This window comes from Phaseolus vulgaris, chromosome 5 (genome assembly GCF_051622355.1).
Source record: "Phaseolus vulgaris cultivar YP4 chromosome 5, ASM5162235v1, whole genome shotgun sequence".
Classification (NCBI taxonomy): domain Eukaryota; kingdom Viridiplantae; phylum Streptophyta; class Magnoliopsida; order Fabales; family Fabaceae; genus Phaseolus; species Phaseolus vulgaris.
This window is the reverse complement of record NC_143502.1, coordinates 5,023,300-5,167,478: the sequence shown is the minus strand read 5'-3', so window position 1 is coordinate 5,167,478 and position 144,179 is coordinate 5,023,300. Positions and strand designations below refer to the sequence as shown.

Genomic DNA, 144,179 nt, shown 5'->3' with positions numbered 1-144,179 from the left:
CAAACTAAAATTTTTTCATCCTTTCACGCCCTAACACCTTCCTAACATGTGTCCACACAACCAACTTTTGAATAGACTCCACCACCATTACTCAATCTAGCGAAGTAGTGATGAAAAACTTACCTTCTACCTTTTGTTTTGACAAAGGGGGCGAAGTATACAGTGTTGTATAGAAATGTTTTGATACTAAAGTTTATTACATTGATATACTATTTTATACAATCTTGTATTCATAGATGCATGTTTTGCAACAAACTCATGGGGAGTCTACTTGTTTACATATATACATGCTCTAGTTATCATATATTTTTGTAAATTATAAAATATCTAGAATATAATATGTCGTTCATGCTTACTTTATTTATAAGTGTTGATTACTATGATGATATAATGATTTGATATTATTTTGTTATAATACTTTTGTGATCATATGCCTAGTGACGCATAAAATACTTGTAATTAGTTCATTGATTAGTCAAACAATTTGTCTTTAGCATTGGAGTACTATATATAGTTTAAGTCAGAAGTGAACCAATATAAAAAAAATGTTAGATGTTTCTCTCTAGTACACATCTTTTTGCACTCTTGGTCGTTTTTGCAAAACTTGTGAACTATTTTATAAAATCATTAGACAACTCTTTCTCATTGTCTAATAAGCATATTTGTAAAAAACTTTTAGCCCTTATTTGTTTTCAACGAAGGAACACAGGGAGCGCTAATTTATGAAGAAAGTGTGAATATCAAGACATAAAAGCATGAACAATGAGACAATTCTTTTAAACTTTTCCTACATATGTGTAAAGAAAGTATGATAAATCACTCATAATCGATTATATATTATAACATAAACGATTATATTTAAGACATAATTGATTATGTTTAATTTTTTATTAAAAATTATGTTTTATTTATTATAATAAAATAAATAATTAATATAACATTTACTACAAAAATAAAAAATATTTTTTTTCCAATCATATCAATCACATTTATTACAAACTTTACACTTAAATATACTCTTTCCTTTAGTTTAAACAACCACACTTTCAAACTCTTTTTTTCCTTCTTTTCTTTTCCTTTTCACCTTCACCACAATCCAAACAAAAATAGTTTAAAGATGTATTCAACTTTTTTTAAAGCTAATGTTTATTTCAATTGATACCATAATCAAAGTTATAATAAGTTTTGATTTTCAACAAGAAAATTGTTGAAAGGAGATGGTTACATACTGCATCATTTGTCCTATAATGATATCATGTCCGCTCACTATATAATGATGTTTAGGCTCCTAGATTTTTAAGTAGAAAAAGCTGTGTTGTAATTATTAGTTTTTATTTTTATTTTTCTAATAATAAGCACTTATCCAACATCTTTCATAATTTTTCTATTTCTTTTTTCATTAAATTACAACCTCTCTTCTTTTTTTCCTATTTTACATTTTTGATATTTAGTGTATTAAATAATTTATTCTGCCTATATATATACTTTATATAACATTATTATCATAATATCACAAAAATACAGACACACAAAACGGTACAGTGTTCCAATTTTTGACTAGTATACATAAAGGTCCAATATAATTATGTTAAAGAATGAAAGATGATTGGTGGACACAGCTTGGATATTTCTTCTGAGCAAGAATGATCATATATCGTGTTGCAATGGTGAATGTCAGAACCAATTCATTTTGTTTTGGATCTTGCATGTGCTTCAAGTCCAAGCATAAATCATGTACACACCCATTCCAGAACGACTCAATTTAGAATCACAACAAAGTTCCTTTGCTTCGTGGAAAGAAGAGCACAACTTGTTTTCTGCTATATTGTAGATAGTTATTAGAATTTTTTTCTCACACAAAGATGATTGCTTATTTAGTAATAATGATAAATATTAAATTATGATTCTAGGTTACTTTAATTACAATTTTCAAAATAGTATATTTTAAAATATATATATATAAGCTTAGAATTTTATTTCTGATAACTTTCATTCTTTATAATTATAATTAACTTCTAATAGAATATATTTTTTCCATTTTATTTCTAATAAGTGAATATAAGTTACTTTTGAAAATTAATTTTCAAACATTTTTCCTTGTAGTTTCACTAAATTCTAAATGATAATTTACACAAATAAATTATTTAAAACTACCAGACACACATCTTGTAACAAAAAATATATATATTTCACCTAATCTACTATTATAATAATAATAATAATATGAAATCTTTTTTTTAGAAAAAAAATTATGGAGATAATCTTGTTCTAAAGTAAGTTCATTACAGAGGACAAAACTATTATTTTCCAAATGATTAGCATAATCAGAATTTGAAATTTGAGATATTGTTGGTGGCAATTATTCCTGATCGAGAATAATGATTAACACTTTTGATAACCTTGAAGGTATATAAGTTAAATATTTTTTCTTATAACATTGTTTTTTTTTTTTATCTAAAGTGATATCATAAAATCAAACTCTAGATCATTTGGTTGAAAAAATAAGTTGCTACTATTTATACCAACCAATGATGGTGTAATGATCACATATATATTTGATGAAAAATATAAATAATTTATGATTAATTATTAAAACAATATAGATATTAGAATTAATTTAAACTTAAGTTAATGAAGTGATGTTTAAGTTAAAATTCAATTTGACATGGAAGAGATTGACCATAGAAGTGAAACCTAATTTAAAATGAATGATAAATTAAAAAAAAATTAAATATGTTTTTTTTTTTTTACTTTCAAGCAAAATTAGTTTTGGTACTTAGTTTAAACTTTACACTTTTTAGATACTTGTAGTAGTAGTAAGGAAATTATTGAAATTAGTCATTGTCAAATTTTTTACATGACAAGTGGATTTTCCGTGTGGATTAAAATATTAAAATATTTTATCTTGACTCATTGCTGACGTGAATACATTCCAATAATTGAGATTAAAAACATGTTTAAATTAGTTTCTATTATTAATAAATAACTTCTAAAGAATTGGTAGTTAAAATTATCGTAACTAATTGTAAAACCCCATAAAATAACATTTAACTATTACAATACAAGTTCTATTGGTTTCTATACAAACTTTGAGTATTTCAAAACTTTCATATAAGATTATGGCTTATAGAATACAAACATCTACAATATAAAGTTTAAAACATCTTAAAGCTTTCCAAGACCTCCTACACTTGTATGATCATCTCGTGTATATAGTACAATCATCGCAATTCAAAACACAACAAGAAAAGCAAGGGTAAGCTAGTGAAAATAAAAGTTTATAATATACACAATTAAATCAAAAGAGAAAACCAAATTACATGAACCAATTTCAGAATTTTCCAATCTTCTTCAAATCTCAACATAAAATAATCACATAGATCTCACAAGGATCTACACATTCAGGATATTCAACAAACATAATAACATCTGACGCCTTCCGGAAGACCCGTATTAAGTAAGTCCTACCAGAGACTAACACTTGATCCAAAAATTACCAGCAAATTCAATAGAAAGGATCAGGGTAAGTTCAATACAACCCAAGTCGTGCATCTCATATGTCTTGGTGTGCATGAACTCCCCCATCAGCTTCTCACCACCTGATATCTTAGTCTATGTGACTTAGATTATCAGTGAAATTCGGAGATCTCTGTTACCACATATGTATCAATGTTTAATACACATACAAACATCAATCCATACATTATCTCAAATGTATGAATTCAATTCCATTCTATTTTCATCATACAATGTCTTTCAAAACATTATCCACAATATTCAAAAGTCTATTTAACATAAAATAAAAAAAACAACACTTAAATACTAAACCATCAAAATCTAATATTTTTAAGTTTAAATAATATATAAACAAATAACACAATATATAAACACACAACATCCCTGCAAGAGAAATTGAATATTGGGATCACGTCCCTTCCACATTCAGATCTTCTATCCCAAGGTACTATTAAAAAATAAATTTAGTTTCCCTTACCTTAATTGTTTGTTTTCCAAACAACTTCTAGAATTTTATTCCCCACAATCTAGATAAACTTCAAGATTTACAGGTCTAATGCAAGTTATCCAAACCGAACAAAAATTTAGTATATAGTAGAATAAGTTGAGAGGATTAATCTCTCAACTGACCCCACCAAAATTGATGACTAAACCTAAGGAGAAACAGAGAAACAAAAGATCTTTAGAGCAAAAATGTACTTACATTGTTTGAAAATCTGATTGGGTAGAAATGTTCCTTAACCCGCCAGCTACAACATGGTCCGACCGGATTCTAAAATAGATGAAGATTGGGAGAGAAAATTAAGAGAGAAGAAAGAGATTTAGAGAGAAAAAGAGAGATTAGGAAGAAGGAAAAATAATGATACATGTAGGGGGTGTGTTTGTTTAAAAAAAGCGACTGACACTAATTATATACCAATAATTTAGAAACTTTATTAATAATATAAATTATTTATTAATAAATAAATAAAAAATAATTTAAAAATTAATATTTTTTATTTTTAAAATTAATTATTATTTATCTTTAAAATTGATTCTTATTTAATAATGTAATGTATAAAATTTGAACTAATAAGAAAAATAATTTCACTTATAAAACAAAGAATTTATTAAAAAAGAAATCTTAAAACCCAGTGGATTTATTCCGTTAATTAAAAATTGAAATACACGAGGTTTCTAGGTTACACCGTAGCTAGTTCCCAGAAGAAGCAAAGCAAAAACAAGGCAATAATGTGTGGAACAGCAACACATGTGGTTTTCCCCTGCAGAAGACACCAAAACAAACGTGTAAAACCAAAATTCGAAAAAGAAAAGAGAGAGAGAGATGGAAAATTTGAAATAATTAACTGTGCTCTCGTGCGTAGCTTGATAAAGAAAGGCATGGGGGGTTAGACAATCGTACGTACAAAGTCTAGGTACAAATAATGCAGCTACAGCAGGGGATTGTACTTTATCTATTATTTCCTCTCTTTTTTTTCTTAATTTTTTATTATTTTTCTTGGATCATGAACACCCCCTTATAAGAAAACAAAGTAACAACATCCTTTTTGTTTTGAGCAAGACAACTAAATATTCCCCACCACAACATAATCCACCTTTGTACATCCAACAATGCCAGCCCCTAATACCCTGCATTTCTTCACAACACCTTCATTCACTTGGAGGAAGAGGGAGGGACATCATCATCTACTTGTATCTCTATTATATATGCATCACCATATGGGTTTCTTTCTTCTATTCATCTTACCTTTTTTTCTTTGTTTCTTTCTTTAAATTGGGATAGGGGGTGGAATAAGAATAAAAGGAAAGGAAATATCATAGAAATTAAGGTTTTTTAAATCAAGAGAAACTAAATAAATTTGAATGAAAAGTTTTGATGTGACTCAAAAAATTGTTTTTATTTTTATTTTAATAATGTCATATTAAAAATATTAAATTTATTTATCTTCTTTTATTAATTATTTTAATTATTCATTTTATCCTAATATAATATATTATTAATTATTATTAAAATAATTATATAAATAAAAATATTAATTAAATAGAGGATAATCAATTATATTTCGTTATAAATATTTGCATATCTACGAAGAAAGTTCAACGGTATTTTTTTTTTTCGTTTTACGTGTTTTTACATGTTTTCAATGAATTGATTTTCTAACTTCTTATTACATTACATACGTTATAACAGTAATTCTATAAGTCGAAAAACACCGTAAAAATTAGTAAAGCATGAGAAGTTATGATATTTGATAGAATTAGAGTAATGGAAGATGAAAAGGAGATGGACTGTTTAATCTCCATTAATAAAAAAATAATACGTTAATTAATAACTAATACTAATATTTGTTAATAAAAATATTCTATCACTTATAATGAAATGCTTTGATATATTATTTATATATAACATAAAATTGTTGGGTATGAAGATATGATCAATTGGGTTGAACTGATATGTTTAATGAATGGACTTAATCATTGTATTTTCTATGTAATTTCTATTTAAAGAGATTATTGTATTTGTAATTTGTGTGCAATAGGACAGAAATAAAAACCTAATAGTTGTTCGTGTGGGTGTAGATTGCGGTTGACGACCGAACACGTTAAATTTTGTGTTATTTATTTTCTGTTATTTATTTGTGATTATATGTGTTGTTTCCGTGTGCGTTTTTTTTCTTCACAAATTTCATAAAAAAAGTCAAATAATTTTAAAACTACCTCAAAAGAAATGAAAGGTGCACAACTAAAACTAGCTAGTAATATATTCATATAGGTGTAATATATAGTTTTAAGAAAATATTTAGTCTGATAAATCACTTTCCAAATATTTTCTAGGGAGTAATTATTTCTCTGAAAAAGACAATCTAAACATGGAATTAAGCGTTTGCAGTGTGTTAGATTTGATAATGGGAAGCCACTGGGAAATTATGTTCAGACAATGAAGCAATAATTCTTACACGAGTTGATGGACTATGTAAGACTCGAATAAAAGTAAAATAAAAAAAAAAGTGTGTTGGTTTCAGTTCTGGATTACAATAATAATTCATGAGGAAGCCTGAAGGAAATGAGAATCATGTGCATTTTATCTCAAGAAAGAAAAACAAAATTAGTTGATTAATGAATTGCAGGGTGTCTTAGGAATTGGCATGGCATGCATATTGTAGCATTTTAGTTTTTGTCATATTTATCTTTGCTGTCATTATTAATTAATATAATTATTGAATTTAAGAAGACGCGTTTCTTAATCACATGGGATGTTTTATTCCTGGCGCAAAAGTATGAACATGATTTGAGGCATAATTTTGGAAACTAAAACTCATCAGCATATATAACAAAAGAATAATACGATTACGAAAAAATAATTAATTAGAATGTCCTTTCATAATGATTCACACGAAAGAAAGAGGAAAAACAGCATGCAGTACTCTGGAGATTATTATTAGGATTTATTAAACATCAAATTCGATTAATGATATTTGGTGCAATTTGAGTTGAAGTAGTGAGTGAAATCCGAAAGCATAAGAACATTGTAATCTTTAAAATAGGCGTTGCTGACGCGTTTGAAGTGTTTACAAGGGTTAAGTAAGGGTTTAGTCTTAGATTTCTTCAAAATCTCGTTTTGGTTTGTTTTTTTATTCTAGTTGGTGTTTGAATCATTGGCTTGTATGAGACTAGTTTCTTAATGCCTTGTTTAAGAATTTTTATTTTGTTTTGTTGTGTGACTTTGTTAGTATTGGTAGGCGTTTCTTGATAGAAGAAAGATAAAATGCAATTTGGATTATCTTTGAAGTAGTTCATATTTATTAACTTTTTATTATTAATAAAAAATAAAAATAAAATATAAGGAAGAATAAGATTGGTACTTACACAAAGTTATGCGATCGCTATTATGACTTTAAATAAAATTAGTAACTAGGTGTAGTTTGTAGCTTGCAATATAAGCTTTGCCAATCTCCAAAATAAAATTATTTAAGTCAAATTTTATATTTGATAAAAAAAATACAATATTTTGTAAATGCAGATTGGGAAAACTAACGAAATTGTTTCTCCGTGTATCTGAGAGATTTTCTTCTTCTTTATTTTTTTCTTCTTCTTCTTCTTTATTTTCTTCTTCTTTATATTAATTATTTTCTAAAAAAATAGGTTGTTCATGATATAAGTTGGAGTTTAAATTTAGCAAAATTATCTAGAGAAAAACAAACAATTTAAACGGCTGAAAATTTATATTTTATTATTTTTAACTACTCTTTTCTTTTTAATTCATGTATACCTTTTCTGTATAAAAAATGTTTTTATTTATTTATACATAATTAATTATGTTAAACTATTTTTCAGTGTTTTGTTTTTTCAAAACAAATTAGTTTTTATTGTAATGTATTATAGTATAATTAATTCCTAGAGTTAAAGAGAGTCTAATTTAGTTGTTTCATGAGGTATTGAATCCTCTTTCATACTGTTATATATAAATTTGTAATTAAATAATAATAATAATATATGTGTAACGTCAGATCTACTAATTATATTTTATTTTCCGAAAGATCTATATCATTTAATATAAAAAGTTCACGTTAGATTATGCATGTTAATGTATATAGTTTATTAAATTGAGTTTTGAATATGGTTCTCATCAAAGTTATACTAGTTTTCTCATATATTAGTTTATGAGTTTAGTTTATGAGTTTGATGTAAATGAAATATATATTGAGTTTGAATAATTAAGATTAAATTGAAATAAGTGAATGGGCAAATTGTGAATGTGTTTGAAAATTGTATTTATTAAATTGATTTTGGCTAAAATTTTGAAAATATATTTGATTTTGCTATATGAAGTTGATTTTTCATTCTAAGTGAAAGATTTTTGCTCAAGCTAATTTTTTTATTTTCTTTTCTTCTTGTCTCTTTAATGGATTGTAAGTGAATGTTAATTATAAATAAAAAAAAGTAATATTAATTTGTATATTATATTTATGATTGTATGTTGCATGAAAATGATTGTTGAGAATGATAAAAATTATATGAATTTGTAGTCATAAATATAGAATAATACGTGAACTACTATTTAATGTGTATTAAATAATAACACATTGTTATTATAGAATTTTTCTTAATTTATTGATAATCTAAGTCAAATAGATTAATATATGAGTTAGAAATTAAGGGAAAAATTCTTATGTACCGTGACATGTACATAGGTAAGGTTGAGTTGTAATAAATTGATCATTACTCTTGACTTATTGTATTAAATATTTTAATGTATAGATTGATATGTTGTTTATATGATGATTATTGTATGTTGATAATGAAAAGAAATAATATTTGATCTTTTATCTCAATTCTGAAGTTGGGTAACACTTTGATGGTATAAAGAAACAAGATATAAGTCTTAGGTTTTCACAAGAATGGATAATTGAGCAGATACACATTATTTCAGAAATTGTAAGCAGAAAAGTAACAGCATTTGTCAGCGAATAATCAGTGGCGCACTGTGAAAAAGAAAAGAAAAAGGAATATAAGTTGCAGGCAGAGAATTTTATAAAGGCAGATACCTTTCCTCGTTTCCTGGTTATATTATTAGGTAAGGTTGAAATTCGTGTGCTTTTGTCTTACTCTATTTCTTAACTAAATTAATTAAGTTAAATTTGTTTTTTAGTTACCAATCTAATCTAAAAGTTGAGTTAAATCATCAAACTAAATCCTTTTAAAATATTTATTAATCATATCACTCTAATTATCAAATAAAAATTAATTTTTAGATAAAAATAATTAGTTATAAAAGTAATTAAATTAAAAACCATTTTAAAAATTAAAAAAAAAATTAAATTAGTTTATATTATTGTTAAATGACTTTTAAATTGGTATCTAATTAGCTAAAAAAAAATTTACTAAAAAATTTAGAATCTAAATAATTATTAATTAAAACATTAATAGTTAATTAGATACCAATTTAAAAAATCTTTAATTTTTTTTAACTTTTGAGTTTAATATTTTTTTTCTAGATTCGACTTTATAGTAATCAGAGTTATTAAGATTATATGAAGAATTAAATTTTATCTACCAATTTTAGAATCTAATTAGTTAGTAGTTAAAACTCTAGTAGTTAATTAAATATTAATTTAAAAATTATTTATTAATAATAAAAATTATTTTAAATACCAATAATATTTTTAGTCTCTAAATAATATCTAATTTAGTTAATATAATATGAATTATTTTTATCTATTCTTACTATGTTAATTAACGAACATTTTTTAAAGCCTTTTACATTGTGGTCTTATCTAGAATAGGAATGCTAACCTTCATTTCTCTCAAGCAAATATATCAAAGAGCCTCTACACAATGCCAATATATATGGAGTATGCCAATATATATGGAGTATGCCAATATATATGGAGTGAAGTCACAACCTACTCTTATGATAACATTATTGAGTCTCTCACTCAAGATGGTTAAAATTTGTTTGTTAAGTAAAACAAAACACTAATAAAACCTTATTTCAATAGTTTTATTACTTTAAATACTTAAAAAAGTTTAAAATTTGAACTATAGATAAAAATTAATTTCACATTATAATAAAGAAACGAAAAATATATATGTAATCCAATTAATAATTATATAAAGACATTCTAATTACAAATTGTTTCACCATGAGTATGGCTTTCATGATCCTAATCAAAAGATAGATGATGTGTATCCCAGGTTTCTGAAATCTCAGACACGATTCATTAATTTTGAATTGAACACAGTTGTTTCCTAGAAACATTTTGTAAAGTCTAGAACTCTTTCAAGCCCTCAAGGACCTATCAGTGGTTATGATTTGTATATTTCATATTTTTACCTCACACCCATAAAAATTACTCTGATGTGAATTATGAGAACAAGAAAACAAGGAACTGTTGCTTCTTCAACTAAAGTGGCTTTCTAGTTTTCAAATGTTCAGAATGATTCTACTCAAGAGTGGATACTGAAAGTTTAAAATTGTGCGTGGAGTTCAAAACTTAACTGTTGGCTACTTACAAATGATTAAAGGTGTTTTTGTTTTAGATTTCAGTAGGATTGATGAATGAGTTTAATTTTCATGGCATGTGAGGAGTGGAATATGTTTTACATTCATAATTAATTAAAAATTATATTATATAATTTTCAAGGTGTTTATTTAATATATATATATATATATAATAGTATACTCAACACCAATACTTTTCAATATATAAATTAAGTAGCTAAGAGACAAGAGGGCACAAACCAATAATCTGACTTTTTTTTCTTAAAAGTTTCTTTTTAAGTTTTTTTAAAGAAAAAGTTATTTTAGAATTAAGAAATAAATTAAAAATATTATAAATAAAACCAAAAGCTATTTAATAATGGTTTTTTTTAGTTTTAAATTTCCTTTAGAATTAAAAGTTGTTTGGTAAAAAAGATTAAACCAAATAAATAGGCAATAAGAAAGAAACAAACACATAAGACACACCTAATGAGTTACTATCATCCTACTATTCTACACATGTTACTCATACATAGGTGATAGTAGAAGAGTACACACTATTGTAAAATAACAAATTGACAATCCTAAATGGTGATGATTTCCCTACAATCATCACTGATGCATGAGTAATAGTATTAGTGAAATTTTTTTCAACTATATGACGATGGTTACTTTTAAATCGTCTATCCACTCTACAACGATGGTTGTTATATCCCCTTTTATATGATAGTTTTTGAATGTTTTTTATCTTTCATTGTTACTTCTTCTTTTCCCTTATTCTTTTTCTCCTTCTCCACATGTTCGTTTGCCTTCATCCCCACCACTTGTTCTCAATGTTATTTGAGCTTGTTATCAATCACGGGTCATTCGTGTTTAACATCGTCACTGTCACTACTATTGCATCTAGTTTGAAAGTTTAGTCATTGGTTCTTGTGCTATCCCCACTAATGTGATGCTTCTCTATCACCTCTATTGTGCACTACTTCTTACTCCACTCTGACATTGTTGTTGTTATTGTCACCACCACCTCTACTTCAAAATCCAAGTAGATTCACTTCTAACTCAATTTTTAATTTTTAATTATACTTCATTTTATTATATTGTTTTTTTTTGTTGAATTATGTATGTTGATTTATGTTTTTATGTGATATGATTATGGTTGGTTGTGCAACCAATGCCATGGTTGCTTTACTGTGGCAAACATAAGGTAAAAAAAAAGAGGATAAAACGATAATTGTTAATAAGAACTATTGTCGAGTATACAACTATGACTACAATTTTAATGTGAATCATCGTTGTAGGTGTATATACAACAACTGTTTTGCACACAAACTATTGTTATAGGTGATTCATATGACAACGATTTTAATCATCATTGAAAATCTTTATTTTCAACAATGCCCATCAATGATGGTTCTAAAACCATTGTTCAAATGCATTGAGAAATGTTGTTAAATACATCTATTATAGTAGTGACAAAGTTTGTTAGAAATGAAAACAAAAAACTTAACTAACTAATAAAATAGAAACAAATTACTATTTACCATTAGACCGCCTACCAACTAGACAATCTACACCTTTGTATGGTTTACTAGATCAAGATAAAGTTCAGGGCATCATCTAATAAACTCAACCTTGTCTTGTAACTATATCATTAGTATCATTCCCATTAATCAAATTTCCACAAGTTCAATTTGTACATGAACATGTTCCTAGGAATTGGTTTCGTAAACATATTATAGTGTTCTCCTTTGTGACAAACTTTTTTCACTTTGATTCTTTTCTTAATGTAAATGAAGTGATGTGTTTGGTCCATTCATGCTTAACATGATCTTTTTCAAAAAAATCACACTTAAACAATTATAAAAGATTACAACTTTTTACTATAAAAACTTGAGGTCATTCATCAAACTCTTCAACCAAATATCCTCCTTATTTTCTTCCACTAACACTAAATGCTCTGCTTCATTGGTTGATAGGGCTACTATAGGTTGTATAGAGTGGCTTTCAAACAAATCATAGACCCGCAAATCATGAAAGGGTAACTAGTAACAGACTATCTAGTGTTCAAATCTATAAGATAACCCAACAAGATCACATTGTAAATCACTCATGAACATGAGACAAATGTGTTTTATTTTCTTAAGGTATTTGAAGACAAGTTTCATGACTTGCCAATATTCCTTCTAGGATTAATTACATATGTACTCATTAAATTGATTATTTGTCCTAAGTCAAGTCTTATGTGTACCAATTCATGCATCAAGCTGCCTACTACACTCAACATAAGGAAAATGAGTTGTGTACTCCTTTTTTAGTATAATTGAACTCAAAAAGACATATGGACATTATCAAAAGTATTCACACAACCTTAGCATCTTCCACCCTGAATCCTTTAATAACCTTCTAGATGTACTTCCTTTGACACAAGTAGTTTCTTCTAGGTGTCATCTTTTATGATCTTCATCCCCAAATCTTCTCAACTGCACCTATATCTTTCATATTAGAGTAATAACTTTAACTTTTTTTTATTTCAACTATATCTCAAGATGTTATCAGTATGCCATCTACATATAGTAACATATGGACAAATGAGCCATCCTCCACTTTTCTATGATAGACACTTTGATCATAAAGACTATGTAGTATCCTTGAAAGATGATAAACTAATTGAGTCTCCTATGCCACTATGTAGTAGATTATTTCAACTTATACATGAACTTTTTTAGCATGCATGAATGGTTTTTCTTTCCTTTCACCTCAAAACCTTATATTTTTATCATCAGAATGTCATTCTCCAACTAGATATAGAGAAAGGTCATCTTCACATTTCATTGCTCTAATTTCATGTCTTGTATTGTTATTAAAGAAACTAAGACTCTAATGAATGCATGCTTAATTAAGAGAGAGAAGATCTCATTGTAGTCCATTATTTGCTTCTAACTGTATCAATTGAGTTTTAAGTATGATAGACTTAGATGTACACAGTTCACCAAATGGTCTACCATTAGTTGTGCTTGTGATGATCTTCTTCTTGAAGATCCACTGGAACCCAACAATGTTCTAGCTTTAGGTGGTTTCACCAACTTTCACGTCTTATGCATAAAAACTACCTACTTTTCAATTTTAGTGCAAGAAATTGCATCATGGAACGTAGCTAGTCTAAATGACTCCATATCTTTCACTTCCATCAATGCATAAACTAGGCTATAATCAAAGAAATATCACTTTGGCTATTGTCATTGCCTTTGAGACCTTTTAATAGAAGTTTGAGCATTAGGTGATGGTTATTGCTTCAAACAATCTGGTCCACTACTTCAAGTCTACTAGATAGTCAAACAATGTAAAACTCCTACTTCTTGTGAGTCTTTCCACTACCATCAACTTCTTCTTGACTCTTCCCACATAACATAAATACTTCATAAAAAACATTGTCTCTACCTAGGATCACCTATTCTCAAACGATGACGTAACTTTTAACCTCTTCACTTTGCCTCCATAACCCCCACATACTCCCTTATTGTCTTGGGGTTCAAGTTCACCTTTCCCAACATGATAGTAAATTGAACACCCAAAAACCTTTAACAATGAGTAATCAATAGGTTTCCTAGATGATACAAACCAAGCCAACAAGGAGATAACCAATGATGCAAATTATCATTCACACTATGAGAAGTCATCTCCATTTTCAAGTGAAGACCTCACCAGAGGGAGAAATGGACAAAGATCAGAGCATCTAATGTTCTTTCTGCTTGTCTTATTAAGAATAAAACAAGTTGTAAATAAATTAGGCTCACTTTAGGGTCCAAATAGCAAGATAGGCTAGAATAAGGCGCCTTTAGCATAATAGGGAGTGTAGTTATCATTTTAGCCTGTTTCTAGCCCTTTAAGAAGGAAAGTTGACCTAGTTTCTAGAACACTAAACCTAGGGTGCGTTTTTGACTTAGTCAAAACCTACAGGCAGCCCCTCACACATTTACCATCCTATCCTTGCTCATCTTGTTTTCCAAGGCACCCATTCTTATAAATAGGGTATCTTACTCCGTGTATTTACATCTTGAATTTGATTAGAAAAGTTACTTTGCACAAATTGTGTGAGGTGTTTGTGAGACTTGTTTCCTCTTAGCATTAGGTCTCTTCTTGAGTGATTGGAGAGCTCTCAAGTGGCGGTCATCTCAATTATCTTGGAGGAAGACCACACTCCAAGTGGCGTGACCAACTCTCTTCCATCTCATAAGCTTTTCCTTCCTTCATCTCTTCCATTTTTCCATTACTCCATGTATCTTTGTGTTCTTATGTTCTTGTTTTTCCTCCATTGTCAATTCGGTTTCTATCATGCTTTTATGTTTCCTTCTATGTTCATTTAAATTTCGTCCATCATCATCAATCACCATATACTTGTATTTTTCCTTTGCCCTCTAGAAATGAATCTTCACACTTACTTAACCACTTGGTTAAGTTCGTGTCCAATGGGGATCTTCTTTGGGTTCTCACCATATAATTGATAAAATCTCAATCCTAAGTAAAGTGTCACATCTAAAATGGATAAATCTAAAATCAACTCACATCACTAGACCACACCTTAACAAGTGTCTTAAAACCAATTGTTATGGACGAAGAACGTTTCACTAAGAAGAATGCAGTGCTAACCACTTCATCTAGTAACGTCTATCTAGCACAAACTATGACAACATATATCTTACTCCATTCGATAAGGTTTTGTTCATCCTTTCTACAACCCCATTTTATTACGAAGTGTGACACTCTTATTTGTTTTGTGTTGCCCTCCATTTTACAAAATTTGTCAATTTCTTTACAACAAAACTCCATAATGTTGTCTATCCTTAGACGCTTCACCTTCTTACTAGCCTAATTTAGTATTAGGATTTACTTCAATATTAGGATCATCTAGTGCTTAAATTTATTGAAGGCATCTGGTTTCTATTCTATTATGAACACCCATGTAATCCTAGAGTAATCATCAATGCTAGAAAGAAAAATACCTAGTGCCTCCCAACAATGGAACGCTCGACAATCCATAAAAGTATAAAAGTATACATGAACATATGGTGTTCATTGTGATAATTCCCTTTTAAAAACTATGTCTATGTTTCTTTTTATATCATAAAATGAGAGAGCTTGCTTTCGAAGAACATAATGCTCACAAAAAGTGAGAGCTTTCATATTTTGGTTCCCAAGTAACCCTGTTTAGACAATATATCCAAACTACATCCACTCATGTGGTTAAGATGCATACGCCATGTTGAACTATTAGAAGTATCAATTTGGATGCTAGTAATGGACCCTTATATACTATCCCGAAAAGATATACAAGTTTTCTTCCTTGGTTCTTTGCACCATCACAAAATCGCTCATACCTTTAATCTACATCACTCCACATTCTACGTAACATTTTAACCTTTATCACCTATGACTTTAATGGATATAAGGTTCTTGTCTAGCTTCGGGACATATTGAATGTGGGTTCGAGTCCCGACAATGCTATCATACATTCTTATTCGAATAAAGCCTATACAAATTTGCATATAACATTATTTCACTCATCACATTTTCACTATCAAAGTCTTTTAACGTGTTAACTATTCCCTTCAAGGACACATGTGAAAGGAACAACCTGTGTCTATAACCCATTAGTCAAACACATTTTTTTGTCAAATATAAATCAACAAGTTACTATTAGACCAGGTGTCACTTTGAATAGTGGTCACTACTTGATTCTTATTTCCCTTTCTTTGAACAATCTTTCAAACAATGTCTCGGTTGCTTGCAATAACTGCATATGTACTTTGGACTAATCTTCTTCTTCTTTTGTTTATTAACTTTTTTTTCTTCTTAAAGGCTATCAATATGCTAGGTTGCTTCTTCATTATTACTTAATGTCTTATGGTAAAACTCTCACGTATAGATGCTAAACTTATTGTCTCCAAGCACGGTGCAATTCTTTCCTGCATTTAGAGAACTCATCAATTTTTAATAGGACAATGGGAAAAAGCATAACATAATTGTTACAACATCTTCATTTTCTATCTTGATGTTGATGAGTCATACCTCCATAAGAATATAATTAAGCTTGTCAATATAAGCCTCTAGTATCATATAGATAATCCAAAGAGTCTTTTCTTTAACAATAACTTGTTGCAGGTAGACTCCTTCATGAAAAGTTTCTTTAGGTTTACCCACAATCTAAACAAACGAAGTATGCTCTTTAGCAACTTCATAAATAATTTCGTCTAATAATGAAAAAAAAAGAATAATTAAATGTGTCTTTTCTTCTTATTGTTCCAACATGAACTTCTCAATACGCGACATAAATTGATGTTGATCATCAAAAGATTAAAATTATTCTTCCCATTAAATTTATTAACCTTGGATGAGATAATCATTTTCTTGTCTTTTTTTATCAGCAAAGAATAAATAAAATAAAATGAGGTGCTTCAGGGGTACCCCAACCCTTATACAAAAAACGAAAATAAGTTTCCTTGCACCTAACCAGCTAAAGATCTACTAGACCTTACATAACAATACCCAAAATCACATATAAAAAACAAGATACAGAGTCCCCAAATACATCAACCCAATAGTGAAACACACCCTCAAAATAGGCACAAAATCCAACAGCTAAAGAAGATCTTTACCAACAGTCTGACCTACGCCAAACTAATTGCCAAAGACACCAACCGATCTTGCGAAAAGAGAACATAACTAGAAAAACCTGCATAAATCACAAACAACTTCCAATCGCAATCCAAGACAAACACATCAATCCATCCCTGCCAAAGAGAACTGCACAGAACACACCACAACTTCCAAACCTGGGTACAAACATTAAATAAGAAACACCAATATCAATCTTGTAATGTTTTTGTCATGAAACAATGCAAGAATAAGGGATCAAATGGAAACTTCGATATCAACTTGTTAGCAAAATATTGAAATCAAACAAATAGGTAATGAGAAGGAAATAAATATAAAAGTGTGCACACACAAATGTATGACAATTAAAAAGTATAAAATTAATTAAATTGAAAACAAAAAATTAATTAATTAACAAAACAAAAATAAAGTGTTGTTAAACACTTGAACGTTTACCAAGTTAGATGGTCTACACCTTCCAATGGTATATAGAAAGTTCAAGGCACCATCTAATATAATTTTAGAAGAATTCAAGCCTCATGAAAACTACATTAAAACAATGAATTAATTTTAGTATTAATAAAAACATAAATATTAAAATTTATACATTTTAATTTTTAATTTTTAATTTTAGAAAATTAAAAAAATTAACGTACTAAAATTATTTTGAGATTAAAATAAATTATTTGAAAGCCTCCTTATTATTATTTTTTAGCATATTAACAAAATTATTCAAAAAAAATCAATAATGTCAATATATATTACATTAAAATTAAGAGACTAAAAATTATGCAATAAATATTTATTTTTTTAAGAGTAAACATAATTTAACTACGAATTCAACTTTTCAAAAACTATGAAATAAAGTAAGTTTTAGGTCAATACATAAAAGTCAATTTAATGTAATTTTAAGTAAGTTTTTATATGTTTATTCTCAATATAGAGTTAATTTCAAACAGAAGTAATAACAAGTAGTTTAGTGTTGAAATAAAAAATATAATAAGTTTTAGCAATACCTTAGTTTTTAAAATAAAATATGAAAAAATGAAACAAATAATTATATACTTAATCAAATAATAAAGGGATTAATAATTTATTTGGAAAAAAATGAAAACCGAGCTAAGCTTATTCAATCACATTTGGATTAGTTCATATCTAGTCATTGAATCATTTAATAAATTAAAAACAAAATCATAAAAAATAAAGAATGTCAATGAATGTTATAAAAATGGTGTTTATAACACTATACAATATAAAAGTAATAGAATTAAAAAAAACCATAAAAATTGAAAAAAAAAAATCCTATAATAATTTGAATCTTTTGGGTTGACTTTATACATAAAAATCTATAACTGATGACATTGAATTATACTTTTAAAACTCGAATTCAATAAACTAAATAATGAACCTAAATTTTTCTTTTCAGTGTAATTGAAATTAATAAATTTATTGGACCCATTGAAACTGATGTCAATGAGTGCTAAGTAGAACATGGGAGGTATCTATTCCCATGACTGTTTGTCATTAGTGGTTGATCAATCCAAAAACAAGTCTGGTTAAGCGTCTAATTGTGTCTCCTTTCACTGAATGCACCACAAATTTTAATATCTCTCCATCAACAGACCAAATAACTCCTTCCACGATTCTAACACATGCCAATGATTTTCACTTTGGGACACTTCCATTACAAAATAATAATCACAAAGTATATTGTTCTAAATGTTCATTAAAAATAATACTTCTTCCTAAGTAGTGATCTTTTCGTCATATCACAAGACAAGTTTTAGGTTCTGACTTCGATTTGATTATTGTAAATAAACTTTAACTTAATATTGAAGATTGAAGAGTTTAATTAGTAAGAGATTTTGGTGAGGAACAAGTATAAAATAAATACTTCCTTTTATATTAAGCTTTTGACAGTAGCAAGACTAATTATAAACAATTACTTAAACATTAACTATATTAAATAATAACTATATTTGTTCTTGATATGCATCACAATTAGCATATTTATTAGTTCCGGTGTCACCGAGTAAATAGGTTTTAAATGTGATTAAAAATAAGTTTAATAGTTCTTTTTCTCCTCAAAACAACTATTAAATCTTTTTTTTTTTTAGTTTCATATTCATTAGTTCCGGTGTCACGGAGTAGATAGGTTGTAAATGTGATTAAAAATAGGTTTAATAGTTTTTTTTCCTCGAAACAATTATTAATATTTTTTAAAAATTTTATCCCATTATTTGAAATATAATATTTTCAATTTGGTCCAATTGTCTTGAGGATGAGTAAATGTAATATCTTCTATTAAATTTATAATAACCATTTACTACTACAATGACACGTAACATTGGTGGCTTGTGTTATGAGGCACTCTTGTAAAAGAAGTCAACTTTGAGAGATAGCATGTCCTATAATATTAATGTATTGTCCTATAATGATAAAAAGATATCAAATAGAAAATAATTGAATGAAATTGAAGAAATCTTTATAATAATAGAAGAAATATTAAATGTTAAAAAAATCTTACAAAAAATAGACTGCTATCCTATAAAGATAATAAAATTAGAGCAAATTAGATTCGGACCCGAAAATATTATAATGCCTCCTCCTACAGATTTTTACCTACAAAACCCTTTTGAATGTTCATGGCCTTAATTAAATTGAAGAAAATATGAATATGGTTGTAGTGTTGAAGAAAATTTCAAAATTGAATCACTTATAATATGGTTTAAAATATTAGATTTCAAAAGTTTTAGATTTTTAATAATTTCAGAATTTCATAATTTGTTTCTTCAATTTAAATACCTAATAAATTAGATATTTTGATTTAAGTCTCTGTTGTGGTTTACACCAGTATTAGACGTGTCACACAATTAATAGTATTAAAAAATGATATGCATTAAGTCACTTTTGTTATGATTGTTATACTATAATAAAAAATCTGATAGAGCGTTGGCGATATTTAAAAATATTCAATAAAATAAAAGAGACAATATAATAATTAAGGCAAAATACGATTTAGTTTCAAAAATTTAAATCAAAATTTTATAATTTATTATTACTTAATTTAGAAAATATCAATAGCAAAAAATAGATAATATATTGGAACCTAAAACTTATTTAAATTAAAAAATTATATAAGAATAATTTTAGATATATGAAAATGTAAAATAAACATTTTAATAATGGAAATGAATCAAACATCATCTCTTATGACTACTTATATGTTAATGAAACAATCCTTTAAAAAAAATACAGATGTATCTATCACAATATTATGAATTTTGGGAATTTTTTTATGGGACTAAATAATGGAAGAGACTTGTGGAGTAGAAAATATAGTTTGTAGTGAAGCGAGGACAATTTGGTCACTGGAAAAGAGAAATTAATGTTTTGATTCTGTCCATGAAAGAGTGACTAATACCAAACCTTGACTTTATTGTCAATCCAGCCCTTAGTTGTCGAGTGAAAATCGCTTAATGCTTTGGAATCAAAACAATAATGTGAAAGAAAAAAAAACTGAAGAGGAGCTTTCTTCCAAGTTCCACTTACTGACCTAAAAAGTGATGAGCAAAAAATAAAGGTGTGTAAAGCCTACTAACAAATAAATAATAAATTGATGTTTCCTATTCTCTTATTTAACAAGTGAATTGATGTTTCATATTCTCTAATTTCTACATCATATTATGATTTGTGAGTTTGATATGTTATTAAGTAATATATTTTGTTCCATTGTCTTAAAGATATTTTGTTCAAGGTAGTGTCTTGACTTTCTTAAATGAAATGTTCGTGATTCATTAATATCGAATCTCCCTAACATTATTTCTCTTTACTATAACTTAACAAATTACATATCTTTATTTATAGTACACGTAGAGTTGTTTGGGGTATAAGAGAATACATATTTATTAAACAAAAGAACAAAAAAAATCTAGATAGTTTAATGCACATGTTAGACTGTCTACTACGTGAAAAAGAAATAAAAAGAGTGATGTTTTGAAATAATTAAAAAAGGAGTTGAATTATAATGCTATTTATACTTGTTTTTTCTTATTTATTCTCTGCTTTACCTCTATTTTTATGGTTTAAGCTTGTTTTCCATTATTTTTCCCACCTTTATCTTGATCCTCCTATAACCCTTATGAAGTTTTCTTTATCCCTGGTTGCATGTTTTTCAATTCTTATAAATATTAGAGTATTGATAAGCACATGGTAGCATTTGTCTACATGAGTGTTAAGTGTTATAGAATTATAGAACATCTAGTAAAAGTTCTGTCTTTTTTTATTCACCCTCTGCTTTTAGTTACCTGCTTATGTGTTAAAATATAGTGATGGTCCATCCAAGTCACCACCAACTCAAGCTAAGAGGAATGAAGCAGATGAAGCAAGGAGACATAAACTCATTCTCTTAAGCCTTATATGAACTTGTATAGTGTAGTTTAGGATTTTCCAGCCTTGTATTCAAGGCTGGACAATTTTTACAACTTTGTATTATGAGCTGAGTAGACTAGGAGTTTGTGCCTAGTCTTAAATAAGGGATTTATTTCCAAACCCTAAAACCTAACTAGGATCACACCTAACCCTAACCCTGTGAGTAGTTTACACTCCAAGCTAGGGTTTGGGTAGCTTGGGCAACAAGTTAGGGTTTATACCCTAGCTTCTCATGCAAGCAAGGGTTAGAAACTTGTTCTCCAAGATTTCTCCATCTATAGATAGACCTAGGCACCATGTACATTGTAGAATTGTTTGTGAGTATTGAATTGATGTTAAAATATGTCCAGTTCTTTCTCTCCAAGTCTCTAATTCTCTCGCTAACACTTGCATAGTGAATTAACTTAGGGATTTAGCAAGAAGTTAGCCAAATCCCTTCTTAGCTTCTATTCTGCTCACGTACAAACACTTCATGGTTCATCACACCAATTCAAACCAATTTTGATGGCTACATCTTCTCCAATTTTTTATCCAAACTGAAAGACTTAGAAGGAGCCAAGGATAACTCCATCATATAGGAATCTTCATTCACATTTCTCTTGATTCTGTGATTTCTTGAAATTTTATCATGCTTTCTATTATGTGTTCTTAAGATCTACTATAGATGTTATCATTTGTTTGTAATATATTCATTTTATTTGTTGTGAGTTCATGGAGTGCAAACAGATAAGTGTGAGATTATTTGATGAGCATAATTTTAATCATACTTTAAAGTTTTAATCATAGATACCTTGGACTATAATCATGCATATATCCACATTTTTAATTAGGATTCATCAAATTGGGTTTATTTGAGCCTAACCAATTATTTATGTTAATCTTGTGTTTTTAGTCACAGTAGACATTCTAATATTTCCCATAGTAGACATTAGGATTAGACGGTCTAATGGTTACATGGAAACGGTCCAGCAGCACATCTGTCAAGGCTTAACTGACAAAAATACCTCAAAAACATAATGCCTATATCATCTATCAGAAAAAGCAAATCCATTCATGATCTAATTAACGTCTATTAGACACAACTGCTACATATTTTTGAAGCTCTCAACTTGTTGTATTTAAGTGCAATATCAAAACATTGAAGGTGTTGTATTTTTTCTTTGACACTCCAGTATGGAAATTCTTTGTTAAGAAAGGTTGGAGGCCTTAGGAGGGATGTTCCTTCAACGATAAGTTGTTGCTCGATTCCTGCCACTATTGGTTGATATTTTCCTCCTGTGGCTCTTATGCTCAACCCTTTAGAGGCTGAGCTCTAATAACCATTGTGAAAATAGGCCAAAAATACAAGGAAGGTTTGAATTGTGGTTTTAAACTTTTGAAATTTTCACAATATATCATCTAATGATACATAGTTAAATGATAGTTTCACTTGAATGGCGGTCTGTAAAAAATCTTTTCTAAAGCTTGGTTTGTAAAAATTCTTTTTGTTAATTTATGATGACATATATTTTATACACACATTAATAGCTTTATTGTATAATGATTTCACTTTTCATGTTTTATTTTCAATTCTTAACTCATTTCCTTTCATTATTAATAAATTTGGTTTATTGTACATATTTACCTTAATTTTGTATTTTAGCTTATATGACCTATGCTCACTATTTTGGCCATAAATTTCTCTATAGATACTATTGTTTCATGTTTCTAGACGTATTGGATTCTACATTTTTAGGGCTTCAAAATGAACATATGGTTTACTAGATTTAGAGTTCTCTCCTATATGTTATGATGTTTTGAAGTTGACACATAATTTTTGAAGAACCCATGTGGATTAGCTTTTCCTTATTTTAGTTTACACTTTTGTAATTGGACTTATGGGCTTAATTAAAGCCCATATTTAAACCTACGTTTCCATCAAGACTTTTGTTGACCTATTTATGATAAGTGTACTGAGTTAGAAGTAATAATTTGTCCCTAAGGACGAATATCAAACTCACAAGGAACAATTATTTAAATTTCTAATTATAACATTCAGGAATATAAGAATATGAACAATAATTTGATTTGAAAAAAAAAAATTGACATACATTTACATGAAAATTAAATGAAAACAAAATAAATGAGTAAAATAATTCAATTAAGAAAATTGAGAATGTGGTTAATCCTTCCCACTTGTATGTAGTTTAATGAATAAAAACACATAACATTCCATCTGGATTGACATTAATGCACATATAAAAATCATTCATATAGATTCTTTGCATGTATAATTATTAAGATTGTCTCCTAAATATCGATTTTTCGCATATTAATAAAACCTTTTTATCATTACGAACAAATGTTATAAAGCAATTAATATTTCAAATTTATTCCTAGCATTCAAATATGTTAAGCATTATCATTTAGGTCAGATACTCAAAAGTATTTTCTAGTCAAATCTAAGGATCAAAATCATTAATAAAGTTTCAAGCTTTAAAATAAAATGATAATACCAATCATCAATCAATAACTGTATATTATAAATAAATATCATCTCAATACATAAGAGTTTTAATAGATTACTCTCAATCCCAAAAGAAAGAATTAGCCACTCATGGTGGCCATTACAAACATGGAAATCAAGAAAAGAATATTTAGGGTGTTTCTCCTTGATGGTTGTCTCCTTTAGGGTTTTCTTCATTTGGTCACCATTTTCTCTTTGTCTCACGCCTTCTATTTAACCTAATTTGGTTTTGGCTACGTGACATCTCGTTTAAGCAAGATATTACTTGCTTAAGCTAGTTTTACAAGAAAAAACCCAACTTCACTAAACTGAACTCGCTTAAGCGAGCCTTGGGCGAGTTTTCAATGCTACACTTTTTCTTTTCTTCTTGTCTTCAATTTGTCCATTTTCCTTTAGCCATTTTTTCTCCATCTTTCCTTAAATTCCCGAAATTAGGACAAAATTGGGAATAAATCATTCTTATTCATCTCATAATTGAAAAATATGTAAAAAGGTTCAAATTCCTAAATTAGAAGTTGAATTTTAACTCTATTATCGATTAAAGTCCATAAGTGCCTATCTTTTTGCTTGAAGTATTACTGAATTATGGCACTTACTATATATATATATATATATGTATATATATATATATGTATATATATATATGTATATATATATATATATGTATATATATATATATATGTATATATATGTATATATATATATATAATTTAATTATGCCCTAAATAGATTAACATACATCATTTTACTAAATTTCACAGTTTAGGAATTGTCTATTAATCTTCCTTTCACTTAGTTTCTCTTTTTGATTTTTCCTCTCTTTCTCTCTGGAATTCGTTTATTATTCTTCATTCATGGGGAACTAAATATCGAGGATCAATTCACATAATCAAGATCAAACAAGTCGAATTGAGTTTTGCTTCAGTTGTTTAATGCTTTGAGTTTGTTTTTTTTCTTTAATTTTCATTTTGTACTTTGTGATTAAAATTTGAATTACTAATTTTAGAATTTAAATTAGAAATCTATTGAATCTTAATTTGATAATTGATTACAAGTTGAATTGAATGATATTGAGATTTAATTCGTATAACTAGTATACTTGAAAATTGAATTAGTTAATTGTTCAAACTTGGAACTAAATCTTTAGATAATTGTGATAAGATGATTGTTTGGTTCTTGAATTTGTGAATTGATCTATTTTAATCTTCTTAATTTTAGTTTCTCATCTCTATTTCATTTTGCATTTGCATTTTACAATTTTACATCTCTAAACCCCCAAATTAACTTTTACAAGAACAATACTAAAGTTTGATTACAATAAACATGCGAACTATGAGAACCAACCTTGGTTGTACTCTACAATGCAAAACTTAGAAATGATGTTTCTAAGTCAATGTAGTATGATAATATGCAATGAACACAAATAAATGAAAGAAAGATATGATTTTTTGTACTAGTTTTCCTAATAATGTAGATTACATCTATTTCTCAATCAATTGATTGAGTTTCAATATGTAGACTGCTACTGCAAGTTACAAACTGAGTATTATTTGGAACTTAAATAATTGTGACTAAAAAGTATTGTTTGAAACTCAATCACTCCTGATTAAAAACCCATGTATTTTTTGGAATTCGGACACTCTTGGCTAAACAACTCAAGTATTATTTGGACAACAATTACTTTTGGCTAAAACCATGTTTTGTTTGGAAAACGGTTACTCCTGGCTAAATAAAAGGTATTTGTGTAAATATGAGATTTAAATAATCAAAGGGTTCACTCACTATAGAGGATTAATGTCTTACGTCAATCACAAAGAATAAACTCTTTTCTAGTTTACTAAAATAAACACAATAATTTTCTTTACAAAACTTTTATGAGCAAAGAAAGATTTTTAGAACATTTCAGCACTTAGAAAATGTTCTCTTTTCTTTGCTTCTTCTACAAAGGATAGCATTATATAAATCTTGGAGGAAAGAGCCACTTTAAAACCCTTTTATGGTTGTCGAGAGCTTTGAACTTAGGAAATACGTCTTCTAGTCTGACGAGCTTGATCGTAAAGATACATTAAATGTATTTCATGCAACATTAACTACTAATCTTCTCTTCAAGCAATATCCTGATAATTGGTAGTACTTATCACCACTAGGCCAAAGAGATTATTACTAAAAAATGAAGTAAAAGCTAAGATTTTACGTAACAAATAGTTGGACTATAATTGACATAAGCTTGTATCATATTAGTTGTTGAAACAAAACAACTTTAGCTTTTGATCCCAAGAGATTGTGATATTGAGATGTGTTAGACAGAAGACGGAAAAACATTCTCTACCAGAAATTGTCCATTTACATACCGATTATTACATACAGATCTGAATCTGTATGTAAAGTAGCATTACATACCAATTATTACATACGGATTCGAATTCGTATGTAAAGTGAACATTACATACGAATATTTACATACGAATTTAATTAGTATGTAAATAGACATTACATACAAATTTTTCTGTATGTAAGAATAAAAGTGATTACATATGGATTTTTTCGTATATAAGCCAAAAGTTATTACATACGGATATTTACATACGAGTTTAATTCAGTATGTAAATAGACGTTACATACGAATTTTTCCGTATGTAAGTAAAAAATGATTACATACGATTTAATTAATATGCAATTTTGGCGCCATGAAGCGGACATAATTACATACGGATTGTATTTGTATATAAAATATTACATACAAAATATTTTTAATAATTGTAATAATAATAATATTGATATTAATATTTTAATTAATATTAATATTAATGATAATATTAATAATAATAATATTAATATTAATGATAATATTAATATTAATAATAATAAATATAATATTACTATTAATATTAATATTAATAATATTTAATAATACTAATAATGTTTATAATATTTAATAATATTAATGATATTTAATAATATTAATGATATTTAATAATATTAACAATATTAATAATGTTAACAATATTAATAATGTTTAAAATATTTAATAATATTAACAATATTTAATAATATTAATATTATGAATAATATTAATAATATAAATGATATTAATAATATTTAATAATATTTAAATTAATAATAATAATAATGAGTATAATAAAAATCATAATATGTTAAAAGAACTTGTCTAGTATAGTGGTTAAAGTTTTTTGTCACTCAATAAACTTGGCTTCGGGTACTTAAAATTAATCCCCAATTGTTCCTCCAACGATAGTCTGACTTAGTAAATCAAAAAACAATTAATAGACATTCATACTACCAAGCATATTACATCAATTATTAAATAATTGCTGTAGTAAACAACGTGCTTCTATACAATTTAGATAGCTTACTTTTTTTAATAGATGTAAAATGTGTGAAAAAATTGTATAACTATCACATTTTTTTTAAACATCGACTTTTATTAATCGATGTAAGTATATACTTGTAATTTGTCCATTGAAGCTTGTAATTAACACCTGATCGCCATTAGTGGATTTATTTCATGTATGATTTGTAGCACTTCAAATAGTTATAATTATCCCACTTTCGCGAAAAGCATATGAAACTAAGTTTACCCGAAAAAATCCTTTAATAAGAAGGTGGACATGAATACAAGAACAACAAATAGAACAACGATTTCACTTGAGTGTCATAACAAAAGTCTCACAAAAGAGTTTCACACATGCCCTCAATATATCTCTCATATTTGTGCTACAACACCACCATTATATTCAATCCCACCACAATCTTTCTTGCTCTCATTGCTCACTTTCTAATGTTGCTTACAAAGGATCTCACTTATGTACTTTTTCTAACACAATCCGTTTGCACTCTCTCATTCTCACACACACTCATAGGGAGATAAACATAAACAAAAAAAAAAGACAGATTCCATACAGATAAAAGGAATAATGGGCCCAATGATTGGCCTTTTTCCTTGCATTTTGGCCTTTCTTATGCAGCACTCCAACACTGATAAAAAGAGCCTTAGGAAGGCACACATATACTGCATAATATATACAACATTGCATGGGGAAGTAAAGTTAATTAGATGTAAGAATTTTTTTAACATGGTTGATACATATACATGATATGATTCAGGCAAAGCACAATATCCCACCCAACAAATCCTCCAACAAGCTTCCTTGATTCTCTCCCAATTAAAACCTTATATATATAAGTTATAGTTTTGATACAGTAATATCAATAATAACATATTATTAGCTTGAGACATTGCCAAGTGGCAAAAGTTAGAAGCGCGTGTCACATTCATCCCTCGTGGTTTAGTTTGCAAAAAGTAATGCCCCTCACAAGAGGTTGTATGGCAGATCCCCACCTCCCCATGTTACAACTTCCCTCAACTTGTCCCTACCTTCCCCACATTTTATAAAACCCCATAACCCTCCCTTCCTTCTCCTAATTCACTTCCTCATCACACCCTTCATTTCCTCTTATTGTGCCATTGTCATTGCCATTGCACCTTTACTAGTTTCTCTTCTTTGTTCTTCAGCACAACCCTTTTTCCAGTTTGAACTCATATCATAACAAGGCACCAAAATGTGCAGCTCTAAGGCCAAAGTGACTGTAGGCATAGAGGGTGTTGTTGCTGCTGCTACTACCACCAGTACTGTCATGCCTTCAGTGGCTAGAATCAATGGAAGGCCAGTCCTTCAACCAACTTGCAACCGTGTTCCAAACCTTGAAAGGAGGAATTCAATCAAGAAAGTGCAACCACCAAAGTCACTTTCTCCACCATCACCACCTCTTTCTAGCAAGACCTCATTGACACCCCCAGTGTCTCCAAAGTCAAAGTCCCCAAGGCTTCCTGCAGTGAAGAGAGGCAATGACAACAATGGACTGAACACCAGTTATGAAAAGATTGCCATCCCAAAAAGCTCCTCTAAAGCTCCAACTTTGGAGAGAAAGAAGTCCAAGAGCTTCAAGGAAGGGTCCTGTGCGCCAGCCTCTACAGAGGCTTCATTCAGCTACGCCTCCTCTTTGATCACTGACTCCCCAGGGAGCATAGCTGCTGTGAGGAGGGAACAGATGGCACTGCAGCAGGCGCAAAGGAAAATGAAGATTGCTCATTATGGAAGATCAAAGTCTGCTAAGTTTGAAAGAGTTGTTCCTCTTGATCCTTCAACCACTACTCTTACATCAAAGCCAACTGAAGAGGAGAAGAGATGCAGCTTTATCACAGCCAATTCTGGTAATTAGTAGTGAATATTTTAATTGCATATTTTTAATATTGTTCTTGATTAGAATTGGATTTTTATAAAAAAGTTTATATCAAATATTAACAAAAGTTACTGGGAAACAACTCTAATCATAGTTGAAAGGCATATTTAAGTTTTTTCTCCATATTTTAATGCAAATTCATACTACTGAATGAATGTGCTTTACCTTAAAAAGCAAATTTTTTTGCTTTATCTCAATGTTTGTTTTGATGAACAGATCCCATCTATATTGCTTATCACGACGAGGAATGGGGAGTTCCAGTTCATGATGACAAGTAAGCCACCACTTCTTTCTTTTTCTGCCTCAAACACATCAGTGTCACACCAAACACAAATATTCAGAAACTGTCAATGATGACTGACAAAATCACTATTCTCCATCCAGGATGTTATTTGAACTTTTAGTCTTAAGCGGTGCTCAAGTTGGATCTGATTGGACCTCAACCTTGAAGAAACGCCAAGATTTCAGGTTGAATTCTGTTAAAAGTCACTCATATTCATAATTTTATGAACTTTTTTGAGGTGGAGGAAACTAATATTTTTAAATTATGTACAGAGCTGCATTTTCAGACTTTGACGCAGAAACTGTGGCCAACTTGACTGATAAGCAAATGATGTCTATTAGTTCTGAATATGGCATTGACATAAGCAGAGTCCGAGGAGTTGTTGATAATGCTAACCAAATTTTAGAGGTAAGCAAACTCAAAAGCTGTACCCTTTTCATCTCTCTTTTTAACTTAGTCTCTCTTCTTTTCATCTCATGTCCCCCAAAATTGTAGTTTGAACTGGCTTAACTGAATATTCTATTATGAAACAACAGAATAGTTAAAGAGTATTAATGGTGAGGTGACTTCTTTAGCTACATCTTAATATTTTCTCTATAATGTACCTAATGACAAGAAATTTCCAATAGATTACAAGTTTTAATACTGGCCCCACCCTAGTTTATTCACACAATGCTTTCCCCATCAATCTTTTCATAAATTACAAAATTTTAGTTGATGTTAGTTAACACTAGCTGATAATTACTGTTTACTGTTCATTTAGCTGGTAATAATATCAATGCTGCATTAATTATATCTAGTTAACTATTTGTTAATATTTGCTTCTTTCAAATTGGGTGTTGCAGATTAAGAAAGACTTTGGATCATTTGACAAGTACATTTGGGGGTTTGTGAATCATAAACCCATCTCCACTCAATACAAGTTTGGCCATAAGATCCCAGTGAAGACCTCAAAATCAGAGAGCATAAGCAAAGACATGGTGAGGAGGGGCTACAGGTTCGTTGGTCCGACAGTGGTTCATTCATTCATGCAGGCAGCTGGCTTAACCAATGACCACTTAATTACATGCCACAGGCACTTGCAGTGCACCCTATTGGCAGCTCGCCCCCATACCATAGAGTCCTCCCAATAGAGCCAATTTCAACTGATGAGAAATAATGAAAAAGAGATTGACCCTGAAGAGCTCAAGACACAAATTAAGAGTTATTGTGTATGCTGAAGATCGTGCATATATAATAATGTGGCTAACAATAGTTTACTTTTCGGTTAATCTTGTGTATAATATTAGATAGGACAACAAGGTTTTCTGATTTGCGAGATGTTGTGAGAACTTTTAATGATAGTTTGGGTGTGCTTTTCTTTGCATAATTAATGGGAAAAAAGTGATTATAAGAAAGAAGAAAAAAGGTTTAGGATGGTGTTATTTAGTAGTGGGAGGAGGCTTAGGGAACAGTCACCATGTGCATGTGCAATTGGGAGGCAAGGGCATGTGTGGTGTCAGTTTGCTTTCTAGACCATGTGACCCATCAGACTTTGCATTATTTAGTTCCCTTTAACAGCCTGTGTGTGATACATGTAAGAGGGGAGTGTAGGACCACCCTCCCTTCCCTTTTTCTTCTCTTGCTTTGTTTATGGGGTTGTTATCTTTACTGTATTCTCTAACTTTTTGGCTTGGTTGATATAAATTATACCCCAATATATTTTGGAGTTGGTGTGGATGTTTTGAGTGGCCTTCAATACATTTCCCATGTGCTTCTGTACTATTTCATCACTAATATACTTTTCAAAACGTTAACCAAATAAGATAAGTATCTTACTATCTCCCCCATGTGCTCACTCACCTTCTATGTTCTTCTCTCCTCTTTTTGTTGCTTTCATTCTCTCCTATTTGGTAGTACTTCAGAGATAGTGAAACTCATTGCTACCACCATCACTGTAGCAGCATTTAACATGGTACACATGCATGTAAGAACTTGGCAAATGCATGAGAGTGTTATTATTAGTAGCGTGTTAATTAAGAGATTGGTCCTAACATCAAGGCTAGTATAATGGACAAAAGAGCATTGAATAAAGAATAAATGGCCAATTAATGTGAGGTAGTTGACAATACCAAAAACTGTAAAACAAGAAGAATCCACTAAAGTATTCAGCAAGTATCCCTTTATTGCAAGGTGTAAGCAACTTCTTGAACCATGCCAACGAACATTGTACCAACTAATTAATTTTCAGTAGTCAATAAGCGTAAATAAATGGATTACTATTATCTCTCTATCTTCATGACAGATACATTAAGAACAAATTAAGAAATATACTATTCATGCATTTCATCAATCCAAATGCAGATAGGTTTTGCCTCATTGTTTTCTAGGCCATGCGCTATGCTAGGATGATATGCAGATTCTGCATAAAATTATAGACCCATGCCCTCAACATTCTCTGTATTTTTCAGAAGTGTTGCTGATCTTCATTGTTCTTTCTGCCCTTTTTCCAACTCCCAGGTGAAGTTATTGTAACAAAAAATCAAGCACTTTCAGCTTTGTATAGAGTTTCAGGCTACTTGGCTCCTGTGACAGTAAAAAAGAGTTCATACTAGATAATAGGCAAATGTTGTTGTGCATCAATAATCCATAAGGAGTATCAATAATTTAGAAAAATAACTCAAAGTAAATCCAATTTCATGAAGAAATTGGCATTAATATGTAAATCATTTTGCTTACAAAAAAATTGTAAATCATTTTTGTAGAAAAAGAATAGAGAGAGAGGAATAGGCACAAAAAAAAAAGTGTAATAGGATAATTGATGTAAATGAAAGAAGAACACTCTAACTATTACCTAATTCTGTTAAATATGTTTTTGTCCATCTTATAATGCCAAATAGATTGTTTTTAGTTCAAAATTTATTTCTCCTAAATATTTATAATAAAAAAATTATTGAAATGGATTTTATTAATATTTTCTTTACGTAATAAACGAATTTAATATGTGAATTATATTACAATATTACAACATTCTTTCAGCATGAAATATTTTAAGACTTTAATTTATATTAAAAATTATTTATAAAAAAAATTGAGAAGAATTTATTTCAATAATTTTCTTAATATAAGTATTGAAAAGATTTAAAATTTGAACTAATAAAAAATTAATTTAATGTAAAAATAAAACACAAAATTTTAGTGATTCTTTCTTTATTGTTAATACAAAAGATTACCTAATTTTACTAAAGATTAGGTTAAGATTTTCAATCTTGTAAACAAACAACTTCAATCTAATCCGTTTTTTAATGAGTAAATGCGTTTGACATTCGTAATTTGTATCAACTTTTTATTTCTTTCCTATAGCTAAAGATTCTATGGTTTAATCATTACACAATTAACTATTTTATGTTTTAATCCTTACTAGTCTATTTTTGTGGGAGGCTTACATTGTTAGTAAACTAACAACAAAAACTAAAAGTTTGCTTATATAAACACCTAATCCAACGATATTTTGGTATAGGGAATAAAAGGAAAAAGCTACCACACTAGATAGAAACAAAAGGGTTAACTAAACCTATTCTACATGTCATTTTCTGTCACGATATATATGACGCACAATTTTACGTTGTTAACTACCTTTAAGAAAAAAATATTGTCAAAAGTCCTTTTCGCTATGAGAAATATATTACACATAAATATAATGTAAAATTTACAGTAATATATAAATATATAAAATCATTTCTTTTTTTCAGAAAAAAATAAAAGAAAATATTAGAACATTTAATGGATATACAAGGAAACTTGAGAGGAGAATAGTCATCCTAACCTACAAAACCATCACTTAATTTATACCTTAAATTATTATTTTAATATATTAAATGTAATAATATATTTAAAAAATTATTTTGATTTATTATATTTATAAACCTATTAAAACATTGTACTTGTCCACCTTTAAATAATCCAATAAACTCAGTATTTTCATTATTAGGCTTATTAAAAATGAATTTAATAGTTTAGTACTCAATAACTCTTTAAGAGGAAGTGGAAAGAAGTTTTAAACTCTAAGTATAGATATGAGTTTGGGCAAACACACATCCTTATAAAACATCAATCTAGGTGGTGGAAAGATTTGCTAAAGGTGTGTAGCGATGAAGGTATGACATGATGGTTTCAAAAAGCAATCGGTGGAAAATTGGAGCTGGAGACAAAGCAAGATTCTGGGAAGACTCATGATTTAATAATAACAATCTAAAATCAATATCCCAGATTATATTTAATGTTGCTAAATCAAAGGTTAAAAGTGGGAGAGGTTGGAGAGTGGGTTGGTTCAGTATGGCATTGGAATTTAAGGTGGAGACGTAATGGCTTCAAATAGGAAAAGGCTTTACAGGGAGAAATGCTAACATCTTTGTATTGTATTAAGTTAAATAGGAATGAGAAGGAAAATTGGTGTGGGAGGGTGAGGATTTCTCAATCAAATTTGCATATGATTGTGTCTTAAATAGTACTTGTGACAACAATTGTGTGAATTTGCCCTTTAAGCAACTTTGGATGGCTAAAGCCTTCCCGAATGTTCTAACTGCAACTTGGAGGACCTTACTGAATAGATTGCCAACAAGAGAGAATTTATCTAGGAGGGGTGTTCTGGTAAACACTTTATCGTGTGCCCTATGTCAAGACTGGGCAGATTCATCCCAACATCTATTCTTGGAATGTAAGTATGCACATATGGTATGGAGCAATTGTTATAGGTCGATTGGAATCCTTTTTGTTCAACACAAAGACCTAAGAAGTCACTTTGAGAGCTTCTTTTTAGACCATGTCAACTCTAAACAAAATCTTGTATGGAAAGGAGTATGGGCGACCATAGTTTGGAGCATATGGGAACAAAGAAATAGAATAGTATTTAAGTAGGGTAAAGTTGGTGTCGAGGAAATCTTTCATTTGGCACAACTCAAAACTTGGTTATGTCTAAAGTATAGGATGAAGTCCTTTATGTCTCCCTCCCAGATTGGATTTTAAACCCAATATTGTGTATTAAAAGTTGTTCTTAAAGGGGAAGAAGTGCGGGGGTGAGCAATAGAGACTAATATGAACTAGAGTAGGGGAGTAAAATCAATCGGTTATACAATTGTTATACCAAAGGGTTGTAGTTCTTGAAACAACTTGTGAATACTTTTTTACATGGTATTGGTAATCGAGAAATAAGGTAAAGGTGGAACAGAGTGATTGTTGGGTATTTACATGATTTTCATTTACGGTGCATTGTCATGAGGCTTTTTTCATGTGTTGGTTGCGTTGTTGGGTTGGATTTAACTATGTGGGGGCAGGGTCAACTATGTTGGCATGCAATGTTCTTTTAGTGTTGAGAAGCCATATTGAAGATCTACCCTTTTAATATTGATGCAATAGTATGCAATAAAGAGGGAGTGAAGGAACATTTTGTAGGAGACAAGGAGTGTTGGAGTGCATGACTCGTAGGTGAGAAGTTAGAAAGAAAAAACATCCTTTAGGCTTCTATGTGGAAGGATGAGGATGTTCTTGAGGAAGGAAGAATGTCCACATGCTGCAAGATCTGTGTTGTTGTCATGTAACTTCTGTGAAGGCTAGTGAGCATCAATATAGTTTGGTGTTGGTATGTGGTAAGTGAACTTTATGTGAAGGTATGTATGTAGAACAAATTGTTGTTAGCAGTTATGCCATAATATCACCCACGGGCAAATCTAGTTTGCTGCACAATTTTGTAAAGGAATTATGCATAATTATGCAGTGTGGCACAGTAGTTTCTATAATGTTGTGCTACCTAGCCTGGTTGTTAATAGGGAAACATAGGAATGGGTGTCATGGAATTTTTTTAGGGACATATTTGGGTTTGTTTCGTTATGTTGTGTAAGGATTATGGCACAGTAGTAGATGCAGAGCTGTTTGAAACATGTACTTCCATAGATTTTGAGTTTCTTAGACCTTCTTGGTTGATCAAGATCATTTCAACCTTCAAAGTGGTTGTGTTTCAAATAATACTTGGAATTTTAATCAAGAATGATTGCGTGTTCAAATAATATTTGGGTTCTTTTATCCGAGAGTAACTAAGATCCAAATAATACTCAATTATATCTTTGCAGCGTGTTAATTTGCTTAATGAAACTTGACCAAGCTAGTAAAAAAAATAAGATTTTGGCAGGTCATGTATGAGTTCAAAGTTACGTTTGACCATACTCTATCGATGCATTATTGTGAAAAATCTATCAAAAAATTTAATACACAATTCAACCCTCGATTATGGAAGGAAACATCAATATCTTTAAATTCAAATTACAAAATGTTTGTTATTTTCTTTAAGAGTTTATGGGTGGTCACAAAGGTAAGTAAAAGGTATACCAGCACACAATCCCCACTCTTGAACGTCTAATTGAAGACACTGCCAAAATACCAACCATCACATGCCCCCAGTTTGAAACTTAAGTGATTAGACTACCAAATAAATTAGTAAAATGTCTACTACCACACAATCCTTCAATCTCAAACCTAAATAAAGAGTCTCTCAAGTATATTAACAAAATATCATGCACCAGACAATCTTTTAATCTTGAATCTCATCTTTTAATCTTGAATGTCATTCAAGAGACTCTCGGATAAGATCAATTAGAAAAATACATATCATCTTCCTCTCACAAGCAAAATGTTTATCACCACAATACTATAATCACTTAAAAAAAGTACTTATAACAACCATTATGAAAGACTCTTGTACATAATCACACATACGTGTATGAAGACTTCCCAACGTATATCGTATCCATAACTCAAAATGTAATGATTACTTTAGGCACATATTTAAAACAATATTCTATTAATATTCTATTAATCAATCAATAGAATCTTATGACTAAGTCATGCACTTAATGTCTTGTCCCAACTTGCATTAGAATTATTATTCTAACGACTTTAATTAAATAAGACTATCCAGTAAACAAATTACCCATATTATTTTCATATAAATTAAGATACAGATAATGTAAGTAACTTGGTCAAAATGAATTTATCTTTATGAACTAACAGAATTAACGTTTTCCATTAAAAAACACAACTTCTATTCAATAAATGATGTTTCCACAATTCATGAATTCCCAATCTTCGTGCTCAAGCAATGGCCAATTTTATAGCAACTACAACACAAGTTTGTATATTAAACCATATAGTGCATCGAAACTCAAAAAGAACATGAGAAGAACTTGTTTAGTTATTTTTCTATTTTTTTCATGTTGCTTTGAATGTGCTGCTGAATGATTTGACGAAGGCAATATTATATCAGTAATATTATAATGATAATTTTTAAAGATAGTGTTCAAAGTTTCTTCAAAAGCATTGTCCATGAATTGCGCTGCGCCGTAGCAAGAATTTAGTAAACGTTTCAACTATGAGCAAATTGCCATAGCTAATAATATTATGTCGTTCCATGTTTAGTTAATTATTTATGATTGGCTCTAAATTATGTTAGATAATTTATTAGAATTAAAAATTAGTTGGATTGTGGAGTATTAGTCTCACCGTGACGAGAATTAAAAATGTCTACTAAAGAGAGTACTATAATAGTATTAAAATTAGTTGGATCGTCCAGCTTTTATTATAGTTCCATTATAAGAAATTATTAAATACAAATTAATTTTAAAAAATAAGAGTAATTATTTATTATATTGATTAAGTTAAATATTATTTTATAAACTAAAAAAATATTGATATTTAAAGTGAATTATATTATTAATAAAAATTTATAAATTAATTTTTAACTCATCCTAGGAGTTTGCAATATGATTTCCTCTATGTTTGTCTTTCTTCCTGAGTTTCTGTAACTAATTAATAAGTAGCACTTTTTTTATACAATCATAAAATCGATTTTAATAATTAATGTTAGATAACAATTTAAAAACTAGTTTACAATTTTTTTATTAATAATAGAAACTATTTTAGATACCAATAAATTTTTAGTTTATAAAATAATATTTAACTTAGTCAGTAACCAATATATAGAAACATGCTATTGTATATGTGTTATACATTGTGTTCTTTGTATATAGAACCTTCTATTTTTAATACAAGTTTCTTTCTTTTTGTTCTTGTTCTTGAATTTTTTTTGTTATTGTTGCTACAAACCCAACAATTGATGTTTTTTTATTGAAAAAAGAAAAAGAAAGTTAAGAAGTTGAAAACATGAATCCTAAGTTTGACATCAAGAAGCTTTCTGGGGAGAATAACTTTGCATTATGAAGAATCAATATGGAGGTTATATTGATATAGCAAGGTTCTATTGATGCTTTACGGGGTGGAGCAAACATGCCAACGTATATGTCTTAGACGGAGAATACTAACATGATTAACAACCAGAAGCGCCATAATTTTGTGTCTTGGTGATAAGACATTGAGGAAAGTTGCTAAGGAGAATATTTTTGTGTCAATGTGGACTTGATTAATTGTATATGACAAAGTCTTTGGCGCATAGACTCTATTTAAAGCAACAATTGTATTCATTCATAATGACTAAGTCAAGATCAATGGTCAAGCAGCTAGTGGATTTCAACAACATTTTGGATGATTTGTAGAATATAAAAGTGAAGTTGGAAGACAAAGACAATGCTTATTAACACCTTGCCGAAGACATTTAAACATTTAAACATTTCAAATGAAGCTTTGCTATCCAAGAAGGAACAAACCATTATATTTGAGGAGGTGTGAACCTCAATTAGAACTAGGGAGCGACAGAAGCTTGAAGAGTCTGAAGTAGAGGATGGTCGGTTGAGTCTAAATGTTTTGAAGTTAACGAGTAAATAAAAGAATGAGTGAAAAAGGAAGAAGCAATCAAAGTATTGTTAGAATTGTAGGCCTTAAACAAGAGGGGGTGAATTATTTATGAAAGAATTTCGCAAATGTTGAAGGTAGAAGGTAGATTGAAAGCCAATGAGAAATCAATGAAGGAGAAATTAGTTCAGCCAAAAACAAATATGTTTTTAATATGATTCTAGAAAATCAACAGGTTGTTTTTGCAAAACAATCGATTGTTTTTATCAGCAGTTATTAAAATCAAAGCAAAACATATTTAAATGAGATAAGGGATAGAAAGATCAACACAAAAAGTTTTATCCTGGTTTACTCTTTACCAAGAGCTACATCTAGTCCTCATAAACCTCTAAGAATTGCACTAAGCAATCAAACACCTTGATTACACAACACACACCAAAGTGGTGATCTTTAACCCTTCAAGAACACACACACCACCTTTGGCAAACAACACCACAGATCACAAAACAGCCTTTGGATCGGCACAACACCAGTTCTTACAAAAATACAATAGTTAAGAGAGAAGAGGAATGATAACACCTGGTTCAATCACAGATTGAGAATGAAAAATACAAAGCAATCATATTCCACTCTTAGAAAGAATCCAAGTTTGAAGCAATCTTGGAAAAACTAATTTGAAAGAGATAATATGAATCACTAACAACCAAGAGCATAAAACAAATTATTTAAACTCCAATCAGTTGTTATAACATTTAATGCAAGAGTCAAATCAGTTTTAAAACAATTAAAACAGATTGAAACAATTTAACTGAATTCTGTTAAGGATTTTCAAAAATCAATCGATTGAAAACACGAAACAATCGGTTGAATTGACTTGACAACAATGTCAACTAATTTCAAGTTTTTTCAAATTCTTTTCAAAAACACTAAGTGTAAAACAACCGGTTGAAACAGCAATTCAACAGGTTGATTTTCTACTTTGTTTAGAAAACATATAGTTTTCAAAAGAACTTGAATCAAGCAACCTTGGATCATAACTATGAGTGGATTAACAAATTCAAACTACACAAAACACACACACACACAAGCAGCAACAAAGTCTTCAAGCAATCCACTTGAATTTGGAGACATCAAAGCCTATGTTCAACAAGTATTACTCCAATGATAGGACAAAAGTTGAGTGTTATAATTGTCATAAGAAGGGTCACTTCAGGTCAAATTATCCCAAGAAGGAGGGAAACAAGAAAGGGAAGAAATCTAATTTCAATAAGAAATTTGTTGATGTTGTGGTCACATCTGATAACTTTGAGTTTGTAGGGATGTCAGTGGCCTCTGAATCTGTTAAAATAGAAAAAAAAACACAAAAAGGGAGGGTTCAATTGTGTTATTGAAAACTTTTGTGCACTTTTCACATATATCATTGATAGGTAATACTCATATGGTAGTTTTATAAATTGGTTAATCGATTTATGGTAATTATATCTGATGTAGTATATCAGACAAAGCTATTTAACTTACCAAACTTACTTATATAAAAAATCTTTTGCCTATATGCAATGTTGCAATGACTCACCTTCTTTATTAGTACAAATAACAATAATTGGTAAAGTAGAAAGATGGAAAAAAGGGAGAATACACATTGTAATCTTTATATTGGTTCGTTTGATCAAACCGATTACATTGAGTTCTCAATCAACTAATTGAGTTCCAATAAATAGACTATTGTTGTAAAGTTCATGTTGAATATTTTTTAGCATATAGCTACTCATGGCTAAACCCTTGAGTATTATTAACACAAGTCAGTTAATTGAGTACTCTTTAGGCTCGTATTCAATCCTAACTTAACTCACTATTCTTTGAGCTCATGGTCACTTTTGCCTAACTCCTTGAGTATTTTTTACACAAGTCACTCTTAATTTAACTAGGTATTTTTTGCCAAACAATCACTCGTGGCTAAGATGAAGAACATGAATACATAGTGATCAACTGATCACATTGAAGCTCACTAGAGAGAATAATCGTCTAAAAATGTATCTATAATTTGATCACTCTCTCTCTCTCAGTTAACTGATTGAAAACCAATAGTTTTCTTCTATGAAGCTTTATATGTTCATAAAAAATAGAGCAGTGTTTTATCACTCCATAACATGTCTTTTTTTTTCTTCTTCTCCTTAAGATGCTTTATATAAGCTCTCAAGAAAATGACAGTTGTGAATTCATTTTTTCCCGTTGAATCAACTTTAGTTCTTTTGTGTGTACTTATTTCGTCCAATAAGTTGGCTTGACTAGAACACATTAAATGCACTTCGTATAACATTAAATGTTCTCTTATTTTTTATAGTTGGATCAAGTTGTCTTTTTTTGGGTTGTGTACCTTGTTTATTTTGTCTATTTGTGAATAATCATATGGAGGCAGATATCTTTTTTACAGTTATCAATGCTCAATAATTGGGAATTGCAAAAAAGTAGTTTTAGCTTGAACTCCAAGAGATCTTAGGATGTTGACTTTAGCTTATGTTTTTAAGGAATTTATTTAGCGTATGAACATTCCCTGCAACTTAGAATAAGCATATAAATATTTGTTGATGTATGAGGTTAGGTTAGTTTATATGCATATCATCATATGTTTTATGTGTGTTTCATCTAATCTTATATGCACCTTATATTTGACATCACTCATGAAGGATCAGAAGAGGTGTAAATAGCAAGGAAGAAGACCTTGATCCAGAAGTACGATATATTCATAATGATGTAAGATGAGTACCAATGATGTACAAAAAGACAATAAAAACATTAGAAAGGAGTGTTGAAATGTGTTTTAAAAATTACTTTGTTATTCCTCTCATGTTTCATAGTTATATGATATATTCAGTATTTAAAAATGAAAGAATTTTAATTTTCGTAACTTGTGTTTTAACAGTTCACCCTTTTTAAGTTAGTTATGGAAATAACAAGCAATATACAAAAGAGATGAAGGAGAGAGTTTGCACAATATTTTTATATTGGTTAATTTGTCGCAACAAACTTCATTTAACTCTTGACCAATAAATTAAATTCCACTAAGCAAAGTACAAATGAGTATTATTTGATCAAGTCACTTTTGGAGAATACTAAGTATTCTTTGGACTCATAACCATTCTTAACTAACCCTAGTCAAGTATTCTATACTCAAGCAAACTCCTTGTTGACCACTAAGTATTCTTTCACAAGCCACTCTTGACTCAAGACAATTATAGTATTTGAGTGATCAATATATCATTGTTTTTGCTCACTAGAGAGGGTAGAGTCTTTCGACCTATACACGGTTTAAGATTTAACTACTAGTTTGCAGGAACGAACATAAATTATGTTCTTACAAAGGTTTTGGGGCATAAGAAAATTTTAGCAGAGTTTTACCACTTGCAAACTACGACTCTTCTTCTTGTTTTTCTCTATGAAGCATATCTTTATATAAGCTTGGAAAAAAATAGTTATTTCATTCCTTTTTCTAGTTGTTTAGTAGCTTTGAACTTTCGTGATTATCTTCTTCTTCTGCTGCTATCGTCTAATGAGCTTTTACGTTCAAAAACATTAAATGCATGAGATGCAACATTAATTTCTCTCTTTTCTTCATGCAATCTCTCTGATAGTCGAAAATACTTATAATCCTCAATATCATAACCTTTTACATCAAACGATGGTTAAAAGTGCACATTGTATAGGACAGATAGTTGGACCATAGTTGAAAATAGCTTGTGTCAGGAGAGTTGGTGAATGTTGTATTGTTATACTCCCAATATATATTTAAACATTATTATTTGGTGCAGATCTCTTTGGGGATAAATGTAGAAGACATTGATTGTACTTATCGTCTGATCTTCAATTTTCAACTATCAGATGTTGTGGATGGTCAACATGGAGCTCTTATTCCTAATAGATAATGCACTTGTAAGAATGAATCTTTGTCTTATCAGATGCAATGTCATGCCTTGTTGGTTTAAACACTTAATAAAAAATGTAGGGTGTTGGACTTTTGCTCTACAACCTATTTATGGTGCTTAAAACAATAAGAGTTGGCATGAGGTATTGATAAGTGTCTAAATTTAGTAATATTTCATATTAAATTTTATACACTTATGAGTATTAATTGCTAAAATAAATATAAAATAATCTCTAATTTATGAATTTATACATTTTTACATATTTTATGATCTTTATTTGAATAAGATCATTTTATTCACAAATTTGGTGTTAATTTCAGGTTTTCAGGGAAGAATGAAGATGATTGGGCAAAAGAAAAATAATATAAGTTAAAAGGAGAAAACTGGAAGACCCTAGAACGCACAAGTGCAAATAAAGCTCAAATCAGCATTAGAGCATCTCGTTCAAGCGAGCCCATTCTCACTTGAGCGAGAATGCTCTAGAAGCATTGGACAAAATCAACGCTTTGCTTGCTCAAGCGAGATAGCGTCATAAACATTGGGCCTTTTTATGTTTTATTTGCCCAAACGAGCCCTTCAGTGCCACACAAAAAGACATTTAACCCTAGCAAATTAGGTTAAATACGAGGTTAGAGGCTCAACCCTAGTGTGGAAGATTGAGAGGAAAACACCATTGAGTAACTTGTAACCCAATTGAGAGAATAGAAGGTGTTAAAAATGTGTGGCTAATTCTACCCTTTAAGATTGAGAATAATTTGTTCAAACTCTTATGCATTGAGGTGATCTTTGAACATAATATTTTGTTTTTGATTGATTATTGGTATTATTGTTTTGTTTTTAATTCTTGATCTAGAATCTTAAATCTAACTGGAAAGTATTTTTATGGTTCTGACCTAAATAATAATACTTAACATATTTGAGTGTTAAGAATAGACTTGAAATGTTAATTACTATCAACGTTTGAGCTGGATTCTAAGTTGTTTTTATTAATATGCGAGGAATCGATTTTTAGGAAGCTTCTTAGTAATTTTATAAGCAAGGAATTGATATAAATGAATTTTATACGAACATCAATATCAATCAAAGGACATAATGTTACCATGTTAATCAAAATACATAAGAGTGGGAATGATGAAACCAAATCCCTATTTTTCCAATTGAAGCAACAACTTTTTGCCTAATTTTCTTGTTAATCATTGCCATGAAAACAAATTCCAACAAAATTTTGTTATTATGTTTTATATTTAGTGAATATTTTACTTGATTATTCAATTGTTCCTTGTGGGTTCGATATTCGTCCTTGGGGACACATTATTACTTCTGAAAACGCAGTGCACTTGCCATAAAAAGTCATCAGGTATTCATCCTTTCAACATATCATAGACGCAGGGTGTTTCCCTTTAACTTGTGTGTCTTCTTTCTAGTTCAGATCTCCACCTGATCTTAGTCCTTTACTTTGTTTCTCTAGGTCTCAATTCTCCTTTCTTCTTAAAACCTTTCTCATTCTTTTTACTTTATATTTGGAGGCTCCCCCTTATATGGGAATTGTCTCATGATGCCTTTCTTCTTTTGATCATGGGTTCTCTTTGCTCTTTCTCCATCTACCTTTTCTTCTTAAGACAATTTTCCTCATATTTCTCTCTCTTTCTAAGCATCATCAATAAAGGGATTGTGTCTTGAGGGTAGAACATCATACAATAAGTGGGTAGTATAACTAAGAAGGTCATTGTTGTGAGCAAAGGATATCAGTATTTTGTTAGCATTATGCATATTTGAGCACTGGAGGGAGAAAAATTTATGTCAATAAAAGGTATAACAGAAAGGATATTGACATATTAGAGAGGTTTCTCTTCCGATTCAAGACCACTTGTATAACACGCACTAAACATGGATTTGTCAAACAAAAACAAGTAATGAGATGTCCTAAGTCAGGGTTCTTTCTCCATGAGAGATGTCAACATGTTGTGTGTTCCTTGGTAGACAATAAGAATATTTGTCTTTGTCTAACAAAACCTTTTTACCCTTGTAGAGATAGAAGGGTACTTATGTCTGAAAGCGATCTACTACAAGCATGTAAGAGGTGGATGGAGTGATGCAACAATGCAATGAGCCAAAAGTAAAATAGTTTCTTTTCATATGATGTTGATTTTTTTGTAAGACTTGTTTTATGAGCCCTTCTTCGTACATTTGATGTCATATCATATGTATGGTGCACACATCTTCATATTCTTCTCATTCGTTAAAATATTCACTCCCTATCCAATTTTAAGGGTTGATAGGAATAACCCTCAAATGGTCTATGGCGTGGTGAACTAAATCAAAAGAGATAAGGCAATAATCTACACTACAAGAAAATCATGAAATAGAAACCAATTTTTAGATATCAAAATAATTAGTTACAATAGGAACTAAAATAGAGACCATTTTAGAAACTAAAAAAAATATTGGTTTCTAAATTAGTTTCTATTATTTTCTATTATTGTTAAATAGTTTCTAAATTGGTATCTAATTAGCAACTAAGGTTTTAACTACCAATTATTTAGTTTCTAAATTTGGTAGCAAAAACTTTGGTTGCTAATTAGATACCAATTTAGAAACTATTTAACAATAATAGAAAATAATAGAAACTAATTTAGAAACCAAATTTCTTTTTAGTTTCTAAAATGGTCTCTAATTTAGTTATTATTGAAACTAATTATTTTGGTTTCTACAAATTGGTTTCTATTTCATGATTTTCTTGTAGTGCTAAGTCAGACATAGAAGGGATCCAAATGGAAGATCTCTAAAAGGAATTGTTTTTTGTTCATACACATCATCACATTCTAGAAACTCAGTTCTATCTGAAGCCAAGTGTAGCATGACAAGATTGGTGTGGTGCAAAATGATGTTTGGACAAGGTGCAAACACTCTGAAGTATGGCTCTCTGTTGATATACGTATCTAGAGAATGGACTTCTAAGTGGTTATCTTCTTCAAAAGATACCTTCATCCCTAGTACTTCAGTACAAGCAAGCTTCATCAATGAACAATGTTAGAGAAGATAGACTATCTCACTCTTTAACATGGTTTAGAGGTTGTTGGTTTTGGACTTTTTAAGCCACGGGTTTTGTAATCTTCATTTGAAACCTCCTTTTTTTTCATTTGAGTTCCATTCATTTCTTGAATTTTGAAAGAAAAGTAGAGAAACACTCTTTTTAAGGACCATTAAAATTCCACTTTCATTTTACACTCCTTTCTTTTAGGAAGATCGAGTCATCGTTAGTTAGCATATTGTTGTTTTTGTCATGTTTCTCAATTAAATGGTGCCTCTTTGATTGTTTAAGCAAGCATATGTACCTATCTTGTAAAAGAAATTTAATTATCAATATAATTTTTTCCAAAGTCAAGTCAGATGAAAGAAAATTTATACTAATCTTGCAGAGTCTCACACAAAATAGTTAGTACTACACAGACGATACATCGTCTGACCAATTAATTATCTTGAATTCCATTAAATTCAAATTAGATTTAATAAAATTAAATCATTCAATAGGCAATGCCTTGGTGAAAATATCAACTCATTGGTGATTTGTCTTAAATTTTAATTCATAAACATTTTTCAGGACATAATCACGAATGAAGTGATATCTCACTTTTATATGCTTAGACTTTGAGTGCTCGATAGGGTTCTTAAATAAATTGATTGCATTAGTGTTATCACAATATATAGGTATACTATTTTAAAAACTAGAGTAACATTTGAGTTGATACTTAACTCACGGGAGTTGAGAGCAGCAACCTACAACTGACATGTATTCTGCTTTAGTGGTGGATAGAACATGGTCCAATGAATAGGAATCCTACACAAGTGCTCTTTCTTTCAACTTCATCTCTATTATAGTGGGCGTCGAAAAATCCTTCTAATATGAAACTATCATTTTTCTTGAAATACAAACACAAATTAATGGACCCCATAAGGTACCAAAAGATCCTTTTAACAACTCTCAAGTGAGACTCTTTTGGATCTAATTGAAACATTGCACAAAAATAGATGTTATGTATAATATCAGGTATGCTAGAAATAAGATAAAGTAGGGAACCAATTATACCTCAGTAGATCGTCTAATATACTTTCTTACAATTTTCATTCTTTATAAGAGCTTCAAAAGTATGTGTTGCAGTTTTCATGGGCTTTATGCCTGACATATTGAACTATTTCAACATTTTCTTGATGTATTTGTTTATGAATTATGATGTCTTTCTCTTCTAGTCTGATTTGAAGTCCGTGAAAGAAGTTGAGCTCACCCATCTCACTCATCTCATATTCTCCCTTCATTAACTCAAAAAACTCCTTGCACAAGGATTTATTAGTAGCTCCAAATATGATGTCATCTCCATAAACTTGAACAATGATAAAATGTTTCTTGTGCTCTTTTTAGAATAAGGTTATGTCTACCTTGCCCCTTCCAATTTTTTTTTCTAAAAGAAAGTTGTTCAACTTGTCATACCAAGCTCTTAAAGCTTGTTTAAGACCACAAAGATCTTTTTAAGTTTACAAACATGGCTAGGCTTATAAATATCTTCAAAATTTGGGAGGTTGTTTTGATAAACACTTCCTCTTTTATCAATCCATTTAGAAATACACTTTTAATGTTATTTTGATAAAGTTTTATATTTTTGAAAGCGGCAAAGGGTAACAAGATTCTTATTACCTCTAAATGTGCAAAAAAGGAAAAGGTTTCAACATAATCAATACCTTCCTGCTAATTGTAGCCTTGTGCTACCAATCTAGCCTTATTTCTTACCACATTACCATTTTTATCCCACTTATTTATGAAAATCCATGTTGTAGCTATTACACTATGGTCAAACAAAGTGGATACTTGATGAGAACCTAGGAGAGAGTGACCAAGCCCAGCCCTCCAGGTGGATGATTAAGAGTATGACTCAAGACACAGGGCTAGGTCAATATCCAGTATTCAATGCCCCAACACCTAGCCTTCCACAGAGGATCAAGAGGAGAAAAGCACATGCGTTGGGAGCTGAGCATCAACTAGTGTCTTTGTTTTTAATTTTAGTAGAATAGGGTGCCTTTAGCATAATAGGGAGTGTAGTTATCATTTTAGCTTGTTTTTTACCTAGTTTCTTGAAGAAGTGACCTAAGGTGTGGTTTTGTCTTAGTCAAACTCTAAAGGCAGCCCCCTTCACACATTTACCATCCTACCCTTACTTCTTGTTTTCCAAGGCCCATCTCCTATAAATAGGGTGTCTTCCTCCTTGTATTTTCATGTTGAAATTGAATAGAAAAGTTACTCTGCACAATTTGTGTGAGATGTTTGTGAGGCTTGTTTCCTCTTAGCATTAGGTCTCATCTCGAGTGATTTGAGAGTTCTCAAGAGGCGGTCATCAACACTTATCTTAGAGGAAAACCACACTCCAAGTGGCGTGATCCATTCTCAATCCATCACATAAGCATTTTCATTCCTTCATCTCTTCCATTTTTCCATTACTCCATTTATCTTTGTGTTCTTATTTTCCTCCATTGTCAATTCGGTTTTCATCATGCTTTTATGTTTCCTTCCATGTTCATTTAATTTCCGCCCTTCATCATCAATCACCATATACTTGTATTTTTCCTTTGCCCTCTAGAAGTGAACCTTCACATTTACTTAACCACTTGGTTAAGTTCATGTCCAATGAGGATCTTCTTTGGGTTCTCACCATATAATTGATAAAAATCCCAATCCTAAGTAAAGTATCATATCTAATATAAACTCACATCAATACTAGAGACCATACATCATTTCTTGTGAATTGGTTTAGTCTTCTTCCATTTTCAAAATCCAATCTTTATCTTTTAAAGCTTCATCTATATTTTTTGGCTCTATATGAGATAATATAACCATGGCCGCTCCATTTTTCAAAGAGGATTTGGTTCTTACGTCATCATTCTTTTCCCCCATGATCTAATCTTGTAGGTGAAAAGAGACTTATCTTCATTCCTCTTGAATCGTCTGATTTGGTTTATTGGGTTCATATTGTCATGCCTCTTATGGTTCAACTTCATCTGATGCTTTGTCTTCATCTGAATCTTTCATGGCATTAACAAATAAATCTTTGAGTATCCTAATTTCTTTGGGTTTATATATCTACATATCTGTAAGATCATTTTCAAAATCTGATAATTTCCTATTGTCAAATCTAGCATTTATGGTTTCTTCTACAATCAAAGTGTGCAAGTTGTACATTTTGTATGCCTTTGATTTTTCATAGTAATAATGTACCTTTATCAACCTTGGAATCAAATTTTTCAATTTGATCCTTAGTGTTAAGGATATAACATGTATAACCAAAAGCGTGAAAATAATTGACGTCGGTCTCCAATTTCTCCAAAGTTCATAAGGATTCATTACCAAAATAAGTCTTATGTATTTGTATTTTGTTTTGTACACAACAAGCAATGTTAACAACTTTTGCCCATAAGTGCTTTGGTAGAGACTTTTCACATAGCATGGTTTTTAGGTATCTCTTTGGAGAATGTTGTTCTTACTTTTTACAATCTTGTTTTATTGACGTGTTTTCGGTGAAGAGAATTGTTGTGTATACCATTTAATTCAAAAAAACATTTGAAATTCTTCATTTTCAAAGTATTAGTATTATATTTCTTGAAATTAATTTTTTATCTATAATAATTTATTAGGAGTGGTGTTAATCCATTATTTCAAAAAATCATGTCTTATGAAATTAAACTTTATTTCATGATAATCATACTGGATTATTTTTTACATGTTTGAAATTTTTATCTTTGGCACATGTTTGTTTTGAATGAGTATTGCTATAATTTCTTTTTTTATAATGCTCCAAGGTGTAAATTTATGCTTTTTTTATTTGAAGATAAATTTAAACTAATTTTGAACTCTTAGTCTTAGTCTTAGTCTTGCTTAGTATTGAAAAAGTATGCACACTATTAATATAATAATATGTTCAACTATATATTTGTAATATATTATTATTAACGTTATTAATATTTTTATTATTATTATTAGTACTAGTAAAAAACATGCACGATTTTTATTAGATTAAAATATATATTATTTTATTATTTTTATAAATAATTAATTGAAAAGTAATACATTTTAAAATATATAATTTTAGTACAAAATAATATTAAAAATTATATATTGTTTTTTTAAAGTTATTTAATTTTTAAAATAAAAAAAGTTATTTAATTATTTATTTTATTAAATAAATAAATTATTTTTATTTATTAAAAGGTAAAATTGTCCAACACCAAATAATATATTCTTTATAAGATTATTATTAGTAATAATAATATTGATATTAATGTTAATGGTAGTAGTAATAATAACATTAATAATAATAATAATATTATAATCTAATAATAATCATGATAATAATAGTCGTAATAATTATAAAAAAAAAGTTGTAGTATAGTTAAATATCTATTCGTAAGAGTTAACTTGGTTTAATTAATAAGTTAAACTTACTCTGATTGAGCAGCCTGTTGAACCACAAGTCTTTTCAAATCTTTTTTTCGGTAGTAAATGAGGCTTTAAAACAAATAAAAATTAGTTTCCCGAGCCATGACACTATCCATTAGGACTTATCCGTATTGTGCAAGTCTCCCAGGATATAACAGAAGCTTCTCGAGAACTAGCAAGTTACTCTTAAAAAGTAATACCCAATAAAACCCAAAAATATAATAATAGTAAATGATGAGAGAGGAAGAGAAAAGTGAAAATGTAATAGGAAGAAGAAAGTGATATGCGGAAGAGGCAATGGAGATGTGTGTATGAAAAGGATAGAACCTCTCTTTATATAGAGAAAGGAATCAAAACTTTTTTCCATCTTAATAAATAATTTCAATTTGTTGTTGCACCTTCAATTTATTTTGTTGTTGCACCTTCAGAACTGCATTTGACATTTTCTTCTATCAACGTTCTCCAAAAGCTTCCTCAAGACCAGGCACCATGGGTTCACAAACCGCTTTTCTATTTCTTTGCAATGTCTACTTTCTGTTTTACAACAATTTCTACAATAAAGTCATTGTTGTTACTCTCCCAATGGCCAGGAAATATAACATCCAGATAGGGTCTAATGTTGGGTGCACAAAGGTATAATATTCTGGAGATTTAAGAAAAGGGTGCAAGGTTAATATTTGCAGTGATGTGAAGTAGAACAATCCTTCTGCTGTCCATGATGCTAGTTTGGAGGGTCTGATTAAGCATAATTAATTATGCTTTCAGTTCATTTGGATGGAGCATACCATTTGCATCTGGTGCAAAGGCTAGTTAGTTTGTGCAACATCCTGTGGCAATGAGCTGCTGGTAGTGTTACTGGTTTTTGGTAATGGTTGTTTCCAAGGTAGTGGTAGTGGTTTTTGGGAAGCTCTTCATAGCTATAGTCTTTTGCAATTTAAAATACACCTGGTGAAGTAATAGAAGTGGTGTAAGGAGGTAACTTTTGTATATAAAATTGAATTGGTATGTATAAGGACTAGTGCTCTTGATGTTATAGGAGGTAAAACTGAATTGGGAAATGTTAGTTTGGTGTGGATGATGGTTTGGGATGGTATGCAGGAGACAAACCAACATCGTATGATATGATGACTTGGTGAGGTTGTTGGTTTGATGTGGAAGCTGGTGTTGGATGTTGGATGCTGGTTTGTAGGCTAAAGGTGCTCTAAGGCCAAAAACTTCGTTTTACAAGCAATGCTTAAGTCAATGCAGGGGAATTTAACAACTCTTCTGAAGCCCAATCAGATAAAATGGGTGCTGAATTTTTTTCAGGTCTGGCATGAGAGGTTTGGTTTTTAGCTAATGTGTTTCTTATAGGAGGTTGTCCTTTATACAACTATACCAGAAGCATCCAAAGTAGATGCAAGTGCAGCCTAACTTTTTTGTATGTCGAGTTTTAGCAAGAAGAAGATGATCATGTTAGCAGTTATGGCAACAGCTTTTGAAGTCTAAATTGTGTAAGTATACAGGTGATTACTGGTCAAAGGAACAATTAGAAAAGGGAGATGCAGATTCGCTACTTTAGCCTGTAGTCTAGGGTACTTTGGTGCCACTTTTTTTAAGGTTTGTTGCATAATTATGCAACAATAGATCTTGATTAAAATTTGTGGAGGGGTTGGTTTTACTATATAAGGCTTGGAACAGTATCAAATTTAAATAAAATTTATTTTTTATTGATAAAAAATGTAACATCCAAACGTTGAACAATACTTTTTCTTCATTTTATGTTTTGTTTCTATTAGTGAGAGCATACGAATGAATCTATTTATTTTTATAGTAATAATTTTGAAAATTATATACTTTTTTTAGTTAATATTGTAAAAGTATGTACACTAACAATATATGTAAATTTAACTGTATATTTGTAATTTAGACTTGGATATTGGAATCTAGAGGAAAATGAAAATATAAGAAAAAAAGTAAACGCTTTTTTTTATGAGATTTTCTCCATGTCATATATATGAAGCAATTGCAATGCTTATTAGTCTTTTATGTGATTTAAAATGTGGAAAAATACTTTGAATATGAGATAAACCATTTTAGGAGAAAAATATATTTACATTAGATAAGTTAAATGTGCTGGTAAAGAAATGAGTTAAAGGTTTCTAACGATGTTAATTATTATTTTCAATAATTAATAATAATACCAATATCATTTATAAAAATTGTGAAACAAAAGGTTTAAAAACCAAGAAGTAGAATTATCAGTTATTTTGGACTTTTAAATTTTAATTGAATACATATTTCAATGAATTGGCCAACAGGAAAAAAAAAAGGCGATTACATATTTTTAATTAATTATAGCCAACAGAAAAAAAAAGGTGTTTACATGTTATCTCTGTTTCATTGATCCCAACAGTTTCTGAATTTGTGTGTATGAAGTTGCATTCTAAAAATTAACTGTTATACAATAAGTCCTATATTAATTATTAACAAATTATTTTGAATGTGTAGAAGTAGTTGATTCATAGGAGCTGATAAATAAAAACATTTCAAAATTTAACACAAAATTCAATTCAGACTATATAGTAGACATAAGTAGAACCATCACATATTTTACCCTAACTACTTGAGTAACACATAACCTTTCTCTAACCGAAATGAAATCTAGATTAAGAAAACAGTGTAACTAAGCCCATTAATAGCTGCTGCAATTGGTAGGAGCAAAAGAAACTTTTTTCTCCCCAAGGTCATACTCCACTTCAAAATTCACCTGTGCCCAATTTCCAAATATAGAAATTCCAGTGGAGGGTACCACTGTCATGCAAATCAAGTTGTTGTCTAAGGCAATGAACATGTTGCTAGGGTTTAGCACAACATCACCCCCTGTGAAATGGAATACAAATTCAGGGAAATTCATGTTAGAAGGGTTTCTAACACAGAACTCAAATGGAGTTGGAGCATCTTCTGCAGCCTCCACATTAAATGCTTCCTTAACAGAACTTATGAAACTGGCATAAATTCTTTGTTCAAGATGTGTCAGTATTGGCACTGAATCAATGATTATGTTGCCACCAGTTTGACCAGTCAACACCTTTTTTTGACCAATTGATATACCCTCCAGGTTCAGGAGATAATAAGAGGGTAAAGAAGGGTTGATCATGAAGGGAGTGGACACAACCCCATTTCTTGGTGCTTCTTCACTTGAATGGTTCCCCAGTTTCAATTTCCCAGTGGAGGTTGAACTAAAAGGAACCATGCAATAGGAGAATTTGTGGCCAATTTGGTCACCAAGTTGTGAGGGAAGTGAAAATGGGCCCGGGCCTAGGCCCACAATGCCATCGGCCTTGCTGCTTATCTCAAAGGTGAAATTGCTGTAAAAGGCACATCCAAAAATGGATTGGGGAAATTTTGCACCTTGGCCCATGCCCATTGGCTCAAAAGTAAAGGTGTCAGAGCCCAATTTCCCAATGGTGATTGAACTCTCACCATACTGTTGAAGGTAAATGCATTGCCTAGAATTTCCACAATCACGTTGGTTTTGAGGAATTAGTGTGCATGGCTGTGAATCACATGCAACATCCACGTACGTGGAAGATTGGGTTGGATCATACAAAGGAGCATCTTGGGGGTAACATGTTTTACAAGGGGAACATTGCAGCCAAGAGAGATCATTACCAGTGTCAAAAATTGCAAACCTTTCAACTTCTGGGGTGCCTAAGGAGAATCTCATGAGGTATTCACCATGGTCAGGAACAGGAGTTATCACACTTTCAGCCGATGATGGTGATGGTGAAGGTGAAGGTGAAGGTGAAGGTGAAGGTGATGGTGATGATGATGGTAAAGGTGGTGATGATTCATTTTGACCTATGAAGAGTAGTTTGGATCGAGCAATGGATCGCATGGCAGCACTTTTCACTTGCTCGGTTTGGGTCATTTCAGAGCTGTAGAAAGGGGACATGGGAGAGTGGCGTGGGATGAGATCAATGCTAAACCCCATTAGGGTTTTACTACCATCAACCAACAACACACTACAGAATGAGAAGATCAACAATGTGAGCACAAAATGATGCATGTTTGGGAAATTGAAAGAGGAAAAGGATTGTAAATGGGTGATGGAGAAGAGTAGCTTCAAGTGCTTCTATTAATACTGTTTTTTAGTTGTAGTTAGAGAGTTTTTTAGTTTTTTCCTTGAGTGAAGAGATAGTTTTACAGTGAAATGAAAGAAAATTTTGATTGGTGTAATACTGTTAGTTACATTTTACGGTGAGTTTTTAATTGTATTCACTACTGTATCTTGTTCTTGTCTCCTTGTGTGGACGGCACCGTGCGGTAAGATTCTTCGATTTCGGTTTAGTATGAGATTTTTGTTTAAATCACCTCTAGGTAGGAGAATATACTTATATGGGACACTTACAAGTGTATTATACTTGTTGTCATAGAAGTGTTGAATTTAAAAACTTTTGAAAAATTTTAATTCGGTTCTAACACAATTTTTTTTAAAAAAATATACATTAATTTTTTAAAAATTTAAGTTTATTATATAAATTTTTATTATGATTATAAAAGTAAAAAACAAATTATTTTAAATCAGTTATAAAAGAACATTGTTCCATCTCAAAATATAATCTAGAATATACTTTTATACATAAATCTTTATTGTTAATTTATATAATTCATAATTATATAATATATAAATTCATGTTTCAATGTTTTATATATTTTTTTTTCTAGATTACGTAATCTTTTCGCATTAATTAGGAAAATGATGGTTACTTTAAAGTATACAACTTACTAAAAGGATTTTAAAAATAAATATATATTATATTAGACATAAATAATATATTTTTACTTTTAAACGTCTACCAAAAAATCAACAAACTTTGAAGTGAATATTTCAACTGAATCAGTGACTAGACTGGTTTTTAAAACTTTATACTTTGGCTAAAGATATAAGGTAAACTCATCTTATATATTCTATCTTCTGCTATATAACTTGCTAAACGAATCCTTGGTTTAAAAATAAATAATTTAGAGTCAAAGTGGCCACTTGTCACATGAAAACTTAATATCCAAATTTTCTATATAATAAAAATGAGTAAGTAGAAGTGAAAGGCCACTTTCTTGTCCTTAAAAAAAGGGGCATTTGCAACTTCATCGCTTTTAAGTATAAACTAAAGGCACAAATAGAAGCAACCACTCTTGGGGAAGCTAGGTGAGTCACTAGTATACAAGATTCATTACTTGTTGAAAATATTTTTTTTTTCCAATGGCGGTGACAATTTTAAATATATAATATATAAATAAATTAAATATTATTTTAAAAATTATTAAATAAAAACTAATTTTAAAAATAAATAAAAAATAATTATTATATTGATTAAATTAAATATTATTTTAAAAATTAAAAAAAAATATTAATATTTAAATTAATTTTTTTTGTTATTAATAAATAGTTGGTATCTAATTTCTACCAACTTAACAAACTTTTGAAACTGTATATAATATCTTTTGAATATATTTTCTGTAACAAACTTTTGAAATGAGATTTTTTTTCTTTTTCTAACCGCACGGTAACAGTAGAGGTGAGAAGAGTGAGAAAATTATGAATTTTTTTTAATAATATAATTACTTTTAAAATAGTTAAAAGAAATAAATCAACTACAAATATATTAAATTGTTAAATCAGAAAAATTAAATAATTAAAAATAGACAAATATCAAGTTTCTCAGTCCTCTAATTATATTTATTACTATTTATCCCATGCTTTTATTTAATATCTAATTTATTAAAAAATAGAAGATTTACTTAGATTGATTTAAAAAATACACTACTCTAAATTCAAATTCTGGAAAAACAAAATAAAATTTGCATAAAATTTTCTCAATTAGAAAAAAAACAGAGAGCATTCCCTAAAAAACTACACCTCAATTAAATAAAAAATAATCCAATTTGGAGCCCATCTTGTATTTTGCAGCCAATAAGTGCTGATTCTCCCTATACCATATCAATTCAAACCCATACCCAACACACTTATATGTAATATTTGATTTGTCATTAATAATTTAAATTTTTTTATCTTTTAATATTTATATTTGTAAGTCAAATCATAAAATTCTAGATATACAAATCCAGAACTAATATGTCACTTTCGGATTTCGCCATCCAGAAATTTTATCTGGGCAACATAAATGACTTCTCGATATCAAGATCCGTAAGCAAACATAAATAAGTTTCAGATCTCGAATCTCAACACCATTTATAACACACAATTTTGGATATGAAAATCCAGAACTCATAACTCACTTTCGAATATGACCATCCAAAAGCTTAAATGAAGTATGAAAATGATCTTCATCCGGAGTATACAACAATCACTTCCAAATTTCTGCATCCGTAAGCAAAAATGAAGTCAATGACAATATTGGGTTTTAAATTTTTTGTTGGGTGCATGTCTTAAATGATATAGTACAAGAAGAAATTACCCCTAATAAGACGCAATGAATGTGATTGAAACCAAAACGCAACCCTAAACCCTAAACCCTAAAGTGAGTTGATTCCCCATTCAGAATGGGTTTCTTCTTCCTGCATCTCTATGTTTTTCTTCATGCACCCCACAATTTTATAAATCTCAAAACTAACCTTCACCTTTTATTTGAAAAAACTATAGTTTTTTAGGTTACCGGATATTGGGATCCGAGAGTGTGTGCTACGAATTTATCAATCCGGAAGTGATTCGTGTTTTTTTCAAATAAAGGGGTGTTTCGAAAGTAACTTGTTGATTTTCGGATTGTTGAATCTGGAAGTCTAATTTTTGTTACGGATTGATGAATCCAGAAGATTACCAGATTCACCAATCTGGAAGATTTATGGATTTCCCAATCCAGAATGCAAAAAAATAAATGCGGATTTCCCATTCGGTAAAATTACCGAATTGCCTTGTCCGGAAGAAGAAAGAGTAGTGTGGGTCTTATGTGTATTTTGGGGTATTTAAAAAATAATAGGAATATTTTTGTCTTTGCATTACATTGTGGGGGTGCAGGAAGAAAAATGTAGGGGTGCAGGAAGAAACTGCCTTCAGAATGACACCATTTTGGGTTAAAACGAAAACCCAACTTAACTGCGTTGACCTGCGAGTTTATTAGGGACTGTTTCTTCCTGCACCTCCATACATTTTTCTCTCACCTCCATAAGTTTTCAAATTTAAAAAAATGTCCCTTTATAATATTCTGGATTATATAATCTGGAAGTCATTTTTCAAATTTGTAATTAGCTACCGGATTACATAATAAGGAAGCCATTTTTCAGATGCATGATTATTCTCCGGACTACATAATCCGGAAGTCTTATTTAACTTTCAGATTATGTAATCCGGAAGTGTTTTTTCAAATGAGTTTCCGAATTACATAATCCGGAAACTACTCTATGGGGTAACACAAGAAGGACAAAAATGTATTTTCATGTTGTGCATGGAGGTGGCAGAAGAAGATATGGAGGTGCGGAAGAAACAGTCTTTATCAGGTGCAGGTTCAAAATAGAGGGTGCGGGAAGTAAAAGCCCGTAAAGTTCCGAAGTCACTTTTCTCTTAAACTTGTACCAATCTCCTCGTTTCCTCTTCAAATTTATCACTTCCCTCTTTTCTTTTCTTTTCCCTTTCCCCCTTTACTGTCTTTCTTTCGTTTTCTCCAATTTCCACTGTCGCTTTCGAACTCTCCGATTAGGGCACACGCGATGCCTCTCTTCCTCTCCGATGAGGAGTTCTCGCGGTGCTCCGGTGACGGCGCCGCCGTGGCCGCGAAGGCCGACGCTTTTATCCGCGGCCTCCTACACGAGCTCGACACCGTCCGTGCCAAGGCCGACGCCGCTGACATCAACGCCGAGCAGAACTGTTCCCTCATCGAGCAGAAATACCTTTCCCTCGCCGCCGAGTTCTCCAAGTTGGAGTCCAACGTCGCTGACCTCCAATCTTCCCTTGATCAGCGCCTCCGCGAACTCGCCGAGACGCAATCGCAGAACCACCAAATTCAATTGCAATCGGTTCGAATCGTTCCAAAACGAAACATTCCTCCGCTTTTTTGTTATTGTTAACTTGTTATCGTTGTTGTTGTACTCTCTGTGATTTGATGCTTTTTTGGGTTTATTAGGTTGAGAAAAATAGGGAGATAGAGCGGTTGAGGATGGAGGTGGGGGAGTTGCACAAGTCAAAGAGGCAGTTGATTGAGTTGAACGAGCAGAAGGATTTGGAGCTTAGTGAGAAGAATGCAACCATGAAGAGTTATCTTGATAAGATTGTGAGTTTCTCTGCCTTTTGGTTTCTGGTGCTAGTTTCTAAAAGCAGTTCGCCATTTGCGGTTGCAATGTCGAGGTTTTTGAGTGCCTGCCACCTCAATCGTGGCCATATCAGCCGCATAAATACTAAGGATCATGGCAAAACCGTTATGTAACTGTGATTTAAAACCTTGGGTGGTTTGGTTGCTTACGTGATGTGTTTTCTTGTAACGGCGTTGATGTGTTTTGTGTGTTTCAATGTTGGTTTTGAAGGTCCATTTAAGTGAAAATGCTGCTCATAAGGAGGCTCGATTGAGTGAAGTTGAGGCAGAATTAGCGCGGTGCCGGGCTGCTTGCAGTCGCCTTGAACAGGTTTTGTCTTCAGTGCTTGCTGTTATTTATCGTAATTTGTTTCCTTTGATTTTCCTTTCTACTTTTACATGAGCAGATTATTGGTGGTACTGGATTCCTTCACCGTCTGACTGTTTTAAATGACTCATTTATGAATTAAACATAGTCTGGCTTATTATGTATAATGGAAAACAACTTGGAAATTTTAGATTGTGCTGCTCTGTTTTACTGTTTCCAAAACAGCAAAATGTGTTTGAATATTTATTGCCCTTACGATGAACTAGACTTTTTCTTGTTTTATCCGGTGTTAAAACTTGAATGTTTCTTTCACGATAACTATGTAATGTGTGTAAGCAGGAGAAGGAGATTATTGAGAAACAGAATTCTTGGCTGAACGAGGAGTTGAATGGTAAAGTTAACAGTGTTTTTGAGCTACGCAGAAAGAACGCAGATTTGGAAGCTGATATATCTTCCAAGCTTGCAGATGTAAGCTAGTTTGACAGTGTAGTTGAAAAAATGACTTTTCTTTTCATTTTGAATTTGGTTTATTCTCTTTGCATTAATGATATTCGGGTTGTTGTCAATGCTTTCAGATGGAGAGACAATTCAACCAATGTTCTCAATCTCTACAGTGGAATAAGGATAGAGTGAGGGAGCTTGAAATGAAGCTTAAATCTGTGCAAGAGGTTGAACATGGAGCATTATCTCGAAATGTTATTATTGGACTTATTTTATGGGGAATCGTGCTTGATTGATTTTATTTTACCTTTTTAGGAATTAATTTCAGCTAAAGATGCTGCAGCAGTCAATGAAGAACAATTATCTGCTGAACTCTCCACTGTGAGTTTTATGATGACTTTTGGCATGCATGATCCATGCTCTCCTACCAAAAACATTCCATACTCTCTTTCTTGACATGGCTTAGATACATTAGGCATCAAATATAAGTTCATTGATCTTGACTTTACTCTTGTGGCATATTAGTGGAATCAATTGGAAATGAGAAATTGATGGAAAGAAAGGAACTTTTGATTAGATTTAAATAGGTGTTTACATTATAATGATAGAGTGAAACATAGTGTGTTTTTTTTTTGTATCAGTTTGAACAGAGAAAATGAATTCGAAAGCTTTAGTTCATGAGAGACAGCAATTTCTTGTTTATGTGAGGATATACGTTTGGCCATTTTAACTGGAAACCAACATGCTCATAATACTTTTAGCACGTGGCTAAAATGTATCTTTCCATAATCATATGCTATAGCGAATATAATCCTTAAGGAGGGGAAGCCAAGCACAAATATATTCTAACTCAGTAAATTCTGAAGGTCTCATTATTCTAGTACAGTGCTTTTGAGGTTTAGCTGTTTCATTATGTTTTCTGCCATTAACTCTCGGGTTTGCAACAACTAAATCTAAAGTCACAGTAAAGGCAATGCTGTTTTCCCTGCCCTTCTCCACCTGTCCTTGAAACCTACACATTGGTTCACCAGTCACAATCACAGAATAAGTAGCATTTGAGGCATTCATAAATCCAACTTCCCTTCTTAAGATTCAGAAAATATTAATAGGGTTTTGCGAATGAAAATAGTGATTGTATTATAGTATACAATTGATTGATCTGATAGGATACAACTGATTTATATGAGATATATTGAGGGTTTAGTTGTAACTGAATTCCAACAGTCCTAACTAACTATAGCTGAAAACTATATGATACAATTGTGCCCAGAATAATACCTTGTGCAAACACTGTAATATACACCCCCCTCCCCAACCCCCCACCTAAAGCTGGATCTGGCTGAGCAAGGGTCTGATGTACAATAATTAGTATGCCTTCTGTCTTGACAGCTTTAAGCTTCCAACCATGGGAGAGGAAATGTGTAGGATATGAGGAAAAGGAGAAATTAATGGGTTAGTTAGTTTGTTTGAAGTGTAGTTAGATACAAATAGGGGAAGAATAATAGGTGAAACTGAGATTGGTTACTGTAAATTGAGCTTTGGCTCTTGGTTAAAAGAGAAACCCATTGTGAAGGGGAAACCGTTGGAGTTGAGACTGCTCTCCTATTTCTCCTATTTATATCTAACTATCCTTCCAACTAACAAAGTAACAAACAAACTAACTAACCCATTATTATTGTAAATACCTTGACGAATTTCTCCTTCTCCTGAAATCAACAAAATATGCTTGGTGTTCACCAAATTAGCCTTCTCTAGTGTATTTGAACTTGGTTTGGAGCAAAGACCCATCACTAAAGTGCTTTGCTTCAATACCAAGGAAATTGTCCAAATCTTTAAATTGTTTTAGGGCAAATTTGCTGTGCGGATGATTAATGAGGGACTGAATGAGCCTTGGAGTGTTAGATCGTTTGAAAGGGAATTGTATGAACATGTTGTTTACATGTTTAGACATGTGGAATTGAATGAACATCTCATAACCCAAGTATTGTCTATTTTTTGGGCGCATTGTATTTGAACTATGCTTAATATTTTATGATCTATAATATATGTTGATAGAAAAATAATTTGAGACGAGAGGGATGGTATAAAGCTATGACGAGGACAAGTGGTCCTTCAATACTATAAAATATACCTAGGGGAGACAGTTGAGTGCTTGAAAATACTTGGAATGGAATAATGCTGTCAATTATCTTGCATATTTGAAAGTACCTAAAAGATAGGTGAAAAATTAACTCTAGCAATTTGTATTTTGTGGAGCAGATGTATTTCTTGTGGAAAGTTAAATTGTGTTGACACTTCATGAACAATGATGTTTTCTTCAAGATTCCAAGCAACAATTTTTTATTTGTGTCTTCTATTATGCATTTTTAACTTGAAATGTACCTTTTCAGGTTAATAAGCTTAATGAGCTATATAAAGAGAGTTCCAAGGAATTGTCAAAAAAGACAACAGACCTAGAGGGTGTGATAAAAGCGTTGGAGGTTAATTTTGTTTGCTATTGCTCTATTTTTTATGTTTGGACAAATTATAAATTATAATACATGGTATTTATAAATATTACTTGCGTGTAAAAAACAGTCAGACTTAAAGCAAGTTGAGGATCATTATAAAGGGAAACTTGAGAAGGAATTATCTGCCAGAAAACAGGTTGAAAAGGTATTTTTTCGTACCCAAGTTGTGTTAATCTTCAGTGTTTGTTTGCTTTCCCTTCTGACACGAATAATAAGCATGGTACTGAAAAAAGTTGAAGTAGTATGGGTCTTTAAACTGCTAAATGTTTTAGGTTACCACATGTAATGCCTGAAGTTGATAACTACTTGGGTGACATTGGGTTTCCAGTGGTTTCATTTTGTTTGAGGGTGGATATTTATTCGAAATAGATTATGTGTGCTTGAATGTACTAATAGCCATATATGTCTATTTGGGTGCTTGTAGGAGGTCACTGATTTAAAAGAAAAGCTTGAGAAGTGTGAAGCTGAAAGTGAGGCAAGGAAGAAGACAAATGAACTGAACAATCTTCCTCTTAGCAGTTTCACTACTGAATCGTATGTTCTTTACTCTTTTTTTTTCGCTCTTTTGAATTTTGATTTTACCCAAAAATTCAGTGTTCTACTTTTGTCCTTCTCATGGTATAAGTTGTTGAAAATGTAAAGCCCCAAGATGCAGCATTGTTATATGCCTGTCTTTTGTACCTAAAATCTAGTAGCCATTAGAATGATTGTTGAAAAGGGCTAAAATATGCAAAATCTGTCTTTTACACTTTATATATGTTATACTACCTAATATAAGTTACTTGGCCACGGATGTATTATGTGTAACTAAATTGTTGTCATGGGATCCACTATTAATAACATTGAGCAATGAGTGTGGTCAGACTTTATTTGTACTTCATAGTGTTGGCATGTGATTGGGCTGAGGTGTTGGAGTTGGATGGAAGAGTCAAAATCATATTAGTTTATTGTTGCATCTTTTGTTATCTTTATGTGGAAGGGAATTGCTTTTTGGTTTTTTGGGGGATGTGATGAATAGAATTACAGAAGTTTAAGTGTTTTTGTTAAGAATTATCATTTTAACCTTGCAAAAATGCACAACCTGAATATTTATTTATATACGAAACTTTAGTTATATAAATGGAATCACTTTATTATATTCTTTCAATGAATTAATGAGGGAAGAGAGAATATAAAAATGTGTTAATTTGAATTTGAGAGAGTGGGAAGAGTTAGAGTCTCACTCTCCAAAGTGAGTATTGAACTTTGAGATAGGAGTATAGTATGATTAGGGTTAGGAATGAATAAGACCAAAAGATGACCATATTGGCAAATTAAAATTGTGATATGAAACTCAACTCATAAATTCCTTACTTTTAAATGATAGAGATATTACAAGGGTTCAACTTCCAAGGATATCAAAACTAATACTCACTCCTGTACTTATTATATGGCATCTTTTAGAAATGATTGATGGTCCTTTTTAAAAGACATTTTATAGTTTCTATGCAGTATTAAATTTCTTTTTCTTATTTGCCTGTATGTGTGTTTTTTTATAAGGGATAACATAAGGCCCATTATTTGCTCCCATAATTCTTTTTCTTAGTTAGTTGTTTTGTTCTTAAAGGTGGATTGAATCAATTGAAGCCGATAGCATGGTGGAGGAAAATAGTTTAGTAGTTCCAAAAATTCCTGTTGGAGTTTCTGGAACTGCATTGGCTGCTTCACTTCTTCGAGATGGCTGGAGTGTGAGTTATTAAAATTTTACTTTTAATGCTGGTCCTATTTTCATTTGAATTACACAATTATACCTTCTTACCATACAATATACATATATTTCTTGAAGTTAGCCAAAATGTATTCAAAATACCAAGAGGCGGTTGATGCATTGAGGCATGAACAATTGGGAAGGAAGGAGTCAGAGGCAGTACTCCAACGGGTATGATTGATGTGGTGCCTCTTTTTTATTTATAACCTCAAAATTTGATGAAAAGAATTGGCATGAAATGACCATTTTTGTGTATTTATTTATCTGTGGAGGACCAAGCTAATGAGTAATGATACTTGAGTTTTTGGAGGACTGAGATGGTGTCAACTAACCATTATTTATTTATTTTTGGTTGGCTAAAAATGTTTTGATGAATGTTTGAGATTCCAAGAGTATAATTTTGTCCTCGGCATTTATCTGCTTTGAGGTGCATTTAATCTGATTTGAATTCGAAATTTGATTTACTACAACTCTACTCTACTCTACAACATAACTATGTTCTGGTATGCCAAGTTCAAAGGTTATGTTTTATAAATGATAAATTATATTCATTTTAATAAGAAGATTTTCAAGGCATTTGTTTATACTATTGCAAAATCACTAACTGCAATATTTTCAATACTCTTCCTTGTTTTCTGTGTCTTTTTATGTTAAATATGATGCAAAGCTATTTTATTAACCTTTTCAGGTTCTCTATGAGTTAGAGGAGAAAGCAGAAGCAATTATTGATGAAAGAGGTATGTTTTTCTGTTGGATTAAATGTGTAAAATCCCAATCCTACATTGCTCTCCTTGTTGATCGATAGAAAAAGTTAAACTAGAAAACAGAAAAATGTAGACCTGCATCTCAATTTTACTGCATTCTTTCTCTGATTAGATGTCTAATATGAAATTATGAATGTACCAATAAAATTCAGTGGTTTCTACTTTTTGTGCTTCCTCCTTTTTATTATCATTTTGATGGTGGTGGTGGTCTTGTTTGCTCATAAAGATTTCATTGTACACTGCGTGGGAAACTACCCAAGGATTTGATTATTCATTTTGAATTTTAGGGTTTAGTACACAAGGATTTGATTATTCATTTTGAATTTTAACTGGCTGGTGAATTTTCATGTTTCATAATGGTAATTTATCTAGCAGGAATCATTTGTGCCTGATTTCACTGTGGGGGAAGAGCTATGCATATGCTAGCATGTCATTGTTTATATCTGTTTATCATTGATGCTGTAGTTTTTCACTGAAATAGATATAATGGTGTGATTTCAGAGGAACATGAAAAGATGGCTGATGCATACTCCTCGATGAGCCAAAAGTTGCAAAACTCCCTGAATGAAAATTCCAACTATGAGAAAACCATTCAGGAACTGAAGGTTTTAAAACATAACATACAGTTTTATCTATCTATATATTTTTTTTACATGTGGATTTGCTTAGGTGTATCTCGTGCAGGCTGATCTAAAAAGGCATGAACGTGATTATAATCTTGTCCTGAAAGAAACTGACGACCTTCGGAAACAGGTAACAAAGAACACATTTCTTTTTTCTAGCTGCATACTATATTTATTAATGTAACATTGTAATGGGAATCATAGTAGTCAATAGCAGATAGCTACATGCAGTGGCCACACACAAAAATTCTAAAGTGGGATAGCAGATAGTGGATGATTGCTATTTGAACATTGAGTAGGTTTTTATTACATAACATATATACGTTAAAAAATAAAAAAAGTTGCTAAAATCATTATATTTCTGAGACAAACAAGGAATAAGCAGAGATGCACTTTTGAACTTGAATTAAAGTTATGGGTTAGTTCTGTAAATGAAGAGCCAACCTCTGAATGTTAGAAAACTCACTGGAAGAAGGCTGAAGCAGATTAAAATATAATAGAAGAGGTGTGGAGAAGTTGCAGAACATAGGAAGTTAAAGGTGCTACAGGGGGAATGCAGAGGTGCGAGACAAGAATTAAGTTAGAATGAACTCAAAATGCATCAGATTTATTTGAAATGGGCTTTTACAAATTTGCCTCCAATTGCAACCTGGTTTCAGGGGCAAAATTGTCTTTTGGTGTATACTCAACGTAGCACCTGTATAGGCCACTATTTGCTGTGATTTTTGCTGCAAATTGTGAGGTTTCTGCCATGATTGCTGGGTGTGGTACAACTACTCTTGGAGGAGCAGCAGGGTGCTACTTTGCTTCACTGCGGTGCAATTGTGCTGTCATTGTGTTTGATTTATATGTATGATTGTAATATGAAATATGTATTTCGTCAAGTTATTTGTTGAGATTAGTTTGTATTGTTATTGTGCAATGCAAATAGTTTAATCTTTATTAGAAATTGAGGGAAAATGAGTGGTATTTATCGAACTGATTACAGGCTAAGCTGTTATGTTACAAACTAACTCTGACTGCAACTAACAGGTATATCGCAATAACATAAATTATATAACAGAAACAACAAAGCTTAACATCTTGTGTTAACAGAAGTATGCTGTGCTGTTTATAACTCTAAAATGCCTCAAGCAAGTGATATTTTTGGGCTTTGAAGCTCACACCTTTTAGGTTGTTAAGAAGCAATAGTTTTTGCAAAAACATCTCATTTGGACCTATTTTGTCTTACTTCATTATAATCATCAAGTCATGATTGTTTTTTCATGGCCTTGATCATGGTTCCTTGCATTATAGATTATAATTTGATAATTGATTCTTTGCAGGTGACAGTACTTTTAAAGGAATGTCGAGACATTCAACTTCGTTGTGGCTCAATGGGGTATGATAATGTGGATGATTCTTCAAATATTGCTTCAAGGACAAGTACAGAGACTGAAGCTGAGCATGTCATATCAGAGCACCTCGTAAGCTGCCTTTGGATTTAATGTCTCTTCTTGAACTTGTCTGTTTCATTGTTACACTTGTTCAACTGAAATTTGGGATGCAGTTGACTTTTAAGGACATTAATGGACTAGTTGAGCAGAATGTCCAACTTAGAAGCCTTGTACGTAGTCTTTCTGGCCAGATTGAAAATCAGGAGGTGGAATTCAAGGTTAGTTGAAAAATAAATCTTTTGCTATCCTTATACTGTTCCTGCAAAGGCCCTCAACCACAATATTTGGTTGTTCTTGTAGGAGAAGCTTGAAATGGAACTCAAAAAACATACTGAAGAAGCTGCTTCTAAAGTTGCAGCTGTTCTGCAGAGAGCAGAGGAGCAAGGGCAAATGATTGAGGCGCTTCATGCATCTGTAAGGCTATATTATGTTTACTTTTATAGTTCATAATCTGTGACCTGGGGAGGAGGGGATGGGGATGGAATGTTTTGTTTTAGATATGAGGAAGTAGCCTTATAGTTCCCAGTGGGATTAAACCACTATAAATAGAATGCTAACTGTAATGGCTGAAGTTATAACTGTTGGTCAGATTGCTCACTTGTAATGTTCCAGCTCTTCGATAATTGTCATACTTTTTACCTTGATTTTTGTTCTTATGAGAAGTTGTATTCTTTGTTTAATTTTATGTGTTGAAAATTTCTAACAGTTAATACCTTGTTACTACACTATTCAGGCCTCTTAAGTTTATACCTGTGATGTCTACTTCTTGTAGGTCTCCATGTACAAAAGGTTGTATGAGGAGGAGCATAATCTTCATTTATCTCAAAGCCATTCTTCAGAAACACGTGCAGGTTTCATAAATATTTATTTGTTGGCATTTCCTTTTAATGTTTCCCCTTTTTGTGCAATCAGTTTTGAATGAAAACAGCTGCTTTATGAGGTTGAGACAGGCCACATCTATGTATTTAGGTGTATCATCATAAGCTACAAATCAAAGCTGAACTGGGCATAAAAGTGCTGGGAAAAGATAGAATTATTTTACCTGATCTGTTTACAGATTTCAGCGGTTGAGGCTTTTTCATAGTCCTCAATGTTTGAACAAGCATAATATCTTAATGAAAACCAAACTTAATAAAAAATGCATTTTGTTTGCTTTGCTATTTTGAAAGGGTGATCCTTTTTGATATATTCCACTCTTCCCTAATTGTACTTAATTAATATTGGTTGCTCTTGTGATCCACTAGTCTTTGCTAAAGTTGTCGTATGCATGCACATTAACCGTCTTAAATATCAATTAGTATTCTATTGTCTAAGGTTTTGCACATGGGTCCTTGGTTGACCTATCTTGGAGTGTAACTTGTTTGTTTTTTGAAGGTATCGATTTAGCATAACTTGTGTGAAGGGGCTACCTTGTTAGAATACATTAACTCATCTTCTATCTTACCTATTTGACATGAATGTTTAGATCATAAGATCTTTTGTATTTTACGGTTTTAAGAACCCATATAAATGAATGGATATGTTAAGAGATAACTAAGCTCTCATGTTTTCTTATTTCCATTCTTAAGTTAGTGTCAAAGTGGGGCGATCATGTTGTTTGTCATTTTTGGGTGCGTTCACCTACATTCACTGTCATCCACTACTGTCCACTATAACTGGTTGTCAGTCATTGTTGTCTTTAAGTCTTAACGAACACTTGGTTGCATTCATCTCGTCAAACAATGCTGAACCTAATCATCAATACAATCATCCTTTCCCATCATAGTTTTCTCTGGAAAGCATTAGATCTACAATGTCTTCTAGGCGACGAAGAACCCAAGAGTTCTTAGAGTCTGACTGCTCTCTACCTGCCACCATATGGAACTTTTGAAGTCAACACACCTAGACATGTACTGTCAATGTGCTGCCTTTTGGCCATCAGAACGACTTTGCACCACCTTTGTTGCTGTCATTGACCTCTTCTTGTCCATGTTCCAACCCTCTTTTCCTTATTGCACAATTGGTTTGAGTACAATTGTCCTTTAACACCTTGCGGGTTTCCTTTTCTACCCTTGTTTGCTTTTTTTTTTCCAGGTCTAAATGACTGCTTCTAAACCTTTCCACTCTTATTTTGGGTCCCATGATTACTTAAGAGAAGCTTAATGACTAAAATTACTTATCTTGGTCTGCGTTAATTGAGTTTTGGTTTCTTGGCCAAAGCTTCCATGCTCACTTGAACAATGGGAGATGGATTTTCAGCTTTGTGCCTTGTTGTAATCTATGGAGCTCAATATTTTGGGGAATTCATAGAGCATTTAAAAATGGTAACTCCTTTTGGAAGAAGATTAAAATTATTTTTTGCAAATGATACTTAGTGCTTGTGACTAACATCAAGTCCTAGAGTGAGTCATGTCAACTATGGAAACATGTTAGATCTTTCTTTACAAAAAGATTTGTAACAAAATGTAACTATCTTTTTTATAATTCATAGAGTGAGTCATGTCAACTATGGAAACATGTTAGATCTTTCTTTACAAAAAGATTTGTAACAAAATGTAACTATCTTTTTTATAATTCATTTTGACATTCGGGTAGAGTTAATCGAGTCACATCTTTTGGGTTTAAGTATTTTGTTACATTTATTGATGAATATTCTGATTTCCTTGAAAGGTATTGATGTTATTCTCCAAAAAGTACTCTACATGTCTCCTAGTGTCTCCTTCTTTAGGAGACCTTTTTCTTTCCTTCTTTAATCACAATTTCAGTTTTGTACAAGTCTTGCCGGATCCATTTGTTGGATCACTATCATCCTCTACTCATTCCACTTCAAATCAAACCACTTCTTTGAAGTCCCTTAACTCCTCCAACTCTACTTGAGCCTTCACCTCCTCTAATCACTTAAGAACTTAAAAGACTAATCCATTAATGAGTCCTTTTCTTCTTTTCCTTTATAGTAATTGATCCTTTCTTCTATTCCTTTACCATTATCGACCCATACCATATCTCGATAATGATGATCTCGGTTGGCTCATATCATTTTCGAAAGGTACTCACTCTACACAAAATCCTCATCCTATTTACAATTTTTGTACTTATCATAAGTTGTCTCCTTTTATCTTCTTTGTCCAATTTGTTTCATCTATTACTATTCCTAAAAATGTCTGAGAAACCCTTGATTATCTTGGATGGCTACAACTCATGGTTGTTGAAATGTAGACTCTTGTAAAATGTATCCATCTACCCGTTGTCTTAAACAATCTCCACATGCTTGGTTTGGAAAATTCAGCCACATTGTATGGACTAGTGGTTGAAATGTAGTAAAGCAAATCATGCAACCTTTTATCGTCATACCTCTTTAGAGAAATGTGTTTACTTAATTATGTATGTTGATGATATAATCATTACAAGGAATGGTATTGCTAAATTTTTTGAATTGAAGAAGCATTTGTGCAATCATTTTCGAATTAAAGATCTTGGATGTCATAAATATTTTCTAGGTTGAAATAGCGCAGTAAAAAAAGTTATTGTTGTCTTTTGAGAGAAAATATGCCTTAGATAATCTAAAAGAAACATTTATGGTTGGTTGTTGACCTATGGATATTCAATTGACACTACATGAGTAAGTCATTCTTAGACCCAAAAAGATATAAAAACTTGATGGGAAACTTATTTATCTTACTATTACTAGACTTGACTTATCTTTTGTTGTTGGAGTGGTTACTTAATTTATGGAGGTTCCTTGTCTTTATCATTGGACTGCTGTCATTCACATTCTTAGATACTTCAAGAGGCTTTAGGACAAGTATTGCTCTATGATGATAATGGAAATAATTAAATAATTTGGTATTGTGATGCTAATTGGGTAGGATGTCTTATAGAATGATGATCGACAATGTAAATTTGTGTCTTCATTGGAGAATTTTATTTCTTTGAAATGCAAGAAAAACAATGTGATTGCTCGATCTAGTGTCGAAGCTAAGTATAAAGCAATTGCATTGCTCACTTTTGTGGATAAAACAAATGTGCATGTACCATGACAACCAAACAACTATTCACATCTCTTCCAATCTTGTATTTCATGAGAGAACCAAACATGTAGAGATTGACTGTTATTTTGTTTGGGAGAAGTTGTTGTCCAAGTAAATTTGTATGAAATATGTCAACTCTAATGATCAACTGGCAAATATTTTGACAAGTCTTTGGGAGGACGTCCAATTCAATTTATTGGTTCCAAGCTTGGTACATACTCGGTATATGCTACAACTTGGGGGGAGTATAAGAATTGCTTAACTTATGGGAAGGTGTTAACTTGTTAGAGTATATTAACGTATGGTAGTAGAATCGAGATACAAGTAGTGCATCGGAGAGCTGATATTATGAATTGTAAATCGTTTCGTATCGTGAATCGTAAGATTCATAAACATTAAAAAATTTAATATATACTTAAATATATAAGATATGTAGACATGCAAGATACAATAAATTATATATATGTATATATATACCACACAATTTCACCAAAACAACCTCTATGGTGCATACATGTTATTAAACAAATTATGTCTATCTTTTTTTACTTACTCATTTTTTAAAATCCACACTGATTCACACAATACTGAATCGTTTTGTTTCACGATTCAGCGATTCTTTGTGCGAATCGCATGATACAACTAAGATTCAGGGACGAAAAAGATTCTTCACACGATTCGTATCGTGGGAGGGTGAAACCGTATCGTTTCGTACGATACGTATCGTGAATCGTAAGATACTAACTACTAACGCATGAGTAAAATACAAAAACCACATATAAATGAATTTACTAAGATAATCAAGCTGAACTAGAAATTTTTTCGTACTTCCATTCTCGGGTGAAGGCATTGTGATGTGGAACAAAATGTTACAAATTTTAATGGGTAAGGACTAGGGTTTTATTATGAATAGAATGAAGCAAACAATACAGGTGTTCAATGGGAAAATGCAGCTGCCTTTGCAGGGTTAGCAGAAAGCTTAAGTGGTCAATTGCTTGTGTTTTTAGTCTGTGAATGTACCTAGGGTTTTGTGTTTGATGTGTTTTAAGGAAAGTTGGTAGAAGAAAAGGATCGGCAAGGCTTTGAGTGTTGGTTATTTTTTATCTTGTCTCTGGTAGAAGTTAGATTTGGGCAGCATAGAAAATCTTGGTAAAAGTATGTTGTAAATTAAGAAATAGTAACAAATTGCTTGGTCATCCCACTTGAGGTTCCTTAGACGTTAAACATGTGTTTAATTAGTATAAGAGTTTGAGAAAGGAGCGTAGTGCCGCTCTACCTTATGCAATCATAAAACAGTTCAATGAATTCCTTTTCCTTGTAAGGCATGAGAAAACATACATCCGGAATTTAGATTTGTAGGGTATAAAAGAATACAAATAAAAAAAAAGAAAAACTACCTTGTGATCACTCTATCATGGATATGGTATGGACACTTTCTGTAAGTATTTTTATTTAAATAATTAAAAAAAAAGTATTTGAGGATATTAGTAGATACAAGATCAGAGGATAGATAGAATTCTTAAGCAGAAAAAATATTGGCAGATCATGTTATATAGAGGATACTAGCTTAAATTCACCATAGGTATTGAATACTTATGAAGGTCCATGAAATGAAGGGAATACACATACAACAGAACAAGAGAAAAAGATGTCTTGTAAAAGTTGTCCGGTCCTGAAGATCTCCTACCTGATGTAGTAATAATGTTTTAGTGAAAGGATACATGGGCATTTATATATAGTAAAGGGATATTACAACCAAGGTTATTAGACTCGTGGGAGGTTCGTAAACCCGACTTGTAAACTCGTAAGAGTCTACTTCATGTAAAAAATTTAACAAAAAAAATATTACAATTTGCCAAAAATCTAATAAAAACTAATCAATATGCCAAAAAAAAAAATCAATCTGCCAAAAATCTCCAATCTGCCCAAAAATCCCCAATCTGTCCAAAAATTCCCAAACCCAACCTAAAAATAACCCACAACCCAATCTTGTATCTGTATAGATTTTCCTTGGACACCATCAAATTCTCCTTGTCTGGATCCCACAATTCTGTTGAGATTTTGTCACGAATGGCTGCAACCCAAGGTGTGACTCAACACAACCTTTTGGTGCAGGGGGTGTCACCCCATTTTCGAATGTGCACTATTTACTATGGACTGCTGATGGGGTTAGAATTTTTTTTAACTGAGTCTAATGCTAAGTGGGTTGTGTAGTTCATGTAGGAACTTACCCAATGGGACAAGGGTATTGTTGTTCAGTGGTTGTACTTGTGTAAGTATTTTTGTTTAATTGTAAAAAAGCCTTAAAATAAGGATTTCTTAATGAAACTTTTGTATCTTTATAAGCTATTCTAGCTTTGCTTTTGGTCGTTGTTTGATTATTGTCAGGTACATGTCTGCCTATATAGTGGTGGCCTCTTGTATTTTATTGATTGTGATTTTTCAGCTTTTGCAGAAGTTGGAAGAAACACCCTCAAGACTTCAATTGAAAGTTCTCAGGTGATTAGCTCTAATCTCATACATCCTCTTAAGGATCTACTTGATATTGTTGAGTTGTGGCCCATTATTTTTTATCTGCTCTGACATCATGTAAATAACTAATTCTTCAATACGCATTAGTTATTTGGTGAATTGTCATGAAAAGTTCTAAAATTAACACTTGTATTTTGGGGTGTTTGCATTATCACAGGAGGCTGCAAAGAAGTCCTTGGAAAAATCTGCTGAGCGTGTGAGATGCCTTGAGGATGATTTAGCAAAGTCAAGGTAAGGTTGCAAATTTGCTATAGCATTATTTCCAGAAAATATGGCATAGAAAATCATAATTTTTTTTTTGAAAAACATGATTGCTTTCAGTGGTTCTGGATTTCTGGTTAAATAGTACTACTCTGCCTTTTCTAATCTGCCTTTGTATTAATTTAGTATGTCTAATTGGCTGAAATGAGAAGATTAGAATGGTCTACCTAATTATATGCTACTGACTATAGCAGTAAAGGGTTTGTAGACCACTAAAATGCAGCATGGTATACAGGGTCTAGAAAGGGTCCTATTTAAATTTAGTTCTCGGAACTCTCTCAAAAGTTTAAATTTATGCAATAATGATTTTTCTAATTTCAGGATATTTATTCTCAATTTTTGTAACAATTAACGTTTTTGCTTAGTCACAACTATAGTTGCCTTTTTAATTTTTTAGTTTTATTTTAAAGCAATTATAACCAAGTAATCTTAATGCTGATTAGAGAAACAGTATATAGATAAGTACATGTTTTGCATACAGATTCCTATGTGTTTTCTTTATATCGTATGTATGGTTTCAAAATCTGAAATTGTGTCTTTCAGGAGTAAGATTATTTTATTACAATCAGAACGTGAAAAGATGGCACTTGAAGCGAATTTTTCTAGAGAAAGACTTGATAGCTTTATGAAAGAATTTGAGCATCAGGCATGTACTTGTCCATAATGTTAAGCATATTGTTCTTGAATGTATGTGTTGTTACTTATTAATGGATTTTTGAATGACACTTTAGAAAGCTGAAGCAAAAGCCATTTTAGAAAGAAACATAGAGTTTTCTCAGCTGGTTGTTGACTACCAACGAAAGTTGCGTGAAAGCTCTGAGTCATTGATTGCTGCTGAGGAGCTTGCCAGGAAACTTACTATGGAGGTCAATATCTTATTCAGACTAAATATTGGGCTATTTTAAAATTTATGAACTTTTGTACTGAGATTTACCTTTGTTTCGTGGATACATTCTATAACATCATTTTAGATGTCAGTTTTAAAACAAGAAAAGGAAATAATATCAAATGCTGAAAAAAGAGCTTCTGATGAGGTTCGCAGCTTGTCTGAAAGAGTGCAGCGTCTGCAGGTATGCATAGTTTTTATTTCTTATATTTCTTAAATCTGCATATTCTTACACTTGCTTTTGCAGGCTAGTTTGGGTACCATACAAAGTACCGAGGAAGTTCGAGAGGTAGGTTATAATCATCGACAAGTGTTACTTTCATGTTTCTATAAACTTTCTATCAATATGATCTTTTCTATTTGTAAAACATAGGAAGCAAGGGCTGCAGAGAGGGTTAAGCAAGAAGAATATATAAGGAAATTGGAGGTTTGTTCTCTTGTTTCCTTCATATTAATTGGTTAATTATAACCTTAAAAAATGCATGTTTGGTGATTTTTCAAAATGTTCACACTTCAGAAGGAATGGGCTGAAGCCAAGCAAGAGCTAAATGAAGAGCGAGAAAGTGTGCGGAGATTCACACTAGATCGGGACCAGACCATAAAAAATTCTCTGAGACAGGTTGAGGATATGAACAAAGAGTTAGCTAATGCATTGCGTGCAGTTGCATCTGCTGAATCGAGGGCTGCTGTTGCTGAGGTATGAGTTTTTCTCTGCTCTCTTTTATACACTTTATTCTTAAAGTCTTCACAAATTGTAGAGATTAACTTCAAGTTTTATGCACAGGCAAAACTCTCCAGTCTGCAAAGAAAACTGGGTTCCACAGATGACAAGGTTTGTTTCTTTGATTTGTTTTATTAATTTATGAATTGTGTTGCTGATGGTTTGTTTTATGGTTTACCCTCCTTATGGTTTAGTTTATAGAATTTTTCAATGAAGATCGTTTCTAACTTCCAAATTAAATTTTTTTTTCGGCACTGTAAGTTTTTAAGGGCTTTTTCTTCTTGAAAGAAGAAATTTCTTAGATGTGATAGAAATGATGAATGACTAAGAATATGGGAGGTGCAGGAGCAAAATTAGAGGAAAGTTTACACTGTAGCAAAAGTATATGCATGCCACTCTTCTTGGCCAAGAATCTTGTTAATTACTTATGGATTCATGATGTATCATATAACCTCTGGGATTTTAAATTGTTTGTCATTCAAAAGTCGTGCAATCACAATATTAATCTTTTAATTCTAACTTATTGTATTATTTGATGTAGCTTGTCTCAATGGGTGGAGAGAGTGGACCTTCCACTTTGTCAAGTGATGAGGTGGGCACAGTTTAATATACATCAATTTCACCATATTTGTAGGCATTTCTTGCGCAATATGTTATGAAAAATATGATTAAGATTATTGAATAGTGTATAGTGCATAGTATTCAGTTCAGTAATCACAGTATGGGTAAAGCAAGACCTTGTGTGGGGACTGTGCAATGGTGATCACTATTTACGAGAGAAAGAACCTAAACAATGTTCTTAGCTACAACTAACAGCCTCAACAAGTTGTGCAAGAAAATCTACTTTGTTTTTTGTTTCATTTATTCTGCAATAATTATATTTTTTTCTAACTGTTCTTGTGATTGTGCTTGACAAATCTACCCCGTACTTAATCTAGGTTGTTACTGAATTGGAAAAGGCAAAGGAGGAAATAGAAAAGTTTAAAGAGGAAGCACATGCCAACAAAGTTCACATGCTTCAGGTTATTATTATTTTCTGAACAAATTATATTTAATTTGTAATTAAACTAAGACCTGTGTTTATACTATACCTGAAGTATAAGAGCATTGCGGAGGTGAATGAAGATGCATTGAAACAGATAGAAATGGCACATGAGAAGTTTAAAACAGAGGTAATTATGCATATTAAATCTTGACATATTTTTTCCAGTCAATTAGATATTGTACTTACTGTATATTGTTTGTCTTCTTGATAACAAATAGGCTGAAGATTCAAAGAAAGTTCTAGAATCTGAACTTAATTCACTTAGAGAGAAGATGTTAGAGATTGAAAATGAATCTAGTTTGAAGTATGAAGAAGTTGCTTCTGAAACTGTGGGAAAGGAAGAGGCTCTTACATCTGCTATGGCTGAAATCACAAATCTTAAAGAAGAAATTTTAACCAAATCGTAAGTTATATCATAATGCAGCATTGTTTAATATAATGTTAGTTTGGTTTCACATTCCTTACTTTTTTCCTGTGTAGTTCTCAAATTTCAGCATTGGAAATTCAGCTATCGGGTTTAAAGGAAAACCTGGACATGGAGCATCAGAAGTGGCGGGCTGCTCAAACTAATTATGAAAGACAGGTACATTAAAAATGTTTACTTGGTTTGCTTGATGATTTCGCCAGTCTGTCTGATTTTTGAGCAATTTGATTGCACCATTTTAATTTCATTGATATTGCAATTTTAGACTCAACTAGCTGCAAAATATTTATGTTGATGTTGGTTTTTAGTGTTGTTTTCTTTAATGTGCATTGACCACCAATTGTTTTAGTTGAAATGAAATATATAATAATAATAAGAAAGAATATAAAATTTATTTTATTTATAATAAAATTAAAGTAGTGGCCGTTTTGTCATTCCATTTTCGGGATTGGTCGATTTCCTCTCTGATCTGGCATTAAATCTTATTGTTTTGTCTTTGTTAAGCATATCCTTGGACCTTTTCTCTTCCTATCACCTTTTCTTTCTCAGCTAAATTTTCTTCTTTCAAATAAACTCTCTGCTTATTGTGCTTATGGAAGTGCAAGTCTTATTCTGAATGTTTTTCTTTTTTGCTAGAATTGTTAATCTTTGAGGATGTGAGTATATATATTCTAAACAATTTTAGAAACTGTTGGAGAGAACACTATTTTTATTTCATTTCATTGGTTTTAATCTATAGATGTTTCTTATATTTCAGGTTGTTCTCCAGTCTGAAACGATTCAGGAGTTGACTAAAACATCTGAAGCACTATCCTTGCTGCAGGAGGAGGCATCTGAATTACGGAAACTAACCAATACTCAGAAAGTTGAAAATGTAAACTTCTTCCTATTCAATCCACAATTTAGTTTTATCATATATTTCTTTTTCAATACTTCATATTCAATCCATAATATACTTTTCTTTTATAAAACTCATGTTAGGCATCACAATGACATCTCCTCTAGGCTGACACTCTAGTAGGTTCCAACTATCATATGCCATCACATGAAAGATAACATAAAACAGAAAAAAAAAATACAATATACTTAAGCTACAATACGTTTCATTTTTTCTTTCTGCTTATAGTTTTCGTTACTAAGGTGTATGTAGACCTATGAAACCTTTGTTTGTTTGATTTATGGATTGTCATCAGATTAACATATAATAACTTTGTTGGTTTATGCTGCTGCTTTGTTTTTTGACTGTCATGAAGTCTTAAAAGGATTCAGTATCTTTTATCTTAGTGATTTTTCCCATGAGTTGTTTATTCATTGTTATTTGAGGTAGCAGACATGTACCCAAAAATGGAAGATTAGTTGGTTATTTCATAAGGAGTGACCATGTTCTAAAATGAAGCACTACGGAATTAGTATTATGGTGCAACTGTATGAAACAAATGGTTTGATGTTCTTATGTATTTCTTATCGTTGAAATTATCTTGTTTTAGATATTGGTGGAGAAAGAGATAAAAGATAGCGAAACACTGAATTGATATTGACTAAGACATTAAAATTTATTGTTTCATTTGCTATATGTGTGTAACCTGTTGTACTAACCCTTATCTGTACTAATAGTCCTAGATAATTAGGGAAACAAATCATGATAAGATAAAGAGGAAATAGGAAAATTAATCCTAAAGATAAGATAATATATTTTCATATATTCTAACACTCCTTTAAGTTAAACTTACCAAGCTTTAAGTTTATTACAAATAAACGTTTTTCTTATATATTAATCAAAAAACCTTATGCATATGTAAGGGTGAGAACAATTTAATTGAGCACAACTACCAGGTAATTTGAGAGGCACAGGAAAGCAAGGGTAGTTGCTACAGTGACGCATGATATGAGGCAGCTGTCACAAATTTTGAAAGAGAAGTTCAAAGGGGAAAATAGGTCAACACTGATCACTGATAACCAAAAAATAGTAAAGTTTAACATGGCGAACATAAAAAAATGTGTGAGGCAGTGGATGTTTTAGAGTGAAACAAAGACTAAATTGCTGGAGGAATCAACAAAATGTCAGAAATTGGGGTTTCAGCACAGATCTAGACAAAGATAGGCATATGTGCAGCAAAGAGACTGAGTATCAACAGTCCTGACAAAAAAGGGAGATCTAAACTGGTGGAATCGGGATACATCACAACGGGGCCATCTTGTAATTAGGGGAATAATTACTGAAAGCAGAACTTCATATTATTAGGATTGTGGCAATGAAATATACCTCAGGTCATGGAGAATGGTGTTGCTGTGATACATTGTCAAAGTCATACCAGGGACAAAAACGACTAAATAAATAATTACTAAACTGATATTGTTAAATCTACATTAATTGAGGTTACCCCTAGCCGACCTTTGTTGTGGCCTCTCTATGGTCTGGAATAATGGCAGCCTTGAATTAATGACTAAAGACTATAATGCTTGGCTAGTCTCACTTTTGCATTAGAGTTACTCATTCTAAGATTGTATTAGAGCTCTTCCTAGATCAAATTGGGGATAGTTTTATTTGCTATGCTTCAGGCTAGTTGCTGCAAGAGCAAAGAAGAGTGTTGGAAAAGCCTACATAATTGCAGTCACCCCTAGCTTGTATTAGTTGTGGCCTCTTCGGGGACTGCATTAGTTGTAGCCTCAAGGATGGTTGTAGTTACATGTGGATTGGGGATATGACTTGAATAAAACAGTTAAACTATTGGAAAGAGAGAGATCCTGAGCTCAAACTAGTGTTTCTGATACAGTACAAATGCTTTATTTGTAATGAGAAAACAGAATAAGTATAATATGTAAAGGAGATTTGATATCCTCTATTAAGAAAACAGAATCAATACAATGAATAAAGGAGATTTGATATCCTCTGATAATAAAGGTATGATACAAGAATAAATAAAAAAATTCCTAATATTGCATACAAAATTTAGACATTCCTCATTGTATGAGTTATTCCTTATTTCTATAATTATAACAAGAACTTAAGCTTGGGTAGTCCACACTTGACTAATTGGATTTGTACAATTGCATTAAACCCTATGCCCAAATTCTAAGAGATGTTAGAGATCTAAACATAATTGAGAACTTGGTATCAACGGGAAAATACACAGAAAACATAACAAGTCCATATTTTAACAAACATGACAATGAAATTTAAAGCACATCTTATGGAGAACGGTGTGTCACTATGATCCTTTCCTGAGTTTTTCTAGTTTTACATACTGATGGAAAAATGATTCAAATGATAAGTTGTAATCAATGTTATTGGAAAGTTGCATTAATTGCAGTCACTTGTAGCTTGCATATTTTGTAGCTTCCTTTTCTCAGGGTGGTAGTTTAGTTCTGCATCAACTTGATATATGGTTTAATAGAGCTTTGGATGCTTGGGTAGGTTAGTCCTCACCACACACACATCCCACTATTTTTCTGTTGAATTAGATCACGGCACAAATTCTAAGATAATAGACCCTATCCCCTAGATCATCTATTGTTTGGCAGTTGTTTTCGCCTAGGTGTGAAGGGGAGTGTTGGAAAGATGCCATAGTTGCTCCATGTTACTTCCCCCTTCAACGTTGAGTACTTGCTATTTTACCTGTTTTCCCTAGTTCTTTATGTTATACTTTGGGATTTTTACCGATTATTTTGTCTCTGTATAATTTTTTATGGTTGCTTTTCATATTATGAATATAAATCTGGCAACTCTTAAATTAATTCCTATGTTGGGCAGAATGAACTGAAGGCTAGGTGGGAAGAGGACAAGGCACAATTAGAGAAGTCTAGGAATGATGCTGAAAAGAAATACAATGAAATCAATGAACAGGTGATTGAGAATATTTCTGGACTATTTTGTGCTTCAGTACAAAAGGAAACCATTTGCAGCAAACTGTTGATCGTGATTTTTAGATGCTTACATATCAAATTTATATGCATAGCTTTATTATGTTACTAAAGTATTGAATGATGGTGCATGATTGTTTCCTTACTGTCTAATTCTTTTGGTATCTAATTTGATTCATCTGGAAAATGGGTTATTAATATTGTTATGTTATTCTTAATAAGCAACTAGTATAAATATTGTTTCAGTTTCTCTGGGATTGGACAGTGTTTCTCCCTTTTTGTCTTCTTTTTAATTCACCCACCCTTTTTTATGTAAGTATGATTTCTTATCAATTTCTTGATTTCCCTTGACCCAATTATACTTTTATAAATCTTTTCAATTGCATTTGTTTCGGTGAAGTAGGTACATAATTTTATTCTATTTTCCATGGTGGGAAATGCATTGAGGATTTTTATTGTGTAGAAGTCTGAACTCTGTATAACATAGTGTTTGCTTGCAGTGATTTTCTACTTATATTTTACATACTAATGTCATCATTCTCACCACACAATCTTTTTACATTTTTCAGAATAAAATATTACACAGTCAACTTGAGGCTTTTCATATTCGGTGGGCTGAGAAGGAGCGTAATGCTGCTGGTATTTCATCTGGAAGTAGTACTGCAGATGCCTTTGGTGACGGTGGCCTTCAAAATGTCATTAATTATCTCAGACGATCAAAAGAAATAGTAAATATCCGTGCTTTGCTAAATATTTTCATTTGTATGTTCATTTCCTGGTATTTAATAATGTTTTTGAACTTTTACAGGCAGAAACAGAAGTTTCATTGTTAAAACAAGAGAAGCTGCGGTTACAGTCACAGGTAAAATTATGTTCTTATTTCTTATGTTTCTTGCATGATGTGTGGTCATCAGGGTTATTTGAGTAAATACTCATCTTAACTTCATATTACAAGATGAAGCACAAATTATTCATCAAGTAATCAAAATAGTACTTCACTATTCTTATATTCATATTATTGGTTGTTACCTAATATTATTCAAAATTGCATCAATTGTTTAACACCAGCAATACCTTCTATCTTTCAATCTTCATATAATTATCTCTATTGATATCTGCAACTCAATTAATTATCATCCAAACACTTCTTGCTAATTTGAACTGGTGATAATCGTGCTTGGTTTTGTAAGGATTTGGGATGGGGTTGGGGATTTTGTTATTGATATTTTGTGTAATTAATGATATAATCTTCTGGCATCTCATGGTTCTGTGTAGCTTGAGAGTGCCTTGAAGGCAGCGGAGTCTGCACATGCAACACTAGAATCTGAGCGTGCAAAATCAAAATCATTTTTGTTTTCCGAAGAAGAGTTCAAATCGCTGCAGCTTCAGGTTGAGGATCCTATCATCAAAATCTACTTTTCTATTATCTTTGGCTTGTTTCTTGATGACATAATATGTTTATAGTTTCAACTTAAGTGTTTCCTAATGGTGTTATTGTTCAATCAATCAAATAATTGTTCTTGCAGGTCAGAGAAATGAACTTACTTCGTGAGAGTAACATGCAGCTAAGGGAAGAAAATAAACACAATTTTGAGGAGTGTCAGGTATGCAGCTACGTCAATTACATTGTCTTATTTTGTTACTCCAACTCATGAAGTTCGTAATTCTATGCTTTCTGAGAGGCTAGGAAAAAAAGTTCTGTCCATTGTCGTAATAGCAAAATGCAGTTTATGTTAGTTGAAATGTATTTTGGTAATATCTGTTGTACTGTGTAGTGTTTTCCTCTTACTGACACTTGCTGCTTTCGGTTTCTTAGAAATTGCGCGAAGTAGCACAAAAGGCTAGAACCGAGACAGATAACCTTGAGAATGTCCTTAGGGAAAGAGAAATTGAGCTTGAAGGCTGTAAAAAGGAAATTGAAACGCTAAAATTGGAAAAAGATAATCTCAATAACAAGGTTTTGGAGGTATATCCTTTTGAAACATTGAAAATAAATTAGTACTATGTATTACTGTCCTTGTTCTACAGTTTTTTTCTAATTTCTTTTTCCGTTTTTTCTTCAGTTGCTTGAAAGGAGTAAACATGTTGATGTTGAGGGTTATGATCGAGTGAAGAAACTTGCTAGAGAACTTCAGGTTGTTTTATTAGCATAAATTGTTCATTTAAATGAGTATTCAGGCACCTTTCAACCTTGCAGTTGTATGACACTTGATTATTTGATACATGTTTTGTGTTCCTTATATATGAATACTGTTATCTAAAGTTGGTGCTTTTAATAATTTTGGATAACTGGGGGTCAAGCTTGGTCTGCCTATTTAAAAACTGATATGAAATCTGTTTTGTCAGCAATCACATTTTTTTTACTTCTGTTTTTATCAAATTATAATTGAAATGTATAAGGGAAAATATCCCTGAATCTAGCGTTTATATCCCTGAATCACAGGGATCTAATTATACAAGTGCTGAATCAAAGGGACCTGATTCTATAAGTGCTGTTATTGTATTTGCCAAATTAGTCTTCCACTCCTGTACATATGTCTGATGTATTCTTAGTACTTAGCTATAAAATCATTCTATTGTAGCCTAATATTTGAGATGGTATGAGAGCAGCCTTTGACTGTGCATCCCAAAAATGCTAGAGGTCAACTTTCATTCCTGTCAATAATCCAAAACCCTAGATGACAACTTTCATTGTTGTCGATCATTTCTTTAGATGCAGCCTAACGTGATTTATCTTTTCATTCTTGCACTTCGTCTTGCTGCAATGCAACATGGTGGATGTTGGCACAATAACTGAAATAGGGGATAATAAATCTAAAACTCATGGAGAACTTCACAATCTTAACACTGCATACAGATTGAAGGGAAAGCTAGCCACTTGAGTGATGATGCCCTTGATGAGGAAGATCCCAAATTTACAAAATGCGAAGAAAAGGACTCTATGATCATGTCATGGCTTTGGAACTCAATGGTCTCAGAAATTAGTGATATTTGCATGTTTCTTAATTCTGCAATGAAGATATGGTATATAGGAGGCATACTCCAAAGCTAAAGATGCTTGCCCAAATATGAGGTGACCGTGAAGACTGAGGCAGCCAAACAAGGAAACAGGACTGTTGCAAAGTATGCTAATCTACTGAAATCATTGTGTGGATGGAGTTAGACCATTATAGGGTTATAAAAGCCAAGTGCTTAGCACATTCAGCAATGCAATATATTGAGCAAGATAGAGTTTACGATTTTTTGGTTGGGCTTAACTCTAATTTTGATTAGGTGAGAGTTTAGATCCTTGGAAAAGTAAGTTCTAGGATTTAATGTAGTGGCTATTGTCAGAAGCGAAGAAATTAGAAGGGGATTAATTCTAGAAACTTCATTTGTAGAAAACTTAGCCATGATAGCCTGTGAGGCCTCGACCAAGATGGTAAACTAGAAAAAGGTGGAAATAACCAACGTTGAGAACAAAGATGAAAGAGTGTGGTCTACCTACTGCAACAAGCCTTGTGCCACTTGTGAAAAATTCTAGAAGTTGTATGGTAAGCCACGTAGCAATGATTGGGTCCCCTGGACCATGACAAGGAGTGGGAGAAAAAAGGAGACACGACAAGGAAGGGATGACAGAAACACATAGCTGCTGACACTAATGAAGAAAACAAAGGGGAATTGATTCAATTCAATAAAGATGAAATAGAGAAAATGAGATCATTTCTCTACAAATTGGATAAAGCAATAACATCTCTGGCATATTTACATTTGGAAAGTTTCCTTTAATTTTTGGACTCAATATCTCATATAGATTCTTTAATGAATATTGGATATTGAATTTGGAAATCTTCACACCTCAACCGAAAAAAATCTCCTCCTATACCCCCCTTGCCTTAGCAATAAAGAAATCTTAGCAGTAGATCTCACTTCCATCACTGTAGCATGACTCCATTAGGCATCATTCAACCTTATAGTTGTCTAGCACAAATGATTATTTCATACATATTTGTGTTCCTTATACATGAGCTTTCTTAATACTTATTATTACGAGTTACTTTTATTATCTATATTATTTTAATGCATGCACATGTCTGTGAATATAAATTTTATATACTCGTAACTCTTACCAATTGGGTTATGATCCTCAAGTTACGATTTTTTATCCCCTTTCCAAACCTCTTATGAGCCTTGAGTTTGACAACATTGGAAGAGAACTTAAAATTCCAAAATACCAGATAGAGCAGTTTTAAAGTGAGCAAGAAACTTCTAGTTTTTGTTTATACGTCTAGGTACACACACAGGCTATTGTTAGATTTATATGTAGTTTTCTCTATTTTAAGGGAGATATCATTATCTTTTATTTTATCTCATCAGGATAAACTAAGAGATAGGGATGCTCGGATTGAGGAAATGAGTAAAAGTCTATCAGAGAAGCAGGATTCTATTTCACGTCTAGAGAAAGATCTTGCAAACTGCCGAATGGAGCTTGTAGAGAGAGAAAAGAGAATTAATGACATTCTGCATAATGAGGTCTGTGGGATATTCTCTATATTTGATGTTTGGAGATTTGTTTTCTTTATTAACATTTGTTGTGTTATAATTTTACCAGGCTAACCTAAAAGTTGATTCGGAGAAGCATAGGAAACTGCTGGCTCAGTTTAAGGTGGGGAAAGTTCTTATTTTAATAAGTGGATAGTGTTCTCTTTGGATGTTCCAATTTTTAATATTTTCACTTTACTTTTTTTTTGCCATCCTTTTCTAGAAGAGGATTGATATTTTGTTAAGGGAAAAGGAAGACATAGGTAAAGAGAACCAGCAACTTTCTAGGCAACTAGATGAAATTAAACAAGGTGATAAAATTATTTTTCCAATCTCTATTCCCTTGCTGTCTGTGTTTATATTTGTTTCTAAACTGCTATTACTGTTGGAATTTGTTGTTAAAATTTCATGGTGTATATTAGGGAAAAGGTCAACTTCTGATACAACTGGTGAACAAGCGATGAAGGAAGAAAAGGACACAAGAATACAGGTTCATTTGGAACAGTAGTTTTGTTTTTCCTCATTGCTGTATTTTACCTTTTTGTGTTGAGCAACCCAATTTCTCTTAATTTTACTTGTTATTTCTGATTGCTAGATTCTGGAGAAACATCTGGAGAGACTTAGAGATGAATTAAAGAAGGAGAAGGAAGAAAGTCGCCTAGAGAGAGGAAGACGACTAAAGACTGAAAAGGCCATAAAGGACTCTTACAACAATGTTGAGCAGGTTCCTCCCCTCAACCACCTCCAATTGTCTTTTGCGTCTAGTACATTTCAGTAACTTGTTTGCTTTAGTTTCCTGTACATATTAATATGCTCATATAATTAGTGAAAAATTTATACCCTCACTTTCCTGTACATATTAATATGTGGAAAAACTCATCCTTACAAATCATCCGTACAAAACTTCCTTGTAAGGTGAAATTTGCGCTCACTTCATTTAAAAATATGGTTAACCATATCTTTAAATGAAGTTAGATCTCGATCATACCACCTTGTGCCAAGGACGAAACATCTAGAGGTCTGACTAGCATTCACTTTTTTTAAAAGTGGATTTAGGTCTTACATAACCCTACAAAACTTATTTATAAGATGAGATTTACACGCACTTATAATTTAGTCATATTTCTAGTATATGAGGGATCTTTAACACACTCCCTCGTGTCAAAGGACTTGACATCTTGACTCTGAATAGATTTATGTGTGGTTTAATAGTAATAGAAGCATAGATATTTGAGTGGTTCAACACCAGCTGGATATCGGATGGTACTGCAGGGCTTGCTTTGATATCATCTTAAAAAGTATTTTTTAAACCTAATTCAATTTCATAACCAGCTTGTAAAGTGAGGTTAATTCAATGGTGTTTTTTTTTCCTTTTTATACTCGTCTCAAACCTTAAATTGTCATATATATATATATATATATAGTGTTATTCATGTTTAAGCACCTTCAATGTTCTTTAAAATAGCATTTGAAGAATGCAGCTTTTGTTTTTTTGCTTGTTACTATGCTCTTCGAGGATTTCCTTTTAGTTATGTTATCATTGTGAGTTGAGAGACTTGATATAAAAGCTGAAAGGAGTGACGAAGTTTCTGTTAAGTTCTGGTTTAAAGTACTAGTCCATCAAAGTAGGAGGTTTTGTATTTGTCAATGCACACACAGACCTGCATACTTACAGAAATATATATTTCTGGCTCACTGTTGGTGATAATGTACCGATATTACTTTGGTTGAGTAAATGTTAGAAATCTCATTTTTCTGTAGTTTACTGTCCAGTTCTTCCACCATAATATGTTGGTATTTTGGTCAGTCTTTTTATGATTTATTTACTTTCAGGAGAAAACAAAATTTGTCAATCAAATTGAGAAGCACAAGGAGTCTCTGAAAAAGTTATCTGATGAGGTCGAAAAGCTTAAGATAGTTATTGGCAATCTTCCCGAGGTAATATTTTAAAACAGTGGTTTATTGTGAAATCTAACTAATGTTGAACACGTAGACATGATTTAGCCTTCGTAAAGTTTTTATGTTAATTTTGTGACTATACTCTGATCCCTCATTACTTGCTTTTATTATATTTGAGTCAATTGTTTTTAAGCAGAACTTAATCTTCTTTTTGTATATTTTTTTTAGGGTTTGAATGTGGTTCAACTTCTATCTGGATCCAATGTTGACGACTTTGCTGCTTCTTACATATCTGCTGTTGAAAGTTTTGAAAAGGAAGCTCATTCAATATTTCGTGAGCTTGGAGGTCGCGGTAATCTTGGAGATGCAGCTACAATTACAGATGGTTCAACAGCTGCTACAGGTTGTTTCATTTATAATGTGCCAGATCAAGTTTTTTGAATAATGATTTTATTTTAGAAAGAATGCAGTTTTCAGTTATTACTCTTGTTGGTTGTAGTTAACCTTGTACCTGTAGCTATATTAATGGATATACTATATGTATGGCAGGTTCTCTTGTCCAAGTTCAATCCCAAAGCATCCCATCTCTGGCTGTTCCTGGAGCTAGCAGTTTACCACCTAAAGCCACTGGAGAAAGTGAGAAAAGACTTGCATTAACATTACCCAAAGCTAGTGTTGAGACTCGTCGAACAGGTAGAAAATTGGTCAGGCCTAGACTCGTAAGACCTGATGAGCCACAAGGTGACACAGAAATGTCTGATGCCGAAGGACCAGTGGGCAAGCCTGGGCCGTCTAGTGACACAGAAACAAGTAATTTTGCTCAATCATCTCAACCATTGGCTCGTAAACGTGTTGCTCCTACGTCCAATTCTGAATTACGTGAAGAATCAGTTGCATCTGGAGAGAAGAGCTCTGATGTAGTTGCACCTGCGTTGAAGAAGTCAAAAGGGTCGGAGTCCCCAGAAGAGAGTACAGAAGAACAACCTGCTGCTAATCTGGAATTTACTGGCAGTCAACCAGCAAGTGAAGAATTATTTGATAGCAGTGAGTTGCCACAAGGCCAAAATGAGGAAGGTGAAGCCCAAAATGAAGATGGTGAAATTGCTGTTGGGAATGACGAGGAATCCAAAGACCCTCAACACTTAGATGGTACAAGTCAAGAGGAATTACAAGGGGACAAAACTGGAATTTTAGAAGAGAATCCGGATCAACCTGATGAGATGCAGAGGGATCACACTGACCCAGACAACCAGCACTCAACATTGGCAACCAGTGGTGAGAGAGAAGAGGGAGAATTGTTGCCAGATGCTGGAGATATTGAGGGTGGTAGTGATTTGTCTAATATTGTCGAAAATCAAGAATCTCGGGAAGGTCAATCTGAGTCTGCTGCAACCCCTGAACGTTCCCCAGCACGAGGGGATGATGATGCTCTAGAGGCTGGTGAGATTAACTCTCCTGAGCTTTCAAGCGATGATAAGAATGATGAGGTTGACTTGGTTGAGGAGGCTGCTGATGGTTCTGACAAGTTAATTGATGTTAATGAGCCAATATCAGTTGAGAGTGATCAGGTAGCTGACCCGACACCTGTTGTGAGTGATGGTGCTACTTTGACAAGTAGTGTTACAGAAAGTAGTTCCTCTAAGGTGAACTTACCTGTTCCAAGGCAAGGAACCCCCAGTGCCCCCGCCCCCTCCGAAACAGAAGAGACAACAAAGCAGGCATCACCTATTGGTAGTACCTCAACTACCATAAATTTGTCAGAGCGAGCACGAGAAAGGGCTCAAATGAGACAAGCTGGTTTGGTTTCTACCCCTAATGTTACTAGAGGTCGTGGAAGAGGTGCTCCCCGAGGGCGGGCTCGCGGTCGGACAGTAGTACGCCGACCTCCTCCATCATCCGGTGGTGACCCATGAACAGCAAATCCACTGTCTGGGATTGACGGCTTATCAAATTTTTGACTTGGGGTTGTAAACTTCTCCCCTAGTCCGACAATTACATTATAGACCACTTATTAGGTGTAAATTGGCGATTTGTTCTTGTCATGTAAATACAATTTTGCTTAACTGGTTTCACTCCTTTCTATCTAATTTTGCCTCTAATGACTTTGTTATTCGAGAATGGTGATCTTATTATAATATTCATTTCATCAGATCTCATGTTAGGAATAAATTGAATAATGGTGTTGCCTTAACTCATCTCATAGAATCGTGAATGAGCATGGAATATGTCTTTCAAAGAAATAATTAATCTACAAGATGTCGTTGAGTTCAATAGATTTTCTACACACATATATACACATATTAGAGTTATATAATATATAGTTGGGGAATAATGACTTATTTTGTTTCATGAAAGCATGGATAATACTGATTGTCGTATTGATAGACCTGCTTACTTGAAAGACTAGTATTAAAACTGGGAGGAATATAAAAGATTAACATTGACATTTTCAAATTATAAAGAATGTAAAATATTATGCTTACACTATATTTTTCGGTTAATTTGGAGTGATATTTTTTCGCTAATTCTGTCAGTCGCTAAGCTTTGGTGTTTTGATAATGCTTACTTGAAACATGACCGTGTTACCCATTGTATTGCTATATATGTTATCTTGCAAGATATATCCTTGAATTTAGTTGGTATATATGCACCCACTTATTATATTAGGAGGCGAGTCATTTGGTTTGCATTATCCAAAATTGGAGACTTCAGTGCCGTCCTTTCAGCTGAGGAATTTAAAGAGGGTAATCCTTCTCATAATATCTCCTTCAAGGTTGTTTGGATATTATTGATGTTGATGGTTGTGCTGTTGTTAAGAATCTTTTATTCAAAGTTGGATCCTTCCTAAGATGAATTTCAATATTGCTTCCCTTATTACCAAGGTTCAGGGTTGATTCTATAAAAGATTTCAAGCCTATTGCTATTGCTATTTCATATTTAAAATGATTTCTGAAATCCTCACTAGAAAACTTGTCAATGTTTGTAGTAGGATCATGTCTCCTAACCAAAATGGTTTCTTTAAAGGGTTGAATATTGAAGATTATATTTTATTACTTCTAAAGTCATTAATTTGTTAAAAAAAAGTAAAGGAAGGTAATGCTGCTATTAAAATTGATATTTTCAAAACTTTTGATACTCTTAGCTGGAGTTTCTTGTTGCAGGTTCTTCAGCAGTTGGATTTCACCCTGTCTTTATCAAATAAATTCATATCATTCTTAAATTTTCTTTTCTTTCTATAAAAATCATGACAATTTGTTTCTTGTAGCTGGGGTGTTAGGTAGGGTGATACTTTATCTCTTCTGCTCTTTTGTTTGGTTGAAGAGGTAGCAAAAGTTTATCTCAATTGTTCTTAAGCATTAGATTCTTGTTATGGCTAGTCCTAAAGTTGTTTTTTTTTCCTTCACTGTTATTTATGCATATGATATTTTTTATGCAGGGCTAACAAATTTTTTTTGACCAAACGTACATATGTTTTACAAACATATAGTTCCTCTTTTGACCAATGCATGAATGTTTCTAAAAGTCTTTTCTTCACTACTGATAACTCTCATCTTTCAATGATAAAATAAAAAATATTTTGGGTGTAATAGGAGCTTTATTTCTTTTTAATGGTGTTCCCATTTTTTTGATGCTCCTAAGTTTTGTTATTTTCAACCTTTAGTTGATAAGGTTAAAAATAAATTAGTCACTTAGGAAGATAAAATGTTTAAATATAATAAGAATGATCCCACTAGTTAACTCTGTTATTTCTAGTATTATGGCTTATATTGTAAATGATCTTTTATTCTTTTAAAAGAGGTTAATAGGTGGATTAGAAATTTCTTTTAGACTAGGGATGTTAATAAGGATAGTTTGGTTAATCTTACATTTGTTTGCAGTTCTGAGTAAGTTTGTCTCCCTTGGTTTAGCTTGGGATTTTACCTGCAGTATTATGTCTTGGTCTATTATCATGTATGCCAAATTTCTAAAATTTAGGTATCTGAAATATCCTTATTATCATTCTTCTTCTAGTTGGCCTAACATCAATGAATATTATAATATTATTTTAGATAACACTTTCTGCACTACTAGGAGGGGTGATCAAATTAATTTTTAAATGATTTATGATATTTTTCTAAATCATTACTTTATTAGTGTGGTGTTGAAAGAATTAGTCTTGTTTCTATTATTGTTGATGATTGAAATAACTCTGTTGGTATTTTTTTTTTAGATATTTGTAATTTCATTTTATTAATCATTTGATACTCTCGAATTTGGTCGATGTTCCCAATTGAAGGAAGGAGGATAATGTGGTTTTTATTAAAAAAAACTGTTACGATTTTTTTTCTTTTCTTCTTTCTCTTGTGACTGGGGAAGTTAAATTGGTTAGTTTCATTTTTCTTATTAAATCTTTAGTGCTTTTGAAGGTCCTTAATAAAAGGCTTTTTATTGATAATGAGATTCAGAAAAGAGATATTGGTTTATCATCTGTGTGCTCTTTGTGCATTGAGTAAAAGGAGAGTATTGACCATTTATTTTTCAATTGTTCTTTTGTTTATTTTATTTGATCTTGATTTTAGAATATTTTTTCTAAAATTAATAATTTTTCATGTTTTAGTTTGATTATTTTTTCAAGTTTTTTAGTAGTTTTATTATTAAACACATTAAACTTGTTTCTATGATCTTTTCTCTCTTATACAAATTACAAAAAATCATATTAGATTTTAATCGTGCATCAATATGGTATATGTCATTCACATGGTTAAGGATTGCATTTAATATGTCTAAAATTAAATATATAATCAGATTGTTGATTTTTCTTTCTTGAAATTTTTTTGTGATAGCACCAAGTTTGATAAGATCTTTATTTTTATACAAGTGTATTGAGACTTCTCTTTTGTAAGTTGGATTAAAGTAAACATTGATAGTATTGCTCGAGGATTCAGACTCTATCGCTTATACAAGTATCTTCAGAGGGAATTATGAAAAATATTAGTGATTTTTTTTTCTTTTCTGGAGAATTAGAATGTCTTGTAGGTTGAGATTATGAGTTTGTTCCTTCATTGAACATGCTTACACTCCCAGGTTCATAAAGTTATTTTATTAATGTGATTTCTTGAACTCTTAGAGAGAGGTGAAAACAGTGTATGTCTCGATATGTTAATATAAGTTTCAAAGTTTTTTATATTTTTATGAGGATAAAAATTATGTGAATAAATTAACTGAGAGTTAGTAATAAATACATTTATTTCAATACTTTAATATGTCTTCTTGTCTTAATTTGAATTTTGTCCATTATTTCATGTTTAAGTTGTGTTTTTTTACCAGAACTTTGATTTGGTCCTCCCCTTCCATGTTTTGTATTTTTTTTTCTTTTTTTTTAAAATTTGTTATGACATGTAAAATAATATGATTGGTGGAGGTTGAGTTGTTAGTCTAACTAAAATATTAAAATTTATAGTGACCCCTATCATAAGTTTCAATAAAAAAAAATATAAACATTAATATTTTTATTGAAAATGAAAGCATAGATGGCATACAACTTTGTAATGCAATTGTTCCGTTCCTACACGTGTTATAAATCTAGTTTAAAGAAATTCAAACAAATAACACTAAAAGATAAACTTCATTTAATATGATACTGGATTAATAAAAAAAATTTGCCTATAATATTTTTTAAAAGCATAAATGCAGAATATGCTTAGTTCCTTGCATATTGTACCAGAGGTGATGTTATAAATAGTATATATACTACTAGAATAAAACATATTCTTAATATTTTCATAGTAGTTAAAAAGTATCTTTAATTTTTTTATTCATTTTAATATATTTTTATTTTTCTATAGTTTTTTTTTTATAAATATAGATTGAATGCTTTCGGGGTATCTTCAAATTTATTTTATTCATTTTAATGCATTTTTATTTTTTTATAGATTTTTTATTATATATATAGATGATAAGAATGTTATCAATGTGATTGTTAGTATCTGTCATAGTTATTGAGAGTTTTATTTTTGTTATCTTGATAAGAATTGTCATTGTTAGTAGCTCTCATTGTTATTAAAATTAAATTTAAAGGATGAAGACTAAAGTTTTATTATTTGTTTATTTTGTATTTTTTGATGCCTTGTTTAAAAGCTTTTAAGGAGGACTTAATTACTTGAGAACAATAATTGAATCAATGACTAAGTTTTGTGTATTGTATACTTTACCATGAAAGTAAGAGTACATTCAATGTTATTGATTCCTGTTTTTGGACTGTTGATTCCACATCAATTGATTAGGTGACTATTTTTTTAAAATCTAGGGTATAATATAATTTGACAATTATCTATCTAATTTACTTGAAAGAAAATTTATTCAGATTTATTAAAAAAAATCGACCAAAATCTTATTTAAGAAAAAAAAGCAATTATGTCATAAGAAAAGTCAGTCACAATGGTTATTTAATAAACAATACTATAATAAAATTATTAAATAGTAATCAAATTTAGAAATAAAAAATAATTAATTAATATATTGATTAAATTAAATATTAATTTAAAAGTTAAAAGATTATTAATAATGTGGTTTTTATTATTAAAATATATAAAATATAAAACACTATCTCTAACCCAACATTATAAAATGATAAATTTATAAAACTTTATATTATTTATCTTGTGTGAAACCTTCTCTTAACATGATATACATATTTTTTTTAATCTCAATTCTTGATGGTGCAAAGAGAGATGAAGAGTGAATTTGATGACAAAGTAATGCGCGAATTCCGAGGGAATGTAATAATATATTGAGAATTGAAAGAAGGAAAGAATGAATGGTGTGAGAAAGTTCCCAAGTCCAATAATTAGCATCATTATTTTCAACACATTATTGCTGGTGACATGTCCCAATCGTGGCATTTGTTATGTTGTTAAAATCGGCAACTAGAAGTAGAAGGAATAAAATGTGAAAACACCAAGAACAAAGAAGAACCAAACTCAGCTTATTATGTGCAAACAAAGATAAAAAAGAGTAAATGAAAAGTGCTTTTCAAAGCACCCTGTAACACCTATATCACCGGGTCCATCATCTTCCAAGACTTTCTTCCTTTGTAGTTTTGTACAATTAGGAATCAAGTCAACATTTGCCCGACAAAATTTATTTTTTTTCTTTTCTTTTTTCCCTTTCTAAAGCATCATCAGCAAGAACTTTTTTTTGTTTAGAACTTCAACTTTGAACTCATTAGCTTTTCTTACTCTGTGGCCCACGTGGCAGTCCCACAATGCACCATGCTGACATGGCAGGTCCCCGGGAATAGTCTCAGCCTATGTGTTCTTCAGTCCTTCACTTTCTCAACCACCTTGGGATCATTGTTCTTCACATATGATGATAGCTCTACTGACCCTAGTGTTGTGGTTAATTCATCTACATGCTGCCAAATATATAACAAATACTTCAATAAACATGCACTCAAATATATGTTTTTAGCCTTTCAATCAATCACAAATCATTGTTAAAATGACTTTCTAAATAGTAATACAGAAGTCAACAAATTTATCAGTTCAATAAAATAAAACTTTTAACAGACATTACTCAGTGTGAAAGATTTTATACTGTCAACTAATCTGTATATCTTAATTGACTTTTAAGATGGTTATTATAAAAATGAACAAACTTATCTGTATTGTGCCAATGTAAGAGTTTTTGTATTGTCAGAAATCATCATTAGAACGATTTCTAGATACATGGCAGTTTGTGATTAGATGACAGTGTAAGTGCAAATATTGTTTATTCATAAAATTGCTATAATAGAGCATTTGGCAAGGAGAAGAAAGCATCTTGAAAGGAATATGATTACACACAAAAGTTAAATAAAGAACTGAGAATAAATTGTAATGCTCCAAAGTGTCTAAAAAGAGGTCTTAGTTGATGAAATTTCCCTACACCAAATTATTCTGTGAGGCTTTAGAATTTCTTTTATCAAGTAGGCATGATCAGATATAGCAAAAGAGTTCCTACTCCAAGCACAATTATAACAATGTGGACCCACAATCACATGCGTTCATCAGTAGTTGCCATTGTCCATCATATCAAAAAGGAAAAGTAAACATTTAGTGAAATTTTAGAATAAGGCTGCAGTGTAAAGCAAACCTGTATACTGGTATGGGGCATAGATTGCCTTGTTTTCTTCTCCTGCAAGACCTTTTGGCGGCTTTCGTAAAACTCAAAGTCATCCAATATGGAAGTTCTTGCCACATAGTTCTTGAAAATGTTGAGTATTTCAACACCTTGGGGAAAGTTCACCTGAAAGAAGAAAAACATAGATGACATGAGTAAGCACACAGGATAAATAACCAAGTCTTTCTCAGTGGATTGTGCTGGTTTACAATGAAATGCAAAATGCAGACCTCTTGTGTGTCTCTACTATTTGTGACGGGCTTGTGATCATTATTCTCAAGTATTATGTGCCGTAGTTGAGGATTTGGAACATCCTTTATAATGTGCCATTTGACAGGGAAATATCCATTCCATTTATCTTGTTGCCAGAAATCCATACTTTTGTTGAAATCAACTCGACCAGTCATCTCAGCCACTCCACAAAATTGACCACTAGCATTGACCTGAACATAAACAACTAGCAGTAAGATATTGAGAAACACAGTTATCAATCTTAGAAAACACATAAGCAAATAAACATGGATGCGGGGAATCTTAAGTTTTTGAGACAACCAAATGGCGTACCGAAAAGAAAAGGAACACAGGGCACTTGCATCCTTTCTCCTCCATTCTCTTCTGTGCATCCTGAAATGCACCATCCAGCCTCTTGTTCCCATTAGGAGTACTTGCCCACACGTTGTATTTGATGCTCTTGTGGATATCATCTTCACTGTATGATTTGATGACAAAGAAAAGTGCATGGTCATATTTGGTTGGAAAATCAGGAAGGTTGTATTGATCTGTCCTGATTTTGCTGGTAACATTTCCACTCCCACCTAGGGCCAAGTTTCTCACAGAATTACCACCAGACACTAATGCACCTTTTGCATTAGCTGTTCTAGGACCTTGATTCTGCTCATTAAGAGAATCATTGACCTTGTTTCTGTTTTTCAACTTATCAGTACTAACCCAGCCCTTTGTATTTGTTTTTACACTAAGCAAGTTGTTTGGATAGAGGAATCCAGTCTTTCCTTGATTGTATGTGGGAAACTTGGCAACAGGTGAATGGAGGACTGAAACAGGTGCCTGAAAAAAAATTACAAGCTCATTAGAACAATCCATTCCAAGGGTGATAGGGTAAAGCCAAAGCAAGAAGAAAAGTAAGGTTACTTTGTTTGTTTGTTTTGGCTGGTTTCTCTTAACATGAGTTGATGAGACCTCCAATAATGGTGTTGAACCCTTCACTTCTGCCGAGTTAGAGGAGGGTGAAGACTTTGATACAATACCACCAGAATGACTGTGGGAAGACAAATTAGATCTACCATTTGGTTTACCAGGCAGTTCATTATAACCATGTCCTTGTAACCCATCTTGTGTGATTAGAGAAGAATCCCATGAGTATGTTGATGGTGGTAATTCTCCATATGATAGAGAAGCTGGAAAATAACCAGGTGATCCAATTGGGTGTTGAAAGATGGATCCAGGGTGGTAGACATTATACTGTCCTTCAACACCAGCTGTACCTATAGGAAAGTATGAAGGGTAGCCAGTCTGAAATCCTGGCACGATATAGACATAAGATCCATTATCTGCTTGCATGACCTAAATTGAAGCAACAGAAAGAACAAAAATATGTATTGAGACATGTATCATACATCAATGAATATTAAAAAGATCAACTATATGTTAGCTTGACTTTAAGGTAAGAATGCAAAGATAGTACATGGACAAATCCAATTGTTTCAGTAAAACAGTTAATGTCTCATATGCTCTGAATAAATACGTGGTTTAGAAAAAGATGTAATGTATGTATTAGTTTAAAATATTAATCATTTCGATTTTATTTTTTTTATATATGAAGAAACTGTTTAACTGGTGGTGGGTACATTCAAGCAGAAGACAAATCAAATAACTGTGTTCTCAAGATGCCAATAGATATATTATTATTATTATTTTCTAGTCCACCCTTTCTTAAAAGAATATGATTCCTGGAGAGTCTGATTATTTCTCAAAAAAACATTAGAGTGGAAATGCTGTTAAATGATGTGGTTTATGTCCCTCATGAGAGACTACAATTTGTTTTGCTAGAATATTTGAAGGCAAAAGATTTAATTTACCCTATTGTCAGATTCAAATATTTATGCATGCATAGCCTGAATTGACCAGATTTACGCCAAGTCAACCACAGTCCACAGAGAAAGACTCAACAATAACATCAACAGCATGACCAACCACAGTTCAACTCAAGAGACTTACAGGGTACTGAAGATCCATGGCATCCGCACCAACATAATACCCTTGGTTGTCTGACTCTCCAAAGAAACCACCATAACCTGTGATCATTCTACCGTAAGAAGTGAACACATAAATATTGCAACCAATTGAAATGAATAGGGAACCATTGGAGGGAACATCTTTGACCAGCAGCAACTAACCTGGATAGTAGTAACCATAATAGCCACCAGCAGGATAAGGAGCACCCTGATCTGTGGACAAGTACTCATGATCCACATCAACATCCTTAACACTACCAGAAGCATCTCCTATGGATGATACACATGATCTTGCATCAGATGGGGAACTTGCACCCTTCGAAGGAACCTGAACAAACAACATCCAGATGAACAGTAAGAAAACATGAATTGCCTCTGTCTCTCATACACCACCAATGAAACAGTTCATTTCAAATCAAAGAACAGAAAAAATAATAATTAAAAAAAATAAAGATCCTGAAATCCAAAGCTAAAGTGATACTTTAGACATCACATGCAACAACAGATAGAAAGGCATGAGGCTAAAATGAAATTTTTCATTGGTTACCGTATTGGAATTATTGAGTTCAGCCGCTGAAGAATCACCATGAAGCTTCTTCATCATTTCATCTGCAGCTGTTAAAAGCAGAAAATTTAAAAATCTCTCTTTTTTACAATCTTTTTCATCTCATCTTACAAAGGGTGACCAAAAGAAAAGAAAAGAAAAATCCAAAGCATGAATAACACCCATAAATCAAAAGAACAAAGTAAAAGTGGTGAGGGATTACAGTTTTGCAATTGAGCAGCCATGCCAACAGTACTTAAAACAGAATCTCTCAGCTTTCTCAACTTCAACGAAAATCCTCAAAAGCCCTTTAACACAATTCACTGAATAGAGAAAACTCAGCAGATCCTCCAAAACAACCAAGGAATACAGCTTTATATATGATATTTTAGTATATATAAAAAAAAGTTCAGTTTTGCTATCGGCTTCAACTATGAAGGTGGAATCAAAGAGTACAAAAACTAGAGAAAACAGAAAAAATCCCACAAGATATTTCAGAGAGAAAAATTCTGGGTATGGATTTTTTTTGCAGCTTGTGTCTAGATTTCAGGGCTATGCCAAAAAAAACAAAAAAAAAGATTTTTTTTTTTGTGTGAGGAAGAGAGAAGGGCGAAAAGCACGGTGTGGATATTCTTTAAAAGATAATATTTTTGGTTGGAAGATATGGTTTTGAATAGAGAAACTATTTAAAGGGATGGTGATGAATGAATGGAAGAGAGAGAATCCTCAGAACAGAACAGAACAGAGAACACAATGGAAGAGAGAGAAAGAGAAGGAGAAGAAGCAAATGGCATCTCATAAAATAGAGAAAAGGGACGGTCCACACGGCTCCACGTCATCATCTTTTATTTCAATCATATAATATTTATGAAAATTAAAATTAAAATTAAAAATAAGTATTGATGGAGTGCTTTTACAGCTTTCAGACTTTCACTCTTCTTTTTTAGTTTATCTCAGTCTACCCGCGTGAATTCAAAATGGTAGAAATAAAATTATTAATTAAACAGTAATTTCTCTTAAGGGTTGTTTATATCATTTTTAAGAAAGTATAAATATAATAAAAATTATTTTGATAAAATATATTATTAGAGTTTATTTTTATTGTATTTACTTTTTATATCATAATAAATATATAATATATAAAATAATTAAAAAGTAATACAGAATAATTAAATATTATATTAAGTTTAAAAAATAACAATTAAATAAAATATATTCCAAATTTGAACATTGAAAGGAACAGAAATTGTATTCAAAATGTTAACATTTTTTTATGTATTTTTAGACATTTGACTTGAAAAGGAACTGTTTGTTTATTATTTAAGTTAAATTACAAATTGTGTTTTAGATGTTAATGATTGAGTGATATAAATGATAAGGAAAATAAAAGAAATATACTGTTGAAAAGTTATTTACTTTTATAACTTATCTGATAAGTATGACTATTGGATACAATATCTGAAAATATGTATAAATCATAAATGCTAGATAAATGACTAAAAGATTTTAGTTTAAAAAATAAAAGTCAAAATAAATGTTACAGTAAATAAATAAAAATATGCAAGCAATTCCAAATAATTGGCAACATTTAATAAAATTATAATATATATATATATAATATTGTGCTTTGACCAATATTTTTTAAGTCATAGACTTTTAAGTGCATTATTTATGTATTCATAAGTCTCATTAATAGTTAATAATGTACTCAATTATATATCAAGATGCATGTGTTACATATTTTTCATTTTAATATAAAAATAAAAAAGTAATAATTAGTATGAAATGTTTTTATATTGTTATTTAATAACAAATTATTATGAAAAGTAAATATGTTAAATTCTATAACATTAATTAACTTGAAAATATAATCTATTATGATTTCTATTTAATTAACTATTTAATGTATTGGTAATATAAATAATTTTTCCAATAGCATTAATAAAAACTTCTGATATGATAGTTTTTGGTCTTTTGGAAATTTGTTTCTCAAATAATATATATCTTGTTTTATAATTGAATGATTATATGTTTCGTATTATTAGTTTATACAAATTATACTGATGTTGTTTAATAAAAAAATTAACATTAATCCATATTATATTATGTTTTAAATAACTATCTTGTAATAGAATAAATTAAATAATCATATCTAATAGTTTATTTCAAAATTTCAAATTATATGTGATTAAAATTGTAGTATCTTCATAGTTGTTAATATTATAAAATATTACAAGCAAATATAATAGATATCAATATACTTATAGTTATACACTAACAAAATTTGGACATTATCACCAAAACCATGTTGATGGACTTTTGTGTATTCGGTTGACCATGATAGAGTAGGATGCATTTTTATCATCCTCAGAAAGTTAAGGTCAAGTAGATGCGGAAGATTGAATGGTAAGCCATGACTATATGATATATAAGAAGTTTTCATATTTTGTTATATGACATTTTAGCCTTAGGCAAAGACACTTGTTGCATACTTGTTGTCAAATCCTTCTTTTTTTTTTTATAAAGTTGTTTATAGTTTAACTTCTTACCCTCTAGGTTCTTAGAATAGTTTTCTTCATAAAAGAGTTGTTATATAATACTAGTATCCTGGTATACCTTTCCTCTTTATGGATAGAAGCAATTTTGATATCTGTTATAGGATATGGCCTCAGAAATACTTACTTGGTTTATGATCCTGCCTGTTGACCGGAGCGCTGGAGAATGCCTCGTCAAAGGATCGACGTGCGCGCCGCTCCTCACCTTCGTTCCTCCTCTGGATCTATCTCAAGAACCTGCAAAGAAACGATACGGCGCCGCTGCGGCCGATCGCACTCCGACGCTCAAGTCAATTGGCGGTATCACCAAATACTAAGAACTGGAACCGTGCAAATCTCTCTCACAAACAGCTCTGTCACTCGCAAGCGTAAAGTGTATGAACTGAACGTGCGTACCTTAGAAAATCTGTTAGGAACTCTTATATACCTGGTGGTTTTCTCTCTCCTGGCAGTTACAGGCTTGGACACGTGGCCTGCATCCAACTGTACACGTGCCATCATCTGGAGGCTCACTGACTTGGCGCTGCTTCTACTCTTATTTTGGCTAAGTTATCTATGCATGGTACTGCCCAGTGCATAGCTAACTCAGGAGTGCGATCTCTACTGAAACTGGCGAGGTAGGGCCTTCATACACCTTCCCTGTGGTCTCGCCGGCCGCCTTCATAATCTGCTTCTTCTTTAACTTCGGCGATGTGCTTGTTCTGGCGATCTCCGACTGCCTGGTCGCGTGAGTCCACATCTGGCGACTTCATCCCCAATCTGGCGATCGCCTATTCTGGTACGCTGGAGATCGGAACACGCCAACTTAACTATCGGCGACTACACGTGCCTCTCGACTTCCTTCCCAACTGTCAACCTGGCGCCTTGTCAACACGCCTATACTGTAGCAGGATGCCACGTCATCACACCCGACCACTAGGGCGGTACACAAGCCCCCCAGTCTTAAGCGAAGACTTTGTCTAGCGAAAAGACTGAAGAAGCCTTCGTTAACACCGGTCTACGTGGCATGGGGCGCAGAATTCCAAGCGATAGTACTTTCTGCTGTTCTGACGCTCCCCCAAACCCTTCGCGCATCGTTTGACACGTGGCTCTCATCAACGGCTATCTTCATCTGCCGTTAGCGCTTCCCCAAACCGTTTCGAAAACCCTTAAACCCCTTACGCTCCTACTGTTCCATCACTTTCTTCACACTTGCGTACGCTCTTATTTCTCTCTGCGAAAGCTCTCGACGTTCCTCGACGCTCTAGATCACCACCTCCCTTCAACCTTCTCCCGATCATCGAAAGGTAACTACTTTCCCTCATCTGCTGTGTTTTCTCGCATTTTCACCGATTTGCATCATCCTATAACTGTCTGGTGCATACGCTGTGGGCTGTTTTCCATTTCTCCTTCTGCGTAACTTAGGGCTCTGTCGATCGTCGCAACGAACTCACATTCGTTCGTCTTTCACCTTCCCTCCCTGATCGAGTCAGCCTTTGTAACCCTCCTGATCATTTTTCCTTCCTTCTTCGTTTGCAGTTTGCTACCATGACTCGCACGAAGATCACCCCGAACCCCCCTTCGTCAACGCGAAACCCTCCTTCTCAGGCACACGACTCTACGCAAGTTCGTGGTGCCCCCTCTTCGCAGGCTGTGAGGCCCGCGTCTTCTCAAACCACTCTGGCCCAGGCGACTCCACCAAACGCTGGAGGAGCCCCCACCCCACTGCCAGACTTCAAGACGTTATACTCATGGGCTAACTCAACCCTCTTAAAGGAAACGTCGTCGGTGAACACCGCGGGAGCGGTTCTGCGATTGACCAATGGGGACGAGGCCCACCAATCATTCCACAAGGAGCACGATGAGAGAATGATGGTGCTGCCTTGCCCAGCTACTCTGCCAGTGTGCGCCGATGATAAAGTGAGCGCCGACGGGCCCTTCTGCTTCGTCTACACCACTCTCTTCAAAAAGGTTAAACTCAGGTTCCCTCTTACTCGATTTGAGAGGGAACTCTTAACCGAGCTCAACATCGCTGCCGCCCAGCTTCACCCCAACAGCTGGGCGTTTGTCCGAGCTTTTGAGGTAACGTGCGCCCACCTGGGGCTGCCTGCGTCAGTGGACGTATTTTTATTTCTGTTTGAGGCCAAACACCCAGGCGATCGCCTGTGGGTCAGTCTGAACGCCATTGCTGGGAGATCCATCTTCCAGCAGTCGTACAAGGATTGGAAGGGGAAATTCATCCAGGTTCGCGCAAACGACAAAGACCCTTCCCTTCTCGACGGTTTCCCCTTGTACTGGGTGGACAAGGGGAAAAAGGAGTCCAAGAGCTGCTTCAGGAGGCCCAGAAGTCCTGATAGCATGGGAGCTTTGGACAAAGACCTTTGTCTCTTCTGGAAGAGGGTGGCAGATGCCCACATAACATTCTTGACCCCCACCTTGATTTCCTTCGAGTTCTTTGAGGACCAGCTGGAATTCCAAATAGGTTAGGACGCTATACCCTTGTCTTCACATTGCTTCTGATATTGTTTTTGGGCGTCTTGTGCGACACACACAAGACTTTGGTTTTATCTTTTCTGCATATGCCTGCTTTTGCTGTTTCATTGCCTTGTACACTTACTCCATTCTCCTTTAAGCTAACTTATGCACTTTCATTTTACGCAGATACCATGTTGGGTAAGAATATGCTCGCCGATCTAAAGGCGCTCGCCCGCAACCACGGGTTGGCGACCGGCTCCCAGACGGTTCCCAACTCGGCGGTCGAGAAGGCCATCATCCAGGGGCGATCACCGCCTAAGGCGCCCACTCAACGAAAGAAACTGGTCCTTAAGAGGCCAAAACGGAAAGCCCCCCAAGTTGTCCAAGAGGATGAGGAAGAGGACGACGAGGTCACAGAGGATGACCTTGTCACGAAAAGGAAGAGGGTGGCACCATCTTCCCCACCTGCCCCGCCCCCTCTTCCAGCTTCAACATCACCATCAACACCCGCTCCTCCTCCTTCACCACCAGCACCACAAGCCCCTTCACCACCAGTCCAAGCAGTCCCATTGGCCACTGCACCACCTGCAACTGAGGCCCAAGAGCCAAACTTCCTAGAGGACCCCCCGAGCGCCTCTACACCGCATATATCAGCAGGGGGGGCCCTCCTTCCAACACCTCAGCTGCAGGAATCGTTCCAATCGGGGATGAGGTCGCTCACACCTCTCCAATCCTAATCACCGAGTCCCCGATTGCATCGCCGCGCCAAGAAGCAAACACCGAAAATATTGCTAAGGAAGGCGGCGACGAGAACCCTCAACAAGCCCCCCTGGTGCCTCTCCAAGCTGCAAATCTTTCTCTCGAGGTCACGAGGATGTGGGAACCTCTGACTGCTAAGCTCAAAACCATTGCAGAGGATATCCCATCAATCATAACGAGAGCTGTGGAGAGCTCCACCAGGCGGCTACAGGATGACATCTACAACCTCAAGACCGAGAACAACACAATGAAGGTCGAGGTGGAGAAGGTGTCATTCAGCCTAACGCTCGCGGAAATGGAACATTCTCGAGTGGAGGATGCCCTAAACACCGAGCTTAGGCTTGCGCGCAAGGAAGCTGTTGACCTTCGCCGCAAAGTCCATGAACTTGCCCAAGAAAAGGTCGAACTTGAAAGCAGAATCGTGCCTCTGCGTACCAAGGCGAGCAACCTGGAGGCTCAAATTCAAGCCAACGCCGATAAGGTATAGAAGCTGGAGCAAAGGTCGATCGACCGCGAGAAGCTACTTGGGCAAGTAGAGAAAGCAAGAGACGACGCCATGGCTGATCTCTCCGAGGCAAACAAAGAGAAGGTGAAGATGGTTGCCGAGTTGGCCCAGGCTCAAACAGAATCTAAGAAGGTGGCTGACGACCTTCTTCAAGCTCAAGAGACCAACAAACAACTCCAAAAACAGGTCGAAGAGCTGGAGCAGCAGAACAAGGAGCTTAAGCAGCAGGTCGAAGGATTTCAACAGCAAATCGAAGAACTTCAAAAGCAAATTGAAGAACTTAAGCTAAGCTCCGCTCAGATTCTGGTTGCTGGGTTTGACGCCGCTCGAGAACAGTTTGCATGCCTCTTCCCTGATCTTGACCTTAGCATGGTGTCGTTAGACAACGAAGTAGTAGATGGGAAGGTCGTTCCCGCCGAAGGCTCAACCAACTCTACCCCATCTGCTTCTTTATGAATTCACTTGTATTTACCTTGTAAAAACTTTTGCACATGTATTTTGAACAGCTACTTATTTCAATAGCGAAATTTGGATATGTCTTCTGACTTCTCTTGAGCGCTTTACTTTCTTTGTATGCCTAACTCTGCTACGTTTAACTTAGCGATTTTGCAAACATGACCTTTGGCGTAACTTCTTCAAGCCGATTCAAACTTAAGCAATAATCACCTTAAACAACTTGTACTCTTGAGGCACTAACCTTATCATAAGAATACCTTCCAAGCAACGAACTGTAACTCAATCATTGGTTCAAACAACGTCCCGCTCGACCTGCTTTATCAAACAAGTCTTTCAATTTTTTCCCGATCGCCAAGACCTCTTGGCAACACCAACTTTTCCCAGCCTCATGCTTTGGCAACCGTTCCTTTATCTAGGGTAGAAACGCCCTTTGGGATCTTCCTTTGCCCCCTTGAACTTCAGAGCAAAAGACCGGCTGACTAGGCGTTCTCTTCGAACCTACCTTAGCCACCTTTCAAGCTTCTTCCACCCTCTTCGCCATACCTGAACTCGTTCAAGACGAGAAGGACTTTTTCTTGCCTACGCTCGCATGTAAGCGAGAAGGTCTTTAACTCGCCTGAACTCGCTCATCGGCGAGAAGGTCTTTTTACTCGCCTGAACTCGCTCATCGGCGAGAAGGTCTTTAAATGGCCTTAACTCGCTCAACGGCGAGAAGGACTTTGTCTGGTGCCTCAACTTGCCCAGGGTGTACATCTCCTCCCCCCTGGATGCACTGAGGACCTTTTCTTTCTCTCGCCTGCACTCGCTCGACGGCGAGGAGGTCTTTGATGGGCCTTAGTTCGCACAACGGCGATAAGGACTTTATCCGGTGCCTCAACTTGCCCAGGGCGTACATCTCCTCCCCCCTGGATGCACTGAGGACCTTTCTCGCCTGCGCCCGCACAACGGCGAGGAGGTCTTTAACTTGCCTCTACGTTGCCCCGAGAGTTACATCTTCTCGCTCCCAGAAACACGGAGGACCTTTTCTCTTTCTCGCCTGCACTCGCTCAACGGCGAGGAGGTCTTTTAACTTGCCTCAAAACGCGCGAGGGCGTTGAGGTCTTCCATCTGGTGCCTCCGATCGCCGAAAAACGATGAGGACTTTAAACACTTAACTGGTGCCTCTAATCGCCGAAAAACGATGAGGACTTTAAAACTTTAGAAAACACGCGACATATCTTTTCGTGCCTTAAATCATGTACGAATGACAAGGTCTTTCTTCGAAACTTTTGGAAATAACACATATGCAATCTGAAAACACCTTATACTTCGAAAACTCTTCTTTTATTGGGTGGCCTCATTAAAAACCCTCCTTAGGGAAAAAAGAGTGCCCCCTTGAAACTGTTTTAACAGAAACATTGCAATATAACACTTGTGTTTGTTTTTACTTACAAAGCTCTTAGCTATAGTACAACTTCAGGTGTGTGGCGTTCCAGGTACGAGGGATCGCCCCCCCTTCCAGCGTCTCCAAGCGATAGGCTCCGTTCCCGAGTGCCTCGGTTATTCTGAACGGTCCAGTCCACTTGGGTGATAGCTTATTCTCCATCTCGTACTGGTGGGCCTTTCTCATCACCAGATTGCCTTCTCTAAACTGCCTTGGCATCACCTTCGAGTTGTACCTTCGCTCGACCCTTCTCTTCACCGCCTCAGCCTTCAGCCTTGCCTCCTCCCTGACTTCGTCCAGCAGATCCAGGTTCAGCCTTCTCTCTTCATTCGAGTCTTCCTCTACAAAGTTCTGGAATCTCGGCGAGCTCTCCTGAATCTCGACTGGAATCATGGCATCACACCCATAGACCAAGCTAAACGGGGTCTCATGGGTTCCTGACTGCTCGGTGGTGTGGTACGCCCAAACTATACGGGGTACCTCCTCAGCCCAACTTCCCTTGGCTTTCTCGAGCCTTCTCTTCAAACCTCTCAGCAACACCCGATTGGCTGATTCCACCTGGCCATTCGTCTGCGGGTGCTCGACGGATGCAAACACTTGCTGAATTCCAACCCCTTCACAAAGCTTAGGGTTTAGGAGTCCCATTATCTGATACCAGGCGCTTAGGCACTCCAAACCGGCACACAATATTCTTCCATACAAAGCCTTCGATCTTGTGCGCGGTGATCTGGGCCACTGGTTCTGCTTCAATCCACTTGGTGAAATACTCAATCGCCACCACCAAGTACTTCATCTGCCTGATCGCCAGTGGAAAAGGTCCCAGGATGTCGATTCCCCAAGTATGAAACGGCCAAGGGCTATAGATCGACTTCAACTCCTCGGGAGGCGCCTTGTGCCAATCGGCGTGCTGCTGGCATTGCTTGCAGCACTAGGCATACTTCTTGCAATCTTCTCTCATGGATGGCCAATAGTAGCCTGCACGGAGAGTCCTGGCGGCCAGAGCTCGACCCCCGACGTGACTTCCACATATTCCTTCGTGGAGCTCTGCCATAATTCTCGTGCACTTCTCGCCGTGTATACATTCCAGGAGTGGGTGAGTGAACCCAAACCTGTACAGATCGCCATCAATCAGTGTATACTTGCTGGAATTCTTCTTTACCTTCCTAGCTTCTGTTGGATCTAACGGGAGAAGGCCATCCGCCAGGCATCGCTTGTACTGTGTTATCCACGTGTCTGGCTCATGGGTGGCGCAGACCTGCATCACGTCCACCTTCTCTCCTCGACAAGCTCTGACCCTCGGCGATCTCAGAGTTTCTTGCGTCAAAGACTTATGGCTTCTCGCTGCCTTCTCCGTCGACTTGCTTATCTGAAGGACCAGGTGATCTGCGACGAATGCCCTCGGCGTCTTCAGTGTTTCTTGGATCACTGTCCTTTGCCTACCCCCCTTGCCTGAGCTGGCGAGCTTAGCAAGCAAGTCAGCTCGGGCATTCTGTTCTCGGGGCACATGCACCACTTCAAAAGAGGCAAAGGAACTCTTCAATTCCTGCACATACGCCAAGTAAGCCGCCATTTGTGGATCTTTAGCCTGGAACTCGCCTGTTACTTGCCCTGTGACTAGCAGTGAGTCACTCTTAGCCATCAGCACTCTGGCTCCCATTTCCTTAGCCAGCAGAATCCCGGCGATCAGCGCCTCATACTCTGCTTGATTGTTGCTGGCTTTGAAGGCGAATCTCAACGATTGTTCGATCAGCACGCCGTTGGGTCCTTCCAATATGACTCCAGCACCGCTACCCTGCTGGTTTGACGATCCATCCACCGAGAGTACCCAACGGAAATCGTCTCCTCCAACCCGCGTCGCCTCTGAAGAGAGCTCAACTATGAAATCAGCGAAGACTTGTCCCTTGATCGGGCCTCGGGGCTCATATTTAATGTCAAATTCTGACAATTCGACTGCCCACTTCACCATTCTTCCTGCGACGTCAGGTTTCTTCAAGACCTTCTGGATGGGCAGGTCAGTCATCACCAGTATTGTGAAACTGTGGAAGTAGTGGCGCAACCTCCTCGCCGAAAACACCACAGCCAATGCAGCTTTCTCCAGGGCCTGATACCTCGTTTCCGGGCCCTGCAACACTTTACTCACGAAATAAATAGGCTTCTGAGCCTGATCCTGGTCCTGGGCGAGCACCGCACTCACCGCCCTCTCGGTCACAGCGAAATACAACCTGAGAGGGATTCCCGCCAGTGGTTTGCACAGAACCGGCGGGCTCGCCAAATATTTCTTCAGCTCGACGAAAGCTTCCTCACACTCTTTCGTCCAAACGAACTTGTTGTTGCGCCGCAGACACTGGAAATAGGGATGTCCCTTTTCTCCGCTTGCTGACACGAAGCGGGATAGGGCCGCCATCCGACCCGTTAGCTGCTGGACTTCTTTCACTGTAGTCGGGCTTCTCATCGCCAAGATGGCGGCACACTTGTCCGGGTTGGCCTCTATTCCTCTTTCAGTTAAAAGAAAACCCAAGAACTTCCCAGCCTCCACGCCGAAAATGCACTTCTTCATGTTGTTGAACAAGATGCTTTGATGTCTCGAAATCCATGAGGAAAAATTGAAGACCTTGCTACTGGGTGCTTGTGTGGTGTCTTGTAGTTTTTAACTTGTTAATTCACTCCTTAAGATGATTCAAGTTCATTTGAATCTTTATCTTTTTTAAAATATGGGTTTTCTAAAAGGTTGTAAAATTTCAACCTGATGAAATGTCGAATCAACCTGTTGTTTGACACTTAGTGGTTTTTAAAATGGTTTGGAAAAACTTAGCTTTGTTTTGGCTTTGCTGTCAAACAGATTCAACTAGTTGTTTCAATAAATCAACTGGTTGTTTTTGTGAAAACCTTAACAGAATTATGTTAAGTGATTTTAATTTGTTTTAATTGATTCCAACAGCTTTTGGTTTTTGACTTAACTATTTTGACCATTTGATTGGGGCATATAAAGGTTGTTATACGCTCCTTTGCATTAACTAAGAAAGATAGTTTAGCAAAAATAGTTTTCAAGATTTCAAAAGCTTTGGATCATCTCAAGTGTGTGGAATAAGATTGGGTTTTGTACTTCTAAACTTTAAGCTTTGATTTACCCAGGAGTATTCTATTTCCTTCTTCCTTGAATATTGTATTTCTGTGTGTTTTTATGTGGTGTAGTTTTTCTGTAAACTGTGTTGTTTGCCAAAAGTGGTGTGTATTCTTGAAGGTTCAAGATTATCACTTTTGGTATGCGTTTTGTAATCTATGTTTGATTACATAGTGAATTCTCAATGGTTAGTTGAGAACTAGATGTAGCTCTTGGTTAATAGTGAACCAGTATAAACATCTTGTGTGAATCTCTTTATCCCTACACTCATTAAATTGTTTTAATATTTTTTTAAAATTTGTTGGTATAAACAATCAGTTGTTTCGTAAAAACAACTGGTTGATTTTCTGGATTCAAACTTAAAACAGTTTTCTATTGGTTGAACAAAATTTTCAATTGATTGATTATCCGTAGCTTTTCACTCTACCTTCAATCTTTGAGAAAAAAATTCAAAAACAATTCACCCCTCTTGTTTAAGGCATCTAATTCTAACAATTGGAATGTCGTCCTAAAGTTTGAGTGAAAGTCAATAAGATCACATTTAAAATAGGTCAATTGATGAATTGTTTATATATTAATATAATCTTCATAACTTTAAATAATTAACTATGTATTTTCTCTTTAACTTAATTCTTTTACCAAAACTATGAAACAAGGTTCCTTTCTTGCAAATGTCTATTTATGTGTTTATTAAATTAATTAATTTTAAAATAATTTTGAGTTATTGTTATATTAATATTTAAGATTTATCAATTTTTTTACAATTGATCCCTTTCAAATGAATAATTTAAAACATTATAGGGTCTCATTATATTAAGTTTTATAAGCATTTGTTATTGAATTGATTTCTTAAAAGTCTAAAATGTGTTTATCTTTTATGAAAAACGTAAATTTGTGATTACTAAGGCTGAGTTAAAATTAACATTGATGGGGCTGCTAGGGGATATCCTAGTCTTGCCACTTGTGTAAGTATTTTTTGTGGGAGTATGAAAGAGTTTATTGGTGCTTTCTCTATGTTTCTTAAAGTTCAGACCGCTATGATTACTGAGTTTTATGGAGTTATACATGATTTGGAGGAAGCTCAAAAGATGAGTTTATTGCTAGGACTAATGTTATGTTGATGTTTCGTAATTGATGAAATATTTGTCTTAATTACTATAGGAAAATTAGGTTTAGGGTTATTCATATTTTTCGTGAAGGGAATGTATGTGCTGATAAATTGGCTAATTTAGGATTTATTCATAGAGAATCATTTATTGGTATAATATGCTTCTATCTAGTATGTTCTTAGAATTTCTTATGAATAAACATAGTCTACCTATGTATCGTTTTTGTTAACATATGAGTTTTGGTCAAGTCCCCCGTATTTTTTTTTGTATTTTTTTTTTTTTAATAATATTTTTTTCATGTGATGACTGTGATTGTTGTTACGAGGTATCAACCTAACTGAGATGTCAAGTTACATAGTGATGTCTAATATGAAAACTTAAAAAAAATGTTTTAGTAATTGTTTGATGATCATTTGGAGAATTAATGTAACAACATTTAGTCTTTATGACCTTATTTTGGTGATAATAATATATTACAAATTTCCTAGAGGATTTTTCCTTTTTCGTATAAATAAATTGTTTTTAAGACTAAGTTTAGTATAATATTTTGCTTTCAATAACTCAATAGTTTATCGTGATCCAATTGCTTTGTTTATTAAGTCAAACATCACATATTAAACCTTTTGTTCCCAAACAGGATACAAATACTAAACTAATGAAGCATATGACAATTTCAAAGATGATGTATAACTATCTTCAAATAGTACTAATTAATTAATTCCATATTCTATAAAACTCTCTAATCATGGAAGGATAAGGACATCTTTAAAAATTCAGAATTGTTATTTGTTTTTTCATATTTTTTTTAGTAAGACAAGTTATTAAACTTTACATTTCAACACACGTATTAAAAGTAATTATTTTACTATACTTTTAAATCATATAGCGAATAGAAAAAACTCAAAAGATAGTTTGTTTGGAAAGCTTGAAAAAATGAAGAATAAAGAGCCAAAAGTATCTTATTATGAAAGACAAAGTGGTAAATAACCAAATAAAAATTCAAAAATTAAACATATGTAGGATAGTAGTAACTGGTTTTAATTTCGATCACTACTACAAAATTATTCGATAAAAACCAATTTCAAAAAAAATAAAAATTAATTACTATATTAACTAAATTAATATTATTTTAGAGATTACAAAAATTATTAGTATCTAAATTAATTTTTATTATTATAAAATAATTTTTAAATTAGTATTTAATAAATTAACAAAGTTCTAATTATTATTTATTTTAATTCTAAAATTGGTAGTTAAAATCTTGATAATTAATTAAATGCTAATTTAAAAGTTATCTATTAATAATAAAAACTAATTTAGATACCAATAGTTTTTTTAAAATATAGAATAGTATAACTTAGTTAATATAATAATTAATTTTTTTTCTTAAATTTTTTTTATTTAATAATTTTTTTAGTAAATCGAGCTTCTTCAATAATTAATTAGAGATGGAGGTATCTTCCATAGCATGATCCATGACATAGTTAAAGATAAATTTTCGAAAGAAAAAGAAAATATTTAATTAAAGCAGAGAAAGTTCTGCAAACAAAACAATAATTTCAAAGAAGTTTCACACACAATTTCCCTTAATTAAGTATAATTAGTGACCTATGTTTATTCCAAGGGTGTCACCCTCAGATTTAAGATCAAATCAATGATTAAACTTATATAATAAATAATAACAATACTTTCAACCTAAAATTAAAAAAATGATATTTGTGGGTTTTTTATATATTTTTTTATTCATTTCTAATTAATGACTTTTAAATTACACATAGCCTCAACATATGGTTCAAAGTTAACTATTGTGATATTAAGGTATGAAAGAATATAGCATTTGGAAGAGTGGTAACACTATTAAGCAACTTGTGTTCAACTTTCCTCCAACTAATTTTCATATGCATTTCTTCACTACTTGGTAAAGACAAGCACCTTGTTCCTTCCTTGTGCATGTGTTCTGCCAAATTTGTTAGTGTCAATTTTACAAGCCAAAAAAGAAATAAAATAACTCCAACTAATTTGGACTCTTTTCTGACTTGCTAAATATACATATATATATATATAATATAAAATAAAATAATTTTATCTTCATTCTTATTTTAAAAGAATCAAATTTTTCTTGAATATAATTAAATTTTAATTTTTTATTTATAAAATTTATGTTAAATATTACTTTGTACTATAGTTAGTTTCTAAGAGATGCAATACTAGGCCATGTTAGGAGATTAACCATCTTAGTACTACTCTTATTTAAACATATCTGTAATATTTTGATGGAATCCATTATTTAAAAAAATATATATTTAACTAAAGAATATTTTTGGGAAGATTATAAAAAAAATAGTAAAATTTAATGTAGTGAACTAATCTTCTTAACGTGTGATTATTTTTTAAAATAAAAATATATGTAAACTAGTATTAATGGTTTTTTTTATGATTTTTATTGAAAAATGTTATATAAGTTTTTGAATTTTGTTTCTCTCATGAAGAGATTATATTTTCGGAGTTCCTTTGTTGATATGACATCATGTGATAAGATTTAATAACTATTTAATTTTATTGTAATATAATGTTTGTTGCCTCAAGATAATATTATAATGTTATTCAATCATTTATCATATTGTTGTAATGTATTTTTAATTTTAATGAAATAATTGTGTTAGATTTTTTTTTTATCAGCAATGAATAAATAAAATTAAAGGGGATACTTCAGGGATATCCCAACCCATATACAGTAACCAGAAGTGGACTTCCTAAAAAATAACCAACATCGGCGACCACCGGCTACACATATGGAGAACGCCGTTTCATCGATCGACGATCATGTTGACAGAACGCCGCTTCATCAACCGGCGATCATGTTGACCTTTTCATACCTACGGCGACCACCGACTACACACATGGAGATCGTCGTTTCATCGACCGACAATCATGTTGACTTGTATAACTTCAGCAACCTCCGACTACACACAACCGGCGATCATGTTGACCTTTGCATACCTACGGCGACCACCGACTACACACATGGAGATCGCCGTTTCATCGACCGACGATCATGTTGACTTGTATAACTTCAGCAACCTCCGACTACACACAACCGGCGATCATGTTGACCTTTGCATACCTACGGCGACCACCGACTACACAGATGGAGATCGCCGTTTCATCGACCGGCGATCATGTTGACCTTGTATAACTTCAGCAACCTCTGACTACACACATATGAAGAACGCCGCTTCTTCGATCGGTGATCATGTTGACCTATGGAGAGCGCCGCTTCATCAACCGGTGATCATGACAGCCATACAAGAGGTCACTAAGCTTAGAAGAGGTCACTAAGTAGTTTAGGGTTTAGCGTTTAGGGTTTAGCTTAACAACCAAAATATGTCTCATCTAGCTTAGAAGAGGTCACTAAGCTTGACGTGTATGAACGTATTTTCCTGCATCCTCATCCACCCCTGCCACAACTGAGAGCACACTATGCCCTTCCTACCCAGACCCTCGTACAGGACACATTCATCTGCAGCTGCTGATGCACAGTAGGGGGTTCATCACCCATTCAGCAAAAGAGCAATTAAAATGTTTTGACTTGTACTTCAGCCATAACCAAGACTTTAGTTGGGCATTATGAAGGACTTCTTCCGCATCTGCTACGCCTTGATTGAACACAACAAAGTTTCTATGCTCCCATAAGCACCTTACAATAGCAACCCACACACCTTTCCAGATCAAATTTTGTTTATTACTGCATTGAGCCAGGTGGAAACTCTCAAAGTGGGTCATAAGCTGGTTATGTTGGACATACAAAACGCCGGCCCATCTGAAACACATGTTCCAGATTTGTACTGCAGTTTTGCATTCCCAGAACAGATGTTGGCACGATTCCTCCATTGTCTGACACAGAGGACACATAGTTGTATTCAAGAGCACCCATTTCCTAACCAAACTCTCCCTAGTGGGTAATCTACCAAGCAATACTCTCCACGCTGTGATCAGGACATTCGGGAATGCCTTTGTCTTCCATAAGTACATAAAAGCGTCATATTGTGGTCCCCTATCAAGCTTGACAAGGTAATCATACGCTGAACTCACTGTGAAGCATCCAGATTCCTCACAAGACCGTACTTGGACATCCATTTCGTCCTTAGAGACGATGGCCCTAGATAATTGCATACCAAGCTCCAGCTCCATCGGGATTTCCCATTCAAAACGGTCTCGCCTCCACCTTAGAGACCACTTCCATTCCGAATCATCCCACCTTCCTACCTCCTCCACCCTGTGGCCTTGGTTCAACGACAAGGAGTACAATCTAGGGAACATCGATTTAAGATTGGCGTTTCCTTCCCAAGTATCCTCCCAAAACCTTACTTGATCACCACTCCCTATCTTCCACCTCAGCACTTCATGAAACCATCCATTACCTCCTCCCTCCCCACAAGCCTTTCTTAAGTCCTTCCACCACCAGGATTGAAGTTTGACTGGTACTTGGGCAGCATCACTCTCTAACCCGTACTTAGAATCCAAACACTCCTTCCACTTCCCTTGCTCGCTCGATATACAACGCCATCTCCACTTGGCTAATAGCGCAACATTGAACTTATGGATGTCTCTTATACCCAACCCTCCTTCCTCTCTTGGTTTACAGATGGTTTTCCAACTTACCCATGATATCGATCTGTTCTCCTTGCCCCAACCCCACAGGAATCTCCGTTGGATACTAGTGATGCTCTTACACACCGACACCGGTGCTTTAAACAAGGATAAGAAATACAGTGGCAAGGTCGAAATAACAGATTTAATAAGACAAATTCTACCTGCCATAGATAAGTTTCTCCCCTTCCACACACTGAGTCTCGACTTTAACTTATTTAACACAGGCTCCCAGAACTTCTTCTTCCTTGGATTACCTCCCACTTCTAAACCCAAATACTTAAAGGGTACACCCATCTGTGCACAGTTTAGAGTCTTAGTATAGCAGTCTAAGTCTCTTTGGATAACATTTATGCCAACTAACTTCGACTTATGGAAGTTGATCTTTAAACCCGAAGCCAGCTCATAGCCTCTAAGGATAGCCTTGAGAGTGACAACATTGGCGTAGGAGTCCTCACAAAGGAACAGAGTATCATCTGCAAACTGAAGAAGACTCAAATCAACCTCCTTTCTACCGAATTTAAGGCCATTAAGCATATTTGCCTTCACTGCTTGCCTTACTAGCCCTGCTAGGCCTTCTGTAACCACTATAAAGAGGAACGGTGCTAAAGGATCACCCTGTTTCAGCCCTCTAGACGGTTTAAATTCCTCCGTAGGGCTCCCATTTATGAGAACTGACACCGTAGCACTTTCCATACACCCCTTCACCTACAAAATCCACCTATTATGAAAACCCAACCTCTGAAGCATATCATAAAGGAACTCCCATCTTACTGAGTCGTACGCCTTTTCAAAGTCTATTTTTAAGCATAATCCGCTCCTCCCTCTCCTCTTCAGGTCCTCCACCATCTCATTAGCCATGAGTACACTATCAAGAATACCTCTATTCTTTAGAAAAGCCAATTGGCTTTCGTCAATCACAGACGCTAGAACTTTCTTCATCCTTTCCGCCAACACCTTTGCAATAATTTTATACAAAGCACCCACCAAGGAAATAGGTCGATATTGGTCTAGAGTGGACGGGTCCTTAACTTTAGGTACCAACGCTATGAATGAGGCATTACAACCTTTGGGTATAAAGCCCGTTTCATGGAAAAGGAGCATAGCTGCCACTACCTCCTCTTTTAGGACATCCCAACTATTCTTGAGAAAGTTAAAGTTAAAGCCATCAGGACCTGGACTCTTTTAGGACATCCATTTCTTCCTCAGTAAACCCAGCTATTAAGCTCATGCTATCTGCAGAAGAGAGGGTTTTGAACTCAACCCCATCCAGCCTCACACCAAAATCCTTCGTTGATTTAAATATATTTTCAAAGAGCTTCCTTGCTTCTAGACGTACAGTGACAGGTTCCTCACACCATTGGCCCCCAACCTCCACACCTTTCACTTCATTTCTGAGTCTTCTCCATCTCAAGGTTGAATGATAGAACTTAGAGCAAGAGTCTCCATTCTTAAGCCAATTTACTCTAGCTTTTTGGCACATGAGGTCAAGCTTCTTATCTATCTCTCTCAAGCTACACACCAGCTCACTCCTCTTCACCCTACCAGTAGCCGTAAGATCACCAGCGCAGTCGTGACAATCGAGCTCCTCAATTTCCTGCAGGATCTTCTTCTTACTTGAGACGATATTACCGAACACGTCCCTGTTCCAGGTTTTTAGATCACCCTTCAGCCGCTTCAACTTCTCTTTAAACACATGGAAACCACTCCCCTGAACCGAGTATGAACACCATTTACCCTTCACCATGTCACAAAAACCCCTCTCCGTCAACCAAGCATCGATTGACCGAAAAGGCTTTGGCCCCCAGTCTTTAAGTGAAGACTTCACCACGATGGCACAATGATCTGACACCTCCCTTCGTTGCACATACTGCTTACACATACGCCAGCAGTCTAACCACTCCTCAGTAACTAGAACTCTGTCCAGCCTACTCTTTGTCGTACCATTAGAGTTGAACCACGTGAATTTCTTACCCGCAATTGGTAGATCAAGCAGGAGGTTTAAGTCTATAAACCTATTGAACCCTGCAATCTCACTGGACTGGTCTTCCTTATTCGTTCTACCCTTCCTTTCATTACGGCTTCTAACGGCATTGAAATCACCACAGATGCACCAGACCGTATCTTGTGAAGAAGCTTTCACATTAGACAGTTCCTCCCAAAATAACTTTTTATCTCTTAGGTTGCAGGCAACATACACATTTACTATTACACATCTAGTGTTAGCTTTGACGTAGGTTCCAAATACAACAATAAACCCATTTCCCATCACATGACTGTTGTAACAAAAAACCTTCTTATGCCACATCGATAACAAACCACCACTTCCATTAACCCCTTCATAATGCAACCACCCAATATTGTTGTCCCCCTACAGAGAAAAGCATTTAGCATCAGAGAACACTTTTGACTTTGTTTCTTGAACACACGCAAAATCCGCCCCCTCACTCCTTATAATATTACTCAGATACCTAGTTTTTGAGTTACCCCCCATACCTCTAATATTGAGATTCACAATTAACATAACTTACCTTTCCTGTTACTCTCCTTAGGCCATATCGCCATCCCCACATCTCTTGCTTCCATATAGGCATATTCATTGATGACCTTCGCTTCATCTCCACGGCATGACAACCCAAGTCTCTTGCCAGATTCCCATAAATTGGGTGAATCGTCTAGATTACGAGATGTCCTCAGACGTACATTGCAATTGCTGATATCCATATCCGAAATTGAGGCGAGGGACAAGCCACCCCTTAGAATGGAAGTCTGAGCCTCCTTGGCCATCCTTGCTCCAATCCTTGCTGACCTCCTCGGATGGGAGTATGAGTCCTCTAGCACCGCCAACTCTTTCTTCTTTCTCCTCCGTGGTGAGGAAGTAGCAGCCCTTCTCTCCTCTAATCCCCCCTCATCTACAGAGTGTGAGCAAGCCTCATCAAACCTTGTCACTCCCATTATTCCATCGTCATCCTTTGCACCTTTCGTAGACTTTCCAAAATCCCCTTCATTCGCATATGACGTTGACCCTTTCTCTAGCACCACTGCTCCAGAAAAGTGACCTTCTGAGATGGGTTGACGTAGGGGAAAGTAATTCCGCACTAAAGGGTCGCTTGTTAAGCTCACCCCCCCCTCCTTTATTAAAGTTTCCAACATTACCCCTCGATTCAAGGCCCACTTCTACTAACCTTTTCTCAAGGCCGCCACTATCCACTTCTACAGAGTGGGCTTTCATCATCCTTTCATAGCCCAATCCCACATGCAGTTCTTCTTGGTTATTCACACATTCAACTTCCATCACTAGGCGTGCCACCTCAGCTTGTATAGGGGCGCTACGAGACACTGTTCCACAGACTTGATCAGAGGGAAAGATGTCAACCCCTACCGACGCCTTCTGCTCCTTTCTAGCCAAAATCGTTATAGCTTCATGACTTTTCCCCTGACAACTTTTAAAATTCGAAACAGAGCCCAAAAAAGGCATATTTGTCTTATGCGACGACTGTTCATCTCCTACCTCCACCTTTTTTCCTGCGTTTCCCCCTTTTGACCGGCAACAGTCCTCCCCCTCCCAGATACACAACTCCTCCATGCCCTTAGCAGCTGAGAGGTCTGTTTCTTCTACATAGGTTTCCGAGGAGGAAACGCTATCAGAAGAATCAGAGAAAGCATTAATAACCTTATGGCTATCTTCAAGCAACACTGGAACCTCCTCCTCAATAAGAATATTGCATAGCTGGTTATTAATTTGCACACATTTTGCTAGTCTAGCTCTATCAACTTTCAACATACGCACTTGAAATCTTGCGTATTCCAGCGTCTCCCATGACTCAGTCTCCTTATCAACAGAAACTAACACTGCCGACGGAGCCACCAACCCAATCAGCTTAGCAAAGCAATCCCTATTCCACAAGGGCAACGGAAGGTCATAGCATCTAACCCAAGTTAACTAGTGGCTCGATCCACTGGAGACCGTCCAAGGCGTAACACTAACAAAAACGTTGTCAAACCATTCAACATTTAGTTTAATAACATCCTTCATACTCTCCCCAGCTTTCGGAGAGAGCGGGACTAAATTATCCCCCATGGGTCGCACTCTAAACATATTCATACCCCCTTTCGCTATTTCCTCCCCCAAGCAATCAGGATCCACTTCGTCTCTAAGCTTCCCAACCACACTTCTTTCCATCCAGGGCATGATTGAGAAAAGCGTTGTCACACTAGGGCCCTTCCACTGAACCTGATGGTGTCCTACAACAGCTTCTGCATGAGACCTTTTCCCCGTCTTCTCCACCCACTTCTCAGGGCGACTCTGTTTACCCCGAAACTCCATAATGTTCTGGTCTTGCTTTCTGGGTTCCATCTGAACTGGTACCCTCTGGGCCTTCCTACCCATCTTGTCCGTTGCACTATAATCCCTCTTAAATCTGGGAATGTTTACATGCAGCTTTCTACTCCCTATATAGACCTGATCCAACTCTTTTTCCAAACGCCCAACATTCCTAACACCGAAGAAGCTCACAAAATCGAACCTCCGTCCTCATTTGTTGAGTCTACGTGATATAAACACCTCTTTCACTCTAGCCCGTTTCTGAAAGATCTTGACCATATCCGTTTCTCCATACCCACTTGGGAAGTTGGAGAAGAAAAATGTAGTGAAGTCTTGTGCATATCCGTTGTGACCATGACGAGCCACGCGGTCTCCGCCCCGACGTCCTCTACCTTCCATACGAAAGTGGAAATATAAATGTCCAACTAAGAAACATGAATATGTAAATGTTAATTGTAGTTGTGTTAGATTTAACATGACAAAATAAAATTTACATAAGAACTTAGTTAAATTTATTTTAAGATTTATATTTTAAATGAATAAAGAATATAAAATCTATAAATAGAGGATATAAGTTCAATTTTTATATTATTTATAATTTCATCTTATTAAAACTCATATTCTCTCAACACTTTATAAGTTTAGGGAATATTTTAATTATTGTTTTACTTCTAAGGATTTTGCAAAGATAAAAATATTTGTGGTTTACAAATTTATTTAGATATAAGTGAATTTCTTAAAGTATCAGAGTTGAGTTTTAGATATTGACAGTTTACAAATTTATTTAGATATAGGGGGATTTTTTAAAGTATTAAGAGAAGTTTTTGAACCTATAGACATGTTACATCCAACTAAAGGAGAGTTAATAAAAATTAGATTTATTCAATGTATTGATTGTTTATATGGGTGTTGCATGTTTTGGTTGACAAGTTAGATGTATGTATATAGAATATGTTATATGTTTTGAAATGTGTTGATTGAGTATATAATTTGAAATATTAAAAAGTATACATGTTAAGAATGAATTAGAAGTTGTGAAAAATAGGGAAATTACAATAAGGAATGATTAAATTGTGATTTAATTAACTTTAAAAATTTTCTGCAAAGATCATTTGAAAGACGATGTTCAGACAATATTTTAGTTTATCAAACAATAAGATTGTAACTCTTTTGTCTAATGTATCAAGTCAGACGCAATAAGCTAACTCCATTGAGGTTTGTAATATCTCTGGTTGATTGTTTTTGATAGATTACATTTAACACAAGTTTGACCTAAACTGGTTGAAAAAGGTAGACTTAGAAAATATTTTTCATAAATTTTTTCAATAGGTTTTGTCCAATAAGATACATAAGATGTGTCCTTAACATCTCATATGAAGTATGCTCAGAAGGATATATTTGAAGGCTTATTTTATCCTAGACTCTTCTAGTCTAATCAGACACATCAAATGCAAATTTTGTAACCTAATTGAATAATTAGATTATATATTTGCGTATTTTTTTTACCAAGTGATCACATTATAGTTATTGTGTTTGATTAATTAATATAGATGCAAAACAAATACTTAGTTTTAAACACTTTCATAAAAACACTTATATTTGCATTCTCACAATAACCTTTCTTCTTGGATTAGTGCAGATGATAATGACATGCAAAATAAAGGAGAAAAGGAAGAGAGAGAATACTCACAATAATTTATATTAGTTTATCTATCGCAACAAAATACATCCAGTTATTTACCAATAAGTCAAGTTCAATTGGGTAGACTAATGCGGCAAAGTACACTACAGTATTCATTGGGCTCATAGTCACTCTTTTTTTTTAAAAGCTCTCATGTTAGGCATCACTATGAAAATTGACTCATAGTCATTCTTGGTTAATCCCTTGAGTATTCTTTCCCAAGTCACTCTTAGCTTAACCAAGTATTCTTTCAACAAGTCATTCATGCTCAATAGGACCTAGCCCGATAAAGACTTGAGAGATAGAGCATTCCCTAACCAAGCCCAACTGGTATTCATTGGGCTCATAGTCACTCTTTTTTTTTAAAAGCTCTCATGTTAGGCATCACTATGAAAATTGACTCATAGTCATTCTTGGTTAATCTCTTGAGTATTCTTTCCCAAGTCATTCTTAGCTTAACCAAGTATTATTTCAACAAGTCATTCATGCTCAATAGGACCTAGCCCGATAAAGACCTGAGAGATAGAGCATTCAACATTCCAGAAGGATGACCTACAGTATGACACAAGATCCAGGGCTAGGTCAGGACCACCCACTAGCCAGTGCCTCAGAGCCTATCATTCCTCAGAGGATCACCAGGAGCAGGCCCATGTGATGGGAGTTGAGCACCAGCTAGTCTTTTTAATTTCAGTAGAATAGGTTTCATGTAGCATAAATATGAGTGTACTTAGCAACTTGGGCTTGTGTCAAGCCCATAGGTTAGGAATGTAGCCCTAGCTTCTAGAAACTATGTCTAAGGGGCGGCATTGACCTTGGTTAAACCCTAGGGTCGCCCCTCTCCTCTTCCATTTCTACCCCTCTCTCATCTTGCTCTCCAAGTCACTTCTTCATGTATAAAGGGTGCCTTCCTCCATGTATTTTCACATCGAATTTGAATATAGTAAAAAAACTTTGCATGAGTGTTTTTGTGAGACTTGAGAGTTCTCATAGTGGGTTTTATCTTGAGTGTGTGAGCACTTGGTGGCTCTTTCACCACTCATCTTGGAGTGTCTCCTTCTCCAAGTGGCGTGACATCCTTTCTTCTTCCATAAGCTTTCTTCATCCATTCCTCTTTTTATCTTCCTTTTGCGCCATCCATTCCATTTCTCTTTAAGATATCATATTTGTCTTTTAATTTTGGTTATCACTTGTCTTTCTTCATCTTATGTTCTTTCCATTTCCTCAATTTACCTTCACCATCATAATCACCGTATTGTGTTTTTCTTTTTGCCCTCTAAAAGTGAACCTTCACACTTACTTAACCACTTGGTTAAGTTCGTGTCCAGTGGGGATCTTCTTTGGATTTTCACCTTAAATTGTTAATCTAAAAATTCATAAACAAAAGAGTAACCTCTAAATTGTGTCAATCTAAAATCAACTCACATCATAGCCGCTCATGGCTATCCCCTTTAATATTATTTGCCAAAAAATCACTCCTAGCTAAAGTATGAAAGTTGGGTGTTTCAATCACCAATAGAACATTGGGTCTGATCATTAGGGAGGATTGCATTTGACGACGTGTGTTCTTTCTCTTCTAGTTCATATGTTTTTTCACTCTAGGAAAGGGTTGCATCTTTCGGCGTGTGCAATGGGTAAGCATTCTCACTCCTAGGTGTTTGAATGAACACATTTAATGTTCTTCTCATCATCTTTTTCTTATCTATAATTGTAGTAGCACTCCGACTTTGGGCTCTAGGACAATTTTTTAGAAGCTTTGAGGAATGTTTTTTTTCTTAGTAGCAATTTGACATGATATCTCCTCAACTCTTTCCCTTCATCTTGATGGTAAGCTTTGTATAGACACTCAAAGAAGATAGTAGTTGAGAGGATGTTTATATCCTTGAGCAACTTTAGTTCTTTTGATGTTTTTCCTTCATTTGTCAAGTTTAAGAGTACTTGGTGCATTTAATGCATTTTTTCCTTACACAACATCCTTGATAATTGACAATGTTTATCTCCTTAGGTAGCATAACCTTTTGCACCAATTTATGGTTAAAATGCATATCATGCATAGTACAATGCTAGGCTAGAGATTGATGATGAAGACAACTTTAATTCTTTCCCAAGAGATCATTTGATGTTGACTTTAGCTTGCATCTTTAATGAAACTCTTTGCTAGACGAAGTCAGTGGACATTTCTTGCATTCAAATAGTCCACGCAGACACATATGTATATTCAAAATGATATGTGTTTTTGTGTGTATTGTCTAATCCTATAAACATATGTTCTGATAATATAAGCATTATGTCAGACGTAAGGAAAAGGTACATAGAGTTGTTTCGTTTGTTAGACAAAACACTTGAATTTTACATTATTTGTTAAGTTGAACATCAATCGTCTTTCAGATAATGCTTGATCATGTTTGAACTTGAGTGTTTTCAGCGCTTAGTCAAAATCATATGGTGTTGGATTTTTCCTTAACATAAGTTGAAACAATGTAAAGAGATCTATTTTGGTGCAATTAAAATGAAATGTAGATGAAGTATTTGCATTGTTTCTTCTTTGTTGGAAATAAGTGCTTTTGAACTTAATATTTTTCAAGAAATATATCATTGCTCAAGTGACCCTCAAATTGTGTGCAATGATTGCACTCAACATTGCTCAAGTGATAGTCAGAATGCTCAAGCGATGATGTGTGTGACTCACAACAACTTGTAGCTTGGGCGAGAGAGACAAAGACAACTTTCTCTTTTTTGGAAGAATATCCATGAAGTGACATTGGTTGCTCAAACAAGATAATGGTAGTGTGCATGAAGTTCTAGATCCTTTGAGACTCATGCATCCACATGGAGCACATTCAACCAGTGTCCAATCATTCAAGCACCAGTAATGAGGTAGCAATAACCATGAAGTTGTTGAAAGAGTTCAACAAGTATATGCTTGAACAAGATATTTCCATGCTCACGCAAGTAGTTGAGTATTAACGTGACAAAATTACAAAATAAAATTTTGTTATTTAAGTAAGGTGGTTTATTTCCAGTGAAATAAAAGTCACTCAAATATGAGTTATATTATATGTTATTTTGTTGTTAAGTCCATAAATTTATTTATTTTTATTAAAGTTCACATGTTAATGTTAGATATTACTATCAATTTTGACATTCTAATTAAACTCACATCTCAACATTCACTATTCATATATATATAAAAATTAAAAAAAAAATATCATATCAATCAAACCAAAAATGACAATCATTATAAAAAAATCATTAAATAAAAATAAATTTTAAAAATAAAAATAATTAGTTATTACATTGACTAAATTAGATATTATTTTAGAGATTAAAAAATTAATGATATCTAAATTAATTTTTATAATTAATAAATAGTTTTTAAATTGATATTCAATTAACTATTAATATAATTTTTAAATTTTAAGTAGTGAATATTATATTAATAAGGTGGTATTTGATAAAGATAAATATATTATATTTCTAACTTACCAGTTAGATCGTCGACGATATAATTTTGAAAATTTGTAGCATATGTTTTGTTGTTGCCTTTCTAGAATAATTTATTTTAAGTTAACGAGCATATATGAGAAAATTTAATAACTTTGTAATTAACAGTTTCGAGAAATTAATTACACCTATAAAGTAAAATACATATTTTAATCTATTCTTAAATTAACATGTTTGAAGAAATATGATGCTTTAAAAACATTTTTATCATCTTTTTATTAAATACAAAAAAAATAATGCCACTACGGAAAAAAAATGCATTGTTCCATTCCAACTTCAACTTTCTTAATAAAGAATATATATATGTAGTGGCAAACGAAATATTCCTGCCTACCGAACTATCACAATTCGTCAATAATTTTTCTTTATTTTGTGTGTAATTAAGGAAAGAGAATCACTTTAACATATTATATATCGAACATTAATCTATATGCAAACATTTAAACACTATCAATGCCGATAAAAAAATTAAACACTATCAATAAATCTTATACTTTTAATATCCAAAATTTATTAGAAAGAATCATAATTTTAGTAGATTTTATTTTTCATTCAATGACTATCTCTCATATTTTTGTAGTTTTCAATATAATAATTTTTTAAAAATTGTGTTATTTATACCAATCTAAAATATAAAAAAAATTAATAATATATGAAAATGTATAACATTACAAGAAAATCATTAAATAGAAACCAATTTTAGAAACAAAAAATAATTAGTTGTTATATTTACTAAATTAGATATTATTTTAAAGACAAAAAAAATGATTGGTATCTAGATTAGTTTATATCATTGATAAATAGTTTCTAAATTGGTATCTAATTAACTACCAAAGTTTTAGCTTCGAATAATACCAATAATTTTTTAATCTCTAAATAATATCTAATTTAGTAAATATAACAATTAATTATTTGTTGTCTCTAAAGTTAGTTTCTATTTAATGATTTTCTATTAGTGTAATAATTAAAACTTGTTTACATTTACTCATTATAAACTCTGTAACTTATGTCATCTCTTGTTACAAGTATTAAGAAGTGTACTTTAAGCTTAACTCAATCATATAAAATTGACTCATAAGATGAGGTTTTTGCTGCACTATTTGTTATTATTTTTTTCGTCTATTTCTTTTATTCTTTACTTTTTCTGTTCTTACTTGCATTGCCTTTTGTTCTTGTTCTTGGAGTATGGCGGAGGAACAACCCATATTAGTTTTTTTTTTGTATCTCCATTCAAATGAAAATTCGACCACCCCCTTGTTTTGTCAGTTCTTGATTCCAATAATTACCACTGGTAGAGCAAATCAATGCTTACGGTGTTAAGCGTAAAGAATAAAGTTGAGTTTGTGAATGACATGACCTCACAACCAACAAACAAATTCCTCTTTTTCGTTTTGGAATCGTTGTAATAAAATGATGGTTTTGTGGCTCGTTCATTCCGTCACTATTCCAATCTGTATGGGTATTTGGAACAACCTCAAAACTAGATAAGGGTATGGGTATTTGGAACGACCTCAAAACTAGATAAGGGTATGAGTATTTGGAACGACCTCAAAACTAGATATTCTCAAGGGGAACTTTCGCGTATCTCGGACCTTCAAATGGAAGTGTCTTTGTTAAATCAAGGTGATCTTTCTATTATTGAATATTTCACCAAGTTGAGAATTATTTGGAATGAGTTAGAGACTTTTAGGCTCGATGTTGTTTGCACCTCTCAAAAAAATGTTCCATGTAGTGTTTCCTCTGTTATTTCTCAAAGAAAAAAGGAAGAACAAGCAATGCAATTTCTCTTAAGTTTGAATGATCAATATAACAATGTTAAAGTCCACATGCTTCTTATGAAACCCATTCCATCCATAACCAAAAAACTTCCTTAGTGGATCAACAAGAACGCCAATTAAACAATAAAGTTTTAGTTGCCAGAGTAAAAAATATACATTCTTCTATTAGTAAAAATATTATGTAGTCCTCGATCCTTTGTTCTTTCTATGGTAAAAATGACCACACTAAATTTGTTTGCTATAAAAAAATATGGCTTTCCCAATTAAGATAAAAAAGGGTCAATAATAATAAAAAATTGTTAGAATTGTAGGCCTTTAACAAGAAGAGAGGTTGAATTGTTTATAAAAGATTTTCGCAAACTTTGAAGGTATAGAAAAAGCCAATGAAGAATCAAAGAGAAAGGAGTCAAGTTAGCCAAGAAACAAATATGTTTTATTATGTTTCAAGAAATTCAATCGGTTGTTTATGCGATTCAACTAGTTGTTTTTATCTATAGTTATTAAAAAAATAAGCTAAAACGGATTTAAATGAGAATAAGGAGAGAAAGAATCACACAACAAATTTATACTGGTTCACTCTTATACCAAGAGCTACATCTAGTCTCCAGAAACCACTGGGTATTCCACCAAGCAATCAACAAATTTGATTGCAAACCACACACCAAAGAGGTGATCTTGAACCCTTCAAGAACACACACCTCCTTTGGCAAAGACTACACTACAGATCATATAACACCCTTTGGATCTGCACAAAACAAGTTTACATAATTATAGTATTCAATAGAGAATAAGGATTGATCACACCTGATATAGATTTGAATTCTAAAGATACAAAGTAGTCATATTCCACTCTTAGCAAAATTCAAAGCTTGAGGCAAATCTTGGAGAAAACTGATTTGAAAGGTTTTAATCTGATATCTTAACTAACAGGAGCGTAAAGCAGATTATATAAACTCCAAAAAGTTGTTAAAAACATTTAAAGCATGAGCCAAATCAATTTTGAATCAATTAAAACAGATTTACTAAAGTTAACAAATTTTGTTAAGGATTTTCAAAAAACAATCGGTTGAAATGTCGAAACAACTTATTGAATTGGTTTGACAACAATGTTAACCAATTTCAAGCTTTGTCAAAACCTGTTTCAAAAACATTAAGTGTAAAACAATCGATTGAAATGATAAAACAACCGGTTGTTTTTCCACTTCTTTGTAAAACACTATTTTTCAAAAGGATTTGATTTAAACCACCTTTGGATCCTAACTAAGAGTGAAATTACAAATTCAAACTACTCATAACCCACACACACAAGCAGCAGCAAGGCCTTCAATCAATCTTCATGGATTTGAGACATCAAAGTTTATCTTCAACAAAAATAAGAGAAAAATTTGCACCCTTATGTACTATGAAATATACTAATATTTAGTCAATGCAGGATGTTCAACACACCCCCTCACGCTGAGACCTGTCAACTCGTGCGTGTGACTATATATTTATGGTGGTCTGATAGCGGGTTGTTTAGTAAGTCCAACAAACTCTCGCTATGATAGTTCTGATACCATCTTAAGAAATGGACTTTAAGCTTAATTCAACCTTACAAAACCGACTCATAAGGTAAGATTTGCACCAACTTATATACTATGAAATGTCTTAATATTTAGTTGATGTGAAATCTCTGACAACAAAAGTTATTTTTTGATATCTTAATTTAATATTTTTAAGTTTTAGTATGGTAAATATTTTTAAGATACCATCTACACTTTTGTTCTAATATAAACATCTTAAAGCTTCTATTTTAATATATTTTTTTGAACTTTTGGAAAGAAAAGTTGTATTTTAAGATAAAAATGATTTTTTCTATTCTTAAGATTTGAATATTAAATTTTATCATGTTAGCACACTTTAATGGAAAGGTCATAGGACATCTCCATTGTAGAATCATAAATCTAGAATTTGGATTTTATAAGATCTCTTCTTCTGAGTGTGGTGCCATGACATAAAATTTAAAACTCTAAATTTTAAATAAGACATTGGATCATAAAAATAAAATAAGAAATATTTTAATTTAAAAACATTAAAAAGTAGATCAAACATTATAATAAGGGTGAGTCTTATAAATTTTTTCTATTAAAATAAAAATGGTAAGAAAATCTTTTAAAAAAATCATGTGAGAGTTTGTCACATGATATCTTAATTTATTTTGTGTATATTGTGTCCTTTAAAACTTTTACTTCAATGTCTTAGAAAAACCATAATTTAATTATATTTTATTAGAAATTTAAAATTTTGTAAACATGAAGATATTTTTGTATTTATAATGTTATTTAGGATTCGGAATATTTACATTTTATGTTATAGAAAGCATATTTCATTATATGACAAAAGTCTTAAACTTATAAGTGTAAGTATAACCCATGTAAATGAAGATGTCTTAATGCTAAAATCTTAAATTAAAACCATCAATAGATGCTCTTGTATGTTTAAAAATCCATTAAAAAATTATATATTGTGAAAATTCTTTTAAATACTGTGATATATTGCATTAAAGAAAAGTTTGTGCATAAAAATACATGGAAGCAATAATAGAGGCAATAGAGGAAGAAACGTGGGAAGTTATAGTTTAATTGCTAAAATAATAGTAATGACAAATCCAAACCCTAGTTTGGTTTACTTTATAATTCAGAAGCCGTGTTGGTGTTTGCTTAGTGAAATGGTTTTTTTGCATATTTGATTTGGATGAAGACAAAAAAAGAGGGACTAAGAATCCACTAGAAGATGATGGAAAATAAAGACATAAATTAATTAAATAATTAATTAATTTAATATTGAATTTATTGTCATATTTATTGAGTTCTTGTTTATGGCTTTGTCAAAGTCAGTGTGTTTGCCTTAATGGCTAAGGATTGTGAGCCATTCCGTGGACAAATCGCGTGCCGTGCAGATCAATCCCATCTTTCTCTGTTTTTCTCTTTCTTTTTTTATTTTTTTGATTTAAAAAAATGATGCAGATGCAGATTCAGATTGATTTTGTTCATGTTTTTATTATGGCTATGAGGTAAGAGAGCACCATAGTTGGAGTGCACGTGTCTGCTTTTATGGACACTCAAATGCAAAAACCTGATTGGATCACACGTGTGAACTTAACAAAAGTGCTACTCAACTTTTTGCCCTACTTCACACATGAATCCATTTATCATGATATATATAATTTTGGCCATCATTCTAGAAAAAATGAGGTTTATTCCTAACTCAAATTCATAAAAGTGGATATTTGTAGAGTGAGAGTTTTTGTCTAATTATATTTGTATTGTATTTTAGAAAATGATTTTATTCCTAACTAAAACTTATAATAAGGATTTGTAAAGTGAGAATCCTGTCTAGTTACATTTGTCTTGTATTTTGACATTATTTTTAATTGATGAAAGTAAATTAAATGTAAATTTTAATGTTTTAACTAAAAATTAAAAGTTAAAAGTACAGTTATTTTAAATTAATGTAGTATAAATTTTATATAGGTGTTTAAATTTTTTATTTTAAATTTTATTTTATTTTTAATTAGAAACTCTTTAAATTGAAAGGCAAAAGTTAATATATCCAAATATTGAGATTTATTTAAAATGTTGTCTTTATATATATATATATATATATATATATATATATATATATATATATATATATATATATATATTCATACATATGAATTAGAAATTAAACTTCTAATCATGTGTTTGTGTTTAAAGGATAAGATTATTTTATTACACATAATTTGATTATATATTTTTAAATATAATTATAATTATTATTTTTATTATAATAAAATAAATAATTATAGATTTGTGACACAAATTCCTACCTGTCTTATATTCTTAACAATTATTTCAATATAATATAACTATTTATTCAAAATCATACCATCTATTAAATATACAAATTAATACTTATTTTGCATTTCAAACAACATTCGTATTCAATCCAATAAAGAAACTAGAAAAATCAAATAAAAAAGAAGAAAATGATTTTTTTAAAATTGCATTACTTGAGCTAAAATTATTTCTTTAAGTTAAAATTGTCTTGTTTGAGTTAAAATCTGGAATAGAAGATTGAGTTATAGTTCTATTTTTGTTTGACCAAAATATCATTCGTTTGAGCAAAATTAGAGTCGAAAATAAGGTTTGAATCTCTTTTTTACTTTTGCTTGAACGAAAATCTTTCTCTTAAGCAAAAATATCAAAAAATCTACCTTATACAACAAAACAAATCAAGTTTTAAAGGTTTACCCAAAACTAGTTTGACAAATATAACTTTTAAACACATTCAATTTTTTTAAGTACAATTCAAAATTTGTTCAAACATCATCCTTCATTAATTTCAATAAATCTTAAGCATTCAAACTCAATATAAACTCATCAAGACCATTTCAAAATTTAGTTTAATAAACTATATACCCTAACATGCATGATTCAATCACTAAATGAAGTTCCCATTGAGAGTGTTCAATCCAAAACATTATAAAACAAACATTTATCAACAAAAACTCAAATAACATTCAATTTCAAACTTTCAACAAAGTTTCAAATAAAAATATGATCCTGCATAGAAGTCGAAATCTTGTGACCAAGTCACATTTACATCCAGATCATCTATCCTAATTTTATTCTATAAAAAAAATATAAATAAGTTCTCCTACTTATAACTCCTTATTTAAAGAAAACCTTTCGATGCAAAGTTGATCAGACTACTACTTAGTAGGGGTGGGCATGGATTGGATTTTCCAAAATCCAATCTAGATCCAATCCAAATCCAAATAAATGGATTGGATTTAAAATCCATATCCACTTTAACTAGATCAAATATATTTGGATTTTTTTAAAATCCATTTAAAGTGGATTGAATCTAGATTAAATCCACTTTATTAATTATATTAAATCCACTTTGTCAATTACATTAAATTCATTTTGATATGAACAAAGACTAACTTGGCTTGAACTGGACCTAAGCCGACTCAACCTGGACGCAAACCAACTCAGTTCTACATCGGTCCCGACCTAGACGGCTTGACATCGGCCTGGGCCTGGACGATTCGACATCGGTCTGGGCCCGAATGACTCGACATCGGCTTGGGCCCGGACAACTCAACATCGGCCCCGACCCGGACGACTCGACATCAGCCTGGGCCCGAATGACTCGACATCAGCCCGGATCCGAACGACTATACATCGACCTGGGCCGAACGACTCGACATCGGCCCAGGCTTGAACGACTTGACATCGACCCGGGCCCGCCCGATTCGATATCGGCTCGGGCCCGCTCGACTCGTCATCGACCCGAGCCCGCTCGCCTCGACATTGGCCCGGGCCCGATAGTCTCGACATCGACCAGGCTCGCTCGGCTCGACATCGATTTGGGCCCGTTCGACTCGACACCGGCCCGGGCCTGAACGACTCAAAATCGGCCCAGGTCCGCACGACTCGACATCGGCCCCGGCACACACAACTCAACATCGGCCCGAGCTCGAATGACTAGATATCGGCTTGGGTCGCTCGGCTCGACATCGGCCTAGGCCCACTTGGCTCGACATTAGTTCGGACCCGCTCGTCTCAACATAGGTTCGGACCCGCTCGTCTCGACATCTGCCCGGGCCTGCTCTTCTCGACATCAGCCCGAGCTCGCTCGGCTCGATATCGGCCCAAGCGACTTGACATCATCCTGGCTTTGCTTGGCTTGACTTTTTCCCGGGCCTGCTCGGCTCGACTTTGGTCCGAAATGACTTGGCTTGACTTTGGTCCATACCAACTCAATTCGACTTGGGCCTGGACGACTCACTCGACATGGACTTGGGTCGACTTTGCTCAACCTGGGTCTGAATTGTCTTGGCTCAACCTGGATCGGGCCAAGTCAAAATCCAACCCAAAATACAATTTGGATAATCCAAAAATGTATCCAATCCATATCTAATCCATATCCAATTAAATGGATTGGATTTAAAATCCAAAAATATGGATTTGAATTTGAGATAAATCCATTTAAATGGATCAAAACTAATATGAATTTGGATAATTATGGATTGGATTTTGTAATTTGGATTTTTTTCCACCCTTACTACTTAGTAATTTTTATACGTGATTGGTTCTTATTAGTTATAAATATTATTATTATTACAACTATTACTAATAATATTATTATTAATAATATATTTTGAATTATTAGTCATATTTATTATTTTACTACTATGTGAATGCATACAACAACAAGACCAATATCAACTAATAATACAATCATACAAATGAAATAAAACCCCTTTAACATCAAATAATTAAACACCATTACATTAATAACACACATCATAAATAACATGAATGTTTTTCTCATCAGTTCTGTCAATTTGTTTTATGTAAATTATGGATTTTAAAAACATTGACTAGTAGTTTATTTTTCTTTCATTTTATGATTTGTTGTCTAATTTTTGGTTAAATAAAAATCTCTAAAATAGTATAAATTCCTCAATCAAAACATATTATTACACTTATATTTATATAAATCACTGCATCAGAAATTAACAATAATAAACACATTTTATCATGTGAAATATTGTATACACAAATGTTCGAATTATATTTTCGTTTTCAAAATAAAATTACGAATGGGTAAGAGAAAAGATATAAGGAAACCTTAAAAAAAAGAGAAAAGAAAAATTGTTTATGTATAAATTTAAAATTTGTAAACTTCCGTAAATTACATTTCACGCCTAACAAAATTAGATAATTTGAAAAGGAATTGTGCTTATAACTCTCACTTGACTCCTTCTTTAGTAAATGCTTCATCGAATACTTGATCCCATTTTTCTCAAGTTAAACTTTTCGAAAGTCTATCATACTTTATCAAACTTTATTTTTCTTCCTTCGAGAAATTTCTTATACATATAATATTATTAATAGCCATTATTTTTTAAATATATATATTTTATCTCAAATTATCTTATTTTATTATTTTATATTAAGAAATAAATTTTAAGTATATTAATATAATAAAACTAATTCATGGTGTTTATATTCCATGAAATATTTTTATATTTTTATGTTTAATTGACGTGGAGTCTTCAACGCACTCAATTATGCTGAGACTCGTCAACTTGTGCATGAAACTATATAATTTTGGATAATCTGATAGGAATAAATCTGATAAGTCTAATATCTAGCTGAAATAGAACATAAGGGTCTATAGAAATTAAATTGTAATTTTTTTTTATGTATTTTTATATTAAAGATTAACTAACGTGGAGTTAATTTTTTCCTCGTAACAATTATTCTATCTCTGGAATACTTTTTCTTTACAAAATTGCATCTGCATTTGGTAGTAAAAAACATGAACAAAAAAGGTAATATAGGAAATTTATGTTTTATTTAGAGTGTAGAAAAAAAAAGTATGGGATGGAGAAAAGTTTTTTTTCCTATTTTTGTCACTTCGCCTAACTGCTCAAACTCACCCAACAACCGTTTTTTTCCTTCCGAGATGTGGGTTGGGCCTCGGGCCTTTTCTGAGTCCTATATTTTTTTTCCTTTTGCTGAGTCCTAACTTGTTTTTTTTTTCAATTTTAAGAGACTAAATTTAAAAAAATTAGGAGAACAAAATCAGAATTTACTCAAATTTGTAAATCCTCTTTTATCAGATAAAAACTTATTTAGATTCATAAATAATATTTGGTAATTTCTTTTTTCATTAGTTTGTGTTTGAAGACTTGAAGTCACGTCTTTTAAATTGTAAAGTTCTAGTTCTTAAATTTTTTATATTTATTCATGGTTTGTTTATAATACTTGTTAAATTAATGTTTCATCCTTTAAATAAGATCAGTATTATTATAATTTAAGATACATAAATCAAAATAAATTAAAGTAAGACATTTTCTTGATTATGTTACTTTTATTTAAAACTTAATTTGAAGTATTTTAAGATATTGCATAGTTAGTACTATAAAAAAAAATTAAAAGTAAATATAAAATAAAATTAATTGATTTATAAAAAGAAATTACAATATTTTAACATTAATTAAGAAAAGTAAATTGTAAATACCTCAATATATTTTTATCAGTTGAACTTTGATATGAATTATACTTAAATGTGTCTATTGTGTTGTTTTACATTTAAAATATAATTTAATAAATAATTTTACCGAATATTTATAGTTCAATAACTTAGTCTAACCAATTTCAGCTATTAGAAATTCTGCCAAGAGTTAGTTTTCCAGATAGTTTTTGCCTTATATGACCTAAATATCTAATTAAAATAAACTATATGTTGTGAGTGTATGTATATTTATTTTATATATGTAACTATATGTTGTGAATCAACACTTCTTAAAAACTTTGAAGCATATGATCTATGAAGACTACAATAAAGAAGCTTTGACAAAGAATTATGAAGAAATGATATGTGTATTGTAACTTGGCTAATTAGATTTATGTTTGTAAGTTGTCATTGCCATGATTTGATCAAAGGTAGATTTTTAATAAGTTAAAGTGAGTTTTTAATAAATTAAAATAAATATTCTTGATGGACTGAAAATACTGTAAAAAGAAACATTTTAATCGAATTAATCGATTAAAAAAACTTCAAATCAAGAATAAGATTCTGTTTTAATCTTCCAAATCAATTTTAATCAATTTAAAGTCTCATAAATAGATTATATATATATATATATATATATATATATTTATCTCAGATTTCAAAGTCTTAAAGGTTTCAAGACTTTGATTCTTATTTGTTTTTCCTTCTTTGTTTGGTAGTGTGGTTTTAAAACTTAAATATGATTGAGTAGCTAGCTATAGAACCAATGTATATTCTTATAAAGGTTAATTCGGTCAATTCATGGTACTTAAATTATTATATACTCAAATAAAAATAATTCTATTCTAACTATTAACTATAACTTTTGATTTAATAACAAACCTTCAATCAAATAAAATAATTATTAGAATTAAAAATAAGTCAAATTAATCAATGTAAACTTAAGTTAAAATAGAATATTTTAAATAATATACCAGACTTAGGATTTTATAAATATCTATTTAGTTGAAAATGATCTAGCATCAAGCCATTTTAAACGCTTTTAAGAACTATAACATGCCCACTTATTTAAGTAATTTAAATAATATTAATAATAATATTATTATAATATAAAAAAATCATATATATATATATCTTAATAGTAAGAATATTAATCAGCACAAGAAAGAAAACTTAAAAGATTATTGAAATATAGATTTGTATTTATTTAAGACTCATTGGCTTTTAAATAAGTAATCCATTATGTAATATTGTACATGCATAATTATATATATATATATATATAATTTTAATTTATCTATTAGAAAGTAGTTTATGCAATGTATTGGAATTTATAAATTTATTTTATTTTAAAAATTGTAAATATTAATCACATTAATCATAAGAATAGTTTTATTTTCATCCTGCAGTTGTCTTCCGAATGTAAACAATTCTTTTGTAAGAAGCCACAAAAACTCATTTTTTAAATTATTTAGATTTTAAAATTAGTAGTAAAAATCTTGGTAACTAATTAAATACTAATTTAGAAATTATTTAATAATAATAAAAATTAATTTAAAAATTAATTTTTTTTTAATTTTATAAAGTAATTTTTAATTTAGTTAATATAATAACTAATTATTTTTTGTCTTTATAATTAATTTCTATTTAATGATTTTTTTGTAATGAGTGTTTCAATGGACAAACAACTAATATTCTTCAAAATCAATGAAAATTCTAAAATAAAAATTTTAGAAATATGAATTTTGGGGTGTATTTAAAATAAGTTAAGAACTTAAACTAGGTTCTATCATAATTTCTATTTGGTAATGAGTGTTCACAAAAAGTGAATTAAAAACCTAAAACAGATTATTTTTATTGGAGATGGTGTTAGATGCTTGATCTACCATTCAGAAAAACTAATCTGATTGATATATTTGTATTTGTCTAAATTAATAATTTAATACATTTCAACCAAACACCTAATTATTAAGACCATAATATAGTCTACATAATTTTATGTTTTATTCTTATTGTCATCTTTAAACAGACAAAAGGACTAAAAAAGGTCCTCCAATAATTTATTAATTTTTTTAAAGCAAACTTAAAGTTTGCAATATAAAAGGCCAAATGTTTGAAAAACTTTTTAACCTTTTATTTAACTATTCATCTTCATATTTATTCACACTGCTTTTTCCATTTTTCTAAAGAACTACGCATGGGAACCCTAATTGTGTTCTAACAATGTAAATGCTTAAAACTATAAAAATTATCAAGTGTGTGAATTAAATTATTGGTTGGATCTTTTCAATATTTGAAAGTATATATATATATATATATATATATATATATATATATATATATATATATATATATATATATATATATATATATATATATACTGGTATGGGTGAGGCCGAGTTCACTTGACCGAGATCAAGGGAAACTGGCCAAGACCTCATAAGACTTGGCCGAGAGGCTGAGACCTTAGAAGGCTTGGCCGAGACAATCAAGACCACTGGAATATGGCCGATGGCCGACCCATGTCATGATGATTTGACCGACGGCCGACTCCATTACAGTTAACGCTCAAAGCAATGTCAGTGAAGTTAATCTATCATTAGGAATTAGGTAATGCGACCCTAAGCGGTATCCACCTCGATAAACGGGCCCAACAAGGTAGGCCCATTAGAATAATATAAATAGCACACATCCCAAGGAGTAAGGTATGTCATTTATTACTGTTCACCTACCTAAAAGCTGATCACCCGCTTTACTGACTTGAGCGTCGGAGTGCCTTCGCAGGTACCCCCACCATCCGGTGATTTGCCCGAAGACCGAGTGTCGAGTACCGAAGGATAAGCAGGAGGACGAGAAGAATCATAGTTCATCACCCAGTCACCTGCCCGACCGAAGGAAGGAGAAGAAGACTTCAATAGTTCTCTAGGTCCCATCTCCCTAGCAGGAACAATATATATTCAAATTAATAAATAACCTTTGAAAGTAACTTTAACCTTGTACATTCTTTTTTGTTTTAAATAAGTCTCACATATTATCATTAAAATACAATTTATTTTTTCTACATAATGGACTAAATTATATTTAATTGATATTCAAAGAAAACAATATGTTTTAATACTTAAAAGGAAAGATCAATATTTGAAATGAAAATTATATTCAGATATTAAAACATTTATATGCTTATAAGTAACAAATGAAACATTCTACCTGAATTATTAAAGTTTAATAAGTAGTCACACGTCTAGAGCCAAATTGCCTCCTATAAAAGAAGAAAGCAATAAGATGCTTTGTGTTTTGACATTCATTTGAGAATATCACAAGATAACAATTCAATAGTAAAATGTAATTAAATAAAAACTAATTTTAAAAAATAAAAATAATTAATTATTATATTGATTAAATTAGATGTTGTTTTATAGACTACAAAATTATTGATATTTAAAGTAGTTTCTATTATTAATAAAAAGTTATAAACAAGTTTCTAAATTAATATATAATAAACTACCAAAGTTTTAGACTGCTAAGGTTGCTGAGTTTTATAGAGTTATATATGATTTGGAGGAAGCTCAAAAGATGAAGCTTACTAATGTATGACTTGAATGTGATTTTGTCTTGATTTGTGCTACGTTTACGGTTAGGACTAATGTTCACTGGATACTTCGTAATCAATGAAATACTTGTCTTAATTACTATGAGAAAATAGGTTTAGGGTTACTTATATTTTTCGTGAAGGGAATACTGTGTTGATAAGTTAGTTAATTTAGGATTTATTCATAGAGAATTATTTCATTGATATAATAGGCTTCCATATAGAGTCTGTTTTTAGAATTCTTTATGAATAGATATAGTCTACTTATGTAACTTATGTAACATTTGTGCTATGTTTACTGTTAGGACTAATGTTCACTGGATACTTCGCAATCAGTGAAATACTTGTCTTAATTACTGTGGGAAAATAGGTTTAGGGTTACTTATATTTTTCGTGAAGGGAATACTGTGTTAATAAGTTAGTTAATTTAGGATTTATTCATAGAGAATCATTTTATTGATATAATAGGCTTCCATATAGAGTCTGTTTTTAGAATTCTTTATGAATAGATATAGTCTACTTATGTAACATATGGGTTTTGGTCTAGTCCTCCCATATTTTTTTTGTATTTTCTTTCTTTTATCTTTTTTAATAATACTTTATTCATGTGATGGCAGATGATTGTCATTACTTGAGGTGTCAGCTGAGATGTCAAGTTGTATAGTGATGTCTAACATGAAAACTTTTATATAAAAAGAACTCTCAATGTTTTAGCTACCAACTTTAGAATTTAAAGTAATTGATAATTAAAATTGTACTTGTATAGGCTGAGGGGCCCATATAGTACCTGCGACTGGATGTACAATTGTTGACGTGTCAGTGATCTCCAAATTCCCTTAAGTCTCTTTCTTTCAATGCTGATGCTCGGTCGGTCAGGGGTACTTGCGAATTGCACTCCAACTCTCAAGTCGGTGTTCTGGTTAGGTGTATTCTAGTAGAATGTAAAAAAAACATACCTCATTTCTTCACAAAATGCTCTATTTATAGTGCTTGGTTGAATATTAGTTGTTAACTGACATGCATAGCGGTTCTTTAATATATGAGGTGTATCTTTGTTTAATCAGTTTTATCTATTATGTTAGAGATATTTCTCGTATATTTTAAAGTGTGAGTTGACTCATTCAACGCCTCGTAATTGTTGTTACTTACTACATTTATATCCTTTGACTCGGGTGGTCGGTCACCTGGACCGAGACTGATTCCGATATTGACTAGTACAAAATATTTCGTAGCTAATCATATATTAATTTAAAAATTAATTTATAGATTTTTATTAATAATAAAAGCTATTTTAAATACTAATAACTTTTAGTTTATAAAATAATATCTAATTTAATTAATATAATAATAAATTATTTTTAGTCTTTAAAATTAATTTTTATTTAATGTTTTTTTAAGTGAGCACCGTAGCAAGTGTATGCTTTTGAGTCAGTGCAAATGACAAATTACTTTACTATAAATTCAGCTTTGATTATGACTAAGAGTTGCATATGTGCACATGGACTTCAGAAAGTGCTGACATCTTCATTCTTATTCTCTTAAGAGAAACAATCACAGTCTTATATCTGTTCTTGAAAGTTTCCCACTTTATATCAAATTCCAAATGCATTAAAAAATGGCAGAAGAAAAAAAAACCAGATACATACAAGAATAGCAGGAAAAGTGGGTAGATAATACATGGCCACGACCGGGTAATGCGCCTTGATTGATGTAAAACACACAAACCTGAATCATTGATCATCTTCTATGCACTTTTTTGTTGATAATTTTAGTAAAGTTACATTTGTATTCATTAATAATTGTGATGCTAGCATTTGTGCTAGATGCTAGTTGTCATTTTTTAACTACCACCTTTGATTATCATTTCTTATGCCAGATAAACAGTAGTATTTTACATTGTAAATTGTTTTCAAAGGTTGTATAAAAACATTTTTCTTTGTCTGAAGTAAGAGATTGTTACTGATAGATAGATATGTAGCAGCCAATTCAAACACACTTCCTCTAAGATCTTTTATTCATGTTCGTGACTTGTTTTTCCACAGATTTAGCTTATGGAAGATGCATGCATGTAGAAGATTCATGATTGCCAACGGTGGTTGAAAACCTTGTAAAATCAACTTCAGTTCTCTCCAATTCGCACATGGACATGTTGTGTAACATTGAATTTTGGTTCTTTTGAAAATATGTGTTTTTTCTAGTAAATAAATAAATACGATTGGTGTTCCTAATATTAATTGGAGAAGCTAATCAAGATGACTTTTTTTAGGGTTATTTTCCTTTTATTTTAATAAACAAATCCTATCTATTTTTAAATGAGTAATTATTTTAAAAACACTTATTCTAGTAAACAAAATTGCCATGATCTACTAGGTGATATGCTTGTAGAACAAGTTTGGAAGATGTGGTGTAACATCACACAGATGAAAAGTTTGAATTTTGTGTGATCCATGAACTCCAAACTTGCGTTGGAAACTAACTTTTTGATTTTGGAGACGCTTTCGGTAATCCAAAAGCTACCTTTCATAATCGAAATGATAATAAGAACAACAGAAGATATATATACGAGTCAAGAAATTTTTTTTTTCTTTCTAGTTTCTGTATACAGTGAAGGATTTCTTATTTTTATAATGACGGATTTAGTAACATTATATGAACAAATATTGATTGTATTTTCGTTTTGAAAATATTATGAAATATGAGAGAAGGGATATAAAAACCAGTAAGAATTAAAAGCTACATGAAACCATAAAAAAAAATATTGATGAAGAGATGCTTTGCAGATTTAATTTATCTTGTTGTCATAGCGTCCGGAAGTTATAAGTGAGTTTATATATATAGTTAATAAGTGAATAATTTATATAGTTAAACCTTATTCAATGAATTAACTTTTCTAATTTTTAATAAATTTCTTAATTTCTTTTCAATAATATTTTTTTATTCTTTTACATATAAGATTACTTAGGATAATGTATCTTCTCTCTCGAGTACGGTGTTAATTTTTTCATAGAATAATTTATTATTTTTTCTCTTTATAATAAAGTATCAATTTTTTCATATTCCACCAAAAAAGTGTGAAATAGAGTACTTGAAAGATTTTTTTCTCATTTAAATGAAAATAAGTTTTCTCTATAATCTTAATCTTACAATTTTTACCAATAGAAATCTTGATTTGAAACATAATGGAAAACTTTTCCTTCCTACCAAAAGATTTAATATTATCTTATACTTTATTTAAAAAAATCGTTGAATCTTAACTTAAAAAAAAAAAAACTACTCCACACATATGACTACAGAAGATAGATTTTGATTATCCAATATAAATTTAAATGCTCAAATCACAAACTCAAAAATTGAAAATGATGGTGCTCCACTTTTTTTTTTTAAAGAATTCACACTCTTTTCTCAACCTTTTATTTATATATATATATATATATATATATATATATATATATTATAATTTAGTTATGTTTCTAGATAATGTAAGATCTTTAACATGCATCCTCATATAAAAATATCAAACGTTTATGTCAAGGACATTTTGTGTAAAAATAGAGGAATTGATAATGAATGGTATGATTAACTCAACTAATCTCAACTAAGATAGACTTTTAATAACTCATTATATGTTAATAAGTGATTTCATGTTTAACTCAATTCTAAAAAAAATATTTAGTAAAGTGGAATTTGTATCCACCTATATGTCTATAAACATATCATTTGACCTTATTTTTATACTATATGATCTTGTACATTATAAGTATGACAAGTGACAATGAAGACATTAAAAAGAACAACAATATTAATGTGAGTAAGTTTTATGTGGTATAACTATTTTAAAATATCAAAATTTTAATAATACTAAAACTATTTTTAACTACAATCCATTTGTATTAATATAGATTGGCTCAAACTTCAATTCATTTGCAAACTATAAATACAAAAATAAAATTTAAATAAAAAACCGACAATGTCAAATATAAAAAAAAAATCAATTAACTTTTATCAATTAATGAGGCTATCTCTAAAAAAACGTTTTATTTAATTGAATTTCTATTTTGAAAAACTTATTTGTATATCAAGATCCAGGAAATACAAAAATCTGTCCAGCATCAAGGGGTGAGATACCAGTTTCAATAAGTAAAAATTTAGTTGTCGAAAATTCATCCAACAATTACAAATTACATAAAAAAGAAAAGAAGAATAATTTCCATGAACATCAATTGTTCTTTTGAATTGGGTTCTTATTTATTTTATTTGGTAGCCAATGCCATTATTCCACGTAATGCAAACATAATAATTAGGTTTTGTTTCTTCTTAATACATAAAATCACGAAAAGAAAGAGAAAAAGCAGAAGAAAGATTATATTTACACGCGTTCTTTTGCCATGAAATGGACATCACAAACTCCCAACTTTAAACTATGAATTAACTAAATAATTTGTCTTATTCACGATTGATTGAGCAAGCCATAGATATTTTTCAATTAATATAGTGCAAATAATGTTTGCTTAGTTGTCACATTATGATGTAAAATAACTGATACGTGTTCATTGATTACGTCTTCAATATTATTGTTGGAGATAAGAGAGATTATATATTAAAAATATGTAAATTTTATTTTATAAGTTAATTTTGTAAGATTAAATTAAATTTAAACTTTATTTTTTAATAATTACTTTATTAAAGGATTTGTTTCGTTTTCTTAATGTTGCATGATCATTTAATTATCATCAATAATTCCTTAAGATAGGTGTAAACGGTACACGTCAATGATTAGAGTGGCAAATTTTAATACACTTGCTTCATGTTGCTGCCACATGTGAACATTGTACAGGTCTCAATCGATTCTATACTTAGTTTTCAATATGTGGCTTTATTACAACGACAAGTAAATTAATTTAGAGGTATATGTGTTTGGTTATTATTTTCACACAAATTTTATTTGCATGGTTGGATAAACTTGTACGTAAGGACTTTAATAGGGAAATAAAATAAAATAAAATAAAATGAACTTTTTCATAAATTAAAAAAAGTAAAAATATAAATAAGTTATATAAAAGATTTTTTATCAATTAACTTTTTCATAAACTAATTTTTACTTATTCATAAGTTAATTTTAAGTTTTTTTTTTCTCTTACAGAAATCTTTAAGTTTGTATTAACATTCTTATATATTATTGTTATCTTTAAAATATAAAATTGATGTAAAAGGACAACAAGTAAGTTTGATCAAATTGAAGTAAAGATGGATGAAAATTACGTGAAGGTATAAATGATAAAATAATATATGCAAGATTAAATTGAGATCTTCAATTTTTGTTTAAAATATTACAGTTGCTGATGAAACACACAGACAAATAACTTTTAGATATGTGTCCGTTTGAGTATTAGAAATAGAATGTAACGACATTTATTAGATATAAATTGTAATCATTGATATAAAGTAGAAATCCAACATGTCATACATTTATTAAAAGTAGTAATTATCAATGCATATCCATAAATGGAAGGATCCATATTTGTAATTACGATATTAATAATGAGAAGTAACATAACACAAAATAAGAAAGAATATAAAAATAGAATAAGAAAAAATTATTTATAAATAAACATGTCATTTCACAACTATGGAATTTTTTATAAACAAATTATAAATTTAAAAAATTCAATTGAAGAATTATCATAGTTTTAATAATTGTTCAAACTTTTACAAGACACTCAAACATATGAATTCTCTTGAAAAAAATAGCTAACATGACTAATTAACTTATAACTAACCAACACATATAATTAAATATATATATATATATATATATAATCGATGGATGACTTCAACAATTGAACACGATCAACGATGCACAATCACAAAATGAACGTTTTAGTGGACGATTCAAAAAAAAAAAGATCCCAAGAAATAGTCTCACAAATCTCCACCTTAACTCATCTTCTTCAAAACTAGTATTAATAGTGACTAAAAGAATCAACATTATCAACATTGAGAAAATGCAAAGATTGCATGAACTTACTCCTCAAATTTGTAACTACCAATGTATGATAAGCAAATAAAGATTATGCCATGACATAATCTTAAAAATCTCCACTTTGACTTGAGTATTCTTACAAACTAACGTTAGAAGTGATTGTTATTGACAATTAACATTAAGCAGGTGTAACATAACATGAACTTACTACTTTTGGATATGACTTAGGATTTGAGTATTAGAATAGATTTGGATTCATTTGTATAATGTAAATATATTAGAGATTAAACACGTCATATGTCCATTAAAAATAGTAATTATCAATAAGAATTTATAAATAGAAGTACCCAAGGTAGTTATTGGTGGTCATAATATTAAGAACGAGAAGTAATAACACACAAAGAAGAAATAAGATAAAAAAATTCAATGAGAGAAAACCAACTGCACATTTAAGCCCCTATATTATACCGGTTGACTCAAGTAATCAGTGTAATATATGGTCACATATAACACCGGTGACTTAACCGGTATTATATATAATTCACATTTTACAACGTCCAAAACAATACTGGTGCCAGGATCGATATAAAATGCCTCATAAAACCGGTGTAAATATTATTTCTGCATTGATAGTAATGAAAAACTTTTCCAACTTCAAAAGAAGTGAATATGTATTATCCTCAAAATACACTTATAAATGTTATTGCCATTTTTATCTTTCATGCATTCTTTTTACTTATTAATTTTGCTTATCTTTAATTTATTTACAGTTTTTATCCTTTATACATATATTTTAAATTTATATTTAATTGCTTTACACTTACTTTACTCAAACTTAGATCAAATTTATTCATTTATTTTCAAGCCATTTTATTATTTTTGATCATTTACATTCATTTCCTTATTTCAATTTCACTGCATTGCTTTACATTTCTTACTTTTACAATTAAATTAATACTTTCGACATCGTATTTTGAGACAAGGACTCCATCAATGTTGTATAGACAATAGCATTTTTTTTTCAGAAATAATATACTCAGCTTTCCTTCCGGAAAAACAAAGGCAAATTTAAAATTTAGGCATATACTCATCAACTAACATTTATTATATAAAATTGTAATGATTATTTTTAAAATTAAATTTAGAAAAATTTAGTGATTAACAATATATCAGAATTGTACACTTACATTATTTCAAATTA

The 144,179-nt window shown here is 32.3% G+C and overlaps 4 protein-coding genes across 7 annotated transcripts; 2 read left to right on the top strand and 2 right to left on the bottom strand.

Moving 5' to 3' along the window:
- Nucleotides 1–28,400: 28,400 nt before the first annotated feature.
- LOC137834958 (DNA glycosylase superfamily protein) lies at nt 28,401–31,353 on the top strand. The gene is made up of 5 exons (XM_068643228.2): nt 28,401–29,322; nt 29,568–29,625; nt 29,736–29,819; nt 29,907–30,042; nt 30,480–31,353. Exons 1-5 carry the CDS (start codon nt 28,671–28,673, stop codon nt 30,765–30,767), a joined length of 1,218 nt encoding a protein of 405 aa, XP_068499329.1. The 5' UTR covers nt 28,401–28,670; the 3' UTR covers nt 30,768–31,353.
- A 20,967-nt stretch (nt 31,354–52,320) lies between these two features.
- Nucleotides 52,321–53,930, bottom strand: LOC137834957 (aspartic proteinase CDR1). Its single transcript, XM_068643227.2, has one exon. It carries the CDS (start codon nt 53,858–53,860, stop codon nt 52,484–52,486), a length of 1,377 nt encoding a protein of 458 aa, XP_068499328.2. The 5' UTR covers nt 53,861–53,930; the 3' UTR covers nt 52,321–52,483.
- A 3,468-nt stretch (nt 53,931–57,398) lies between these two features.
- On the top strand, nt 57,399–88,247 carry NUA (nuclear pore anchor). Of its 3 annotated transcripts, none has more exons than XM_068643225.2 (48): nt 57,399–57,822; nt 57,930–58,076; nt 58,327–58,425; nt 58,762–58,890; nt 58,998–59,090; nt 59,179–59,244; nt 61,254–61,343; nt 61,441–61,518; nt 61,798–61,907; nt 62,980–63,100; nt 63,199–63,291; nt 63,809–63,857; nt 64,386–64,489; nt 64,569–64,637; nt 65,833–65,973; nt 66,057–66,161; nt 66,244–66,357; nt 66,716–66,794; nt 72,397–72,449; nt 72,640–72,713; nt 73,287–73,389; nt 73,475–73,609; nt 73,715–73,813; nt 73,877–73,918; nt 74,003–74,056; nt 74,147–74,326; nt 74,414–74,461; nt 74,892–74,942; nt 75,289–75,372; nt 75,448–75,522; nt 75,614–75,798; nt 75,876–75,978; nt 76,577–76,693; nt 79,571–79,663; nt 80,250–80,408; nt 80,489–80,542; nt 80,956–81,069; nt 81,207–81,284; nt 81,497–81,646; nt 81,744–81,815; nt 84,037–84,192; nt 84,272–84,325; nt 84,428–84,512; nt 84,624–84,691; nt 84,797–84,925; nt 86,035–86,139; nt 86,329–86,503; nt 86,650–88,247. In XM_068643225.2, the coding sequence occupies exons 1-48, from the start codon at nt 57,517–57,519 to the stop codon at nt 88,011–88,013; spliced, it is 6,252 nt and encodes a 2,083-aa protein (XP_068499326.2). In that variant the 5' UTR covers nt 57,399–57,516; the 3' UTR covers nt 88,014–88,247. The 3 variants fall into 3 exon arrangements, with proteins under 3 accessions (XP_068499326.2, XP_068499327.2, XP_068499325.2); XM_068643226.2 differs by having other exon boundaries at nt 57,400–57,822; nt 72,406–72,449; nt 84,425–84,512; XM_068643224.2 differs by having other exon boundaries at nt 57,409–57,822; nt 84,425–84,512.
- Nucleotides 88,248–93,044: 4,797 nt separating this feature from the next.
- On the bottom strand, nt 93,045–97,813 carry LOC137834955 (YTH domain-containing protein ECT2). 2 transcript variants are annotated; one of them, XM_068643222.2, is made up of 9 exons: nt 97,259–97,813; nt 97,039–97,106; nt 96,654–96,819; nt 96,475–96,562; nt 95,389–95,820; nt 94,804–95,304; nt 94,470–94,682; nt 94,213–94,365; nt 93,045–93,493 (listed from the first exon to the last, which is right to left on the bottom strand). In XM_068643222.2, the coding sequence occupies exons 4-9, from the start codon at nt 96,559–96,561 to the stop codon at nt 93,398–93,400; spliced, it is 1,482 nt and encodes a 493-aa protein (XP_068499323.1). In that variant the 5' UTR covers nt 96,562; nt 96,654–96,819; nt 97,039–97,106; nt 97,259–97,813; the 3' UTR covers nt 93,045–93,397. The 2 variants fall into 2 exon arrangements, with proteins under 2 accessions (XP_068499323.1, XP_068499321.1); XM_068643220.1 differs by having other exon boundaries at nt 96,475–96,551; nt 97,259–97,810.
- Between the last annotated feature and the right edge of the window lie 46,366 nt (nt 97,814–144,179).

Coding starts and splice junctions, on each gene's coding strand:
- LOC137834958 (XM_068643228.2), top strand. CDS start 28,671: ATGTGCAGCTCTAAGGCCAAAGTGACTGTAGGCATAGAGGGTGTTGTT. Junction 29,323..29,567: donor CTTTATCACAGCCAATTCTG/GTAATTAGTAGT, acceptor TTTGATGAACAG/ATCCCATCTATATTGCTTAT. Junction 29,820..29,906: donor AAGAAACGCCAAGATTTCAG/GTTGAATTCTGT, acceptor AATTATGTACAG/AGCTGCATTTTCAGACTTTG.
- LOC137834957 (XM_068643227.2), bottom strand. CDS start 53,860: ATGCATCATTTTGTGCTCACATTGTTGATCTTCTCATTCTGTAGTGTG.
- NUA (XM_068643224.2), top strand. CDS start 57,517: ATGCCTCTCTTCCTCTCCGATGAGGAGTTCTCGCGGTGCTCCGGTGAC. Junction 66,162..66,243: donor ATCAGGAGGTGGAATTCAAG/GTTAGTTGAAAA, acceptor TTGTTCTTGTAG/GAGAAGCTTGAAATGGAACT. Junction 84,692..84,796: donor AAAAGGACACAAGAATACAG/GTTCATTTGGAA, acceptor TCTGATTGCTAG/ATTCTGGAGAAACATCTGGA.
- LOC137834955 (XM_068643220.1), bottom strand. CDS start 97,280: ATGGCTGCTCAATTGCAAAACT. Junction 97,107..97,258: donor GGCTGCTCAATTGCAAAACT/GTAATCCCTCAC, acceptor TGCTTTTAACAG/CTGCAGATGAAATGATGAAG. Junction 96,552..96,653: donor TTATGGTTACTACTATCCAG/GTTAGTTGCTGC, acceptor GAATGATCACAG/GTTATGGTGGTTTCTTTGGA.